Genomic DNA, 121,561 nt, shown 5'->3' with positions numbered 1-121,561 from the left:
TTTGTTTTGGTATAAAGTGTCGAAAAATAGCTTCAAAGGAAAGGATATTTGATACTTTGCATTGGTGAATATTGAAGTGAAACTAACAATACCTGGGAATCCACAATCATTTATCTATCTAAAGGTACGTCTACACTGCAAACAGACAGACAGAACAAAAAAACTCAACCTTGTAGCAACAAGTTGCAGAGCCTGGATTAACTGACTCAGCTATGGGGCTAAAAATAGCAACGCAGACATTGTTGCTCTGGCTCTGAGAACCATCTCCCTTGTCGTGTTTCAGAGCCCAGGTACCTGTCCAAGTGGGACTGTCTATGCTGCTATTTTTAGTCCATGGAAGGAGCCCCATGAGCCCAAGTCATCTGGGGCTCTGAGACTCGCTGCAAAAATAGGATTGTTGTCACTTATCTTATTTTGGCCAGCAAAGAATCAATATGTCGGGGAACAATTAATTATACCTAGGCCCTAAAATTGTATAAAGTACTTCAAAATGCAACAGGCAAAATACTGACAATGCTTTTAATAATATACAAGTGTGATGCTAGACTTTGAGCAAAAAGTCCCCTAATCATCCATGTTTGGAAACAATAAGAAAATGCTAACATTAAGGTCACATTGTTCTCCATCACTCCCCTACTCAAAAAATAAAGGTTAATGAACAATTTAGGATATGTATGTACAGTATTGAATTACGATTTTCGAAGCTGAAGAATTACTGAATGGTAAATATAAGGGTTACATTTTGTTAGTCTGATGTTAAAGGTTTATGATTATGTATAGTGAATGAGTCTGGATCAGCCAGGATAGTACTTATGCCAAGGCTTTGGCCTAGCCTTTGCTCTGACGTGAGTGTTGATGTGCCAATTTCTCTCTTTTGTAGGTGGGCTTACGTAATGTTCACAGCTGAAAGGATAAAGGTGATGTTTTGTTCATGGAATGTATAGTGTTGGAGGACATAGATAAAAGGAAGTTAACCAATACAATAAAATACACAAAACATAACGCTAAAAAGTCTCTATGTTGGGAGAAACAGGAGTAGGGGGACATGAGGCATAATGACATGAAAACAGCGTAGATAGCAAAAGTTTGAAGCTTGCACATGAGTATTGTACAGGTTATGTAAGACACAATGTTCATCATTGATTGGAAGAAAGCTAATGAATATGTAATGTCAGAAGATATAAGACACCAAGCAAACAGGGCCCAAGTCGGCGAATACTGGACCAGAAACTGAGATGACCACCCTGAAGGGGACAAGAGGCTCCTGGTACCCAGGAACTCAGTAACTTGGGCCCCTGCTTGTTCCATTTTATTTGTTTTTATATGATGAGGAATTATAAGGAGCAATTCTGTCTGAAAAATTTATAAATAAAGGCAAAAATTGATTAAGCTTAAATTGGGTGGACTCGTGTCAGTTTCCAACCTTACACCTTATAAACGGTTTCATTAAAATTGACTCTAGCTGCATTCCAGAAAGTCCTGCCCATTGTCTTACAGGACCCCCGGCTGCTCACAGTCATGTTGCAGCAAGGCTGGAATTTGCTGCCTCTCTCAACAAAAGTCATCACTAATTTACAGCTTTTCAACTTCAAGCTTGTGCCATCATTGCTTTGGGCTTCTTTTCGGTTCTCTCTCTCTCTCTCTTTTTTTTTTTAATCTTGGGAAATCTTAACTTTTTTTAATTGCATGAAATTCAATTTGAGTGAAAAGGTCAACAAGAAACTTTCTGAAGAGAAGCAGGCCTACAGCTGCGTCTTTCCTCTCTGTGGAGTTACAGACCACATTAATCACAAAGTTTGCTGACCTTCTCTTTACTACTTGAAGACTGCAAGACAAGATAGCACTTAAAATGCAATTTAAAAAATGCGAGCTGCACAGGGATAAATATTATCACAGGCTTCAATAGAATTAGATGTAGCTATTGTCAAGATAATTTCTCTCTCTTTTTCTCTCCTAAGAACAGCATAAAAAACCTGTCACCTTTTTTTCCTTTCTGATCATGACAAATCCATGTCTCACAGTGTGTTAATATATGGGAGCTGTGCCTTTAAATGAAGGGAGAGGTGGGGATTTCTTATCCGTGGAGGGCAAACTGGAAGCAGAGGGAGGAAGGTCAGGAGCAGACTGAGCAGAATTGGGGTGTGTGGAGGGGAGATCTGTACTGAGGGTTGTGAAATAAGGGTATGTCTACACTATGGAAATTAGGTCGAATTTAAAGAAGTCGGTTTTTTAGAAATTGGTTTTATATATTCGAGTGTGTGTGTCCCCACAGAAAATGCTCTAAGTGCATTAAGTGCATTAACTCGGCGGAGTGCTTCCACAGTACCGAGGCTAGAGTTGCCTTCCGGAGCGTAGCACTGTGGGTAGCTATCCCACAGTTCCCACAGTCTCCGCCGCCCATTGGAATTCTGGGTTGAGATCCCAATGCCTGATGGGGCTAAAACATTGTCGCGGGTGGTTCTGGGTACATATCGTCAGGCCACCCTTCCCTCCCTCCCTCCCTCTGTGAAAGCAAGGGCATACTATCGTTTCGCGCCTTTTTTCCCTGAGTTACCTGTGCAGACGCCGTACCACGGCAAGCACGGAGCCCGCTCAGGTAACCGTCACCGTTATGTCTCCTGGGTGCTGGCAGACACGGTACTGTATTGCTACACAGCAGCAGCAACCCATTGCCTTGTGGCAGCAGATGGTGCAATAGGACTGGGAGCCGTCATCGTCATGTCCGAGGTGCTCCTGGTCGCCTGTGTGAGGTCGATCAGGAGCGCCTGGGCAGACATGGGCGCAGGGACTAAATTTGGAGTGACTTGATCAAGTCATTCTCTTTAGTCCTGCAGTCAGTCCTATTGAACCATCTTATGGTGAGCAGGCAGGTGATACGGATTGCTAGCAGTCCTATTGCATCATCTTCTGCCGGGCAGGCAAGAGATGAGGATGGCTAGCAGTCCTATTGTACCATCTTCTGCCGAGCAGCCATGAGATGTGGATGGCATGCAGTCCTTCTGCACCGTCTGCAGCCAGCCAAAGATGTAAAAGATAGATGGAGTGTATCAAAACAAGAAATAGACCAGATTTGTTTTGTACTCATTTGCAAACCCCCCTCCCCCGCCCCCCATCTAGGGGACTCATTCCTCTAGGTCACACTGCAGTCACTCACAGAGAAGGTGCAGCAAGGTAAATCTAGCCATGTATCAATCAAAGGCCAGACTAAACTCCTTGTTCCAATAAGAACAATAACTTAGGTGCACCGTTTCTTATTGGAACCCTCCGTGAAGTCCTGCCTGAAATACTCCTTGATGTAAAGCCACCCCCTTTGTTGATTTTAGCTCCCTGTAAGCCAACCCTGTAAGCCGTGTCGTCAGTCGCCCTTCCCTGTGTCAGAGCAACGGCAAACAATCGTGCATCTGAGTTGAGAGTGCTGTCCAGAGCAGTCACAATGGAGCACTCTGGGATAGCTCCCGGAGGCCAATACCATCGAATTGTGTCCACAGTACCCCAAATTCGACCCAGAAAGGCCAATTTAAGCACTAATCCACTTGTCAGGGATGGAGTAAGGAAATCGATTTTAAGAGCCCTTTAAGTCAAAATAAAGGGCTTCATCATGTGGACAGGTGCAGGTTTACATCGATTTAATGCTGCTAAATTTGACTTAAAGTCCTAGTGTAGACCAGGGCTAAGATAATGATCTCTTCCTGAACATCAGGGCACACTACTGGCACCCAGAGCGTGAGGTTGCTGGGTGCCATAACAGCAACACTTGATAAGAATGAACAGAAGAACTTTTTGTCATGATACACAGTTACCTTATTTAGTTTGTATTGAATGATTAAGCTAATGTAATGGACTCCCAGCCAACCAGGGACACAAGCCAAGAAAGGGAGGAGAGAAAAGAAGTTGCAATTCACCAACATTTGGAATGAAAACATCATGACCAGGAAGCTGTCCCTGACAGATGTTCTTTGTGGGAGCTGTGACAACAAGTGGAACCCCGGTTCTGCTCTCTGTTTGAACATGAGAATAGGCAGGCATACTGGGTGACCAATGGTCCATCTAGCCAAGTATCCTGTCTTCCAACAGTGGCCATTGACTGAGTGAGTTTGGCTGTCATCTCAGTAAGAGGTAGTGTCTTCTAGAAGGCATATACTAAGGGTGGAAAAATTTTAAGCAGTAGGTCTGGTTTGGTTTGTATAAACCAAAAATTCTGTTAAATTAAAGGGAAAAAACCGCTCTAGTCCCCTCTTCAGAACATTCTCTGGTTTCGCCAAGTTCCCTTTGGTCTCTCTTTAGGTGACTTGCCTGTACTCTGTCTATGAGATTTCTTTGAATACTCTACCTTTATCCATCCACCTTCATTAACTTTGGTCTCTTCATCATTTTCTTTAGGTTTGCTTTCTGTTTTCAAAGGCATACCTGGTATGGACTTGGGTTGATGGGGATAGTGTGTGCGCTTTTTGTGGTCATATGACTTCGATGGGCTGAGTGTTGACTGGGAAGTCCTGTACATTCTTCCAGAAGGACTAGGTGCTGCAGAAGCAGTTTGTGGGCTTTTTCCACTATATCTTCCATTTATGGAGAGTCCAGAGTCACGGACATAACTGCTCCTGCTTTTGCCTGCAGATCTGTCCCTTTCTGAAGGGCTATCAGAAGCTGTGCTAGAGGTACTACTTCCCTTTGAATTAAGATGTAGCGACGATAGAGTTCTCATCAGTCCATATGGGGTTGGAGATGAACTTCTGGAATGATTTATTGGTGTAATCTGATAGCTAATAGGAATTCGTGTCCGTCTTACAGCAGCAGCGTAGGAGTCTTGGTTGTGAAGGTATGGTAAAAATTGTGTCACACTATTAGGACTGTGGGAATGGGAATGATGGTGTGAAGTGCTTTTTTCCATCTGACGCAGTCTTAGAGTGTACATCCATTCAACATCTATATCTGAAATATAAATGGAAACAAGAGTCACACGATTTGAATCGCCAAGAAATTGCATTCCCACTTAATAAAGACCTGCGATAAGGACTCAAAATATCTAGAGAGTAATTGCTGCTAAGAATGTAGCAAAATATAACATATCAGTCAAGTTATTCCCCTCCCTCTCAGCCTGCCAGAAATTAATGCCAGGTTTTACAGTATTCAAAACAATGTTATTTAATGCATCAATTAACTGGTGCATATAGTGTCACCTGTGTGGATCACAGAGGTTAGAAATGGAAAAGACCTATTAAACCATTCAGTCCATCTACCCACCAAAGCAGGTTTGCTTCCTATAGAATGTTTTCTTGTGTTTTGTGTAGTCTAGTTTTAAATATCCCCTCTGATCTGTCTTCAGCTACTGCCCTTGGGAAATGATTCCACAGCCTACATTGCAAAGAAGAGCCTGAGACCTGTAAAAGAAGCTTGAAACAAGGAGCCACAACATCATGTGACAGGCCAGCTGTCCACCTGGACCACCAGCAAGTGCTCCAAGGACTATAGTTGTGAGCCAATAAAATACAGTAAGTCACAAAAATGACCTATATACAGGGAAGGAAATCTGTTCTTTCAGCATGTTGTAGGAGACCAAACCACCCAGCTACTAGGCAGGGTGCTTATAAAACTGTATAATCATCTGACACCCAGTACTGCGGATGCTTTGGCCCCAAGCCACTCTCTACACTTGCACTGATCAAAACGATCACTGGGGTTCACACATAAATTACATCCAATGAAGTGCATAGGCAGAAGTGATGCAAAACATGATCTGAATTCATCCACCAACAGCACAAAGACTTCCTGAAGAACTATACCACTGCAGTAACAGAAACAACACCCACCTTCCTGCTCTCCACCCCCCAAAAAGCCCCACATGAATTCCTCCCCACCTTCTATTTCATCGCCATCCAGCCATCAAATCACAGCTGGTAGAGGTGTTGGATAGTCAATCCATCTTACGTAATCCAAACACTAAGCACCAACCAGCATGAAGAGCTCTATCCCATTTCACAGAGAAGATCAACCAAATATGCGAAGAACTAACTGCAGCTGTAAACTTGAAACAGGACCAGATAGCATTTACTAATATACCACTCTTGATGGCTTGGACCCTTCACACATGATGTAGCCCTACAAGCCCTTAAAGAAAATTCAAGGCACTACCTGCAAACCAGGTCTATACCCCTCCTGCAAAGCAAAAGCCCCTGCGAACTAGAATAAGCAATGTTTTCTTCAGAGACACAAACCTGCCAATTTTCCTGTTGTCCTTCAGATCCTCAGATAGCTGGATGAGCAAATTCTCTCCAACTATTGTCCCTTCTCTAACTTCCCATTTTCATCAAAATCATTGACAGAGGAGTGGAAACCACGTTCCAGTAATGTGACATCTGCCAATATACTGCATGCTTCACAATCAGGCTTCAGACCAGGGCACAGCACAAAGGACTAGTAGCACTGAAAGACATGCTCCTCATTGAAATGGATAGAGACTATACCTCAATGTTCATACTTCTTGGCCTTTCTGCAGCTTTGGATACAGTTGATCGTAGGATACTATTGTCCCACTTATGTAACATAGATGGTTCAGCATTACAATGGCTTCCAACAGGGATTGGTGATGTCTTGCCTTCTGTTTAATATCCACCTAAGACTGTTTGAAGAGGGGGCAAAATGCTATGGGCTCCTCTGCCAACGCTATACCAGTGACATCCACCTGTAGATCTCACTTTGTATCAGCACAGCCCATGAGATCACAAGGATGTCCCAATGCCTGAAAGAGATCATCACCTGGATAAAGAGCAGCTGTCTCAAACTCAACCCAAACAGAACTGAAGTCATGTTGGTCAGAAGAGGCAAATATATTGAAGAAACAGCCCAGACATTGTCCTCCCCATTCTGGTGATAAATTGCAGAGGAGAAACTGTCTAACTGGTATGAAGGGTGGATTCCGATTCAACTCTTCATTAATCCTGTATGAACAAATAGCATCCATAGTGACAAATGCCTTCTTCAACCTGCATCTGACTAGGAAACTGCTCTTTCATCCTCGATGGGGATCTGGCTTCTGTGGACCTGCATTCATCGCCTCCAGACTGTAACAAGGACTTGGTCCTAATTTTCAAAGTCATCAACAGATCAGAACCACATCTCCATTCAGAACCCGCCGAGAAAAGCCGTGCAGCTGTAGGACAATGCACTTTACAAAGCGCATCAGAGCCAGAAATATTGTTCTCAGTTGAGGGGATAACAGCTGTGTAATGAGGTCAGACTAATTCAGTCTAACCGCCTTAAGGGCATGTTGCAAGAAAACTTTTGTAAAAGACTTCCTGCTGCACCCATATCAAAATATAATACATGGAAAAATAAAATTAGAATGAAGTCAAATTAGATAAATAAAAAAAAAAACACATAAGATTCCCCAACATTATTATACATATGTAAGACAAGCAGACCTTTCTACAGCCAAGAAAGGGAGAACAGAAGATTTTGTGAGGTCTACTATTGACCTCGCTATGTAGATTTAATTTATTTGGGAAGGTTCTACGTTGATGGATTCTGTAAAAAACAGCAGATTGAGAGAGGGCTTAATTTTCAGAAGTTCTTAGCACCCACAACTTGAGTTGAAGCCATTCTGAAAATTAGGCCTGTTTGTATAAGATGCCATACAATAGATATATACAATATACATACAGAATGAAGCTTAAGTAATTTTGTTCAAAATAGATTTAAATGGATTTGTCCTTAAAAAATGCTAATATTCCAACAGGAGACCATAAACTTGGCATTTCCAGGCTGCTTAAACTCAACTGAAATGCAAATAGCTATAGCAGAGGATTTCAGATTCCTCCATCTTATTGCTGGTTTTCTGAGGGTAGAATAGTTCTGTCATGAATACTGTCTTTTACTAGAGATGTTACCACAGCATCTGCAATGGGAAATTTTCAGAGGTCTGGTTTAATGCACTGTCCTTTACAGGGTACACACAAACTAAATATCTTCTCTTCTTAAAGAGTTAATAGAAAATAATTCCCATTTTGTGGGCTGGGGAGGGCGGGGGGGGCTAGTATTTGTTTTCGCTTCCTCAGGCTTTTAGTTGAATGCTGAGGGATTAAAATCACTTCAATTTTATGTCAGAATATCAAAGGGGAAGAGTCTTTCCTGTCAAGGGCTGATTGTGATGCCTCCATGTCAGACAGCTCTGTCTCCACATAAAGATGAACCCTCCTGAAAAAGACGATGTGAATGGCTTTCCAGGTTTCTTAGCCTTCTCCTGGTAAGTTACAGTTTTAAAGAAATGTGTGCAGTATGAGCATTTTGTGCTTTCTAGGTACTGCATATTATATTCAGTCTCCTCTGTTCTTCTCACTAGCCTGTGGATGCAAAACATGGACCTCATATACCTAGGAATGGCAGCTTCAGGACTTTAATTTGGGACTCTGGTTGTTACTATTTTGCAGAAGCACATCTGCTTCCTTGCCTCATGTGGCAAGCAGCCATCTCATAACATCAGGGAAACCACCACTAACTGATCCCCTGAATGAGATGCTCTCTTTGATGCACCTGAAGTAGTAAACTTACTGTTTTTAATGGCTGTTCTGTGTCACTCTTTGCACAGGGGTTGTCAGCTTCCTAGTGGGGACCTCACCTGTTTGTTGCAATGAAACGATTTCTATGCCTTAAAAATCTCTGTGGGGCCACAGCAGGTTTTCCCTCTTCCTACTGCTTGATTCAGAGTTGGAAATCCTGATATCTTGGTTCTGACACATTCTGTATGCAGAATTAATACGTAGCCCAGTGAGCGTATGTCTTTCCTGTAGTGTTAACTCAGGGTCTGACCTGGGTGTTGCCATTAAACCTCCTCCCATTAATACAAAAAAAGCCCAAATTTGGTGGTGCTTTAAAACCAGGTTAGCTGGCCTGGCTGGGAGGAGGGTTAGAGATCATGTGCCATGTTCACGCAGGGTTGTATCCACCCACTCTGAAGTAAGGATGCAGGCTTAATCACTCGAGTGCCGATAGTCCTCCAGCAGCTTCCCACAATTCCCCCCACTCCTAGAATGGCAGACAAGTTGTTCCACAATTTACTGGGAATGCATCATACAGCAGGGAAACTTACTGCAAAGAACCATGGGAGATGCCTCCTGAAGTCCTAGCAACACACCCAGGTGAGTGCAGCACCAGCGAGGACACCTTAACTCGGGTCTGGCTTTGCAATGTGACTGCTCACACCTGGGCTAGGTTGACCTGGGTGCCAGTCATCTGAGTTAACTCTGCAGTGAAGACAAACCCTTAGGGTACGTCTACACTGCCCTACATCAGCTGACTCAGGCTGCGGGGCTATAAAACTGCAGTGTGGATGTTCAGGCTCAGGCTGAAGCAAGGGCTCTGGGTCTCTCTCCCACCCCCCACTCCCGCCAGGGTCCCAGAGTTCGGCTCCAAACATCTACATTGCAATTTTATAGCCCCACAGCTCAAGTCCTATGATCCTGAGTCAGCTGACATGGGCCAGCTGTGAGTGTTTTATTGCAGTGTAGACATACCCCTACAGAACATACGTTAGGTCCCATCTGCATTGCAAGCTAGAGCTGTGTTACAGCTGGGTGAGGGTACCACTGTCTTGTAACTAGATTCCTTGTCCTAGATGTGATTGTGGCCTAGGCAGTCCCGTTATTCAGGCAGAGCTTGTGGGGATATGGGCTGCACTGGACATCCTCAGACTGGCAGCTTGGAACTACCCCGATCTCTCTGCAGGGTGGGACAAATCTTATGGCTCAGTAGGCAGGATATGAAACAGCGTATGTTTGGGCATAGTAGCAATCCATTATTCTGTTATTACTCTCATATATTATTTGTATTGCAGTAGTACCCAGAGACCCCGATCAGGACTCCATTGTGCGGGGCACGGTACAGTCATATAATAGAAAACAGACTGTGCACTGAAGAACTTACAATCTTCATAGTGACAAGTTGTAAAGGGGTGTAGAACCAGAGGAAGGGGAGGGGAGGGAGACTAATATTAAACACATAAGCCCACAGAAGAACTGGCAATTTTTTAAAAAGTTTTCTATATTTGAATGTTGATGGGCTCCCTTTAGCTTGGGCACAAAATTGCCTTTAGGTATGTGTGTCTGTATCATAACGTGAGTCCTGAGGGCAGATTTTCAGGCAAAACTCTACTGAAGGCAATGGAGTTACAGCAGGGTTGCGTTTGACCATCTGTGTCAACAGTGCACTGAACTCTGAAAGAGGTCTGAGCAGTGCGGTGATCTCAGTTTAAAGCCTGTTTCATTTATCTCATTGAATAAATCGCAATGAACATTGTTCATAAAGATTCTGGAACTGAATAATCACAAGTCCAGGCTGGCCCAAGAGATCACGTTGAGATGTGTTAGAAGAATTTGTAATGCAAATTTCCATTCTTCCCCACAGCACTGCTGGCATTTAGTCTTATATGTGCAGGCTAGATTTACCCTCCAGTGCAGTGTGAGCTATGCACTGAAGCTCTTCATGGCTCTGCAAGCAGCTCAGTGTCCATGGCTCTGATGAACACCCTGCCTCCTCTGCCAGATGGCTAGGCAGAGCAAGAGAATCCATATCACAACACTGCTCCTAATACGGAGGCAGAGCAAATCTCACTGGCATTGTGGGAGCTGCCTCTGCCTCCGGATGCCCATGAATAGAACACAGGGAGGCAGAAGGCAAGAGCTGACTGGAGTACTCCTGCCCCCTTGTGTAATGTGGAGAGGAGGCCAGGATAGAAGCCACTGAGAACACTCCCTCCAAGGAGCCAGGAAGGGCTGGGGGAAGACTCTCTTCCCCTACAGCTATTGGAAGGAAGAGATGGGAGGAGACACAGAGGGGATCCTCTTGCTCACAGCAGGCTCATTTCTTTTTTTCATGGCTAAGAGTCAGTTTGTCAGCATATGGAGGCAGACAGATACATCTTCATCACACTTTGATTCAGCCAACGTTTGTAGGCGGCATCAGGGTGCGACACTAAAGCTACTGTGCGCTCCCTCTCTAAAGCCATTCAGTGACTATTCATGGATTAAAGTTTGAGTCCCACCACTGAGACACTTCAGAATATGGGGTATATTCTCTTGGGGGAAAATCCTCAGCCCAGCATCCAGCCTGTGTAGCTGGACAGGATGCTGAAAAGATGCAGTGGGCCAGGGGGAAGACAAGGACAATGGTCTCCCAAAAGCCACTGGGTGAAGTTTACTTCAGCCCCACAAGCAGCAATCTGTATCTATAATGTGATCCTACTGCCAAACTGGATTGAAGAATCCTCATTAATGATATCTTCATTAATGATCTGGAGGATGGCATGTATTGCAGCCTCAGCAAGTTTGCAGATGACACTAAACTGGGAGGAGAGGTAGATACACTGGAGGGTAGGGATAGGATACAGAGGGACCTAGACAAATTAGAGGATTGGGCCAAAAGAAATCTGATGAGGTTCAACAACGACAAGTGCAGAGTCCTGCTCGTAGGACAGAAGAATCCCATGCACTGCTACAGACTAGGGACCGAGTGACTCAGCAGCAGTTCTGCAGAAAAGGACCTTGGGGTTACAGTGGACAAAAAGCTGGATATGAGTCAACAGTGTGCCCTTGTTGCCAAGAAGGCTAACGGCATTTTGGAATGTATTAGTAGGGGCATTGCCAGCAGATCAAGGGACGTGATCATTCCCCTCTTTTTGGCATTGGTGAGGCCTCATCTGGAGTACTGTGTCCACTTTTGGGCCCCACACTATAAGAAGGATGTGGAAAAACTGGAAAGAGTCCAGCGGAGGGCAACAAAAATGATTAGGGGGCTGGAGCACATGATTTATGAGGAGAGGCTGAGGGAACTGGGATTATTTAGTCTGCAGAAGAGAAGAATGAGGGGGGATTTGATAGCTGCTTTCAATTACCTGAAGGGGAGTTCCAAAGAGGATGGATCTAGGCTGTTCTCAGTGGTAGCAGATGACAGAACAAGGAGTAATGGTCTCAAGTTGCAGGGGGGGGGTTTAGGTTGGATATTAGGAAAAACTTTTTCATTAGGAGGGTGAAGCACTGGAATGGGTTACCTAGGGAAGTGGTAGAATCTCCTTCCTTAAAGGTATTTAAGGTCAAGCTTGACAAAGCCCTAGCTGGGATGATTTAGTTGGGGATTGGTCCTGCTTTGAGCAGAGGGTTGGGCTAGATGACCTCCTGAGGTCCCTTCCAACCCTGATAGTCTATGATTCTATTCTCCCAGTGGTGAATCTCCTGACCTGACCCCTCCACCCTGAGCATGGAGCCCCACTCAAGCTGAGCTCTGCCACAGCTGGGCCCCTCTATGCATAATCCCTGGAATCTACCCTCCTCCCTTGTGCTGTGAAAACATTCATGGCTCCACTATCTGAGGGACCTCCACAGTTCTGGAAGCAACTTGCCCACTGATGCATAGGTCCAATCTCCATTAATGTGCTAAAGAGAAGAGTATGAGACCCAGAGCATACATACAGGGTTTCTTCATGCTCAGAAAGCTTGAGTGCGAACCTACAGCACTTTAGTGTGCCGTGCAGATACTGCTACTGGCCACTAAGTATGTCAAAGCACTACAGAACTTTTAGTGCATGGTAGCAGGGTTCACATGGCCAGTTAGTGTGCAGTATGCTAGATCGCTGTAGATTTACACCCCTGCTTGCTGAGCACTGACACACTGGGCAGACAAACCTCCGGTTTGGAAAGGCTTGCATGGTGGGCTCAGACAGATGGTAAAACTGTATGAATGTGAGAAAGCAACCTTCAGACAACTGAAGGCTGGACAGATGGACGGAAATATCTTCAGGAGTACTAATAGGCTGTTTACTTTGGACAAAAGATTGATTTACCTCCCATTACTACTTACAATTAAAACATCAGTGGAGACGTTAAGATAAACTTCAAATAAACAATTGTAATGAACTTGTGCACATGCCCTCTACCTGATAGGATCAGATCTACTCAGCTGGTTTTTTAAGGCCCTTTACTACTGATATCTAGTGCAAATTCTCCTTTAACTCAGATGGAAAGAGATGGTGGTTTTTGGAGCAGGATGACCAGAGTTCTGTTCCTGCTGTCACTGTGAAGCTCCAAGTGGCATGGTGCACAGCATAGCGACAACTTATTGCCATGAATTATTTACAGTCTCAAAGACCCACTACTTTAGCAACATATACAGAATAATCCCACTTTAACCAGTTGGGCCAATAAGCACATGACTACCTAACATTTCCAGTGTCTTTCTCTCTCACATCCCTCAAAGTTACGCTGGCTCGCTATGGCTTTGCTGGGTTTCTCCTGCATACATCCCAGCAAGACATCCCAGCTGCCACAGATCTCTGCCAAAGCTGAGAGACGGACCCATATTGCTGAAATAGAATTTTAGTTAGTGAGTTTTTGTTATGCCTTCTTTAACTGTTTTGCATGTTTCAGCAGTAAACTTAATGCCATTCAAACATACTGACTTACTTGAGCTGGACCTGCTTCCTGGCCTGCCCTCCGAGTTTGGGAGGGAGGTCTGGATCATGAGCTGCACTGACTTCACCTCATCCTGAGCTTTCAGTTTACTCCATTGAACTGAATGTATGTGTCTGGTGGTTTTTGGAGCTCTGACATCACCCTATTCAAGAAACAGAACAGATTATGATTTAGGACACAACAAAATAAACTGCCACACCAGTGACCTTCCAATAACACTCTGAGGTTGTTGTCATTTTGTATAGAGGGTTTCTAGCCTGATCTCAGAGATTGTTAGAATCCAGAGGCTTCTGAGTAACAGTTTTATGATTCTGCTAAAAATCTGATCGTAAATTCCCCTTTCAGTTAATATCCTGTATGAGGGCAAGATTGCAATGCCTTTCTTTTTAACAAATATTTTAATAACTAAATCGAGTTGCACTTCAAGTAAATAGTCCTTTCTGCTAAAAGAGATAGGCAGTAGGCAGGTATTGTTGCGGGGGATTCCCCTCATGGTAACTTGCCTACAGTAGAAAGCTCTTTAATCCTGCAATCTTTCCCTGTGACTCCTGTGAGGCACTACCAACTAAAAGGAACCTGGGGTTAGTCTTCGTATCAGAGAAAACCCCTGTTCTTCACTTCTGAGACAAGTAAGCCAGGTCCAGCATTTTCCTATCTCGATAGCCCTGCTTGAATCCATACCTCAGGACAGAGCTGGGATTTCAATTATTAGCCTCAATGTGAAGCATACTGTTGGTCTTTATAAAACACTTTTTGTAAGTAAGCCAAACCTTTTAATACAAAGTCTAATTTCCAACAGGTTAAACAGTGCTAAATTGTCTCCAGATTTTATTTTATGTTTCTCTCCATTTCTCTTATCACCTTCTTCCTCCTCCTGTTGTTCATCAGCTAATTAGCACTTCCCTGACAAGGTAACAACAAACACAACAACAAACAAACACCAGCAATACTGACCACTGTTTAAATAAAAAAGTTTTCTTACTTGAGGGATTTCAGAGTAGCAGCCGTGTTAGTCTGTATTCGCAAAAAGAAAAGGAAGACTTGTGGCTAACCAATTTAGAGACTAACCAATTTATTTGAGCATAAGCTTTCGTGAGGAATTTTTGTGTTCAGGAATCTGAACACACAGACTCTGAAAACATCATTCAGTTTTTCATCAGAACTCGAGATTTTACAATTAATTATGCGGTGCTGGACCTTGATTACAGTATGCAGCAAAGTCAAAGTGCCCTGCTACCAGCTTTTAATGAAATTATGCTGTAGGTTTTCAACTTGGATAAGTATTTCCTTATTTTTTCTGCACTTACCTCATATGTAATAATACATTCTACATTCTGATCTTTTGCTATTCCCACAATCCATTTCTCCATTACAAATGGTGGCTGAAAAGGGAAAAATAAACAGCATGTGTGTGGGGAGGGGAGGATTATTATTTTCATTTGATTGCTTTATTATTACACCAAAAAGGTTTTTTAAAAAAACTCATTCCCTACAGCTTTTGTCCTTTTTCATGTGGCAAATGCATCCATATTTTCCCTATGTATTAATGGGACATAAAGCAACACCGTTCGGAATTGTTTACTTCCTTGTTTGTATACCACATTCATTACTAAATTAGCAGTAAAATGTATTTGTGGAGTATAGTATACTTAAGCTAACTGCTTTTACAGACAGAGCATAAGAAACACAATGTTTTTGTAGGGACCTTAACATTTTATTTCATTCTTTTTTAATTTCTTGCCAACAAAGAGGAAATTTTAAAAAACAACAAGAACAGATACTTAGATTCCTGAAGACATTCTCCTCCAGGTTAAAAGAGTGTAGAAGTATGTGGAATATTAAGCTTATACCTGACAATCTCCTTGTGTTTAATTTTAATACTGATAAAAATTTAACAGGAAAAAACATGCAAAGCCTTGAGAAATGAAATAGAAAAAAATGTCTCTCACAAGAGAAAATGCAAAAACTAGCAAATCTTAACACTAATAATAAAGGTTCCAGCATTCAGTGGCCACATAAACACAAGGACAGCATTAATGGTAGTTCCAGTGGGGAAATACTATGTAATAAGCCTATCATGGTAACACCATATTTTGTTATTTCCTGTTATTTTCCCTGTTGAGGGTTTGGCTCCAGCAGTTATTCCTAAGACAAAACAGCCAATGAATGCTGAATAAGGAATGTACACAGTTAAAGCCATTCATGAGAGTTTTTCCATCAGGGCACATTAGAGCAGCATTCTAATTGGCAATCAAGATGTTGCATATTTTTTCATTTACAAATTTATATTGTTACACATTGCCAAGGTATTAGGGTGGGTCACATTAATAAAAAACAATCAATTAGAAATGAACAGCAAACAGAGTGCCCTGCCTATGAAAACAACTTCCATCTCCTAGATTAAAATCAGTCAAGACATTGGCTGGTAAATATTTAGAGGCAAATGCTGAAGTCAGGTTAAACTCCCATTGAGGTGGAGTTGAAGATGCTCTATATTTCACTGACGGTGCTCAATGTGGAATACATCCGACTACCCACTCCATTTCTTTGCCACATTTTCCCATTTTTGTAGTAAAACAATGGTCACAAGCTGCATTTTATGATGCCATTAGGGCTTGAGTTACTAAAGTTAACGGACAGGGTTTTTTCCCCCTTTTATTGTGACTTTTCTATGCATTGGCTGCTCACTACTTTTCTGATGACTTTGTGGAATCAAGGTTCCATACCTTGCACTGTGCTCTGATCTTGGTTGTAAGGGTAGGGTTTAAGATCTTATCACATCTGAGAGAGGAGTTTCATAACAAAGTCAAAGTTTAAAAAAAATACAAATAGCATATGGAAGTTTCAGTAAGTGGAACATTTTCATCACTTGCACTTTTTCTTTCATTTAAATGTGGTAAGCAAATAAAGAAAACATATCATGGAAGTAAAAGAAGAACATTTTAAATGATTCCTCTCATATTGCTTTATCCTTAGCCTGGCTTAATAGGGAATATTAACAAATCACTCAAATTATGATACAAATCTTCAAAAATAATGCATTTTATTTAAAAGCTGTCAAGAGACTGAGGTTTTCACAAGCACAAAAATCTACTGCTTTGGTATTTAATGTTTTTGTTTGAGATCTATGAATTCATAAAGGCTGTAAACAGAACCCTACCTTTGTCATTTTTAAAATCTCTACATCAGGTAGGTTAGTGTTGAATGTCACATCTTTTATGTAGGTTATTGCAATTTCATCCCCATCCATCTCCATAAACATTTTCCATTTACAGTCCTAGTATTAAAAGAGAGTAATAACATTTTAGAACAAGAAACAATACAAAAAATAAACAAAATCTGCAAAACCCTAAATGTGTTAAAACCCAAGGTTTGGAATACATTCCTACTGGATTCTTTTCAGGATAAAAGTATCCAAAGTGAAGGAACCTTTCTGTTTTCTTGGTAGCATTTCTATTAGTTCACATCTGAGAAACAGTTGTCATTTTGATACTGTGTTTTAGTTTCTTAAATGGTAGAATTTCCTCTGAGGGGCTCAGGGAAGATAGAGCAGGTATATTTACACTAATAGGTAAATACAGTTTCAGGAGCAGGCATGGAAGGTTTCCATAAGCAAGCTGAGACAGAGTAACACAGCAGTAGAGAGAAGCTGAGTTATCAGCTTTATTTCCCAGTGGGCCCAGACGAGTCCTTCCTTGTGAATCCAAGAACAAATGATCATAGAGTCTAAGAAATGCCACTAAAAAAACTGCTTGAATAAAGGAGCAGCAAGTTATTAGAGCCCAGTTATATCAGGTACCAAGCATCCTCCTGTGTGATACTGAGCGCCCTCTAGTCCTGTTCATTTCAGTTAGAGTTCAAGGAGCTCAGGACTTCATATAAAAATAATAATTATGGCCCTGATCAAGCAAAGGACTTAAGCACATGCTTGGCTGGAAGCGGGTGAATAGTCCCACTGATTGGATTGGAGCCACCCGTCAGAAGCACTCAGCCCCTTGCAAAGGGCTTGATCCTGTGAGGTGTTGAGCATTCCGGCAAAGCTCCTAAACATGCTTAAAATTATGCCCATGCTCTGACTCATTCGCCTGGCCCTGGGAGTTTTAATTGAGAAGCAATGTAGTCTATTACTCTGTCTTACTGATTTGTGATCAGAGCAGAGAGACTGGGAGTCAGGAGATCTGGGGCCTCATTGAGCGTGGAGCATTTTGAAAAACTGGCCTCTTCATTTAGGTGCTTACATAGATTATGAGCTCTGCTGAAATCTTGCCCCAAGGCTGCAATTGTGGCTGTGACGCTGAATTGCCACGTGGCCTTTGGCAAGTCCGTGTGCCTCAATTTCTCCATGTGCACAAATTTAACACTGTGTATTTCTGTGGAATATGTATATGGTCCAGAGACCATAGCAGAGCGCTTAGAGATCACCACCACTTTACTTCCTATGCTTTGCACTGCAGAATCTTGTTTCAGGATGTCTATTACTGCGTAAATCTGGATTTTGTGCTACTTTGGTGAAGTCTCCCTCCAAAACAAATCTGATGAATATCAATCTGTTTTGATAAACAATGTGATTCAAACCCCTATCTCCAAAGGAAAAACTGTAATTACTGCATTAAATATAGGGCCTGACAAGCTCGGAGTACCTGGCAACTCCCAGTGACTTCAGTAGCAAAGTAAAGGTGCGTAGCAACTCTTTGGATCAGACCCAAAGGAAGAAGCCTCTTTGATAGGGTAATAAACCACTTTGGCCCAAACAGTTGTGGACTCAGCTATACTAGGAGCAGTGCATGAGCAAGGCCTTTTCTTCTTTAAACTGCAGTTTCATACAATGAAATATGAAACCTTATCCCTTAAAACGCTGTCCTCAGACCCATACTCCTCCTCAAAATTCTGTGTCTGTCACAGGCCAAACCATTCAATCTGCCCTCTATGTCCACTGGAAAATGAACATCTTATTTGATCTGAGGAATATTGCTATGTCACCTTTTAAAATACTTATCTTTTAAATTAAAAAGAGACCAGCCCGATTTGTGGACAAGACACTTGTGTGATCAGTTTACTAGTCAGCTACTTTCCTTAAGTATATACTAATCTTTAGGTTTAACCATACAGTAAGCAACACTAGCTTTCTACAGTTCAAAGAAGCTTAAAAGTAGAAAAGATTATTGCTCTACTTCCCCCTATTAATATATAGGCCCTGATTCAGCAAAGAACATAAATACATGCTTATGTCCATTTCAATTCAGCACAGCACTTAATTCAAATTATTTAATTCATTGGAACTAAAGCATGTGGTTAAGTTCTCTGCTGAATCAGGGCCATAAAGGTCTCTTAGAGTCAAGGCAAAGTTTACTACCTGGATAAAGTGGGGAACAAAACATATTCTGTGGAAGTGGCACATTAAAAAATCTGTTTATAAATGTATTTACACAATGTCCTTCACAAAAGATCTCCCTGGGCACTTTACAATTCAAACACAAAGCCTTGTCAAATATCTATCTTTTCAGTTTTGATTTAAATAAATAAAACAAATTTAGCTTTCGAACTATGAAGAGGAAGCCAACTGCATAACTGAGGCACAAACACTCAAACTTTGAGTGCAGATAATTTCTGACTTATATTTAGAACAAGCCAATAAATCAACAGCCTCAGAAAATGGCTGTAGGAATGTCAGAGAAAAGCAAATCATAAAAGTATTACAAACTCACTACTCCTAAGTTCCATAAGAGTAAAGCAAGAACACTTTAAAAACCAAGCCTTCCGTTTATTCCTGTGATCATATCACTCACCTTAAAACAACAAATATTAATGTCAATAATGAAAAACGAAAGGAAAACATAAAAGATCAGCCAGGGGCTTTAAACAACAACACACACCTCTTGGTACAAAAAACACTCCCTGGGGAGAGATCTCATTCTGGAAGGAGGCATGAATTTAGGATATGTTTTTAAATTCAGTTGTGGCAATAAAAAAAAAGTTTAAGAGTCAAGGAAAAATGGAAACAGCATCTTAGCAGGCAACAGGATATTGGAAAACGTAAGATGTAGTGCAAGATGAAACAAATATGAAAAAAGTGCTGGTCATGCTGGCATTAGAAGTAGCAGCATGTTGATGATTTAGGCCCCTGGTAGCTCCTTTCCATTCTTAGCTATTATCTATCTCAGCTGCTGAAACCTGCTGTTTTAAAGACATAAGAGTTGAACATCTAGTGACAGCACCTGGGTTATTTATCATTATGTATAACCTGCTACGCTACATTTTATTATGCTGGATTTAAAGGAAGATAACACAAGTATGGTTAATTTGCTTCTCTTCTTTTTATATATAGTGTCATGACCTGCCACTGCTTAGTCCCATGAGATATTTTTAACCAAAAAGAAAGCCACAAGAAACTCTCCCTAAAAATTCCATTAATAACCTCTTGTAGCGTGTATAGGTTGCAGGGTCTGGAACTAAGAATGTTTTAATCTCTTCAGCAAAACAATGCCTCATAATGATGTACAGGACTATTGCTGTACTGATGAAGAATCATACATAATTCAGCACCTTTCACTTGGCACCACTGTGATATCCTCATTAGCAGTGGCTCACAGTGGCTGTCAGATGGTGTCCATGCGAATGCAGGCATTATATTGTCTTTGAGATGTGCAGCTGCTTCCATGACACTGCCAGTATATAAAAACATGACGCCAGTTTGTTTTATTTAGTGCTAAACCTTCCAGTTTGTAAAAACAAGGCTGACACAGAGCCTGACATGAGGCAGTGAAAATAATTAGCTCTCATTTTCTCAGCCTCCTATTTCCTTCTCCCTGCTGTGTTCTCTTTCCACTAAACCACCACATGTCAGTCGAAATGGGAGGCAATTAGTGGGCTCATTTCAGTCCCCACAACTGTGCTGAAAAGAAAGTATTTATGATGGCACAATGAACAGCTGAAAGATTAAATAACGTTTGCCTTTTGAAAAGAAAATGACTTCTAGCTAAATGGGCAATTTTTGATTATTCTCAAACAAGCTTAGAGTAGTTGGTTTTTAAAATACAAGAAAGGAAAATGAGTCATTTTTAGGTGAAAGAATCAAATAAAACTTGACACAGTAATGCAAATAACTGATGTTTTATTGCAAAATATGTAAATGTGTTATACCCTTAACAATGGCTCATGTCTCAGGTCAGGGCAGATTGCTGCCAACTAGACACCAGTACAGAGAAGGTTGCTGCATTGCATTTTTTGTTTCAGTTTTGTATGGGGAGGAAAAAAGGGGGCTTTAGAGAGAGGTGCTCTTAAAAAATAAAGAAACAATGCCAGCTAAACATACATTTATATAATTGATTGCCTGTGTGCTTACTTGAAGGGCCTGATCTTTCACTCAGGCAGAAGTCCCAGATCAATGGGAATTTTGCCTGAATGAGGAACATAATATTGGGACCTTACTGTAGCCAAATATGCAAAAATATCTTTCACTTGATATTATCTTTCATGTAAATCCAGCATAATAAAATGTAGCATAGCGGGTTATACATAATGATAAATAACCCAGGTGCTGTCACTAGATGTTCAGCTCTTACTGCCTTTAAAACAGCAGGTTTCAGCAGCTGAGACAGACAGAGTTCTGAGACAGAAATGGTTCTGAGATTAGCTACCATGTGTACAAAGGTCTGTCCTCACTAAGTGGTTGCAAGCAAATAAGGATTTTTAGGGCCCTGATCATCACCATAAAAATAAATTGCCAGTTCACTTGTTTGTGAATGCAATATTTTAAAGGTGGAAGTGTGAAAAACAGTATTCCCTTTTCCAAGCACTGACTATATCTTCATGCCATTTAACAAACCTCTGTACTTTTGTAGACAGCTTCCAGTTACCACTAGTGATAGACAGCTCCAAAAGTGGTGCAGGGGAGTAAGCCCAACATGCCCTCAGAAAGGATGAAATCCACCCTCCAACGCTGTGGGCCTGTGCCAGGCTTTCTGTGCTATTTTCACTCTGCAATGGGACTGTGTTGGGGCACAGGGTGGATTGCCTTTAGGGGAAGTAGCTGTTCAGGGATTCATGACTGGGATTCTGTATATCAGCCCAGGAGAGGCTGGTGTGTAAGGAGGTTTGGGCTAGGCTGGGGCAGTACCATTGCATCCACTGTTGTCCATGTGGAGATGCAGTGGCTACTATTCTAGACTTCACTCTGGAGTAGTGCCCTGGAGCGAGGTTGTGCTGCAAGCCAACAGACTGTCTATGGGTTGGGACCTGCTCACGTCCCCTGTACAAAGACAGATTATTGGGACTTTGCATGTATGAGAATGGGGATGGGAAGAGGGCAATTACATCCACATTGGGTGTACTGTAAAAATCCAGATATATACTAAAAAGGTTCTATAGAAAGGCAAGTGAGCAAGTTACTCAGCCAAAAAATTCAATGAGCCTGCATATACCTCTTTACAGTTCAATAAAAATGTGCATTTCCTATAGGAATTGCTGCACCGCATCCTACATTCAACACCTTCGAAGAGTATGGGCTTGCTTCTGATCTCATTTACACTGGTGGTGTTCCAGGAGTAACCACATTGAAATCAGTAGAGTGGCACCCGTTTTACACTACTGTCAGATCAGAATAAGGCCCAAGTGGTCCCTTCTTGATAGAAAACCTGATGAGTTCAAAGTGCCTTGTGCTAAAATTTCAATGAGCAACGACACTGTAGCATTGAGGCGTACCATTTTGCCCGACTAAGTTAAGTGATGCTCCACTTTGACAGATTATATTAATCAGTTTAGTTAAACTGTAGTTATATTTATTTTATTGCTCAGGTATTTTTTTCAGTTTTACAAAGAAACTATTTCTCTTTTCTCTGCTTTATTAGAATCTACACATGTCTGCTGTAATAAATAATAAAAGACTATGATTCTGCTTGGACTCCTATACGATATTTCGGAATTTTTAAGTGCTGAGAATCTTTGGGACTAAATTAAAGATTATTAGACTAGAAAATTTTATGTGTAAGAGATTAAAGGCATTCAAGGGTCTTGCAAAGGAGGCTGTGGATCACAAGAAATACTCCAAAAGAATTGAAATAGGCAGTGTTGTAAATGCACCTATGCACCTATGTGTGTGAGGTACAACTGAAAAGCTGGAAAATGGGAACGTCTTAATTTTGGATATGGAATGTAGCTTTAACTGCTTTTTGCCATGATTTTAACCCGATGAGTTCCCCAAAAAGCAAAGTAAATTGGTGTTGACAGACTGTTTATAAAGAGAAAAGAGCTACTAGCTTTCCTTTACTTTCTAAGTCTCAAAGAGATGGGAAAGGGTGGAAGAAGCAGTAGGTAGAAAAGGATGACAAGCTTTCATTAAATTGCATTCAGTTACAATGAAGATGTGGCATTACATTTTAGTATTATGTTGTCCTGAATCGTCCTGCATGGTACCAGCCTGTGTCTTTAGACTTATCCCACTGGGATAACCAGAGAACCAGGTACATTTGTTTGGAATAGCTCTCTGATATAGCACTACATATAAATAAATAATACTAAAATAAACCTTCAGAACCCTCCCAGAAGTCAGGGCCATGTAGTCCTAGTATAGACCTGGGTGAAGATGACCTACTATTTTTACGGACTGTTAAAAAATACACGCTGGTTTGGAAACCAGGCCAGTAAAGGCAGTTCAGGCCATCCAAGTCTGACTTACTCTATGGCTCCGACCAGTTTTAAAATGAATCAGACCTGGGCTGGTTGTAACTGGGTTTAAATGAGTACATTTAAGCAGAGTTCCAATGTGGTTTTCTTGAACAGCAAAGCTAGGAACGTCTCCAGAGAACCCTGCTCATCAAACCTTCTGAGAAGGCTACAATTTTTCTTTCCACAATTCTTAAAACATATTCCACAAAAAAATCCTGGCTTACATTTGTCAGGGAGTCCCCTATCCCCCATGAGCTTCGTTTATCTGACATTGGTAGGGTGCACTCGGTCCCAACCATGTTTTATAACTGGATTAGCTGAACCAGTTTTAAATCCGGTTAGAATTCTGGGGGAAGCTTCCACAGTCTAGACGAGCCCATGGTGGATAGGGTTTGCGCATTCCTGTTGCGACTGAAAGGTGGGATTTCACCTTTGTTTCACACTCATGAAACAAAGGTGAAATCCCAGAAAAGGAAGGATTAGCACATAGTACACCTCAGGGGTGGAAATATACCTTCTCCTGTATGCACACACCAACTCACAATGCAAGCAAAATCTGCTGGAAAGCGAGAGAGAGAGAGAGAGAGAGAGAGAGCGAAATAACCACAAAAGAAGGAAGCTTTCCACAGTTACATGAAGAAACGCACTAAGAAAACTGCAGTCACTGCTTTTTCATGAGTCCCTAGCGAGGGGCAGTACATTGTTGTGCTAATTCAGGTGCAACCTGGGAAACCTGCGAAGAGTGAGAATCTGCCTCCTGGATTCCACCTGTTCTGTGGGGGAAGCCCCCATGTGCCAGGCATATAGCTGGTGTAGAGTACCTCCCCCAACACTTCAAAGCCTTCTGCCCCTTACTCCCTTGCATGGCTGCACAAGGCAGGGCACAATGTGCACCTGCAGAAAAGAAGCTGTATAGCACCACAAGTTATGGGTGCCTGAGAGCACTGGGGATGTACAAGCAATTCACACTGCAATGGGAAATCCATCTTTATAACTGGAAAATGCTTCAGATAAAAGAAATCCAAAATACAATGAAAAAGAAAGGAGGAAATCCCCACATAGCAAACCAAGAAGGTTTTGCCCATGAATGAGACAAATTCAATACTAGTCCAAGCCCCCAGCCTCCACTGGTATCTCAATTTACCTCCTTTTCACAAAAACCTGTTGTCTCATGTTCAGTATGATAAAGGATTTATATAAGAAATTCTCAATCACAAAACTGAAGTTAGAGAAAATGCTTATGAGGAAACAATCTTGTTTAATTCAAAACTTCCTGTACCACTGTTTTTCTTGTACCCATCCATCATTGATTCAGCATTGTACTTTGAAATTTGCTCAGTGATTTTCTGAGTAGCAGGATTCACATAATAAATGGAAAATATTTCTACAGACATTGGGCCCTTTGAGTAATGATTAAAGAAACAGAAATAAAATGATATTATCCCAACAAGGTTCATTTACCTGTGGACCATTTCCAAGTTTCAAGTGATAACCAAAAACAAGTTCCAGGTTCACTACTTTCTCCATGTTTTCTTCATTTCCACTTACAGAATCCTATCACAGAAACACAGTGTAAGAAATTACCTCTATTATGAGTCTCTCTGAGTTGGTGACCCGGCTACATTTGACAGTATGAGTTTAATACCCTTTCCTTTTGTATGTTACAAATCTATTGGCTGGTCAGATGATACTGCCGTCCTCTCAGTAATTCCACATAAAAACATAGGAACGGCCGTACGGGGTCAGACCAAAAGGTTCCTCTAGTCCAGTATCCTGTCTTCTGACAGCGGCCAATGCCAGGTGCCCCAGAGGGAATGAACAGAACAGGTAATCATCAAGTGATCCATTCCCTGTCACCCATTCCCAACTACTGGGAGACAGAGAATAGGGTCACCATCCCTCCCCATCCTGGCTAATAGCCATTGATGGAGCTATCCTCCATGAACTCATCTATGTCTTCAAGTCACCAGGGCCTGATGAAATGTACCCTAGAATACTCAAGGAGCTGACTGAGGAGATATATGAGCCATTAGCAATTATCTTTGAAAAGTCATGGAAGACAGGAGAGATTCCAGAAGACTGGAAAAGGGCAAATATAGTGCCCATCTATAAAAAGGGAAAATAAGGACAAGCCAGAGAATTTACAGACCAGTCAGCTTAACTTCTGTATCCGGAAAGATAATGGAGCCAATAATTTAGCAATCAATTTGCAAACATCTAGAAGATAATAAGGTGACAAGTAACAGTCAGCATGGATTTGTCAAGAACAAATCCTGTCAAACCAACCTGATAGCTTTCTTTGACAGGGTAACAAGCCTTGTGGATAGGGGTAGATTCGGTATATCTTGACTTTAGTAAAGCTTTTGATACTGTCTTGCATGACCTTCTCATAAACAAACTAGGGAAATGCAACCTAGATGGAGCTACTATAAGGTGGTTGCATAACTGGTTGGAAAACCGTTCCCAGAGAGTAGTTATCAGTGGTTCACAGTCATGCTGGAAGGACATAACAAGTGGGGTCCCTCAGGCATCAGTTCTGGGTCCGGTTCTGTTCAATATCTTCATTAATGATTTAGATAATGACAGAGAGTACACTTATAAAATTTGAGGACGATATCAAGCTGGGAGGGGTTGCAAGTTCTTTGGAGGATAGGATTAAAATTCAAAATGATCTGGACAAACTGGAGAAATAGTCTGAAGTAAATAGGATGAAATTCAATAAGGACAAATGAAAAGTACTCCACTTAGGGAGGAACAATCAGTTGCACACATAAAAAATTGGAAATGACTGCCTAGGAAGGAGTACTGCAGAAAGGGATCTGGGGGTCATAGTGGACCACGAGCTAAATATCAGTCAACAGTGTAACACTACTGGAAAAAAAAGCAAATATCATTGTGGGATGTATTAGAAGGAGTGTTGTAAGCAAGACGCAAGTAGTAATTCTTCCTCTCTATTCTGCGCTGATTAGGCCTCAACTGGAGTATTGTGTCCGGTTCTGGGCACCACATTTCAGGAAAGATGTGAACGAATTGGAGAGTGTCCAGAGAAGAGCAACAAAAATGATTAAATGTCTAGAAAACATGACCTATGAGGGAAGATTGAAAAAATCAGGTTTGTTTAGTCTGGAAAAGAGAAGACAGAGGGGACATGATAGTTTTCAAGTATGTAAAAGGTTGTTACAAGGAGGAGAGAGAAAAATAGTTTTTCTTAACCTCTGAGGATAGCACAAGAAGCAATGGGCTTAAATTGAAGCAAGGAAGGTTTAGGTTGGACATTAGGAAAAACTTTCTAACTGTCAGGTTAGCACTGGAATAAACTGACGAGGGAGGCTGTGGAATCTCCATCACTGGAGATTTTTAAGAGCAGGTTAGACAAACACCAGTCAGGAATGGTCTAGATAATACTTTGTTCTGCCACGAGTGCAGGGGACTGGACTAGATCACCTCTTGAGGTCCCTTCCAGTCCTATGGTTCTACGATAATTCTATCTAGTTCTTTTTTGAAGCCTGTTATAATCTTGGCCTTCACAACATCCTCTGGAAAAGAGTTCCATGGGTTGACTGCGCATTCTGTGAAGAAATACTTCCTTTTGTTCGTTTTAAATCTGCTGCCTATTAATTTCATTTGGTGACCCCTAGTTCTTGTGTTATAAGGAGTAAATAACACTTCCTTATTTCCTTTCTCGAAACCAGTCACAATTTTATAGACCTCTATCATATTCTCCCTTAGTCATCTCTTTTCCAAGCTGTAGATTCCCAGTCTTATTAATCTCTCCTCATACGGAAGCTGTTTCATGCCTTTAATAATTTTTGTTGCCCTTTTCTGAACCTTTTCCAATTCCAATACATCTTTTTTGCGATGGGACAATCACATCTGCACACAGTATTCGAGATGTGGGCCTACCATGGATTTATATAGAGGCAATATGATATTTTCTGTCTCATTATCTATCCCTTTCTTAATGATTCCCAACATTCTGTTCGCTTTTTTGACTGCCCCATGACACTGAGTGGAAGTTTTCAGAGAACTATCCACAATGACTCGAAGATCTCTTTCTTGAGTGGTGACAGCTAATATAGACCCCATCATTTTATGTGTATAGTTTTCCAATGTGCATTACTTTGCATTTATCAACATTGAATTTCATCTGCCATTTTGTTGCACAGTCACCCAGTTTTGTGAGATCTCTCTGTAGCTCTTCGCAGTCTGCTATCTGACTATATATACCAGAACTCACAAATTAGCTTGTGTTACACTATAAACACTGGCAGCCTGTTACAGGGCAAGCTCCTATGAGGTGTTGAGCACCTTCAGCTCTATATGAAGCCGTTATTTCACAGAACAATGTCATTTTGAGCAGCTGTCCATAGTAACTGGAATTGTGGCTTGAAATTTGCAATGCAGTAAACAATTATGGATTTTCCTTTGATTGTACGATGGACTTTATTTTAAGTGGGTCTCACTGTATTGTTGTGCTGTAAATTATAACAGCTATAAAAGCAACTGAATATTTTGGGGTCTAGTACTATCTGATTAGCTGACAGAATTCCTTTGGTTTGATGTATGCAGTGTAGTTGCAGTCATGTTGATCCCAGGATATTAGAGAGACAAGGTGGGTGAGTTAATATCTTTTATTGGACCAACGTCTGTTCATGAGAGAGACAATTTTCTTACCACAATTCTTAAAGCTTGTCCCTCTCACCAACAGATGTTTGTTCAACAGAAGAAATTACCTCACCCTCCTTGGGTTTCATGGTAAGTTCTAAAAGTCAGTTGAGTCTTTATATCTTAAATCCAAAGGAAGGACCCTGGAGGAGGGGTAGAGCAGGTCTATCTTTGTTGGTGTCCTACCTGTTGTTGCTGATATCACAAAACCCAAAAGATGTATGGTTAGCATGCAGGGGGCTTAAAAAGGAAACAAAAGAATGACTACTATAGTACATAATTATTTTCTCTTGTAAGACAACAGAGTAAGGAATGATGTGCTCATTATGGTCTGGATTGGAACTACTTTGCACACAACAATGAGTAGTTACTCACATGAATAATCCACTGATTTCAGTGGCATTACTGATGGGAGCAACTGCTCACCCATGCAAGTACGGGGGGGTCACAATCTGGCCTTATGATATTACCATCATATGTTAACCTGCAAGACATCTTTCTGTTGTATTAATTCTTTGAACCTCATTGAGAGGGTGTATTGTTGGGATATTACTTGTTCTGATACGCACACTCATATTGTTAACTTGACCTCAAAAATCTGCCACAAATAGTGACAACGTACATGTGTACCCTATACTAAGTGTAAGGCCTAGTAGCACAGCATAGGTACAGGAATAGATACATTTATCGAGTCAAGGCAGGCAGCACCTTTTAAATAAGTAAATAAATACTGACCTTAATTAATGGTGGGAAATGAAACATGTTTAGGTAATCATGAGTTAACCTCTCAATAGCAGTCTGTAAGAAACCAAACAAACCCAAATCAGACCATAGTTCATCATGATGTAAAGCGTAAATGCAGGACTGAAAAACAGCACTCTGTGTGTGTGTGTGTTTGTGTAAGTAACTCATTCAGTGTGCATAGTGTTCTCTGTATCCAATCTTAATGTACAGTTCTGTTCTAAAAAGGGACTCTAAAATGGCATCTTCTTACTCAGCAGATCTGTCCCCTTGTGAGTATTCAGAGTCAGATCTGCTTAATTTAGGGTCTATCTACACTGCAGCTGGGCATGTGCTTTCACAGATGGGTAGACAGACACGTGCTAGCTCCACAATAGCAGTGTAGACAGGGTTAGCATAGGCAGCAGCTACCCGGGGGTCCAGGTGGGCTTGTACTCAGATGGCTAGCTTGAGCTGCTGCCCATGCTATGTTGGGCTACACTGAAAGTTTTAGCACACTAGCTCAAGAAGATTTGCATGACTGCCTATGGGCACTGGGAAGCACACTCCTAGTTGCAGTGTAGACATACCCTCAATCACAAATATAGGTTTGTACAGGTTTTTACTCCTGTTAGCCTCACTGAGCCAACTCAGCAAGAACTGCATTCTCTATTCCAGGGGTTCTAAACCGTTTCCTTTTGGGGGCCCCACCAGCATGCTATAAAAACTCCATGGCCCAGCTTCGGGGGAGGTGGATTGGGCTTCAGCTGCAATATGGGGGGAGAAGCTTGAGCCCCACCGAACGAAGGGGGCTGGAGCTTCTGATGCTTGGGGTAAGGAGGCAGCTCAGAGCTTTAGCCCCATGGGGATGGGGGGCTCAGGGCTTCAGCTGTGCGGGGTGGCTTCTCTGGGAGCTCAAGGCACTGGGGCTCCGGGCTTCAGCCCCATGGGGTACCTGGACTCGGGGCTCTGAGCGGTCGTGCTTGGCAGACCCCTGAAATGGTTCATGGCCCCCTCAGTGGGCCGCAGACCGCCAGTTGGGAACCGCTGCTCTATTCCATGGTCTGTGTCCATTTATTTACCAAGTTTTAATAAGTTTCATCTGATCAACCCCTGCGGAGGGCAATCACACATGTCACTAATGGAACTACTTGGAAACAACGGCGTACAACCCATAGAAATGCAATATTAATTTGGACTGTAATACCTTTATTGTGCTGATGCAAAAGATAGATATAACCTAGTGTGACTCTCAGCGCTGACAATCAGACAAAAAGCATCCTTTTACTAGTAAATGGAGAACATTGTATACAGAATCACTCAGACATAATGGAAGCCCACAATGCCATTTTCAAGACATGTTTCAGAGCAGAACCACAGGTATGTAAGCCATGTTCTGTGATTGGAAGTAAATATTATTACTACTACATCAGTTACTACTTTCAGGCCAAGGGTTTTGCTGGATTCAGTGTAACTATTAGATAATTAGAGCAATACAATCTCTTGTGGATGAAATAAAGCTCAGACAGCAAAGGAGCCATACCCACTAGCACTCAACTATCTTTACAATTGTTCAAGAATAGAGTGCTTGGTACACAAAGCAGTTTTAAATTAGAGATGATTGGTGAAACTCAAGATGTTCAGAGATTTCAGTTCAAATACATTTTTGGTGTTTATCCGGACCTCTCTGATTAGGCTGGAAGTCTTGTGAGAACAGGTTCTGTCCTAAGATTTCCAAAGGTTTCACTTAGGTGGGAGATACTATTAGAAGAGTCTTTTGCAATATTTCCTATTCCTGTCCCAGCCAAAACCAGGAAATGCAGTGGAGCATGGGTATTTATAAGAGAGAAAAAAAAACAACACCACATCAAAAACTCAAGGTTACCAATCTTTTTGGCATCTCAAAGTGTTTAGGTTTGCTTTGGTGCCTATTGCAAGCAAGTTCTGGGTATGACCCTTTTTCTCAAAAAGGTTTTTCTAGCCTTAGCTTTAGATCTTCTCTTATGCTGGATAAAACTGATGATTTCTGTCAACATTTACACTGTCATTTACATTGTCAATATTTACTACTGTGATTATCAAGATGTGTTGTTAAGATACCTTTAAATGAATTATATGTCCTTTGGAAAGAATTCCCATGTCCTTTAAATCTTCTTCTTCTATAAGAAGCAACCGTTTCCCAGTGATATGATTTTCCTTAAACAAGTTGGCATAAACATTCATCTCACCGGAAGCATCACCTTAAGATATGAAAGATTATACAGAAATCCATAGTGCTCTTCATTGGGAAAAAAAAAAGTTAAATCTGTGAGCTATAATGTGTAGTTTACCTTTTCCAACAAGCTGGTGCAGCCAAAAGTACTGTATAAAAAAAAAAAGCAGTTTTGAAGGTCACACAATTAAAATGTATAGGTTACAGCACCTCAAAACACTCAAAAATATAATGCTCATAATTCAATTTTAAAACAAAAATTAAAAGTCTCTTTAGTGGTGGGACAAGGGAATCAAACTTCTCCATTATATTTACTTTTCAGGGCTATCTTGCAAGTTTGTTATTTACGATAAATTTCCTTCTGCTTTGCAGCCATTTTTTTAGTTTATTATTGTTTTTAATTGCTACTGCTCCTAATGTAGATTGATCAATTTGTTGTGTGATGAATGGGACAAGTTCAGCAGCTTGGACCATTACTACTTTGAATTGGCTTTTCAGTTAGTCCTTCAGTAACCTTTACTTAAATGACCACATGATGTACCAAAAGGCTGCTGAAAGGGTTATTAAAATCGCTATCAGAGCGGTAGCTGTGTTAGTCTGTATCAGCAAAAAAATGAGGAGCACTTGTGGCACCTTAGAGACTAACAAATTTATTTGGGCATACGCTAAACCCACTTCATCGGATGCATGCAGTGGAAAATACAGTAGGAAGATATATAAAGAGAACATGAAAAAATGGGGGTTGCCATACCAACTCTAACAAGACCAATCAAGTAAGGTGGGCTATTATAAGCAGGAGAAAAAAAACTTTTGTAGTGATAATCAGGATGGCTCATTTCAAACAGTTGTCAAGAAGCTGTGAGTAACAGCCGGGGAAAAATTAATATGGGGAAATAGTTTTTACTGTGTGTAATGACTCATCCACTCCCAGTCTTTATTCAAGCCTAATTTAATGGTGTCCAGTTTGCAAATTAATTCCAGTTCTGCAGTTTCTTGCTGGAGTCTGTTTTTGAAGTTTCTTTGTTGAAGAATGGCAATACCCACCTGCCTATGACAATTCAGCAGCATATACTGTGGGCTGATAATCTGCCAAGCCAAATGCTTTAAACAGGTCTCTGAGCATGTGACCATTTCACCAAGGTGATAAAGTCCTTCCTCTTTCAGGATCGGGTCATTTTAAAATCTTTTTTGGAACAGGAATTTTAAAAATATATAGTACTAGAATCTTGCCCACAGATTTCTCAAATCTTGTCCACAATCTAGATTTTATTTATTATGATGTGCATCAGTTTTCTTTTATAGCTACATAAAAACAATGCTGACTGAATTAGTACAAAATGCTTACCACATCTTCTTCAGTCCACGCGCAAATATCAAAGGAAGGCAGCAACTGTGTGAGAAACATGAATTGAAAAGAGTAATATTGCTCTTCTTGTCTGATCATTTGCTCAGGTCTCCCCCCAGTTTTACTTTGGTGGCTGATTTTATTTGGCACCTCCTCTCCAGCTAAGCCATAAGCCTCCTGGTTGTGATGAGGACTTTCCCCATTATTCCATGGATTACTGCATAAAGTGCCATCAAAGTAGCATTCCTCATGTTCACATATTAGTCAAAGTGATCACAGGCTGGCTTCAGTGATATTACAGCAGTGATGGAATAGTCCCAACACCTCCTGGGGGCAAAACTAGTCAGGAGATCACCAAGCAACAAAAGCAGTCTTGGAATTTTGTCACCAGCCGCATCCCCTCAAGTGGGGCTCACTAGTCACCGTTCTCTCCTTGTGTTGTACCATTGCTTTTACTATCGCTTGACTCCAGTAGTGAAAGCTGTGTCTGTAGAGTGAAAGAAGCGGTCACTGCATAACAAGGACAGCACAACTGACTTGGGACTGGGTCACTGCAGCTAGACTTCCTTACTGATTAAGGTACAAGTTTGTTTGTCCCCTTTTACCCTTCGGTTCCCGCCTACACCTGCATGATCATTCCTTTTAGGAGCTGTGGAACAAAATCTGAAGGGGACACTTCACAGCCAGCTGAATGCCACATACCACGTACCATGTATGGTACACTTTGTTATATGGTGGATCAGGATTCTCCCCTTGAAGTATGCGGGCATCAGACCAGAATCTGCTTGATACATGAGGGGATGGATCTGTCAGTGAAATCCAGGAATGGTTTGAAGATGACACAGTGAAAGATCTCACTGAGATAGTAACCTCCATCTAACTAGCTAAAGAATGGGTTATTCTAAGCTATATTATCTTCTCATTGGTATCCTGTTAATTAGATGGATCTGAATTGACAGTGCCACCCAAACTCTTGCCACCATACTCTGGCTGAAAATTTACTGAATTACTTCTCTACCAAACGGTAATTCAGATTTCACTGGTCAACCATCAGTGTTTCTGGTCTCCTTACATTGTGGGCCGTGCAAGCCAGAAGCACCCTAGCGCCCAATCTCTTGGCAGTTCCAGTTCCTCCTCTCCAGAATTCCTCCCTCAAGGGTCTGAAAGACCTTGTGCCTATGCATGGAAGCCACCCCATGTTTTCAAATCATTATCTATTAGTCTCCTCCTTTCCCTGACCCTGCAGACTGTGGGACAACAGGTGCCTCCCACAATGACTTCCACCCAAACTTGTGACAAGTCTTTCTGCTCTTCCCGTATGGATTCCCACTGATAGATTCATGACTGTCTTACACTTGTTTCCTGTGTCCTGAACTACAGCTTCTGCTGAACACTGCAAGATGCACAGAGGAAAGCAACCCCCCACCCCCACCCCAGTGGCTTGGCCAATCTGCTTCCAAGGAAAATTCCTTCCTCACCACAACTATTTTATCAGACAATCCCTGTCCATCCATGTGAAGATCACTTGACCCTCTCCCCCCACCTGCCCCGCTGCCCACCCCTTCCTGCCATAACTCTTCCAGGACAGAAGTGGCCTCCTCAGATGGACAAAGCCAACAATGCCTGAGCTAAGTGGTCACTGGGATGGGAAGCTGGCTTTGACTGCCACACAGAAAGGCAAGTTTCCCTCGTCCCCCTAACTTCCCCATGCATGGCCCAAGCTTCATAACCTACTGATTACAAGTCAGGAAAATCCAGAAAAGGCTCCCCTCGTGACAATTAAATAGGGGCGGAGAGGGTTGTAGGATGGAAGGGGTCCACCTATCGCTGGCAACTAGGTTGGGCAGGATCTGGCAAACCATGATGACCCTTGTGAAGGCAGAGACCCACAATATTTGCAATAAATAATTAACATAATTGCCCTTAAATTCCAAATGGGCTGGTGTTTTCCTTTCCATTGGGAACCTTGAGTACAACAGTTTGCTGTAGTTCATTGTGTATTCTACCATTGCACGAGTTCAATATTCCATTCTTGCTTACACACAGTGACTTTTCAGATGATTCCCATTTTTAGGAGAGGAAAATTAGCGATGTGAAATGTTAAATATATTTACAAACAAACAAACAAAGAGGAAAAAGGGGGAAATGCCACACCCTGCATAATATGAAAAAGATCAAAGCAGAAGGCAATGAGGAATCCCTTTAATAGCAGCGGTTTACACAAGAACACAGAAGCATAAAAATGTACTGTCAAAATGTTTATTGCAAAATAGAAGATTGGAACAAAGAGAAGCAAAGGAAAAAACTTCACATCAAAATCAAGTTTATGACACCAACTGAGAAAATTGAATACATTACATTTTTTTGAAAAACTGGAAAACCAAATCCATACTGTGAATAAAGCAAGACATCACATGTTAAGTGCGGTGAAGAAAACAACTGACTACTGAAAGGTCTTACCACAAGAGGGTGTAACATTGCATGTTCCATACAAATTAGCTAGTCAGTTTGCCACAATAGTTTTGGCACAGGTTTTGCTCAGGATAGTATTTCAGTAGGAAGGGATGAAGTTTTCTAACGCTGTGAAAATATTTTCTATTCAAATTTCATTTGCTCACACTTGGAGTATAAATAGAATAATTTCCTAGTATTCAGTACAAAACTTTTTAAAGAGTGCAAAAGCAAGAAAATGCAGTGGACTATATCTGACTTTAAAAGTCAGCAGAATATTTTGTACACAACGTAAAATGTTTAATGTAGGTTGCTGGTACTACAGTCCTGAAACTAAACCTTCACACACCAGAAACCTCTATACAGACTTAATAGTGTGCACTAAGTTGGAGTCAGGGGGAAAATGCATTCCTCTCCAGATTTCTACTGGTAGATTTTAAGGACTGTAAAAATTACTGTATGTCCTGTGAGCCTATTTTCCTACATGAAAGTTGGAAGAACAGAATGGATTCTCTATTGGCCTATAATTAAACCTCTGTCAAGTTGGAGGTCTTATTAAAAACCTGTAAAAGCTGCCTTATTACAAAAACAGGAAATAGCTTACTAAAGATGTACAGTAACTTTGCTAGTTACTTATTAGCTTTATTTTATGTGCTGTGGATTTACTGCTGCTGATAGCAATATAATGTATCAATTATTTAATTAGATCAATGTATCAATATTTAATTAGAATAACTGCTTTAAGATCTACAATGAAATGAAATCACTATCTAACAAAATACTGCAAATGATAAATGAACAAGTCAAGAACATGACATTGTGCCGAAGAGCTACTTCAGATCTCAGGTCTCAAAAATCCCCGGCATCTAGAGAAGACTAAGTCCAAGTACTACAGTTAACAAATATGGCCAGCTAATCAAGCATATCCAAAACACTCCACAAACTATATAAGCCCTGAAACAAGTCCTCAGATCTAAGCATTAGATCTCAGAGCAATTGCTATTCTAAAGCATTAGTGCTATTACAGTCATAAAAGTGACTACATTAAAATAGTCTTACTCAGCATATCTATTCCCTGCATCTTTTCCAAGTCTGAAAGAATGAGAACTGGGTTAGGAGTCAGGAAATCCTGAGTTCTAATCCCAGCTCACTATGTGGCTTTGAGTAAATAAAAGGGCTAAACTCTGAGTTCCTCAGGTCAGGAAATATGCCCTACTGAAGACAGTGTTAGTTTAAGTATAATGACTGAGTAAAAATGAGAAGTTCAAATTTGGCCTTTAACTTCTCTATATCAGCTTCCCCAGCTGTGAAATAGGATAACAACACTTTACCTTATCTGCCTCATAAGGCCCTGGGAGGATTCCTTAGTTAACTTTTGGTTAATGCTTTGATCATGTGACATGCTATGTAACTGTTAACTATTATTAGTAACTATTGTAGACACTTTGGTGATTGGACATCTAGATAGATTAAAAAACAAGTTTAATTCTGCTAGCACTGCAGAGCAAATCAACGGTGGAAGATCAAAATGGTTTTGTTCTGCCTCCATATCAACAGAACTGTCAACCAAAATCTTTCAAAATTAAAATATAGTGAGGATGTTCGAGGCAGAAACATAGCTGGATAGTCAAGCACAATTTATTTTTGACTTGTAAACTGAACACGTTTGGTATGACAGTCATTATAGGAGAATAAAAAAATCGACCTCCACAATGTCATTTTTTAAGCCAAGCTACTATTCTAAATATAATCATACTTTAAAGGAACCACAACAAAAAAGTTTGGGGAAAGCCTTAAGCTTAGTAGATCTTTCTTTTACAACAATTCTAGGGCCTTTCTACTTTGAACATGAAAATAAATGTTTCGAGAGTTATTGCTTTATCTCTCAATATATCTTTATTAGAGTTGGCTAAAAAATAGACAAGTCATGGAAATGTTGTCCTTGTTTTTCACTGAAAAACTAAATTTAAATTCTTTTTACCAGCTCTGCTCTCTATGTAAAAAATGCCAAATTATTCCATTTATTATGCTCAAATAACTCCTATTCACTTTAATGAGAGATGCATGAGAATATCTGTCCTCAACAAAAAAGTGATGTGATATAGTAGTGTTGGAATATTTATTAGGTGAAGATTTAAATCAAGAAGTGGATTTGCACATCTAATTAAAACCAACACGTATCTGTACAAAGTGCATTGAGATTATTAGGTGCTTTAAAAGTGCAAAGTATCAGTATCAGTACTAAGAAGAGATATTTTTGGTTTTGCATTTCTAAACATACTGGGTTCAATTTTGACTTCAGTTACAGCTGTGCAACTCTACACTAGAAATATGGTACAGTAGTTTAACATAGACACATATTAGATTATACAAATCCTTCCATTTTTCCTGCGTGTAGTATAGTGGTTATAAAAATAATGTCGCGGCGGTAGCTGTTAGCAGGTGCAGACTTAAAAAACAATACAAATCTGCATTTGGAAATAGCTTGTTTGCTGCCATTTCCATTTAATTTGTTGCCCCTTTCCTATTCTCTGTCCCTCCCCACACCCTCAGTCACTTTGTTTAGTGCTCCTAAAATGCTACTACCACTGATCTTGTAGGAGCAAATTTCACTTGGACTAGATACAGTAAATTCTCCCAATAAGAACGTATTGCACCCTTCAGTGTTGAAATTACAAATTCTTATTAGCATGAAAAAATTGCCCCAGATATCACAAAGCTAACTTCAATCCAAGGGACTTGAACCTGCTAGCAAGAGGGTGGAACTTGGCTCAAATGCTATACATTTCATATAGTTAAGGGCCCAATCCTGCGAGGTGCTGAGCATCTTTAGCTCCTGTTGAACTCAAGCATAGTTGAAAGCACTGAGTGCTTTACAGGTGGCCAGAACAGCACTGGACCTTAGATAAGGAAGCTAGCTACCTTTCACATCTCAAAGATTGCACTCGTTACCCTAGAAAAGCTAATTTTAAAACTTCAAGAACTTTTTCTCTTATTTCTAAATAATAGAATATAATGTCCCAAACTCTTGGAGATCCAACTTCAGATCTGCTATCATGTAATGATTCTACTTTCTAAGGTATTTAAACAGCACTAATCGCCATTTTTCATGAGAGAACCACCATCAACACATGGCACTTATGAGTTTAATTATCCCCTCAAATCCAACTGAACATGAAAGTAACACTTTTCTTTAAAAGTTTTTGCCCTTCTTTATTTGACAAACATTTTACAATGGGCCTTTCTTCTGCACTTGTAGATGCGAATGTATTTGTTTCCTTCTCTCTTTCTGTACCATCACCAAAGAGTTCATCAGGAAAATACATTCACTGTTCCGGACAGAGGGTTTGTGGTGTAATTACTGCAACAGATACTTATATACTCAATTTTAGGATGAATCATAACAGTGGCAATATTTTAAAAATGATTTCACAGCAGAAAAATGGATATTTAAACTCTAGAGAATATTCTTCACGTCATCACTGAGACTTTAGCTTAAGCTACAGTAGGAGGGCTCACTTTTAAAATGTCTCTCCCCCCCCTATTCGGGGAAGGACAGTGATAAATGGTTTAATAGTTACAGCAAGATAAAAAATTGCTATAAATAACCTAAGACCAATTTTGCTCTCAGCTAAACCGGAATAAATCCAGAGTAAATCCATCAAAGTTAATGATATTTCCTGGATTTACATCAATGTAACCGAAAACCAGTGAGCTTGTAGACTACCACAATGCAATTAGGTGGTGAGGTTTTATTATAAGTGGCTGTACTAAAGAGTGAATTTCACAAATTAAAGAGAAAGAGAAAAGAACATTTATACAAATTATCTATTACCAGTGATTGTCTGTATTCAGTTGCTGTTTCTTAAACTGTGTGTTTGTAAGGGCTTTATTTTTCTCATCCCTGCTTGTCCTTCTTAGTAATGTATTTATGATATCACAGGATATTGCCTTGAAAATGATTGAGAAATCACAAATTTAGCAAAACAACTTCACTGTAGCAGTCAGAAAGAATGGATTGTATAGGAAAAGCCCACATGGAAACACAAATATATTCATATGATCAACAATAAAAAGGGTAAAGAAAACTACAAAAACAAAGAGAAAAAAGTAATGGAAGTAAAATAGGTGTTTAAGTTCCTCCATTGTTTTCAGATCTTAAACATTCAGCCACAGAAGTTTCTGTAATCAGATACCAAATATTACAGCATAAATGTGAGCTGCAGCTATATTTGTTGGGTTTTAAAAACATCGATTTGTTTTGAAATTTTAGTTCCAAATTTCAGCAAAGCAAAAATAGGTCAACACAATCTAAAAACCAACAAGATATATTTTTAACATACAAATATGTCTAGCCCAGAAAAATGTAGTGTTTTTGCTTTTGTTTCTTTTACAGGGTTTAAAACAGACCAAAATGACAGGATGATTTTTCTGAAACTTTATTGCTTTGATTTGCTAGAAACCAATTTTAGCCTTAATTAGATTTCTAACTTCATTCACTAGAATCATCTGTATCATCATCATCATCTTCATCATCATCTGACCAGTCAAATTCTCTGAAACCCACAGCCATGTTGATTTTCTTCCCCTTTCTCATAGAGGTGGTTTTAGAAGAATTCTTTTTGGCTTGCATGTTTATCTGCATTCCAGAATGCAGGACAGATCCTGCTTGGTTCATAGAGAAGATATCCCCAAAGCCCTTCATCATCAAGGCCTGCAGACTTTGGTTCATGCCAGCTACCTCCCCGTTACTTGTTGCTGTGATCTGACATGACATCTCTGCACTGTTTGATTCCTCTGTTTTAGTTTCAAAGTAAGACTCCTGAGACATTCTTGCAGCAATAGGTAAGAAAAGCTATTTAAAGGAGGAAGGGACAGAGTAAAAAGGAAAGTTAGAACCAATTCAATTCAAGGCAAAAAAGACACTACCAGATTAGTTAGCAATAAACAGAAAGCAAAATGATTAGTGAATCAAAACACGGAGCTCAAGTAAGAATTCATTAGAACAAACTTGGCTTAAATTTTTTAAAAATGAGAGAGCAAAACCACCACCAAACAGCATGCAGAGGACCACAGGTAGCCCAGCTTTCATGTTGAAAGGAAGTGCCAACTTTTGACTCTCTCTTTTTGTACCATACAAAATGGTTTACAACATTTCTCTAACCCATGTGGACTTTACCACAGGAATCTAGGTACAAGCAGAGCCACGGCTCGATTGAGTTGCTAAATTTTAGCTTTCAGAATTGAACAATAAATCAGCTTAGGGTTAAAGAACCCAGAAAAGCCCCTGGTGCAGAGAGAAATGTTTTTATCTAGAGGTCAGAAGATACCACAGCAGTAACGAGTATGTACAGATCTGGATAGATTGAATTAACTTTTTGTTCACCATTTTTGAGGCCACAATCAAAAGAAGGGTTATGGACCATTCCTGCCACTGTTAAAGTCAGAGACAAAATTTTTACCAACTTCAATGGAAGTAGGAGCAGGTCTCCAGTCTGGACTATTAATAAATTGCTTCTGTAAACCTTAGCAATTTATGTTGTGTTATTCATTGATATCAACATATATTTGGTGTGTTTCTGTATACCCTGCAATACAAGGCATTGCTGATTTAATCTCCACCTACGCATCAGGGCATTTTCCTGACCTAGTTTGTCACTACTATTTTTTTCCAAATTGAATGAAAAATGTCCTCTGGAGCTAAATCACGATTAATGCCTCTTCAAGGAGGCCAAGCTAGTAACCTCTATGACATACCTGCTCTCCACAGTGAGCAAGAGCTCTGGTGTTTGATTCAAAATTAACCTACTAAAGGGGCAGCATGTTATGCTATTTCTGTACTGCTGAAATGGCCTTTATTTCCAGAGCTGTTTTCCAAACTATGTCTGTATTGCTTTCCAGACATCTTGTTTAACCTAATCACAACTGCTCAGTCCATTTTCTGCTCACAATTTGTTACTGGGAAAATTATTACAATGGTGTGTAACACATGGGGACCCATTATATCATTCTCCTTAAATCACAGAGCTCTATCTATGAATGATATGATACCTCCTACACTTAAGCTTTAATTTTATAAGCTGCAAGCTGTCTAGGAAAAAAAAACCAAACAAGTCACCTTCTACCATAAAATCTTACTCAGTACAAAAAAAGCAAGGCTCCTATTTATGGGGGTTTGGGGAGTAGTACTTAGAAACCTTGAGCATAGTTTCAGGATGCCCAGTTTATACTACTTCCATGGCAGAGAGCGATTTCAGCCCCTTTATGGGGATTTTAGGCATATCAGAATCCTCCTTATGCATGGGAGGAGTCCCCCATAAAAACCTACAAAACTACTATATTGTCCTCCTCCAAGAGTTTCTCTAAATCTCACCTCTGTCATGATGGCTACACAACATTTGACAATGGCTAGGCAGCTGATGTGCTGTGATTGCTGCTCATTACGCTAACTATAATCACCTCACTGTTCTTTGTGTTCCCCCATGTATTTGTTGTATTCACCTGTTGCCTCTTATCAAATACAAAGACTAAAGCCCAGATTTTTAAAGGTGTTCAGGCGTTGCTGAAATCAGCATTGCAACACCAAAGTGATGTAAAATCTGAAGTCTCACTTTCACAAAGGATTTGGGCACTTGTGATTTTAAGGCCCATTGGGCTATGTCTACATTGCAATTAGGCTGACCCATGCCAGCTGACTCGGGCTGCGGGGCTGTTTAACTGCAGTGTAGACTTCCGGGCTTGGGCTGGAGCCCAAGCTCTCAGACCCTTTGAGGTGGGAGGGTCCCTTAGTTCAGGCTGCAGCCCAAGCCCAGAAGTCTACACTGCAATTAAACAGCCCCTTAGCCCAGGCCCCATGAGCCCAAGTCAGCTGGCACAGGCCAGCCGTGGGTTTTTAATTGCAGTGTAAAAGTACCCATTGGAAGTCAATGGGATTTAGGCTCCTAAGTGCCTAAATGCCTTTTGAAATGAGACAGGCGTTGCAATGTTTAGTGCAGAAATGCCTAAACACCTTTTAAAATCTGTGTCTAAGAGCTCTCTGGGGGAGTGTGACAGAGCGCAGGGAGTGAACTCTGATCACTCAGATGCTAATTAATACCCAGAGGAAGCTGACTGAGGTAATTATCAGGCTGGTGGGAAGTCCTCAGGGAAGAGAGTCCTCAGTTCCCCTCAGGTCTGGGGAAGAGGGCCAAAGAACCATAGATATTGTAACCCTCCTGTTGCACAGGGACTGTTGTGGTAATGGCAGAAGGAACTTAAAATAAAAGGGTGCTGTGAATGCACAGCCACTGGAGTCCACACAATTTCTGTGGTGAACGGAAGGACGCTCTGTTACAGGGAGGGACTGTCTTTATGTTATGAGTGTGCAGTGCCTACCACAAAAGAGCCCTGCTCCTCAGCTGGATTTCCAGTTGCAACCACAACAGAAATCCATATTATTTTTTTAAATGGCCAGATCTAAGCACATTGCAGTCTAAGTTAATACTGAATTTGGTGCACACCTTCACCAATCCCTCCCAATTTCCTTCCTCTAGCACACCCAGTCCAGGGGAACCTACCCATTCCCTTCTCTCTGGCCTTTCCTCCTTCAGATGGTGTCCTGTTGTGGAAACAGTGTGTGCAGCAGGTTATGTTTTATTCTCCAAATTAGCCCCAGATTCCTTTGTGCAGCAGTGCTTTACAAGAGATGTTGTGGCCACAGAATATCAGACGCAAAAAGTGCCCACTGCACAAGACAGAGCAGAGATCAGGTTCATGCAGGTGTGGGGAGAAACTCTGCAGTTAAAAGAAGAGCTGCTCAGGACTGGCCCCTTAAATGTGGCAACCATCTATTCAGCCTATGGCTAACGCAGCTCGATTCCCAGAACAGTTTCTCCGTGTTTGTTCCTGTGCATTAACACATGCTTCCCATTAACTTCAAACACATCTACTTGCTTCACTTACAGTAGATTACAGCCACACAGATAAGAATCCCACACTTCACTTTTTTGGGTTTTCTCTCTTCAAGCAAACTCCATGTAGCAGGTGGGCTTTATTTAAAAAAAATCTTTTGGGTCCTACCCCACTAAAAGACTGAGGAATAGAGGGACTTGTGGCCTTCTGGATGGATCACACTCTTCAAAACCTATGGAGCCCAGGGATCTTTGAGGAAAGAATCTCCAACCACTGCAGATCCTTGGGTTCCTGTGCTGCTCTCTGGGGTGCCTCACTAGCAGTACAGTTCCCTTGTGTTTTCCAGGTGACCCCTACATTTTTGCATCCAAGGGGAGCAAACTGCATGGACTGTCAGTTAAAGCTGCTCATGAGTAAAGCTACGATTTAGTCATGGGTATTTTTAGTAAAAGTCATGGACAGGTCACCGGCAATAAACAAAAATTCATGGCCCATGACCTGTCCATGACTTTTACTAAAAATACCCATGACTATTTTTGCTCCTGGGCCCTGCTGCTCTCGGGGCCCTCTGCTCCAGCAGTGGAGACTGACTTCCCCTGGTGGCCCACTGGTCCAAGACCCCCCGGGCACCGCTCTCCTGATGGCCTCCAGGGCCACCCCCCGGAGCTGCTGCTCTGGCCACCCCCAGGACCGCTGCTGCTTGGGTTGTTCCTGAGGCTGCCCTGGGGTGCTCCCTGGGGCCCTCCCTGGGGCCACTGCTGCTCTGGCAGTTCCTGGTGCCAGCTGCACCAGCCACTGCTGAGGCTCTCCCACACTGTAGGCATCAGTTGAGCACTGAAAATTCATAGCTGGAAACCAGACCTGCTCACCTATAAGTTAATATTTTTTAAAATAGGTGATAAACTTGTAAAGATGTGTTTAGACTCCATAAAATGCTCATAAGTTGCTGCGTGCATTAATCTTACTAATGTCTGTATCCCATGCTGTAAGGTAATATGAAAGTTTTCCTTTATAATTGTAAAATTGTCTGCTCTGAATCTGTGAATCTGGCCAAGAAGAGTGGTTTTCCTGCCCACCAAGAAGGACTATAAAGACTAACTGGGCCACTGTAGGATATGTGCAGGAGCCCTCATCCCATCAATTTTAACTTTGGGGCAAGGTCATATAAAGATCCTCGCAAGAAGAAACATTTATCTCTTTGCAGCTTGGCCTCTCACAAGGGCTGGAGCTAAGAAACAAAAGCAGCAATCTCCTGGGTCAACCTAGATTAGCCCTAAAAGACATTCGGCACTGACAGCTTACTTCATCTCTGTCACCTTTTGGAACCATAGATTGTAACTCATTTATGCTTATATGTTGTCTGCTTTTACCTGTAAATAACGCTCTCATTTCTTTTTCCTAGTTAATAAGTATTTAGTTTGTTTACTATAGGATTGGCTACCAGCATTGTCTTTGGTGCGAGACTGAAGGTATAAGTTGATCTGAGATAAGTGACTGGTCTCTTGGGACTGGGATCTTGTGATTTTTGGTGCAAGTGACCATTTATCACTAAGTCCAGCATGCCTGAGTAGCAAGATAGACTGGAGTGCCCAAAGGGCCTTTCTGTGACTCTATGGTAAGACTAGGACAGTGATCCAAGAGTTCACATTTGTTACTTGGTTGATGAAATCTGATCACAGAACATCCCACCAGATTGGGGTGTCTGCCCTGCTTTTTGACAGTTTGCCCTGAAGTTGGCACTCACAGTTGTGAATCACTCCAGACAGTGTGCCATGCTGCTCTTCTCTGGCAGTTCCACCTGTTCATATTACTGAAGAGAGGAGGCAGCTACTCTGACTCTGTCTCTTCCTGCCACCCACAGGCATGGAGTCTTTACCACATCATGATGCAACTCCCATGAGCGCCGAGAAGTGGGGGATCATGTTGCATAGATCTAGCTACCCCCCATGCTCTACGTAATTCTAGTTTTATTTGCCCTCCTCCATGCTTCACATTTGAAGGGAGCACAGAGACTCTTGTCTGCAAGGATCACCACTTACAAAGAGAACACCCAGCAGTGCTGTTTTCCATATGGCTAGGAATAAAAGATTTCTTTTTATTTGTAAATTAGCACTGAATAGACGCTACTTTGCTATGAAGAAAGCAACTCTGATAGAACAGGGCAAGTTTTTGTGTCTACACAAAAATTTGAAAATGGAGATGTTCAGCAGCACAGTAATTCATTAAAGGTCTCAGAAAAATAAACCTCTGTATTTCACACTGTTCTCAATCATTTAAATGCAGTAAGAGAGGTGGGTTAATGTTATGCAGAACGAAAGTCCATGTTAAGCACAACAGGTCTTAGCACAATGAATTCTTCCTTCAGCAATGCCAGCTACAAGTGAAAAGTGGACATGATAAGCAAGTACAGCATAAAACAGCCTTAGGGCCTTGCTCATAAAAAGATTGGCTCATTATGGCTGCATCTCGTGCTGTGCACTGTATAGGAGATGGCCCACAGCTCAGTTACTGGAAGTTTGCTGGTGTTAAAGCAAGCACACAGATACCGACTTAGAACATACAGTGTCTGGATATAGGAAAACATTCATTCTTCATCATTACACTACTACATGTTTACAGCCAGAACATGTGTACAACTTCATTCATATAAATGCCAATACGCTGTGCCTCAAAACTAAGTTGCAAGTAAACTGGATTGGCTAGAATCAATATTCCCATGTATGCAGGACTTAATTATGTATTAGAATGCTGAATCTACAGAATCATAACTGATTGCATAAGGGAATGGCAAACTATTGCAAACTTAAGTTGATATTTGTTTTGGCTAATACTGAAAATACAAGGAGAAATAGTGTTGTAATTCTATTAAGCAAGTATCACAATTATGATGCTAAATTAACTCTGTTCCAGTACAAACACTCAGGGCCTGACCACGCACTCCACTTTCTAGCAAAATTTCCACTGAAGTCAATGAGAGTTAAACCTCAGCAAGGAGCTCAGGCTAATACAGAAAATACTATTTATTTTAATGTATTCATGGAAATGGGCACATTTCTTTCAGTTAATAAAATAATGTGCATTTTCTAGTACTAAGATATTGATCAGTCCTACACATTAACTACTGAAGGCTCAAATCCTCACTCAAGATTTGTGGACTTCTATAAAATGTAAAGACATCAATTTTAGATGTGTTCCTCGCAGAGCGAGTTATCAAACACTCAGATACATTTCTGAAGTCTTTTTCTGCAGAGACTACAAGTTACTATTTTTAGGGCCCCATCCTGTTTCCATTAAAGTCAACAGAAAAGTTCTTGTTGTCTAATGAGAACAGGATTGTGCTTTTATTGAATACGCAGCTTTAATATATAAAACAAAAAATTTATGAAGTGTCACAATAATAAATATGAAATAGAGTGCCCATTTTTGTTGTTGTATCACACTGTTTTCAAGATTAGCACCAATATGGACATATAAAGAGCATGCTGCTCTCTCATTTAAGACCATCAGTTTTTAAGCTTAGAAATGCAATTAAATCAACAGGAAACTGTTTATTTACTGATGGCACAATATGGCCCACAGTTAGTATCTTATGTATAATGCATTAAGTGAATTTTAAAGAGTATTATTTGTATTGGTTAATAAAATAGGCCATAACAGCCCCACAGGACCAAATGGAGAAGATAACAGAAACCTTTTATTGGAATTTCCCTAGATTTGCTCATACAATGCTCCAAATGCTTTTTGCAGTCAGAGGAAAGATTGAATTATTTTACTTACAGGAGTATTGGACTGTTCTGTTAACTTCTGCTCCCATACTTTCAAACGTCTCTCCCGTTCCTTTAGCTCCTGCTCTTTAAAGCTCAGATCACGCTCCAGTTTCTTCAGCCTCTCTAAGGTTGCCTCAATTTCACATCTGCAGAGAGACAATTTGTTAAGTCTCGTCTTTTTCTGACAGATATAAATTGTTCATAATTCCCACACGAACATTAATTAAATGTGAAAAGCTGAAAAGTACAATACTAACTCAAGCAGTACATTTAATTACCACCAAAAACAAAGCCTTTCAGAGCATTAAAAACAACTGGTAGTGTTTATACTAGAGTATAAACCAGAATACCTTACTGCTTAAAAAAAAAAGAAAGAAAAAAAAGAAGGAAAATCCCATCTTTTCTTTTAATATAATGAAATAGGTGCTATCAGTGAAGGAAAGTCGGTTCAGAAGCGATAATCACTAGCATTGCTATATGTATAGGCTAACAGCCTCATTTGCTTGGAGTTTATAACTTGGCCATAAATATTATTTGGGCTGAACCTTGTTATACACAGTCTCAATAGAGGACTTTCCCCACTCCCGTTTCTCAAGGTTAAAACATAACAGATATGTAACCCCACACCAATGCTTTTGGGTCACACTACTTAAAGTAATAGAAAGTTGTGGGACACAGTTTGGATTCACAAGGATTTGGATTGGACCCCTCTACATCAAACTAGCTTTGATTTTAAAGGGCTGTTGGGTTTTTTGAGGCCCAAATCATAACATACCTGGACTCTGAAATTAAAAGGAAGGACTTATAAGGGTGTGAATGAGTATGAGAGATGGGATGTTAAGAAGGAGTAGGAAAGGGGTTTTCAACACCGTTCTCGTAAAGTTTCATCTGTGAGGGGTGAATTAGCTGCAAGATTGTTCCCTTTAGCATATTTTCTAATGGCTTGTCCAATCTAGCATCAAAATGTCTCTGGATGGAACATCCATCAGTCCCCTTCGAACATCATTCAACAATCTCTCTTCTATAATATGTACACTAATCTGTTTTTAATAGAGATGGGCCAAACAAATAATTCATTGATGTTAGCCCAGGTTTTTCCTTGTGAATAATCAAGAACAGACTTTGATTTGTACTTATTTACTCATTATTTGAAGTTATTTGACTAATGCCTTATATGAACAAAGTGTAGCCTGTAGATTGCTGCAAACTGTGAACCCTAATTGCTGCCTCAAATGTCCACTATTCATGCTGTCTGACTGGTTAGTCACATGGCATTGTTTCTGCTCTCTAAACTCCCACAGGGAGGTTTCAAGATGGCTACATGAAAACTTCAGCTGCAAATGCTCCTGAACAACTATTCACAAGATTGTTTTGTGGAGGTGGAAAAACCTTGCAAACGACATTTGCTCCCACAGATGTTTGCAAAACGCAAATAAAAGGGGCTGCAAACACTGGAGCAAAGTGAATTCTGGGTTTTTTGAAAGAATGTAAATACTTTTTTTTTTTTTGGTAGTGTTCCTCCAAATCTAGCATAGCCTGATTCAGCTGGAACACCCACCTTAGGCAGCTCAGGCTGAAAGTTTGTGAAAGCTCATGTACTATTCCAAGATGGTACCTACAGACATAAAGGGGAACTCAACCCTCATTTAAAAAAAGAAAAGAAAAGAAGTAGGCTTGAAAACATGAACTAATGCGAACAGATTACTAGGGTTGAAAGCTTGTTGTTAGTTTTTTCCTAAAGACCATAAGTGATTCACAATCCCTTCACCCAAGGCTGGCCTTTGAAGGTCTAGCAAGCAACATAACCGTCAGTCCCTTGATTTCCAGGAAGACCTCACATCTTGTAGGCCTTGCAAAAACTGTTACAGCCAGTTTTGCAGAGGAGAACAGTTAATACATTTTTTGATTAAAACATCTACCCTTTTTAAAGGGCCAAGTCGACTAAGTATTGTGTAATTTAAAAGGCCTGAAAATGACAAGAACAAGAAAACTGATGATGTTAATATTCTAACTTATGTTATGTACCATGTATATTATTATATCTATTGTGTGTACAACAGGACAATTTGCGGACACTTGTTAGCATTGCTTTTGTTGGTTTGTGTCTCAACTTTATTGCTACTTATAGGTAGTTTTATACATTTTAAAATATGTAAATTATAGTTTTCTCTTAAATAAAATTCTGCAACAGGAAAGTCCTGGTACCAATAGCTTTCCATATGTCAAAAGCATACTGTGTACTGTAATTATCTCTCTTCATTAGACAGAAACGTCTCTTATAATAAAAGGTCAGTCTGCGAAAACAGCTGCATTCTGAAAAATAATTCCACTGTATATAATAAAACAGTGTAATTAAAGAGAAAGCTACCGTACATTGCGCAGTTAATGAGTCTGTTACTTCATAAATACAGCAGCTGGAAACATACATTATAAGACGTGTGTATCTGTAGCTCTGCAGTTTGATCTTGCTTGCTTGATTTTGTTGAACCATTTCATCCTACAGTCTCAGAGAATGTGTCTTATTATAAACGATACACGCAAAAATGGTGACTTGTATGTGATTTTTTTTTAGTTTTGCACTTTCATTGATAGATCAAAACAAGCATTAATATGATCACATTTAAATAGCCAGAATAGAGACTCTCAAAAAAAGGAAAGAATGTGGCTAGTATACATGAAAAAAAATGCATACTAAATACAATCTCTATTTAACAATGAACATTTACATTACTTTTCAACCCTAAGAAGAGACCTGCAGAAAGAACTATTAAATATGCTCTTCAAGATAAGTTTTATGTTGCCAGTCCTGAGACTGTTAGTCAGAAACAAGGACCTCCATTTGTAAAAATATCAGATATGGGGGAAGAAGAAGATATGGATTATGTTTAGACAATGATAAAAACAGACATATTAAATCAAATACTTTGGATTTTTACCAACAGACATCACAGGAAGCTTGCAATCAAAAACATATTAGAGATGGGACAAATTCCCATCTGCCTATCTTTACTCTGCCATGCTGTACAAAATTAACTCTCTAGTTCTCTGTTTCATGCCAGTCAGAGCCACAGTAAGTCCAAGAGGAGTCTATGTACTCTGTGGCATCATATAGCCCTGTTGGGGTGCAATTTACTGCTGATCATCATACAAAACAAAAGAGTGCTCTGCCCTTTTAAGGGGGAAACAAATGAAAATCGACTTTCCTCAGCAGTGAGTGGCTTCAGCCAAATCCCAGATGTAAGTAACAGAGCGTGGCTCACCTCTCCAGAGGTTCTGCAAGGAGAGAGCCACATCCCCGTTCTCAACCTCGGCTCCAATCTTCTCTCTGACTTCTGCAGCCAGTCATCATCCGAGCTAACTCTTGACAGCACTTCCTATTCTTACCTACAGCTGGCCCAACTTGCTACTGGCCAAATTCACCAGGACACGCAGGAATGTTAATTCACCTTAACTAAAAGTGTAAATTTAAAGAGCCCGAGGCTTGGTCTACACAAGAAACTTAGGTTGGTATAACTGCATCTCTCAGGGGTGTGAACCCCTGAGCAACGCAGTTATACTGATCTAACTCCTGGTGTAAATAGCACTGTGTCAATGGGACAGCTTCTCCTGTCAACATAGCTACCACCTCTCGAGAAGGTAGGCTAACTATGTCAACAGGAGAAGCCCTCCATTGGCATAGGAAGCATCTTCACTAAGTGCTACGACGGCGCTGCCTGTGCAGCAGTATCACTGCAGCGCTGTAATTGTAGAAAAGCCCCTAGTTATAGTGCCTTAAAGCCCCTTGTGGCTGCTCTCATTCCAAAGTACAGTGGCCTCAAATTTGCTTTAGCTTAATCCCCTTGGGCCACTTTATTTCTGAGTAAGAGAGTCCACACAGGAATTTAATGCATTTTAACTAAGGCTCTTTAAATTTGCACACCTTAGTTAATTCTCATTATCTTCCCTGAATGTCCACATGAAAACATGTCCCTAGACGCAGGGCAGGCAATTGTGGCTCTTATTCTAATCAGCAGGAGAGTAAACTCTTTTCATCCCAACTGCTGGATGGAGTCTCCATACACCCCACTATTTATACCTCCATACACCCCAATTTCTTTCTAACTGTGTCACATTTCTCTGACTACTTAACTCAGAATTTATCTTTGCTTCCAAGTGAATTGTTCTTGATCACGAATAAGTTTTTTTCCTCTCCTGATTCCTTTGTCTATAAGTTTATCAACTCTTCTGAAAAATTCTATAATTCATTTTTAACTTGAAACTGTACCTTTGCTGAAATGCCTTTCCATGGCTAGAACAACACTTTTCACTTGCAGTGCTTTATGTTTACAAAACATCAACCAGTATTCACAATGCAACAGCTTCTGTGCCCCAAAATGAAATATTTCATAAAACAGGTAAGAAGATTCCTAATAAAGGAATAAACTTGCCAAAAGAATAAAAGTTTAATCTTACTGAATGTCAATTCAACAGGTATCTACTTTGCTGAATGGACCAGATTTAGTGGATAGTTGTTTGGTTCCTTCAGGAATCTGAGTACTTGCCCATCTCTAATATAAATATTCCTTACCAGATCCATTGGATTAACGTCTTATATGAAGTTTAACACTGAATAATGCAAAAGGCAGCTATCTGGATTATAAAAAAAAAAAAAAGGAGCAATTACCATTATAGTAGCAGGACTGATCTTGCCAAAGTTTAAAGGGATAGTGGCAGAAAATGTGGAGGCTGCTTGTGGTCACATAATAAACCCGCATGATTAGACTTATTCTTCCAACATTTTTTGCCTTCTGATTGCTACCAAAAATGCAACACAGATAAAATACCAGTCCAGAAATCTGCAAGAATCATGGTGTCCAACAAACAATTCATATCCCAAAAGAATCTGGTGGATCCCTATTTGAGAGACAAGCATATTCAAAAGATATCTCAAGGCCAACTGGGGGGGAGTGGTAGAGGGAAGATAGGGAAACAGATATATTGATTTCTTATAAAAAAATAAATGTGACAAATAGAAGCCATCCAACAACTTAAGTGCAGTTTAAACAAACATGGAAAAATTAAACATAAGAACAACAGATTTCTTCATCTGGTAAATAAAACCTAGCTGAACTTTCAACAAAAATAATATTTTTAGATAGTTGAAAATCAATACATTAGAAATTTGTTGTGTACCAGGCACTTCAAGATCAAATTGCAGATTTTCTAGTATACATGCAGTTTACATTTTATATCAGCAGATGGCGCAAAATGTTAGTATACTGTACTGAGAGCTGAGATGCAGTTAGGAGATTCTCTGCTGAGTCAGTGCAGGAATAATGTCAGCTCTAAAACATGCTATTTATACTCTCATCATGTGACCTGGCTCAAACATCCCATCTTGTGCTCACTTTTTCCACACACACAATAAAATTCCCTAGTTATCAATTCCCCTTTGAAGTTTACCAACAAAGTTTGGGATTGTTTTGTTTAAACCCCATGTCTATAATCTCTTCCTTATTCTTTACTTCCCAGCTCCAGTTTTCTTGAATGTTTTTCTTTGCTTGTTTTCAGAGCTGCAGGCACAGAATATTTGAGTATTTGTGCTCCCAGTTTACCTGGACAGTGGCCAAAGCTTCTTAATATAGACTGCAATAAGATCATCTGGTAACAATCCTCTGCCTGTGCAGATCTGCTTTCAAAATTCTTGTCCAAACACTAAGAAATATTGTGACGCGCTAAGCTTACATACTGAGAAAGAAGCTTTTGGAACATTTCTCTTATGTTATTCTTTGCACACATATAAAAGAGATTGAAAATTGGATCAAAAACTGTTTCAAATAATGGAAAGGGCCCTTTACCTGGGTCTCCATTTGTAAGCATACCACTGGAAACAGGTTGTATCATTTGTTCAAACAATTTTTGTGCATTATCACAAATAACGGGTTGGCAGAAGTCAGTCCTATCATGTGGATGCACAACTGATAACACCAAGTGGCTGCACATGCAAAGATTCAGACTCATAAATGTAGGCTTGTTTTGAAAATTTGGCCTTTTATGTCCCTTCCCTGTGTAACATGTAATTTGCACACTTATACACACAGATATGTACAAATGTAGTAATATGTAGCTTAATCACAAATATCTTCACGTTAGAGACTGAATTCACACCCCTGGTTTTAAGATTTGGATGGCAAAACCCATATACATTTGTGATACTTAAAAAGTGTAATATTAATAAAATGCACAGCTTAAGCGTATTGACTCATAACTCACGTTCCACAACATTCTGGGTAGTCTTGAAAAAAACCAAGATCAAATATGTTCCAAAAATATCTACAGAACAAGTATTTTGTATTAAGAAAGTGGTTGCCATCTTGCCACCTGAGTCTGATTTCTTCTCCTTTTAGTAACTCTAATCCCAGCCACACAATTTGGCACTTAACCCTCTGGAAAGAGTCTTAATTTGCCCACATCATTTCACCTGAACACCATACCATCTTATTATGGAAGCAAAGAAACATACCTCCACTCTGCCTTGTTATGCAGGAATGAGTTACACTGGTCTGGAAGGTTGCTGTCATTGGACATGGATTCCAGAATTGAAATGATCTGCTTGAAAGATGGTCTTTTCTGAAGACAAAATGATAACAATAATCAGGGTTTTGTTTTAATATCGGACAATGTTAAAACATTAATGGGATTTCTCCTGCTGCAACTGCAAGCACAAGCCTGCAAACAGCACACAGACTGGGATGCTGCCTACATAATTATCAGGTGTTCAGCTCATGGAAAAATTATTCTAAACCCATATATTTAAACTGTATACTTTCCACTGGAAAAGTCAGAACAAAAACTGGTACAATCTACAATTATGGCAGGGGAGGGATAGCTCAGTGGTTTGAACACTGACCTGCTAAGCCCAGGTTGTGAGTTCAATCCTTGAGGGGGCCATTTAGCGATCTGGGGAAAAAATTAGGGATTGGTCCTGCTTTGAGCAGGGGGTTGGACTAGATGACCTCCTGAGGTCCCTTCCAACCCGGATATTCTATGATTCTGTGGGGCCCCAACCTGCTACTACCACAATGTAAAATAATTAAACAACAACAACAACAATATAATAAGGGATTTATAATGCTTAGAAAGAAGGGTTTCTCATGCAAAGAAGGAAAATTCTACCTAACAGTCCTAATCTGGGAGAAGCACGCCTCCCAGGGATTGGCAATGCCTTTCATAACACAGCTTTGCAACTGTAGGTCACAGGTAGGAACCCAACACTATTGATAGCTTGTACCAAATAGCTTGTACTGAATAGCTACAAGCCATTTGGTAGCCCGAGTGTGAGATCTCAGTTCAATTCCTACTAGACAAAGGTCCACATCACAAAAATTGCCCCTCCATAACGGGCACCCTTGTTGGTAGTCTCAGCAGAAGTCAGGGACTGAACAGACATCAGGACAATTGTGGTGATTCCTCCATAACAAAGCTGGGCATGTTGCCAAAGCAGTCGGGGGGGAAGTTCACAGTACCCATGCATGTGCTATTCATGTCCTGTGCAAAACTAAAGGCGGTCATTCTTAAACCCCTTTATGAAAACTAAATTCACTCATCATTCAGAGCAGTCATAACTTCTCTGCATTTTCTACTTTCTGCAGTCACAAAGGAAGCTATAGAGTAAGATAATTGTTGAAAACTGAAAAAGCCACAGTTAAATATATTTCTTGAAAGAGCAGTGACTCCATTAGTCTGTTTGACAGACCCCAGGCAAGGTTGAGACAAAAGGTTGAGACAAAATGTAGATACATAATAAAGGGATGATGCACATTCTCTCTGCATCTCATCGGTAATTACACCATTTCTGCTAAAATTACAGATGCAGCAATTAAAACGTGCGTTTTAATTTGGGTGCACAAAAACAATTAGGAACAATGCTGAGGTGTCTCTCCCAGGAAGATCTAAGTGATTTCTACATTATAAAAGAGAGACAATTTCTTTATTTCAAATGTCAAACAGCATAAAAAAGTGTCAAATGTATAACAAAAAAAGAGACAACCTCTCTTATACAGTAGTGCTGCACTATTCAACGTTAACTGGAGGCTTTTTTTGTCTGTCATTTTTTGGTCCATCTACACAATTTTCAGGCAAATGGTGCAGCAAGCAGATTTTCTCAGCGTTTGCCCAGCCATTGCTGTATCTGTGCATTTTGGCTCCTATCCCATAGAGTTCCCTGTACTGTAACCTGGAACATAACACGGTAGCAAGTGCAAACTTGGCAGTACTTTATTTGTACCTGTTGCTATAATTCTATAAATTGTTTCTAGTAAAGAATCCCAGTAGTTTGTTACAATGGTTCTCTCCCGTTAGTGAATCCCCACATGCATTACAGCGGACGGGGACTACACCATCACACAATTCCACATGGATGATGTTATAGGTAAAGCTTAGCAGGAGGCTCCCTTGTACCCATTTGGCAGATAGGCTCTGTGCTTAGAGTCCCAGAATACAATCATTGCTAGTTTTGGGTGGTGCTGCTCCAGGAGGCCAGGAGCTGATTTTTCAACTTGTTTTATTCTTTTCATATATTTAGCTGTTGCTGACCCAAATCCAGTGAAATGCACAAGGTCAGGGCTGCAGTCACTTGCCCTGTTTTGGGTTTGTGAGTAGCAATGTATGCTAAATGCATTCCTGTAATTTCAATAGCTTTTCATTGATGTTCCACCTCTGTTTGCCTGGAGTGTGGGATATGCAATGGGACAGCTTCTAGAACATGTTGGAAACCCCAGACACCATTAATGTATTTGTGTAGTGCTATTAAACACTATACAATCACTTAATAGGTGTGTAGTGTGTCCTTACTAAACTAGTTGCATTATCTGATTTTCAGGAGCAGATGAAGAGAGAGCAGCCCTGTTACCCAGGGTTCCTGGGGAAGCCCTCTTTGACAATGCCATGGTCTGCAAAAGAGGCGTCACAAGCCCCTGTTACATAAGCAATAAAATATTGAAATTAATACAAGTTTCGTTTCCAGAATGTTTGTGCACATTCTGCTTGGTATGTCTTTCTGGGGGTCTTTGGGAAGTACTGTGCAGGGCTGAGACCAGCCAACTACTTCTTATGCTGCTCTCAGACCTGCCTAAACAGAGGGAGGGAATATATTGGTTGACAGAGAACAGAGCTGTCTCTGAAGGGCAGTTCAAAGCATTGAGTGACTGAGTTAGTTGTATGAAGCAATACAATGGTCAATACGATACCTGAGGTTCCTGCACACACTACTACCAAATTGGCAAGCAGTGAACCAGGACAGCCACAGGAGTTGTCAAAACTTTGTTCCAAGTTGACATTCACAACAGTACTGGGAATGCTTGTGCATCTATGTATGTGGACACCAACTGTTTTACAGGCCTGGTAGGTACCTGAATCAGCCTTGGCAACAGCTTTTCTCTCAAAGGTAGATGGGATTTTGTCTGGAGCTGGAATGAGGCAACAGGTCTACACTGATTTTTTTTTTTTTTTTAAAAGGAAGGTACCTTTTAATTTAATAAAAACACTGTAAGCACAGATTGAGGACTTTGGCTAAGATGTGGAAAAGTGACGCGTGATTTGGGGTGCCCAGCTTGAGATACCTTCTTTTTGGTCAGTGGGTGCTCAGCACTTTCTGAAAACAAGACTCCTGAAAGAGGTTTCAAGTTGGATACCCAAAATCACTAGTCACTTTTTAAAAATCTTGGCACTTACATCTCAATGCCTCATGGAAAAACTTTATAAAAGAAATTCCAATTCCAATGAATTGTGACGAATATTTTCAGTGTTTTCCTTAACTCAATATTTATTACTTGGCATGTTTGTATAAAAACAGGTCCTTTGATTCTATTACTTTATCTGTTCCAACTACCTCTCCCAGTTCCCAAGCCTCAGATGGTAATGGTATCTCTAATAATTTATGATGTCCCAGATCAGGTGGAGGATAAGCTGTAGAAACATATGAAACTGTAAGAAATACAAGACCCTGTTTTAAGGTAAACTTCTCTACTAAATAAAGAGATCAATAGGGAGAAATCTTGTAAAAGCAACTATCTAATATCTTTGAAAAATAGGTTGTCTTGAAAGTGGTTGTCTAAGACAAGTAGTTGCCTATTGGAAGTGCTCTTTAATAATCATTATTAATACTTAGCACATAATTGTCTTTTTCCATGTAAAAAACACTTTACTAAAGTTACTTTAACTTATAGGTTTTACTATATAAATACAATTCCTCTATGCATGCTTTATTCATAGCGATTTCAATTCAATGGGATAGATAATTTTCTTCAAATAGTAAGAAATTCTATAAAATTGAAAGCAAAGCCTAAAAACTGACAGACTAATCACAGGCAAATCACAGGGGAGTTGCATATTGTGGTATTACAATAAGGTCACAGTAGTCTATAACAAGGATTGCACTATATACTCCCTCTGAAGCGATGACTTTAACAACAAGCAAGTTGGCCACCAATATTTCAGAAGAACCCTTTATCACTAGGTGCTAGTCTGTCACCTTAGATTCCTATGCAGAAAGTCCCTCCACGTGCAGCTCTCTCCTCTTTTACAGAAGAAGGGCCATCTTCTCATCACCATCTCTGGAGATCTGTGTCTCACGAGGAAGTGGCCTAAGGAAATGGTTGTTATGCTCCAGCAATTTGCAGAAAAGCAGCACGATGCTGCATTAACTTTTCATCATAGCTGTCTAGGAACGAAGGGACTCCCTTCATAGGAAACTGGAGGGGGCTAAGGAGTCTGCAATGAAGAGGCACAGAGTCTTCATTTGGAAGGCACCATGTTGTTGGTGGATCTCAAGGGTCTTGAGGGACAGAACCCTCCACTCATTCAATGAGAGAACATGCCTTGTCCCCCACATAAAAATCTGGGGAAAACTCTACAAGGAAGGTTTTCTTCTTCCTATCTCCCTCTCAGGTTCTTTCCAAGCAACAAGACGATCTAGCTTTAAAGTAGCCAATTCATCCAGGAACAAATCCTGGTTCCACTGAAGCAGTGGCAAAACTCCTATTGACTTCAACGGGACCAGAATTCTGACTCCACCAAACTGAGTAAAGCAATATCATTTTCCTTCGTTACCTATCTTCACAAGAGAAGGAAATGCCTGCTCACATTTGATAACAAAGCTGATGCCATTATGAACTGTTTTCCAGCTACCTCCACAGGTATCTTTCCAACTAATTTTCTGCACAGCAGAATAGGGCAGTGGACTGAACTAAAATGGACTTTTCCCATCATCTATATGAGCCTTTACTAAGTAAATATTCCTTTAAATTACCCTTTTAGTTATCCCCACAAGGGCAGTTAAACAGGTGCAAAGGTTTACAAGCTTGATATAACAACTCTTCTTGAAGTTGCTTTTTATTCTGTTTTCATGTTAATTTAGGGCTTGTTCTGCCATCCTTATTCACACCGTGCAGGAATGTATATTGCAAATGCTCCCAATGTGCTTAGGGTGTCAGAATCAGGCCTTTAATTATTACATTATATGTGCAACTGCTTTGGGACTTCTGTGAAGAAATAATTTTATGAAGAAAATTTGTTTTATAGGTAAGAACTAAACTATTTTTTCATTAAGTTACAGAAAAAATGTATTAGTTCTTCCCATCCTACCTTATGCACAGCTGTTCCAGTCAGTATCCCAGTGCTGACTTCCTTAAACAGGTCTGGCTTTAGAAGGCAAGAGAGGCATCCAGCCATACGTTCTAGATGATCATAATGAAAAGCCCTAGCTAACAGTTTTGAATTGGTTTGCAGCAGCAGTAATAGGCCAGCTGTGCCCTACAAAATAAGACTTACACACTAAATTGATGAAGACGAAAAAGAAATAGATACATTTAACGTGAACACAATAAATGAAATTACCTTTGAATCAGCTTCCCAACACTGATGCATCAGTTCTGCAAAACTTCTGGGACAACTGCTTGGAATGGTTAATCTCTGCAATGGAGAGAGGATTCACCAGTTAAATGACAGCAAAGAGCATTTTATTTTTTTTAATGGTTTAGTCATAATACTTTCCATAAGACCGGTCATTTGATGTTTCAAGCAAAAAGATGAGGCAATTGTTCAAAATAATCATTAACAGAATAAAGGCCAGTATGACAAAAGTCCAAAATTGAGGATCAATGTTCAAAATCCAAAAGAAGACACCATGGACAGGTACAGTTAGACCCATAAGGGATGGGTGGAGCAAATATTCAAACATAGTAGGTTAAAAAATTAACATGTGCCCAATAGATCAAATGAGGCAAGCCCATGGAAAGTCTCGCAAATGAATATTGAATGTTTGGATCCAATTAACTGCATTACTGGGTGTCCACAGATGTAAATATAAATGTGATGTCGGAGAAAACTTAACCCCTTTCTCCCACATAAAGTAATCCAGCAATATTTTAGTAAAATCACTGTTGATATCACAGAGAAATGGCTGAAATACACATTGCATTGTCTGAAGAGGTGATGAAGTTAAAAAAAATATAAAAGATTTCTATGAGAACCTTACTCCACAAGGTAAGTTTCATGAAGCTGTGGTCAGACTGATTAATTGTGATATCAGTTGCTCAAAAAAAGAACTCAAGGCCAGTACTAAAACCATTAGCTGTACAATTACAAAACAATTACAATCAGGACTGCTGCAACAAAGAACGAGTTCTAAACCAATTTGGTTTCCTTTGTAGGGAATTAGAAAGATACCTAAAACAGGCTCTCCTAGAGGCAACTTTTAATTTGCAAACTCTTTTTCCAGTCTGGAAAGATCCAAACCCAATCTCTACATTTGATGAAATGAGTATCTTTACCACATTACATTTACAAGGAGATACCACTGGGCTCTCAGTTAACGGACTTCAGATGTTTGATACCAACTAAAATAGATATGTAAATACACAACAGAATGGTTCTTCATTGGAGGATCTGGAAGGACCTAGAAATCTGAGAGGCCAAGATGGAAAAATGATTCTCTAGTCCTATAAACAGGACAGAGGCATATAAAGATGATCTAACCAAGATATTATAGTTCCATTCAAACCAACTTGCTACCCCAGGCACTTTGCTGCACTAATTCTGGCACTGCACAAGTAAAGCAGAGCAAGTTGTATCAAATTATACCATTATATTACTACAACGTGACCTGCAAAGCCATATGAGCCACAGCATGCCAAAATAGGAGTACAACAAATTTGTCTGCATAAGCATTTAAACAAGACAAAAACTGGAAACATGAGATCAGTAATGCCTTTATTGTGTGAGTGTAATTATTAAAATAATGCATTGCTGGTGAAAAGGCTTTCTGCACAAAAAATACACTGAAATTCCTACAGTGCATGAACAAATTGCACGGCTATTTGATACTCGGTCAAGTCATTTGCCTAAAAATATGTCTGCTAGTCTTGCTATGGCATTTGTGTGTAACCCTCACTGTTCCAGTAGATGGAAAATAAATTAACAGGAGACACGTAATCATCAATTACGTCTGTTTTATGTGTGCAGAATGTAATTTGTCAGGAAATATATAGGTAGCATATTCCAAGGCTATCATACCATAATAAAGAAGATATTCTCAGTACTAATTTGTCATTAGCTAATGCCAACCATAATCTGAGCATTCATATTGGGGGTGGAGCAGGTCTGGATTAAAATGGAAAATATTCACAAAGGATGAAATTCACCTTTGTGCAGAAGACTCAAACAAGACCCAGGCACCACTGAAGTCCTACTTAACCTCTTAGGAACTCCCTTTGCACCAGGTTGATCTTTGCCCTCAGTGAGTATGCTTTAGAACCAGTTCTGCACTGACTTTTATGGGGAGTTCTGCACTGACTTTTAGAGGGAGAAGAACGCAAGATTGGATCAACAGTGTGTTTAATTCTGCTCTGAATCGCACCTATGCAACCTCATTGACATCAGTAGGGTTTGCACTGGTTTATTTGAGAGAAGAACCTGCCCCTTTATATTTATTTACTTGCTGTGAGACACACAAACATTCCATTTTTCTTCTGTTGGAGAAGTGAGGAATAGGAGAGCAAGTTATTGCAAGACTGTTATTTTGCAGGACTGTGTTGGGCATATTCAATAGATTGTGATCAGATTAAAAAAATAATCTGTGAGAGTTAAACTATCAGTGTCAATTCATTCACTGCACCACTTAGGAAGGAAGACTGTGTAATAGGCACCACCATGCTGTTGCAACTAACATCTAGTATTGAGAGGTTCATGAAGGACACTTGTTTTTTCTTAAGCTTCTTCTGGCGGCATGTAAGGCAGCATGGCATGCCCATATTTTGCTTATAATATATTTTAACAGTTCCTTGCTTTGGAAAACCATGAGGAAATATATCTGTACCCTTTAACATCTTTCAGCCGAAAATCAGTTCTCTTCAAATCATTTTAAATGGTCTGGTATTGTATGGCAGATCCTGCATAAACCTGTGTACTTGATATGCACAGGAATGCCATATACAGTATATGGAAAAGTTTCTGGTCTCTCTCTCCAAAATAACTTGGCATTAGCTGTATGAGGCTTTTTCCATAATGGGAGAAGGAATCCCGTTATGTTTCCTGTTCTGGAAATATTATTCTGTAGAAGGCTGAGTTCATAAGGCTTCTCTCTATTAATGTAGCATTTCCAACTAATCTGGACATCTCATATACTTGGACAGGGAGTGGAACCAATCCAGTCCCCAAACAGAACTAAAAAAGAAAAAATACAAAGGTGTTTCCCTCTTCATTTGTCTCTCCCTCTGCTATTTAATATTTAACTCTATTTTATTTAAGTATTTTGGGAAACAGTTTGTATAGAAGAATATAAAATTTTATTGTAGAGATACTGGGTTGTATTATAATGTTACCCAAGCTTCCACTATGTCTAGATAGTAGAGGTTTCCTCTTAACTGAGATTTCCATGCTTGTCTGTGTGTGGTACAGTCCCAACTTTAAATGTTTTTTAAATGTAGTTACTGTCTTTGATATCAAAGAACCATGTGTTCAGACATATAGCTCACATGCCCAACTAACTGAAAGCCTCAATTTGTGCGAAGAAGAAAAGCGAGGCTGGGGACGCTGTACAAACGGTGTTTACACCACTGAAGTTCTTTTGAAATGGAAAGACTCTGCATGAGGAAGCTTGCAGCTATGCCACAGCCTTGCCAATACCAGTGAGGAGCTCATCTTCAATGTAGTGTTGAACGTAGGTGGCAAAACTGTAATTTCTCTCTTTTTTTTTAAACTATTTTTTCTTCTTTTATTTTTGAAATTCTCATCTAAGCGGCAGTTTCTTGTACTATAGTGACTCCTGCTGGGAGAGTTAAGTTGAAGTAGCTGAAGGTCTCTTACAGATATATCAACTCCCGGCCAGTAAAAAGATGTCCTAAACGCAGGAGATGGAGTTAAACTGTTCCCCTACCTTGGACGCAATGGCTTCTTTCATCACTAAGAACAAACCCCTAGGTTTTACAATTGAGACTGAGAAACTAGTACAGTACTTGTACAATTTTTGATCTACAGCATCACGACGTGAAGCTGCAACAATTAGATGTAAAGGGTCCATTCATGAGGAATAACATCACTTTGACCCTTTGTGTTAGCTCCTACTGCTAATCTTTCCATACGCGTGAACTTACTTTCAATTTGAAGAAGATGAAAAAGTCTTTTGCAAAACCCCAATACTGTTTTCTGATCTATGTACCTGAATGTAGAAATGTAGTCTTACCTCGTTTTTTTCCACTACAAGCCAAGCTACTTGTAATCCTTCCAAGCCTTTAAAGGGGACCTCCCTTGTTAGCATCTCCCAGAGAACCTGGAGCAGAAAAAAAAGAAAAGAATTTTTATTTCTGTACTTTGTATTTTAAATACATCATTAAACCCTGATACAGCACTATCTGTATCCAATTAATCGGCAACCAGATCCCATTTGCAGTAACTTGGACAAACGTTTGTGTGCAAGATCCTCTCTCTAAATTAATTTTATTATTTCTGTTTTTCTCTCTAAAGCAAAACCAAATAAAAAACTGTGTTGCACGGGGCCCAGGGTCTGCAATTTTGTGAAACCCATAGGAAATATTCTCTTTCCTTTAAACCATAAAGTGGTGGTTCATCCTTGCAAGATAGTGAACTCCCTCTCCCCAACCCCAACTAGACAAACCTTTTCATTACAATAATCCTACATTTTAAAATATTTCTATACAACTACAGATGGCTTCTTAGTAACAGTAACAACAACAACAGTAACAACAACTTCTTAGTAAACAGTATCTGAGCCTATACGTTTTTAGCTTCTGAGATATGCCTATAACAAAACACCCAACCCAAAATATACTTTGTAAGTAATATAATAATTGTTGCTGCCAACAAGTTTGTGATTATATTAAACTAAGTGGTATAGCAGATATCGGATATTAATATTTTATCTTTAATCTCGCTACAATACTTTATTTTCAGACATGGGAGGATCTCCTCCATCTGTGTATACATGTAACATTTTTGCACATATTGCACCAACTCATTAAATCAAATGGTAACTAAGAATCTCAAATACTTTGTAAAAATGAGATCAACATCACCAAAAGAGCTAAGAATCAATAAGCCCAACTTCTTTTTCTACTATAGAGACATAATATTGGAGTTTAACAGGTTAAAAGTCACTCTTGTCTCCATTCATACATGTATCTACTACACTGGATCTCCATATATGTATCTCTTGATACAGATATAAATAACTATATAAAAACTTCTTCAGCTCAAAACACACCAAAAAGGGGCCAACATTTATTGACCACTTAGCCAAAAGTTCCAAGCACCTTGTATAAGTCTTGATATCCTATGCTATCTGGGCTAGTACTCAGGCTTATTCAAGCCACATCATTTTCAATGAATTATGGCCAACTTTGAAGGTAATTAGTAGGAACATGCAAGAATATTGGCGGACACAATATTGGCAGAAAAATCAAATGAACAGGGTGTTCTATCAAAAGAGCTGCTAATAATTCTGTTTGAGCCAGAACCTGATTAGTAAAGGTAAAAGTATCTTAGAAGAAGTCATTGTACTAAAAATTTTCAAGGGAAAGTATTCATACAGTTACCCAATCCCCTGTATGGTTTAGTTCATTCCCTTTAGAAGAAGGAAAATACAACTCAATTTGTTATTCCAGTTACCACACATCTGCTGGTAAGGCTGAGGAAAAGAAGGGAATTTAACTGCAAAAAAAAATTCACTAATTTGGTATTCCCATGAAACTCAGACACCCCAATAAGCTGTCAGCATAAAACAAAAGCCACCAAACTGTGCAGGTGAGCAGACTCGCAGAATTACCTCATCTGTATAACTGTGGGGCTATTGTGCCCTATGTACTACAAAACGCCACAGGAATTCTCACTAAAGATCACACATCAAATGTATAATAATGGTTAGAATTGTAAAATATTATTTAAAATTCTTCAAATGAACAATATTACATATTGAAATATGTAGGTTTCATATACCACCAAAAGCCTGTAGCTGTAAAAGACAACAATTTTGCTTTTCTCACACAACAGGTAGTGGTTGTATGTTTCCATTCATGCACATAAATTTCCACAGAACATTTTGCACTGAATTCGTTTTTGATGCCATTTTTACTTTTATTTCCATTGTCTTGTACATTTCCATTGTCTTATACAGCTCACTGGTTTCCTAACCTAACTGTATTAGCTCCAAATACTCCAAACTATACTTCATAACCCAGAAGAGATTAAGGAATCTGAGAAAAGTAGGAAGAATTCCCTTTTAGTATCCCTATTGTTCACTAGTAGCATTAGAAAGCCAAAAGATGAGGAACTTGAGTCCCAAAAGTCTCTGTTATTTCCAAAAGATTTACGTAGAACAAGCTTTGTCAGTGACGCCAATTTCATATTCAAATCAACAATCTAAATAAAGATTTTCCCACCAAACTGGAGCTCCATGGTAACATTTTAATTGCCTTGTTTTTGTAAGAGTTTCAACACAGTCTTATGAATTGGCTACACTAGACTGTCAGTCAAAGTGGAACCAAAACTGCAGAGGGAAGCAGTCTAACTGTAGACACAGTTCAGAGAACCATACATAAAAGGATTTACTGCAGAGGTTTGCAAATTGTGGTCCCTAGAGCTCAGTCTCCTTCTTGTGAACAGATAGAGAGAAAGTGAACATGTGGGGAGGAGGACAGGAAATGAAGAGCAAGAGTGTGATTGTCTTTTTCAGAAAGTTTCAAATACTTTCCCAACATTACTTAGTTCCTAAAAATTCCCACTATTACTTCAAGTTCAGCTCCACTGGGGGCAGTTACGCTGGGAACACTACAGACAGGGCTCCAGGGAGCTGCCAGCAGTTTAAGTACCGTATTGTCTGTCTTTGCTCAGAGCAGGTCTACACAACAATGATTAAAATACTGATGGCCGCTGGTGTCTTGTCTACACGAGAGCTCTTCCCCTTGTTACCACTCTGGCTTTGAAATGGCAGTAGCAACAACAGGGGATTTTTTGTAAAAGAGTCCTCATAAAGACCAGACCCACAACATGTTGACTCTAGCATGTTGACTCTAGCATGTCAACTTCAAAATTGTCATGTACTTTCTCCTCTTTTCTTTTTGTGAAGGGCTTTCTATACATGGAGTTATCTCCGATTAACTATACTTGATTAACTCCATTTATGGACACTCTTATTCCAGAATAAGAGTGCCTTTTTCTGGTTTACCTTTAAGCTTATTCTGGAATAAGGGTGTGCACACAAGGAGTTTATCAGTGATTGCTAATCAGGAATAACTGTATTCAGACAATCCTTAGAAGAGACCACTACACTAGTCAGTAGTGGCTAGATCTGGAATGTGGATAATGGAAGACCAAATAAATGAGGATATCCCTTTTAATCCACACTACCTGTAAAAGTTTGTGTTCATGTAGAGGGTTTCAGCATAGCAATCAATCCTGAATTTAATTGTTTGAATACTGCTTTTAGAGAAGGTGAAACGAAAGAAGGGATTTTGAAGGTAGAATGGGGTCTTCTCAGATCCTTTTTCCTCAGCCTCTTTAAGATCTGCTGAAGATTTTCGAATGATCCATTCTTCCATCTGATGAGAGCTGTAGATGTTGCCGTCCGAAGATACTTAATACTAGCCTTGAGTTAAGCTGGATGAGATGAAAATGATTCAAGGTGGTTTTGAAGTGGTTACTATAATGTTATTTCATATTAAATATATAATTTTAAGATGTTTAACAAAAATAACAAAAAATATATGTAAGGATCAAACTGTTTCACAACTTCTATGGCTGAGACTATGCTTACATGTTCTACACATCTCCTGTTTTTTTTTTTGTTTTTTTGTTTTTTCTTTTTAATATGCTAAAACTTTTACTGCCCTTTACAGAAAAAGGTAATTGAACATGTTAACAGTAGTTGGATTCTTGGGCAACGTATTAAATCTATGCAGGGATCATTTTCACACAGAATGGTGATTCTTGCTGCAACTTAGCCAGGAGGCCAGCCCAACTGACGTCCACCAAGAACATGAAGATGTACAAGATAGACAGACTGCCCACCATCTGGCCCTTCATTCATGACCATTTGGTATCCGTTGGTCAAGCCCAATTCAGCAGCACACTTCTTGTCAACAATCATTAAATGCCCAAGAAGAGATTCATCTGAATCTTCTGCTTCAGATAATTGGACAATTGGCTTCTTAGGAACCACTAGGAAATGCGTTGGAGCTTGAGGTGAAATGTCATGGAACGCAATGCACTCCCTCATCCTCGAAGATGATTTTGGCCGGGATCTCCTTGTGGATGATCTTCCCAAAGATGGTTTCCCCACTGGGCCAGGCGGCCTGCGCCTTACGGATCTCATTGGCCATCACTGCCGGCTCGGCCCTCTGCGTGCAGAGTCCAGGTAAATAGACCTGCACTGCAACTAGTTAATGAGTCTGTGTTATTCACTTGTTACCACTTCATCTGTATGACTGAAAGATATCAGTATAAATCCCATATGAGAATGAAATTGGTAAAAAACTCCGAGTGCCAGAAAAACAGGCTAGGGGAAGTCACAATTTAGTAATTTAAGCACACCATTTTTCATTCTTTATTCAACTCTCTGGTGAAAACAACAGGTAGAAAACAGAACACGGATAGTTTTGCACAGCTCTCTTATTGACTTGGACTCATAACCAGGGTTAGAAGAAGTGCAGCAGGAGGGGTGATGGTCTTGTGCTACTACAGGTCATGGCCTTTGTATGAGACCTGACAACGAGATTAGTCCAGCAACTCTCTGCACCTATCCAAATAGAAGTTAAGATCCCATAATTCTTTTCAAAAAGAGTATGGGATAACCCCAGTGTAAAATAAAATAAGTTCTCACACCCAGGTCAAAGTGTGAGCAATTGCCAATAGCTGCTGCATTTAACGTCACAGCCTCTACACAACCAGTATTTAATTAATTGCTTTAATAAGTGCTAAAATATGTCAGCTATGAAAGACACTGCATAAACCCCCCAAAATTAAATACATATACAATATATCCAAATGGAACTCTGCAGAGCTAGGATAAAATAACTGATGTTCTGAGTGTATTTCTTTACAATTTCAAAACAGCTACGGCTGTTTTAAAGAGTGAACATCATTATTCCACAAGCATTTTCAAAGCAGCTAGACAAGTGAAGAATTATAGTCTGTACAACACATAATGACATTAGAAAGAAACTTTAGCTACGCGACTGAAAATCTAGGTTGATAGATTCTGATACTTAGCATCCGTTGTTTAGAGCAGTATCGATTTGGTGGTTCAGAGAAAATCCAAGACCTATGTTTGTGTCTGGATAAATCAGCTGGAATATTTGGTTTTATTTGTTAGTCAACCTTATGAAATAATTTACTAAATCTCAAAGGGAGAATTTGGAAGCCATTAAGCCAATCATGAAGAGCAGAACAAATTACTCTAAACACTGGAATGCAATATCTGAGAGATCCTTTCTAATGCAATACGACCCATTTGCAAATAGGAAAGTTCACCTCAGCTGAGGAAAGACTCAGGCCTAAGTGCTGACAGAAATTACTGGTCATTTGATGGGAAGAGGCTCACTTACACAACAAACAACATTCACAGCCACATAATAGTTTATAGAAAGTAAACCCATTCCAGGAAAAAAAAATGTAGGGAAGACTACAGATTCTGCAAATAGAATGACCTTTCCTAGCGTCTCATTAGTTTACATTTGAAAAGGATCCTGCTCTTTGTTATCAGCATTTCAGCTGAAGAAAAGCAGATTTGTCTGTCTAGCACAAAGGCCACTGGCAAGTGTTTGAAAGTGAACTGTTCAAAATTTGTTTTTATATATCAAATCATTGTAAGAGCAAGAGATCTACTTTTTCAAAGGTGTTAATTCTTAGCCTTTAAGCAGATTCACTACTAGTCTAAAAGTTTAGTTGAGGAGAATTCCAACTTTCAAAGATATACTAGGACAAATTCTTTACTAAGTCAGTAATTCCCAGCAGAGAATCTGGATCACTGCATTTTGCAAGAGTCTGATTCACCACTGCATTACTCTGCTTTTACACCTGAATATCTACATTGAAATCAATGGTGCTAGAGGGGTGGAAAACTGGAACATAATCAGGGTGGATCAGGTGTCTGTGATGGGGTATCCATTCCACACAGGACTGGAAGGGGTTAAGATGGCCAGATAGGCCTATTAACTCCACACACCTGGAGGAAGAGCTAGGGAGCTGACTGCACTTAGGTTCAGCTGTGCAGGAACAGGTGGGGCCTATAAAGCCAGAAAGCTGGCAACAGATGGAGCAGGGAAAGGGCAGTCACTCCCTGAGAAGAGGGTGGAGGGTTTGGACCTGGTACACTCAGCACAAGGAGGGGAACAAGGAGTGGTAGGAAGCAGTCCAGGGAAGGAGCAGCGAGGGCTGGGAGAGAAAAGCCCAGAACTGCTGGCTTGAGGGTCCTTGGACTGGAACATGGAGGAGAGGGTGGACCTGGCTTCCCCTACCAGCCACTGAGGGCATGGTATAAACCAGTAGGGCAGTGAATGGGAAGACTGCCTGGGTCACTGTGGTAATGACAGGGAATTGAAGGATTGTACCCCAAAAGGTACAAAATGCTTAGCCGGAGGACTAAGTCACAAAGAGGATGCTGCAGTTCCTGGGACAGAGACAATGTGACGGGATGCGACCACAGAAAGGGGCATCGACCTTGAGAGCTAATCCCCTGAGAGACCAGGAGGTGGTGCCAGACAAGCAGTGAGTGGTGCACCCCATGACAGTATTTAAAAATTCTAAAACATTGGACGTGTCCATAGGAGAACATATTTGTCTCCAAAATACATATGAATGATAAAACAGCCATATGGATCACATATTATTATGCACACCGAAATATCACTAAGACAACAAGGCATAGGCCAATGTAACTCCGTATATATATGCAAAACCATTTTGTGGGAAGGTTATTGTATTAAAATATTTCACTAATAGTGAACTGGCTAGCATATGGCTATACTGTAAGTTCTCTGAGTTTTACCTATAATCACAGAATTAACAAACTATCTTTACTGTTTATACACAGGACAAATAAATTTTAACTTTACCAACTAAATGCTCCTACGGTTTGTGCTATACCTAATTTAATAATATATTAAACAATTCTGTAAACTGGAGTAATAGTAATAGGATGAAATTTAATAGTGAGAAGTGTAAGGTTATGCATTTAGGGATTAATAACAAGAATTTTAGTTATATACTGGGGACGCATCAATTAGAAGTAACGGAGGAGGAGAAGGACCTTGGAGTATTGGTTGATCATGGGATGACTATGACCCGTCAATGTGATGTGGCCATGAAAAAAGCTAATGCGGTCTTGGGATGCATCAGGCAAGGTATTTCCAGTAGAGATAAGGAGGTTTTAGTACCGTTATACAAGGCACTTGTGAGACCTTACCTGGAATACTGTGTGCAGTTCTGGTCTCCCATGTTTAAGAAGGATGAATTCAAACTGGAACGGGCACAGAGAAGGGCTACTAGGATGATCCGAGGAATGGACAACCTGTTTTATGAAAGGAGACTCAAGGAGCTTGGCTTGTTTAGTCTAACTAAAAGAAGGTTGAGGGGACATATGATTGCTCTCTATAATTATATCAGAGGATAAATACCAGAGAAGGAGAGGAATTATTTAAGTTCAGTACCAATGTGGACACAAGAAAAAATGGATATAATCTGGTCATTGGGAAGTTTAGACTTGAAATTAGACGAAGGTTTCTAACCATCAGAGGAGTGAAGTTTTGGAATAGCCTTCCAAGACCTATCTGGTTTTAAGATTAAACTCCATAAGTTTATGGAGGAGATGGTATGATGGGATAACATGATTTTGGCAATTAATTAATCTTTAAATATTCATGGTAAATAGGCCCAATGGCCTGTGATGGGATGTTAGATGGGGTGGGATCTGAGTTACTACAGAGAATTCTTTCCTGGGTATCTGGCTGGTGAATCTTGCCCATATGCTCAGGATTTAGCTGATCGTCATATTTGGGGTCGGGAAGGAATTTTCCTCCAGGGCAGATTGGAAGAGGCCCTGGAGGTTTTTCGCCTTCCTCTGTAGCATGGGGCACGGGTCACTTGCTGGAGGATTCTCCTTGAAGTCTTTAAACCATGATTTGAGGACTTCAATAGCTCAGACATAGGTGAGAGGTTTTTCGCAGGAGTGGATGGGTGAGATTCTGTGGCCTGCGTTGTGCAGGAGGTCAGACTAGATGATCATAATGGTCCCTTCTGACCTTAATATCTATGAATCTATGAATTCCTTAAATTCTCTCACTAGAATTTTATTTACAGCTAATTCACACTGACTAAGCTGTAACAACTTTTGAACTAGACAATTCTAGAACTAGCTTGGAATTTCTCTCTTCTTTTTTTTTTTCCCCTATTTGGAACTGAAATGCTTCCCTTCAATAAGAAATACTTTGTCGTTTTCAATAACAGCTTATATAACATTTACATTTGCTAGCTTACATCCTAGTATTGTAGGTGTCTTAGCTCAATTAAGTCAGACTATAGTTTTGGATCTGCCAGCATAGCTTTTTTGTTTCTCTTACATTGGGTCATCAGTTTAAATGATGAATGGCTAGGGGAGTTGTTAATTCCTGCCATCTCCTCTCCTTTAACGCGCACACACACACACCCCACTCTCTGCTGTAGTGTCTGTCAGCTTCAATTATGGAGTAATACAGGATTGATTGCAAGGATGCAGAGTAGGAACAGAGTTAAAGAATTCCAAAATTCCCAAACTTCACTCACAACATTTATTTGCTTACAAACAGGTTCATTTCCACCCCTTTAAATAAGTGGCAGAACCCACAAAACTTTTACCAACCTTTCTATACAGTGCCTCTCTACCTTTGAGAACAGTTATCAGCTGATTGTAGCAGGCTATTACAGCAATCTGAGTGGTAGAGTGGCATAATACCACCTTTCTTAAACCAACTCCATGACATACAAGTATGGAAATATTCTAGGCAACCCTCTCTAATAAACTTACTAAAATATAACCTGTTGCTCCCGAAAGACTAATATTCATTCCTTTGCCAACACAACACAGTTACAAACTGTAAACTAGCTCTTTCCTGCCTCCTGACATAGGTAAAGTATTTTAAATACAGTTTGCATTTCACAGATTAGCAACGCAGCACAATCTAATCAAATACTTATCTTACTAAGCATGCAAGACATTGCTCATACTAACAGTTTTCAGCTTGTAATTATAAAATACATGAATCTATTTTGAAATGAAATTTTGTGAACTTTCTCTAATGCCCTTATTTAGGAACATTGTTTTCACATTTTACATTCTACTAAATCAGTTATGCCAGTGCCCCATTAATACAGAGAAAGAAATGAAAGCAACTCACCACACCGTATGAATACGTGTCACATGTTTCAGACACTGGGAGACTCTGGATAACTTCTGGAGCCATCCAAGGGAAGGTACCCACCAAGGACATGTGTGTCGTATGGTGGTGAAACCTTGAGGCACCAAAATCACAGATCTGGCAAAAACAAACAAACAATAAATGCCAACTTCTCATTCATTTGACTTCAAAGATATCAGGCAAAGCAGCTGCAAAACCTTCCAAATAATTAAAATATTCCTACCTTTAATACTCCATCAGCAGCGATAACAACTGGAAAATCAAGAAACAAAATGTAAGTGAATTACGTTTCAAAGAAGAACAATGTATCTTGTTATTAACATCTTAATGGAAAACCCAGTTGACATTTTATAAAGAAAAATGATCCCACATTGATCCAGGACTTGAATACACTGGCACACACAATTCTTTTGATTTCTTGGGAGGTGTTCGAAGAACATTTGTCAGATACCTGAAAGTCTACGAATAAATTCTAAAACTGCATTAGAAAAAAAAATTACAAAAAAGGTCTATTAATAGTTTACTAATAAATGAAAATTTAATTTGCTAAGAAACAGGCTACAATTAACTCCTTAATTATAATTCAATCCTCCCTTACACATTTCCTCAAACACTTTGCACAGTTGTAATTGTGGGTACAATTTCACCCACTGTATGTATCCATTTATTGACATTAGCTGCAAATAAGTCAGAGAAAATTCAGTGTGATGTTTGAATTATTTTTCAATTTCACAGTGACACTTTTCAGCAGATACCCTTTCCACAATCACCTTTACCCTAACTTTTACAGCGCATTAGCAAACACAGTGGAACCCGCTTGTAGGCAATGCAGTTAGAGTCAAATTCCACTTACAGAGAAAGGAGTGAAATTCCAGATTTGTTTTAATGGACTTTCAATCCTCTTACACTGAAGTGTCACTTTACTTAGAGTGAAGTTTCTTTCCACTCGAATAGTAAGCTGATAAAGATGCTTAAAAAATTGGACTCATACCCTCCTGCATAATGTAAAACACCAGACAACTTGCCACCTAAAGGTTTCCTTCATACACCTAGTCAAAATTATTGTTCTGTTTGATTTACTTTAGAATATCAGGAATGTGAAGTCCAGTCTTTACTGGTTTTGCTGAAAGACCTCTTGGGAAAGATCTCCTGTTCAGTGTAAGCTCTAACACCTTAACTGAAGGGGCAGGGATATTTAACCTTTAACAAAGATGTCCAGTATCCCCTAAGTTAATTAGCAATTGAAAAGTTGAATAGTTGAAAACAAAAACAGAAAAATCAAGGAGTTTGACCAAAAAAAAAAAAAAAAAAACACTCTCTCTCAGTTTACATCTCAACCTTCACTCTCTTGCCTACCATGACATTTCACTAGTTCTCTAGTCATCTGAGATAAAATCAGGGCAGACAAGATGTGAATTGAATATCTGATATAAAATATAAGCAGGAGAAAAAAGGTAGTTTGGGATTTATTTTTTACTAAATTTGTTTCCAGGGATTCATCAAGATGAAGAAGCGGAAAAAAACAGTGCAATCTCAGGGTTTTTCTGTTGTCTATCACCTTTACGTGAGTTCTGCTGTATCAATCCCTCTTGGAATGCACATAAAAGATGGATGTTAAGTACTCTATCACCTCCCTCTTCTCTGTCTGGCGAGGGAGGAAAAGAGAAGTTGTCATTACCCGTACCTCTTGGGAGATGGGGAAAATAGGAATTCCAGGTCCCAGATTTTGTTGCAGTTCCTTCCCATGTGGAACAAAAGATAAAACAAGACCTTGCTGCAAACCAATAAGGGTGTGTCCACTCTACAAGAGCAGCCATCCACCACTAGCATGATTTTCTGTCACAGCTTGGAGCATCTGTCTTCTAATTTTTATTTATTATTTTTGGCTCATGTGGACAGGAAAACAGAATCCCTATAACTGCGTCAGAGAACAGCATTATGACATTGTCTACACTAGCATTTTTCTTTGAATTCCCCACTATTTCACTGCCACTAGTGCCCCTCCACTTTGTATTTTAAACAGAATTTGACATTTTGAGGATTACAGATAAATCCCTGGGGCAAAGCAAGAGCCCACATCTTTGAAATCCAGAAGTTTTCTATGCTTATTTTGGTCTTACATCCAAATTAGGACTTGATGAAGATTAATTCTCATGGCAATAGTAATAAACCAATGAATACTGATACTAAAAAGGTATTTATTAAAAGGTGAGGAGTACTTGTGGCACCTTAGAGACTAACCAATTTATATGAGCATGAGCTTTCGTGAGCTACAGCTCACTTCATCGGATGCATACCGTGGAAACTGGAAACTGGCCATACCGTGGAAACTTGTACCTAAAATGGTACATTCTGGCACACCTCCAGTAAATTTTCATGGAAACTAAATAAAATTTTCAGATGGGTAAATTGAAACATATGCTCTGAATGCCTTTTAAGCCCTAGTTAGTGGGGATATTCAGCAGAAAAAAATAAGCTTACCTCAAAAAATGATGTGAGCCTTGCTCACCCTTAAACAATCTTTCCAATTCAAAAGATAGAGAGAGGTTTCTAACTAACTACAAATACAGAAAGAACTGTCCAATATTTCCCATTACAGTAATGAAGGCTCACAATGATCCCTCTCAGAGATTTACGTTAGTAATAATAGCATCAATGATTAATCAAAGTTTATAAAAGAAAATAAATATTTTCTTAAAAAGATACTTAAGAATGAAACTACATCCAGCCATTTCTCCATGGATGACATTCTTATACAGCATTTGGTGACTCAGAATAATTTGTAAGCCACTTACTAGTAGTAAATATTTCACTTAAGGTCACTTTTCAGCATGTTTCATAACTGACCTGGAACTAACCAAGTAGAACAGTTTCATTCAAATCCCACAGCCAGTTTACATTCTTCAGAAGTACTATCATCTGCAAAAGTTCAATCAATGCTGAAAGAACCACAACATTCTCAGAGAAGATACTGGGTCCGATTCTCAAGTCCCTTTTGGCTGTTTTGCACTGTTCATAGCAGTTCTCCACCATCTCTTCCTGGGCCTCAGCATACAGGACATTTCCAGGAAAAAGGGAAAGTACTTTGTCAAACCTTGGCTGCTGGAACAGACCATGAGAAGCAAGGCATAATTTAAAGCAGCACTACAGACTGCTCTGAATTATGCCAGGGACTGGAATGGTGCCCAGATATCCCCAGGATTCAGGGCAGGGAACACAAAGATGGCTTAGTACTGCCTTTTCTCTGCCTCAGCTGCATATCTCAGCTACAGCTGAAGATTTAGCCCTGAATCTCTCGAAGGCTAAAGTTAAACTGTCACATTAACTGAAAGTAGAAATATAGAATAACTTAAGTGCAAGGTTACTTTACCATTTCTAGACTTTAGATCTCTGTGAATTACTTTCACTGGAGCCTCCATATGCAAATAGTGCATTCCTATAGAAAAATGAGGGAAAGTTTTAAGATTATGCTGGTTTAGCAAGGCCACTGATTGTCAATGCTTGTGTTAATGATGATCTATAGTACATTAGAAGAGGAACGCTGCTTGCCTATGTGATTATTTGCATGTAGAGAGCCCGAAGTATGTAAAAAGTATACATGTAATACAGTGCCATGTACATGAACATAAAAGGATGGAGATATCACCCACCCAATGCATAATTTTTATGCTCTTATTTCTATTCTTTCATTTCCTATTTTAAATATCTGTATATATCTAATGCAGGCAGAGCTGGGTGAGTCTTAGGTACGCTGATGCTTGGATTTCAGAGAGAGACAGTGTCTTATCAACCAGAAATATGATCTGCGTCCCAACAGTTGGAGGTATTCTGCAACTTGCTCTTGTGTCTAAGCATCACACTCATTGTTGGGATTTAAACTATAATTGCATAGAGTTAATCACAATGACAAGCCCAATGCCTTATCTGCTGTACCTTCTTCTAGTGCTTGGAGGATATAAAATGTAACCACTAGCCTTCATTATTCAGATGAAATTATTTAGCGAGTAACTTGGGTATGTTGAGATAAAACTCCAAAAAGGCTTGCACTTACAAACCTTTTAAAAATAGATAAAAATAAACTGTGGTTTAGCCATTTAGGCTCTGGGGCACTGAGATCTTCTAGCATGGACTCCTGAAGACCACAATGACTTCTACGGGACCCCACATGTGCAAAGGGATCAGTGCTGACCAATCTGAATACAGGATCAGGGCTGTAAAGCATTAGCTAGTCTTTGAATGTGTATTTAAAAATAAAAAGGAACTAAAAACTGTTTGCTAACACTTTGATTGTTTTTTTAAAAATTACTTAAATTGCTTGGGAAATTTTGAAGTGTGTTTTAAAATTTTTATGTGTGGTACAATACATACAGAATAGCATCCACCTGTCTTAAATTACTTGGATCGTTTCTAAGTAAACTGTTCCATTGAATAGTCTAAGGGCTTGTCTAGACACTAAAGCAAGTTAAGACAAATTAACTGAAGGTGCGAAGTTAGAGCACATTATTTAAAGTGCATAAAACCTCTGTTAGATGCTCTCATTTAGAAGTAAAGTGGTCTCAGTTTGCTTTAACTACGGGCTTGTCTACATGGGAAGGTATTCTGGAATAGCCATTCCTGACTAACTCCCTTTGGAAGTGGATTAAGCAAATTTGGAATAAGGCACTCTTATTGGAAAGCATCCACACAGGAATTTAATCAGGAATAGCTATTCCACTTAAAATTCACGCTCCACCCACCTTAAAACAAAATTAACTTCTCAGCGTAGGGAAGATCTTAGTTTTGCTTAAGCTAAAGTGCACTGCGGCCACTTTATTTCATCTTAACTTTCTTGACTATCCCTATGTAGACAAGCCCTAAACCTAGATATTGACATATCTATGCAATATATGTCTATACACAGTCACCTATGAAAAATATTCTGCTGGGATTTAGAGCCAAAAAATAAAAAGAAATGGTCAACGGGAGGGAGTTATTGTTAAAAATCAGCCTCTTACCTTTAGCTATGTCAGTTGCCCAGGTCATGATATGATCCATATCCATGTCTTCACTTCTGTTGCTATTAATGTAATCATACAATGAGCCAACAGAAGCATATTCTATTAAAAAAAAGATACATAATGTGTCAAAATGTTGCTTTTAAGTCAAAAGCTGGGTGATTTCCCACCAACGACTGATAGACCAATGTAATCCTCATATAAAACTCTGCAACAAGACTCTGTGGGTTCAATAGTTAACAGCAGGCTGTATTCTGCACGGGTGTAAAATAGAGGCATTTTGTTTTTAATTATCCCCAGACAGGCAAGTAGTGGATTTTAAAATTAAGACAGTAAAAAGGCTCAGCATAAACAGAATTCAGATTAGCCAGATCAGGAGCTTGACAAGTATTTGGGGACAGGTACACTGGGATGTTTAAAAAAAAGTTTGATGAGCACAGTTCTGCTCAGAAAAGCAACTATGTAAAATGTCACCTTTTTACTCAGGAGGTCTGCTCCATTTGCATATTCAGAATTTCATCTACTGACTTAAGGGACTAAAATAAGTTGTACTGCTTTTCTTATCCCTGTAGAGCCAACACTGATAAGAAAGCAAGGTGGATTCTATTCCTTCTTGTTCATTCTCAACAGAATAATTTACGAAGTACTTTGTTCTGAACAATTACATCTGTGCAAACCCACTAACGGAAGTGTGGTTGCACAGGTGTAACCAAGGGTATGTCTACACCACAGTCGGAGGTCTATCTGCAGCATGTGTAGACATAGCTAGTAGCTAGTCCAGGTACCAACTGCAGTGAAGCCATGGCAAAATGGGCTAGCTGCCCAAGTACGAGCCCCCCAGTGAGCCTGGGTATGGTCTCTGGCAGCTAGCTCATGTTGCAGTCAGCACGTGAGCTAGCTAAATCAAAGCTAGCTCAGGCATGTCTACACGTGCTGCAATCACACCTCCAACTGCAGTGAAGACATTCACCCTAAAGGGCTAATTTGGCCTGCAGGCTCTTTATTGTTGGCGATGGTGTATGTGAGGGAGAGAATCTACTTCGACTTTCAGAGCCCAAGCTGAGTTTGAAAGTCTAGAGAAATCAATCAATCTATTTACTGCAAGTTGAGCACAACTGATTCTAAAGTCACAAATACAAACTTGGAACTCGACAGTGCCATTTGACAGTAATTTTTCAGTACTTTAAATCAAAGATGTTCTACATGGGAACACAGAATTTGCCATTCTTGATCAGATTACTGGTTTGCCAAATGGACTCCAGCAGTGTCCAATATTTAGTGCTTCAGAGGAAAATGGACACTCCTCATCATTGTATTATTGTGCAACGTTGTACATGAGGGAGGGCAAAACAGTCCATCACAAAGTAGGAGATAATCTATTTGAATTACTGTCCAAAAATATTTGAGTTGAGTATTAGAATATGACCTTAAATTAGGTTTTTTCGGGGGAGGGAAAACAGGAGAGTCAGATAAGTGGAAAGAGAAATTTTTGTTAAGGAAAAAAAAATGGTCTAATGTTGAAGTGCTGTGGCCAAATTTTCACTTGTTCCAGGATAGGCTTGGTGAGAGAAATGTGGGGATGGGAGCAGCTGTCGGGAACAAGTTATGCCTCCCTGATTTTCCTGGTGCAATTGTCCCTGCCCTGCCCACTGGCATATGTTGGAGCAGCTTAGGGGCTGCTGTAACTTATGACAACTGGTTATGGTCGCTATGACACTATATCCTAGTAGTGAATTAAGCAGACACTACATCTCACCCACTCCCAGCCTCTATGTCAGGATGTACAGGGGCAGATGATGTAGGATCCAGCTACACCACTTTACACCACCTGAGAACTTCCCTACACCAGGGAAATCATCAGCTTGTCACTTAGAGCCACTACTTTAAACCACCTGACTAGTGCAAAGTGGCCAGAACAGAAGGGGCAGAACCTCGGTATGTAAGCACAATTGCTGGGCCATGTCTACACTACAAAGTTCAGTCAATGCAAGTTATGTTGGGATACAGCCACTGAAGTCTGTATATTGCTCAGGCGTATGCATACTTGGCTTCTTGTGTCAGTGCTCCCCATACTCATCAGGCGGGCTCGTGTCAATGCAAAGTATGGTGCACTGGATAGATATCCCAGCGTTCCCCACGCTGCTGTATGGCGCAGTGCCTTTTGGGACCTTTTCACAGAGCTTTGTGGGATAGTAGCAAAGTGCCCAAGGATTTCCAGGAGCTACGGGTCAAGCTCCTAACATGCTGGTTTCTATATCCCATACTACTTGCCACATCCAATAATTTTAGCACCATTTTTCAAAACTCCCACAGTCCCATGCAGCACTTTTTGGTCTCCACCATCACTGACAGAAGCATGGAGCCTGCAGAGCTCATCATAGTTCTCATGTGTGTTGCAAATACATCTAGGAAGCACCACTGTCCAGTATGTGCAGAGCTTGAGGAAGTACTGCTACAATTAGGACTGAGATGAGAACAATGTGGAGATGTTCGAACACAATAACTAGAAGCTAATGGGCACAGTGGAAAAACATTCCAGGTTGCTGCTGGCACTCTTGGAGCGGCTCCACGCGGTAGAGATCGAGTCCCAACTGTTGGGAATGCATCATCGTAATGCACATTTAGGATGATGAGAACTGGCTGCAGAACTTTTGGATGCGAAAGGCCACATTCTTGGATCTGTGTGCCGAGTTCACCTTGGCCCTTCAGCACAGGGACGCCAGAACGAGAGCTGCATTGACAGTGGAGAAGAGTGTGGCACTTGCACTCTGGAAGTTTGCAACACTGAACTGCTATTGGTCAGTGGGAAATCATTTTGAAGCTGGAAAACCCAGAGTTTGGGCCATAGTGATGAAAGTTTGTAGAGCCATTAAACGTCTCCTGCTATATCAGACTGTGACCCCCGGCAATGTGCAGGACATCACAGATGGATTTGCAGCAATGGGGTTCCCAAACTACGATAGGGCGATAAGTAGCAGGCATATCGCTATTTCGGCACCAGCCCACCTTATTACAGAAAAGGCTACTTTTCCATCATCATAAAAGCGCTCATGATCATCAGGGACATTTCACAGATAGCAATGTGGGCTGGTCAGGGAAGGTGCATGACACACACTTTTTTAAGAACACAGAACTATTCAGAGCGCTGCAAGCAGGGACATTCTTCCCCGACTGGCAGATAACCATTGGCAATATTGAAATGCCAAGAGTGAGCCCACCTACCACTTACTCACCGGCTCACGAAGCTGTGCACTGACCTCGACAGCACCAAGGAAAGATTCAACTACTGGCTCACCCGGTGCCCACGTGACTGTTGAATGTGCTTTTGGTAGATGGAAGGGATGCAGATTGGATCTCAGCAAGAAAAACACCTCAACGGATATAGCTGCATGTTCTGACCTACGGAATATCGGTGAGGTGAAGGGAAATAGGCTGCCACCAGTGCTGTGTAGTTGAGGGAGGCTTTAAGAGAGCATGTCAAGAGGCAGCCATAGCACAGCTTTCATGCAATAGCGTCTGTCGTGTGATATATTGGTTTGGTCCAAGCCTGCCGCTATGAATTCTGGAATGCTTGCTGTACATTGCATCTTTGCCCCCCCTTATGTGTTCCGCAGCACCTGGTGTGAATTAATAAAGATACTGAGACTTTCCAAAAACTGTGTGGAAAATAGCAGTTAACCAAATTAAAGTGAAAACAAAGACATTCAAGGCTAATTTTTTTTTTTTTAACCAGCACTGTTAAGAGTGGGAAACACAGTTTACAAACCCAAGTGAAAATGGAAGTAAACAATAGGCATTTATGTCCATGTATGTAAACAGTAGTTCAATGTAGTCCGTTGTGACTACTAGTTTTCTCAGGCCGGTGTATGTGTAGCTTTGTTGCACCCAGGTTGGAGTGGTAGGTGTAAGGATGTACACTGTGGTGCCATGTGGTATGTTGGGAGTTGTACGGGGCAGGGACCATGCAGTTCTCCAAAGACTGCAAAGGCTGGGTCTGGGATCTCTAGGCCTGTAGGTCAACCATGCTCTGCAACATTTATGTTTGTTGCCTGAGCAACCCCATTACGTTCTGGTATGTTTCCTGATGCACCTCTTGGTTCTTTTGCTTCTTCTGCAGCAACCATTCTCTCCATTATCAGTCTGTCTTTCTCCTTGTTCACATTCTGAAGGGCACTGCCAACCCCTTTGATCATGGTCCAAGGCAACTGTGGCCAGGAGGATGGATCTTCCATAACCTATACTCCTTAGTCCTCTTCCTTCTCCTCCTGATCAGGGTCAGATGTCTAGTGGGGGGGACCCCTCAAGGCCACCACACCAGAAGCTGCTGATAAAACCAGACAGATACACCATTAGATTTATAGTCACAATGGAAAAGAAAAAAGTCAAGTCTCAAAACTGCCTTATGTCATTCCCATAAAAACTTTTAATAAGAAATGCTTTATTGGCACTGGGCTCTGGAGTGCCTCGCTACAGCACCACTCTCTATCTCAAACCACGGTGAGTATGGAGGAGTCAGAGCAGGGGGTGTTCTGTTGCATGTTGCTATGAAATTTAGTGTTACACCCCGTCTATCCCCTCTGGTGCATGTATAGGAAAATGGCAGGGAATATATTGGCACTAGTTTAATAGCAAAAGGGGAGGGTAAAAAGAGGGAAGATAGGAGCACTCACTTAGCACGAAAGCAAGATGTTAAGAACAATATTCATAAAGGATCCAAAAGACACGAAGAGAAGAAATTATTGAATTTGTTTACACAGATGCTAAGAGCCTGGGTAACAAAAAATAGGAACTGGAATTGCTCGTTTATGAGCATAAATTCAGTCTAGCTGCTCCTACTGAAACCTGATGGGACGATTTGCACAACTGGAATGTTAAAATTAATAGCTATAACCTATTTAAGAAGGATTGAGTAGGCAAAAGGAGAGTGGGAATGGCACTATGTCCAAAATGGCATTACCTCTTTCTGCGTCACTGATAACTTGGAAGAAAATTATCTTGAATGCTTACAAATCAATGTCCTAACAGACAAAACACAAGATGGAGTATTGGTTGGTGTCTGCTACAGACCACGAAATCACACTAGGGAACAGGATGGCTTTCTCCTTACACACTTATCTATAATTTCTAGGAAAAACAGCTGCATCATCCTGGGGGACTTCAATCTGAGTGACATATGCAGGAGGTCTCATGCTGCCAATACTAAAACACCCTTAGAATTTCTAAACATTATAGCTGACAATTTCCTAACGAAGCGTTGCAGCCAATGCAGAGGAATTTTTTGAGACTTTGTCCTAATAGATAAATAAGAACTGATCACAGAACTAAAAATTAATGGCAGAAGTACAGGTAGCAGCTAGTGATGAACAAACATAAAAATGTCTCATTTAAATAACACATTGTGCTTATACACAAATGCTAGAAGTCTTCATACTAAGATGGGTGAACTACAGTGCCTGACATTAAATGGGGATATTGATATAACAGGCATCACAGAAACTTGGTGGAATGAAGGTAATCAATGGGACATGGTAATACCAAGGTACAAAACATATAGGAATGACAGAGTAAATCATGCTGGTGGAAGAATAGCGTTATATATCAAAAAAAGCATAGAGCTAAATAAAATAAAAATCTTAAATGAATCAAACTGTACCACAGAAACTCTGGACAGTAATTCCATGCTTGAACAACAAGAATATAGCAGTACGAATATACTACTGACCAGGATGGTGACGGTGATTGTGAAATGCTCAGAGAGATTAGAGAGGCTACAAAGGCAGAAAACGCAATAATAATGGGGGATTTCAACTATCCTATTGACTGGGTACATGTCACCTCAGGAAGGGATGCAGAATAAAATTTATAGACATATTAAATGACTGCTATTTGGACCAGCTTGTTCTAGAATTCACAAGGGGAGAGGCGATCTAGTCATAAGTGGAAAGCAGGATTTGATCCAAGAGGTGAATATAGCAGAACCGCTCCATAACAGCAACCATAATGTAATTAAATCTAACATCCTTGTGGGGGGGAAATGCTAAAGAAACCCACCATGGTAGCATTTCACTTCAAAAAGGGGAACTACACAAAAACAAGGAAGCTAGTTACACTGACATTAAAAGGAACCGTTGCAAGGGTGCAACGTGTGCTGACCACATGGAGACTATTTAAAAACACTGTAACAGAGGCTCAAACTAAATGTATACCACAAATAAAAAACACAGTAAGATAAAAAAAAAAATTCTAGCATGGTTAAACAACAGAGTAAAACAGGTGGCTAGAGGCAAAAAAGACCTCCTTTAAAAATTGGAAGTCAAATCTTAGTAAGGAAAACAGAAAAGAAGCATAAATTCTAGCAAGTTAAGCAAAAAAAAAGCCTAATAAGGAAGGCCAAGAAAGAATTTGAAGAACAACTAGCTAAGAACACAAAAACTATCATCAAAATAAATAAATAAATAATCCAATAAACAAAATAAATAAATAAATAAAACACATCAGAAACAGGAAGACTGCCAAAGAGGTGGTGAGGTAACCAGAATCCTGAGGTGCTAAAGGAGCACTCAAGGAAGACAAGGCTATTGTGGAGAAGCTAATTGAATTCTTTGCATTAGTATTCAGTGCAGAGGATGTGGGGGAGATCCCCACAGTTGAGTCATTCTTTTTAGGTAACAAATCTGAGGAACTGTCCTAGATTGAGGTGTCATTAGAGGAGGCTTTGGAACAAATTGATAAATTGAACAGTAATAAGTCAGCAGGACCAGATGGTATTCACTCAAAAATGACATTGCAGAACTACTAACTCTGGTATGTAATCTATCGTTTAAATCAGCCTCTGTACAGATGACTGGATGGTAGCTAATGTAACACCTATTTTTAAAAAGGCTCCCGAAGCGATCCTGGCAATTAGCGGCCGGTAAGCCTAACTTCAGTATCAGACAAACTGGTTGTACCGAAAGTAAAGAACAGAATCATCAGATGCATAGATAAATGCGATATGTTGGGGACAGGTCAACATGGCTTTTGTAAACGGAAATCATGCCACACCAATCTATTAGAATTGTTTGAGGGACACAGTGTACTTGGACTTTCAGAAAGCCTTTGACAAGGTGCTTCACCAAAGAGTTTTAAGCAAAGTAAGCTGTCATGGAATAAGAGGGAAGGTCTTCTCATGGTAACTAGTTAAAAGATAGGAAACAAAGGGTAGGAATAAATGGCCATTTTTCACAATGGAAAGAGGTAAATAGCGGGGTCCCCCAAAGACAGTGGTGGGCAACCTGCGGCCCATCAGGGTAATCTGATTGCGGGCCGCAAGACAATGTAATTGTAAGTGGGGAATCATTATCGAGCTGATATGTTTCTAGCAGTGTTTCTTGGCCCTATGTTATTTAAAATTTTTATCAATGACCTGGAAGAAAACATAAAATCATCCCTGATAAAGTCTGCAAATGTCACAAAAATTGGAGAATGGTAAATAATGAAGAGGACAGGTCACTGATTCAAAATGATCTGGATTGCTTGGTAAAGTGGGCAAGCACACAATATGTGCTTAATATGGCTAAATATAAAGGTATACATTTATGAATAAATATTATAGGCCATGCTTATAGGATGGGGGCCTCTATCCGGGGAAGCAGTGCCCCTGAAAAAGATCAGAGGATGGTGGTGGATAATCAGCTGAACATGGGCTCCCATTGTGATGCTGTGGCCAAAAGAGCTAATGTGATCTCATCATGTATAAATAGGGAAATCTCGAATAGGAGTAGAGAAGTTATTTTACCTCTATATTTGGCACTGGTGTGACTGCTGCTGGAATACTATGTTCAGTTCTGGTGCCCATAATTGAAGAAGGAGGTCAGACTAGAAAATGACAATGGTCCCTTCTGGCCATGGAATCTATGAATTTTCACAGAAAGGGGTTATATCCCACTCCTACAGGTCACAAAGACACAGAGATCTCAGCTGCAGCTGGCCTCCCAAAGCTGCCCAGACATGTGTGCTGCCAGCCTGTTTACTTCAATGGGGCAAGCTGAATTCATCAGTGTGGCATGGGAGAGTTTCCTGTCTCAGGGGAAGAAATTAAGCTGCCACCCCTAGAAATCTTTGGGAGAGGATGGCAGAGTATCTCCATGAAAGTTTCATCAAGATTTCTCAAGTGCATAGAAGAGACATCCTATTCTGATAAACAGAGTACTCTGCATGGCCCACCATCTAGTCCAACAAGCCAAAGAACTGAAAAGCTGATGTGTTGCCAACTCTACCTCTGTTAGTTCTACCCCTACTTGAGTACAGAATACCATTCTGATATGGACTGTGCAACTGAAATACCATAAAACCCTTCTTAGAATTTATTCCCTAACATAATATCAGTAAAGCACAAAAAGTCAATACTTTTGTCAAACACAGGAGGGAAGCAAGGAGGGTGATAAGGTTTTAGAGAAAGAAAAAGCAAAAAAACAAAAATAAAAAAAAATATCACAAGGAATAATGCATGTACACACTTACCCAAGCTCCCTTCCCCTTCTCCTCAGCGGGCTCATCTGTGCTTGCCTGGCAGAACTGGCTAGACTCCTGCAGAGTTTCAAACAGTTCCTGGAACATGGCATGGCTTGAGTCCAGCCCTGCGTTTCCTCTCTCCTCCTCCTCCACGCTGTTCATCGCAGGAGCATCTATCTCAGGCACTTCCAAGGTACCCAAACTTGTCTGCAGAGTGCTGGTTGGGTCTCTACCAAGTATGGCAAGGAGTTCATTGTAAAAGTGGCAGGTCTGTGGGGCAGCAGCAGATTTCTTGTTGCCCTCCTTCACTTTGTGGTATGTCTGGCACAGTTCCTTCACTTTCACGTGGCATTGCTGTTGATCCCTGTAATGCCCCTTTGCCGCTGGGCTGCTGTGGGGGGCATTACAGGGATCAACATCATCAACGGCAAACTGCGGCCACTGGGAGCTGTGGGGGGCCGTGCCTGCGGACAGTCAACGTCAGCAGAATGTCTCGCGGTCCGCAATTAGATTACCCTGATGGGCTGCAGGCTGCCCACCACTGGCCCAGAGGCTGATGAACTAATGACAGCAATCAGCCCATCTGCTGGGAACAGGTAAAGGACAGAAAGGAAGTGAAAGGGGAAGGCAGGCCAGAGCCGGAGGGTAGAGGATCTCACGATAGTGAAGTCTTGCCTCTCCATCCCCAGAGAATGGACTAATGGGTAAGTTTACATCCAATTGTATGTTGCTGCACAAGGGACCGTACTGGTGAAGTGGTAGAGGAGATCCAATACATAAACACACTGGTGCTTATAAACTCGGAAGTGTTCAAAGTGTTTGTGGTGATCCAAAAGGGCAAGAAGGGGACCTGTTACAGTGCCCCTAACAAAATACAATAAAGTAACCAACCAGATACAACCTATCCCCAGTGGCTTTTACAGATGGACTGGTCACCAGGCCAGACAAAGATATAGAGGAAAGAAAAAAACACTAATATCTTTATTTTATTTTTTTTTTTATAAAGAGAGGGTTTATAATTTGAGCTATGTAGTAAATATAGCCAAATTGCTATTTTTTCCTCTATTTATATTTTGGCACTACCTCAACCTAGAAAAGTAAGTGTATCAATATATTGGAATGTTTTCCTACAAAGAAAGTACCATACAAACAAACACACAATTTCCCCTAATTATTGCTTCTGAATTAATTTAACAATTCGAAGTCACTGAAAAAGATATATTTTATTAAACATTACGCAGTGCAGGTGTAAGTTCTGTCACATACCTTTATCATTTACTAGATAAACATTTTTAACCTACTACTCATTCATTTTGTTTTTAAATACAATATCATGTATCTGGCAACCTAGCATTATCAGCAGCAGACTAATCTTAGAAAACAAACTACATGTATAAATGGTACAGGAGAACTTTAGAGTCTTAAGGCTTGTCTACACAGTACTTTAAACTGCACCAGAGGGATGTAAATTTTAACCTGCACTAGCATGTTGTGCACTAACTGATATCTGTGGACCTGTTGGTATGCACTAAAAGTTCCCTAGCACATGTTAATGTAGTCCCGTTTCAAACAGTACTATATTAATGCATTGTAGGGAACTTTTAGTGCATACTAGCAAGGTCCACATGGGCCAGTCAGTGTGTGACATGCAAGTGCAGACTAAAATTTTCACCCCTCTGGTGCAAACTAAAGCACCGTGTAGACAAGCCCTAAGTGGTATATAACCTGATTTCGTGTCTGTAATGAATGAATCAACTATCCTAAACCCAACAGCCTTTTACCCTACAATAACATTTACTGAAAACTGGTTGATTCTGTTCTTAAAGGAACACTACTTGGCCCCAATACCCCAGTGTACTGCGGCAGCTTTGCATTGCTCTTGTAGCACAGAGAAGCCCTAAAGCTGATGTACCTAGACATAGGATTCTTTGGTAACATAGAGGAATCTTCAAGTGGTATGAAGCTAACATAGCAGAGCTCCTATGCTATCTCCTCCCCTGCTTGCTGACATAAGGGGTATGGCTGTAAGATCCTTGCACCCAGCTGACCGCAGGAGGGCCCTGGCAGCCGGCACAGTTTAAAACAGCCTTTAAGCGTCTCTAATTAATGATGAGCATTGGCGGTTACCCTTCCCTCTGCGTTTCCAGAGGTGGGTCAATGTTGTTGTAATGCAGGTGGTGCTGGACATGCTCCCTTCTCCAGCTTCCCCCAGATAATTTAATTACAAAGCTGTGTAAAAGATGTTAGAACTCGATAGTACCAATTAACTGAATACCAACCAGTGACCTAGGATAATGGGCCCACAAACGGTAGTCATAAAACATTAATTGTTGTCCCTTGGCTACTGAAGACATAGCAGGGGGTGGGGTCAATTGCTGGAGATGCTGCTAGGCATCTTACTAGGCAAGAATTTCCCATTCTGCGGCCCACTATCTCCTACATTGAGATGTAGGGAAGTAGTGAGCAGTGAAAATAAGCAGGGAGGGATAAAGAAACAGATTGTTTACTTTCAAAGGGAGAGGTCTTCCAGGTAGTACATCAAGTCCTAGATATTTGGCTAGTTTTACAACAACTTATATAAAAAGCACTTGTGAAGTCATTATAAACTAAAATTTCATACAACTCCAAAATGAATTGAAATAGAACAGTTAAAGGAAATGGTCAGGAATAAAGCAAACCACCTCTAGCTGCTGTTATACAGTATATAGAAGCAAAGTATATAGAGCAGTATATAAAGACAAAAATTCTAGTGGCAAACTGGAGAAGGGGTCATGGACAGTTCAGGCTGTGCTGCAATGTGGCACCACCTCCAGAACTGCAGAGAGAACAGCTCAGACATCTCAGAATTGTGGGAGATGCTGGGCTGCAGAAATAAAATAAACTTCAATAACTCACTTAATGGATAAGAGAGAGACATGTATACCCAGTTGAGTACATTTATTAAAATATCCCTGCAGTTAAAAGACTGTCATGCAATTCAGTTCATAGCTTGTAAAAATAATTGTTTTGGTTCTTTTAGAAGACGCAGTTTTTGTCATCATTTCCATACTTGCTTTCAAAATGTCAAAACTATTAAAAATTCAGTGGTGACTGAAACTGGTTGCACATTATATTACCTTGCAGGTAGGATACAGTAAGCCAACAAAACATATAGCCATGCAGGAAGCCTTCTGTGATAAAAACCTGACTCGGTTCAGGGATTACAATGCTAATGTACAAGGTCTACGTGACAGGACAAATGATGATGAATTCAAACTGAGTATGGACTATGAAATTTATTTATGCAAAGTGATGAGAGAATAAGATGGAGACCTCCATTTGAGACGTGCCTAGTCTAGGGTATGTCTATACTATGGCAACTATACACACATAGCTACAGTCCCATAGCTATGCTGGCATAACCCCATAGTGTAGATGGGGGTTTTTCCATTAGTGTAAGAACATCATCTCCCTGAACAACAGTAGCTAGGTCAATGGAAGGATTCTTCCTTCAACTTAGCTGTGTCTACACTGGGGGTTGAGTCGACATAGGAATGGCACTCAGGAATGTGGATATTTTCACACCCCTGCCTGATGTAGCTGTAGTCAACCTAAATTTTAAGTGTAGATAAGGCCCTAGTTGAGAAACCCCCAGTCCTGCAACTGACTCAATGTGGGTGCAAGCAATGTGACCAGTTAGGTATTGCAACCATAAGTGCATTCAGACAGAATTTCAGTAATGTCAATAATACATTTAATCAGAGGTAGAAATAGAAACATGGTTTCCAATATGTAGATATAATTAGTTTATTTAAGACTTTATGCCATACACTTACAAGAGAAAAATAAAAGCATACAGTTCGCAGTTTGAGTTAGGATCTAGCAACGTTAGACCTTCTATATTATAAAGAAAAAAGAGTCAAAGGAAGAGTCCTCACCTGTAACTATGCCATAGTTAGGAGGTTCAATAATGGCTCCATAGAACTGAATGATGTTTTTGTGACTGAGCACACTGAGTATTTCTGCCTGTTCAAAAACCAAAAGAAAGAGTTTGACAATTAATAATAAAATGTATTTACTGCAATAATATACATTAGACTCTATGCACAAACCACACATCATACATGAATCAGAAAAATAATGTCCACTTGGGGTATTCTCCTCAGAAAACCTACCTATTTCAAAACACTGTGAGAGAATTTAGAAAATGCAGCGTTCTCAGCACTTCTGAAAATCAGGCCACTTTTTAAAGTGCCTAAATAAGGATTTCGGAGACTAGCTTTTTTTAAAATCTTGGTCAAAAAAGATAGGGGGGGGGGGTTGGTTGGTTTTTGTTTTACAATGGTGTGTTTAATATTTGGGCCTCTCAATATTTGCAGCTCTATAGTCTGCTCCAATAATAAATACTACTATTACTGTTTCTTTTAAAAAATAGTCAATGATTTAAAAAAAAAGTTATTGTTTTACACACACACACACACACACAGGAAATGGAGGGTTATAGAAGGGAAACACAGCCATACACTATTATATATTATCCCTCACAAAAATGCCTTCCTTGAAATATTACATTAACCTCTGAGCTTCTACTAGCTACATCAGTCTCAAGCATTGGAAGGAAACAAAGTCATGGTCAGTAAAGCAGTCATCCCCACTGAGTACAAATACATAAAAAAATAAGGGATTTTGGCTAGCTTTATTACAGCAGCTACCACCATCCTAACAAATATAAAGCCACTGGCAAAACAAACCTAATTTGTCTCTAGATTTTGTACTGAGTGCCATGGAATGAATATACACGTGCATATGTGGAAGCCTATGGATGTGTAATAAGTAAACATTTCACATGGTTACAATAGTTTCTCTTGCAGCCTTTTCCAAATAACTTCATCAAGGTTTTGAATTAACACCTTTAACTGGTGTGCTATGGTTTGCACATGCTCAATGCAAAAGTTTAATCATAACCTTGAACTTAACCCCAAGATTTCTGATTGCACAGTGTACTATGCTGTTTTCCCTGCTCAATGAGATTTGAGTTATCACAAATGAACAGAGTTTAATGCACAAACAACTTCAATAGGATATAGAATTTATATTCTACAGGTGTGGTACAATCATTTCTGTATGTATGATGCATGGAGAGTTTCAAAGTTCTGTCTCTCCACAGCATAATTAAATAATTTTGATTTAAAAAGAATCTCATGATGTTTTCATCAGAGCTGCAAAATCATATTTGAGGCTTTTGTAAGGTTATTGTGAATTTCAATGCTGGAGGACCTGATTCACCCAGGTGGGTGCAAGGGCATTTAATTTGCACCTACCTAAGCAACTGTGCCAGAGGTGGGATTCACCACCAGTTGCCTAAACACAAATAGGTGCCTAGTGGGATTTTCAAAGCATCTGGGCACTTATGAAAATCCCCGTAGGTGCCTATCTGCAACTTTAGGTACCTAAACACCTTTGGAAAACTGGCCCTAACTGGCTCAGTCATACACCGCCTGGACACACTGTTGAACTACAACTTGACATACAGGGCAACCACAAATGGCATCTAATTTATTGATGATACTCCACACCCAGTCATAGGATAGTCCTTGGCTAGTCACAATAATAAATAATAATAATAATAGTAATAATCACATCGCATTACCAACCACTCATCACACAATATTCTAAAACAGATCTGGATGAACCTGAGCACTTGCTGATCTCTGTTAAGATGTCTATTATATTAACAATATGTATTCCACTGAAGCGCAGATTGGACAGCATTTTGTGTGTGGGGGGGGGCGTGAATCAGAAAACCAAAGCAAACTACTTTGCTATGTTTGAAAACTAAACCATTGACAAGAAATTAGAAGACAAAGCGAAGTACATTAAAATACATATTTCAATTAAATTAATACTCATGAAGTGTGGCATCACTAGAACATGAAGTCCTGTCTTTACTCACAAGACACACCGAGTGCAAGCAGCAGGAGTGCAAGCTACCTCAGAGCACCTTGACATTGTGCCCAACCTTGACCTCTCAGAATCATCTCTCCTGTTGAAAGGATAGTTTAACCTTTCTGTCCATTTGCCAATGAAAAATGAACACCAACTGTCATCGTGGCTAGTATGCTGCGGATATCTGTAAACTAGGTACTGAACAGATCTCATCAGAGATGCCTCTAAACACCATCTATATGGTATCTATTAGTGCTGTGCTTTGTATTCTAGTGCAAATACATATGCATCAATAAGAATTCTCTGTGTTCTTCGCTGTCAGTATTAGGGCCCCCTGAGCCTTGGCTATACTCCAATACAATACAGCATTTACTGGCCACCAATAAGTATATCTCTGCCTATGCTGACCCTTGAATGTAGCCAAGGCAAGCCAGGGCCTTCACTGCTTGAACTAATCAGGATGTATACCAAATACATGTAAAGAGAAATCCCAATTGGCTCAGGATATGTCTACACTTAAACCACTGCAGCTGCGCTGCTACAGTGCAGTGGTCACCAAACCACTGATTGCGGTCAATCCTGGAGCCTCTGCAATCTCCGGGCCGCTAAAAGACTGGTGATGCAGCGGGGCTCAGACAGGCTCCCTGCCTGCCCTGGCCCCACGCTGCTCCCGAAAGCAACGGGCTGCTGACACGTCTCTGTGGCCCCTGGGGGGAGGAAAATGGGAGAGAGGCAGCTTTACGCGCTGTATCCGCCACAAGAACCGTCCCTGCAGCTCCCACTGGCCAGGAACCGGCCAATGGGAGCTGCCGGGACAATGCTTGTGAGTGCGTGCAGTACACAGAGACCCACTGCACAACTCTGCCCCAAGGGCTGCAGAGACATGCCAGCAGCCAGATGCTTCCGGGAGCAGCATGGGGCCAGGGCAGGCAGGCAGCCTGGCTAAGCCCCTCTGCACAGCTGCCTGGGAGCTGCCTGTGGTAAGCGCCTCCCGGCCGGACCCTACACCTCACACCCCAATGATCTTGGGTGTGGCTTCTTCAACCCCCTGAGAGATGTAGCTATGCTGATGTAAGTTCCCAGTGCAGATCAGCCCTCAGCTGATGCAAGGCCTGGCTTGCTCTTGCTTACACTTAGGAGTTAGCACCAATACAGGTAGATTGATTGATTGCTGAATTGCAGTTATTCCTGTGTGTAGACAAGGCCTTAATGTCAGATTGTGAATTCCATTCAAAATAGATACAAGGGAAGAATTTCTGGATGATAGTTTCATCCTCTGGACAGATGACCTAAACTCCCTCATAGATTTCCACCACAACTTCAACCTCCACCACACATCCATCAAGCTATCTCTAAAACACTCCCAGACCAGCATCAACTTCCTGGACACCATGATCAGCTTCAACAATGGAACCCTACAGACAACTATAGACAAGAAATCCACAGATCACCACACTTACTTTCGTAAATCTAGTAAACAACCCAAACACACCAAGAAATCTTATCTTCAGCCAGGCTCTTGGAAATCACAGAATATGCTCCGAGGAGAAAGTATGGGACACACACATTAACACACTTAAAACTGCTTTCACCAAACAAGGACACTTCACCAGAGAAGTAGATCACATCATGAAATAGGCCACTCAAATACCCCAAGAGAACCAGTTTCAGTACATAAAAAAACCCTTCCAACTGCACACCCCTAGTTGTCACCTACCACCTCATACGACAATCCACTTGATCGTTAAACAATTACAACCCATACTTGATGGAGACCACATCCTGAAAGAAATCTTTTCTGAACCTCCTTTTCTGGCCTCTCTAAGGTCCTCATCAGAAGCAAGCTCCCCAAGGACCAGGATCCACCAACTCAAAACGGAACCAGACCTGGCCAGAACAACAGATGCAAAACCTGCAGACATATCTCTACTGCTACTGTGATCAAAACCCCCCACAACACATCTTTCAAGATCCATGGGTCCTACACGTCTATCACAACATGTGGTGTACCTTATCCAGTGCACTAAATGCCCCAACAACTGTGTGGGTGAAACCAGACAATCACTACACTCTCAAATGAACTCACACAGAAAAATGAAAGACAAAACCACCATATCACCTGTGGGTGAACACTTTTCACAAAATGAATATTCCATATTGGTCTTCTCAGTCATCATCCTCAAAGGAAACCTGTACACCTTCAAAAAGATGAGCCTGAGATCTTACATTCATAACTTTGCTAGGCACGCAATCATGGTTTTAATAAAGGCACTGATTATGACTTATGGGGGTTGCCAAACTTACTGACCCTCCAAGCCGTATATGACAATCTTCAGAAGTCTGACAGCAGGGGCGCATCTGCTGGGGCTTGGGGATTCAGCCCTGCGATGGGTAGCAGGGCTAGGGACTTCAGCCCCATGGGAGGTGCCGGTCAGGGCTTCAGCCCCACTCTTCCCTGAGCCCTGGTAGGTGCCACCCACGGGGCTGAAGACCTGAGACCCCCCTCCCAGCTGGGCAGAAGCCCCTAGCCCCACCACCCCCGACGAAGGGCAGAAGCCCCAAGCTCCCCCAAACAGTCTGGTAGCAGAGAATGGGAGGGGGTCTCCTCTTGAGGTTCGCTGATTTTCTCACTAGTCTGCACCTTTTAGGGGGAAAAGACGTGGTTCGCCACTGATTCTCCTAATCTGGTCTAGTTACTGGGGCAGCGAGAACAACAGATCCTTAACCTTCCTGCTGTGCCGGTCGGACGCCACTTATATGGCGGTGACCAAGAGGATTTGCTGCCCTGTCCCACAGGTGACTGGGCTGCAAAACACCCTGTGGGAGAAGCCAACACTTCTGTGTTGAAAAACAAAATGAAACCTGAGCCTTCGGGTTCGCAGCAAACCGCCCTCCTAACTGGCCACTTCACTTTGAATGGTCCCTTGGCATATGTGTTAACTACTTACCTTAAACAGTCTGTTCTACCTTGTATTTAGCTGTGATACTCTGAATACCTTTCCCATACCTGAAGAAGAACTCTGTGTAGCTCAAAAGCATATCTTTTTCACCAATCTTTTTATTGGTCCAATAAAAAGATTACCTCACCTACCTTGTTGCTCTACAATGAAGAAAGGCAGCTTGTCAACCCTCCAAAACTATGCAAGGCCTCGATCTAAAAAAGTCCAAGTGATTCCATATGAACATTACCATTACCAGTCATCACCACTTATTATTCCAGCTGGCTGTGCGGTGGCGAGGAGGGAGCTGCAGAGGTAGCACTGGAGAATACACAGAGTGCATCTTTCCCCCACCCTTTGTCTGAGCATGCTGCTTCAGATCAAATTTGGAAATAAATACTGATTCTCCTTAGACCATCAGGCCAGCCAGCAGCCAACCAACTTTGTTGTTAATAAATCAGTTAATTGCACAGCATGAGGCACCTTCACTCTATGCAAAATTGCAGGGTTAGAAATGTTTAGCTACTCCAGCAATCTGATTAGCGGAACATCCCTAAGTGTTTTCTAAAATTTATTAATGTATTGTGCAATAGAGTTTGATTATTTACATTCCTGTAAATAAATGTTTGCTGTGCTTATAATCAAAATCTTCAGAATCATTTAGAACAATTTAAAGCAGACTTGACAACGATTTAGTCCCAAAGTCTTACAGCATTTAAGGGCTTTGAACTCCAACATATTCCTGGGAGAGTTTAAATCTTAGCTGTTCCCATGACGTTCTCTACACTGTAAGAATGGCCAATTGGGATAACAGTGTTAATGTTTCATTTAAAACTATTCTATTTACTGATTATCAAGACTAAATTAAACACAAAATGCTGATAAAGGTTTAGGGTTAAAACTATTATTTGTTGACTGCTGAAAGAAGGCTGGCCCTTAAACATAGAGAAAACACATTCCCAAGGACAAAATATTAAGGAGCTTAATATCTAAAATTACAACACAAACACAAAGTACTAGGGCAGACTAACAGATGGATCATAAAATTGTGTAGAGTTTGGGGCAGGCACTGGTTTGCTTTAAATGTATCACTTCTTTGTTTAATGACATACCGGATCAAAATAAACCTGGTAATATTTAAATAAAAGTGTGAAAAAAGAGTTAACAAAAATAGCCTCACCTCTGTAGTCAGTGCTAGAGCTCCCACAGATTTCAATGGAAGCAGGAACTGGCCCTTACTGACTATTATTTTAATGACACTTTCTAAAGCTAAACTGAATATGATGCTTAATAAACTGTTTATATTTCCTGCTCATTCTCAAATGTGCATAAGTTAGTTCTCTTAAGACTACAGTCATGCTATATTTCAAGTCTTAGAACTTACATTCTATTACTTGTCATGAGGTTCCGCCTTCCCCATCCCTCTACAATATGCAGTAAATGGAGGGATTTTTTAAAATCGTCTGGAATTAAAAAACCCTTTAAAATAACCACGTAACAATGATAGGTAGTGATCAAACAGTTTAGCAGCTAACATGAAAATCAAAAGCGGAATATAAACCCCACTGGTTTTTTAGACCCTGCCAGGAAATCATTTGTGCATTTTCTCATAAAGTTTTATAAGGAAGGGGTCAGTAGTTTTCATGCCCCAGAGACCCCAAGGAGAACCTGAAAAGCTGTTAGTCAGCAGAAGCCAATTATTGTCCAATTAAGGACATGTTTGTTAAACCCATTAAATCTTCTTTCATATTAGCAAAGTAGGATGAAAAACACATGATGCACAGAGTAGTCAAAAGACTTTGATATTTAAGGAACATTCAATGAGAACTTTTAACAGTAAATAAGCAGAGTTATATTTTGCTCTGGTGAGGACTGTGCTCTCTCCAATACACATCTCATGGTTGACTTCAAATTTTAAATAAATTATGAAAGCCCTGCTTGCATATTGACTTAAAGCTGGAGGGGGAGGAGGTTGATTCGGTTTATATTCCGTTTAGGGGATTACCTGTCCCAATTTAACTTTCCACAGCCCATCTGAAAGAAGAAAAAATTTTAAGACCTAAGAAATTATCTAGTTTTTAGTATAGGAGATTCACATATTCAGTATTATGCTAGCACTGATTCACCAGCCACACAAAGAAAATAAAAGTTAATTGCACTATTGAAGTTACATTGTTAGTACTTTTGTTTTAAAAAAAAAATCTTACTCTCTTGGGTACTTTTACAAAGATATACAAAAAAAATCATTTAAAAAGTTAAGGTTGGAAGCATGTTTGAGTGGTGTCCAGCTCACACCCAAAACCAGTATCACGTTTTTGTTGCTGAAATTCGACATCTTTTTAAAAAGCCCCAATGGCTACAATGTGTAAAAACGGAAAATGATGGGATCCAGCCCAGTTCCCACTGCTGTGTAATGGAAGATTATATATTATTTTCCTGCTTGTTTTATACACACTACCCCCATCCACTTTTTTTTTCTTTTGTAATAAAAATATGTTGGTGGTCACTTTATTTTATATATTGCATATTAATTGTTTAGTAAAAGTCTAAAAAAGAAATATAGCCCCAAAGTATCTCAGTTCTGTAATTTAGTGTAATGTGTTGCTGGAGTAGAAAAGGTGTTATAAAATGTGGTCATTATCTGTTGTTGTAGGTTTGTGCAACTGTATGTAGATCTTGGAAGTTTATATATTTAACTTGTATTTTGTAGCAACAAGCATGTAGATTTTTTGTAGTATTAAATGTTTAATATTAAAGTATATTGGAAATGGATCCCTTAAATAGGAAACAGGCTTCTATAATATTCTATAATTTGTTATTTTACCTTTGCATATAATTCTGCCGTTTTCAAGGCAACTTTAAAGCTATTGGATTATAAACAGAATCCACTGATTTTTAGAATCTGGAAGACTTCCCTGTCAGAACACCACGATTTTAAAAGACAGTTCAGCTAAAAAAATTAGAGAAGAGAGAGACTGGTACATCAGAAGTTCCTGGGAGATTTTTTCCTAAAGATACTATGATATAATCGATGAGAGATAATACACAGCTAACTTGGGCCTTAATCTTGCAACTGGCACCACAATGGGAGACCCAAGAAACCATGCAGAGCCCTAGTCAATTCCCAGCATTGCACACATTACATGCAAAGGTCAAAATAAACTTGGGAGGATCAACTGCAGAATCAGGGCCTTTGTCTTCATTATATTGTGGGCAACAATCTCCTGTCAATGAGGGAAGGAAAGATTGCTGACAAAAGCTACAGAAACTAGGATAACTCTCAGTAAGGGCACTTTATACATAAAATTATCACTACAACAGGCTCAAAAAAGTTTGAAAACTACTTTTTCAGATACAAATACACTGCCATCTGTTAAAACATGGCACTGACATAAAGGATAAACACCTCCTTTCCCATGGATTTCAATAAGAAACCCACGGAAGCCCAGACAAATCCCATAGGAGCATTACATTATTCAGTATACAGCATGGAACCATATCTAAATTTTATACTAGCACTCATGACAGACTGAAATCTGCCAGGAACATTTGGTTTTTGTTATGGTTACTGATTTTCTGTTGGTTTACAACAGCAAAATCATTTAAAAGATAAAGATACCGTATAGTTGTAAGGAAACACATGTAAGATTTCAGAAATTAGTCACATTCTGTGAACTGTATTTGAAAATACAAACTTTAGTATCTGGGATCAGTTAAAAATGAAAGCTGTCAAAATGCACAGCAACACTGGATAACTCTGGGAGGGGTAGAATAGTTCTCTAAGCATCAGGTTTGAAATACCCAGACTCCTAGAAAACAGTATCTTTACCCAACAGGGTCACTCTGGTTTTCTGTTAGATTTAGGATAATCTTCTCTTTTTTTCTACATTATGAATATCTGAGAAGATGTTAACCCAGATCTCGAATTCTCCAGAAGAACAGAGAAGTAGTGAAATGCCAAAAATTTCTGCCCATTTTCCAAAAGCAGGTGAAATGGGTACTGACCTGATCAGGATACTGCTGTACTTGAGGAAAAGCAAGAATGTCAGAGGAGATCATTTTAGAGATCAAAGTCACTACAAATCTTATGTGAACAACTTTGCTAGGGACAACAGCACAAATACAACAAGCAGAACAACCCTCCTCCCTAGAGGACTCTCTTCAAGCATCCCAGCACTTGGAAAAGACAATCATTTAAATCCTGGCTGAAAAAAGAAAAAGCGGAGACCTGGGGGTTCAAACTCAATGCAACAACCTAATGATCATCAGCATCCTGGAGGGGATGGGCATTTCCAGAGGCTGCTGCTAGACTTATTATGTTAAGGATAACAGTGTTGGATACTTCACACTTTTTTAGAAGTTTTATATCCTGTTTCAATTAAGATAAAAATGTCTGAACAACTGAAGAGTTCCCAATCTGTTAGAGAAGCAGAGAACTGTCTTGCAGATATTCAACTGGACTCTCCATTGAACAATTAGCATAGACTCTCCAACAGAGGTAATGAAGAATGGACTGTGATCCACTTTTCCAATGAAGTTATCTTTCAGCTAAGTATTTTCTCAAACTCAGTCATGAAAACTGTAATTTTCCCTAGGCAAAAATTGCCAAGCTGGCCTTCTGGAACATAAGAATCCAGCCTACTACATCATTCTGTCCTACACAGAGCTCTTCTCCAACCATAGAGGGCAATCTTCAATCCTATCCCCTTCCAGACAAAAGTGGATGGCGAGAGCGACAGCCCTATCCATATCTGTATGGCTGAAGGCTTGTTGAGGGAAGTGCTCTAGGCTAGGTCTCAACAGCTGGAATCCTCCACAAAGGACTTGAAAAGTCCTGTACAAATGACAGCAAGAACTCAAAACGTTTCAGGATATATGGTCTTTATCTCATTTTCAGAACAGTTAATATATTGCCTTGTTTAAGGTTGAAAATTTTAATTTTATGTAGAAACATGGCTGATAAATAATAAACCTACTCGGAAGAGATGTTCAAAAAATGACAGTAATTTTTTAAAATGTTGAAATTGTTTCCACTTTTTCATAATTTTAAATGGAAATTGCATCAACTTTTTCTGTAATGATTTTGAAAATTATTTCAATTAATAATGATTTAAAAGTTTCCATTCAAATATTGATGAGTGTCAGGAAATTTCATAACATGTGAAAACTGATAATTTTTCATGAAATCAAGCTTTCAAAAAAGAAAGGAAAGAAAACACCATTTTTTGGATGAAGAACCTTTGCACACAAAAATTGACCAGCTCTGCTACTACATTGTGTGTTTGACATCTGTGTTCTGGTTTTCCTCTAATCTTCCTACTTCTGTGCTGAATTCTCTATACAGAATCCCTCTCAGCTTCTAGACCTCTATTTCTACCTATTTGCTTTCTGACAACAGAGACATATTAATGATTATTTGGAAATGTGATTTAATGTTGCACTGGTTATCTTAAAATTCCTTAAAATAAAAGGTTTACTTTTTAAAAATTCTGTTGATTAAAAGAAAAAAAACCCAAACTCTAAATCAAAACAAGAATCCAAGACAGCCGCCGCAAATGAAAGTGTGTAATACAGCAGTAGCTTCATGTCCGCTAGGAAATGGAAACTTAGAAACATGTTGTTAATTCAGGGACTGATCCTGGCCCCAGTGAAGTTAATGGCAAAGTACTAATTGTCTTTAACAACAGTAGACTGTTAAGAAGCAGTGGACATACATGACCCTCACCACCACCACCACACCTCCTCAAAATGGTTTAAAAGACATGTGCGAATGGTGGGTGGAAGACAGCTGGATATTGAAATATTTACTGTAGTTGTGTATATGAAAAACAGTACAGTTCAAAACCACAGTATATTTTGGGATGAATACATTAGAACCTAGAAACATCATTATAATCATATGAAACCTTGTTTACTACTATTTCTGTATTTGTCTATTACTGTACTGCCAATTCTACTGAGCTGCATCCCACCAATCAACGCTTTCAACTTTTATTAGGTGGAAAAAGAAACCCAAACAAATATCAGACACACAAATATGAAATGGGAACCATGCACACATGTAATAGGAAATTAGAAGAAGTTATATACACAATAAAGAATTACATGCAAGAACCGTGAGGAAATTATAGATCTTCGCATTTTGAGATTAAAAATAACATTTTTCCCACCACTCCCCAACTTCTTTTTGCACCACCTTTATAGATGATCTTTGTATACATTTGACAGATGAAGAAAGAAAGGAAGCTGGAACTTTGTATTACACTAGCACTTAGAAACCTCCAAATCAGTGACCCATTGTGCTAGACACTGTACAAAAAAAACCACACATATCAGATAGGATACAGGAACAGGCTGCTGCTCATGGAAATCACACTCTGAATCGGACTGCTGCATAAAGTATTTTGAAGTCTAGGCGGTTAACAACTATGTTCTGGTACAGTCAGATATTTCTCAGGAGAAGCAGTTCTCCACCTACCTACATTGTGGATAAGAAAATTCAAATTAAAATCAAAATAACAGTTTTGTATTAAGGGGTGGGACAAATACAAGATCTTCTCTGTTTGGGTTTTGCCCTGGATTGCTCACTGAGGTTCTGGAGGTGCTTTGATCTGGAAATCACGTCCCTATTGGCAGACAAAATTTTGTGGCGGACCATAAGGTTCAGTATTTGTTGAGGTGGTTGACACCTTTCTCTCTGAGGTGGCAAGCTGCCAGGATCTGTCAGACAAGAGATTGTCAGGTGCCTCCTCAAGAAGTCATCTCAGCAGACAGTCTCTAATGTCCCCTTTTTGAGGGAAGCTTATTGATAAGTTGTGACAATACAAATCTGACAGTACCGGTACTGCTTATAATTCGTTGATTAATTTCAGTCTGATTTCTGCCATATACAGGCCAAAGAGACAGCATTGATCATTTTGGTCAAAGACCTCAATTTGACAATGGACTAAAGTCAAAGGCCTGATTCTGGGCCCTACTCCAGTTGCTCTGATGGCACAATCAAATTAAGTTTTAGCTACTATAGCTGGTTGAAAAATGGGATCATTTTTCATAAAAACAAATTACCATTTATTTTGCCAAAATCTGAAATTTCAATTAAATTGAAATTGAAAAATTCAGCCAGCACAATTAGGTACCTAACTTTAGTTACCCACAAGTACAAATTTTGGTCTTGATGTTACTTTAGATTCTGCATTGTTATAAAAGTTTGCATTTTATCACTCCTTGCCATCAAAAAATTCATCATTTTTGACAGGCAATTTTGAGGCACACAGATCTTAGGGTTATAAAAGCCTCCTCCTTCTCCGCCCCCATTCACAAAGTGATTGTTTTAGTTAAGAAAAATGTACCTTTATTATTGTACATGTACCAAAAAAACTTAAGGTTGGTAGCAGTTGTCTGAAAAGATTCTTTTTTGTTCAACGGTCTTATTGAATTCAGATTTTTGATAGTTTGGAGGAAATGGCATAGCTAGAATTATACTGAAGTTGTAGAGTTCAGAGACTAATTCTTCAGAATGCACATTTTAACAAAATGGTGTTCTTAAAAAAAACATATCACCATTCTTCCTTTTTTATTGCAGACAGGGCTGGATTTTAACTATAAAACAATGTATAAATACAATCAAGGTGAAAAATCCTCACCTGGCGGCTCACAATCAAAAGACCCCACCATCCTTTCTCAATTTTTCCATTGTCACAGTTCTCTTAAAAGGATGTCTTGCTACAGAACCCGAAGAGTGAAAGATTTAAAACTGTGGGACCGAAATTCACCCATCAAAATCAGGATTGTGGTCTAAACTTAACCAGCTGTCAAACCTAGCAATATGAATGTAAGCACACTTCTGCCTAATAAAATTTGAATCAAACACTTTGCATCTGATTCTCCATGTGAGCTTTTATGCAAACTTCTAAAGTGCAAGGAGTCCTGGGGTGGAAGAGCTATTCTGAGAGCTTTCACATAGTTCATGTAATTAGGGAAACCACTTCCTTTGATTGTAAGTGTTCAAAACAGCTGAATTTCTTCTATCAAAGGAACTCTGATTTGGGTCATCTCTTTTACTTTCTCTTTTATGTTTCTCAAGATGAGAGGTGAGACTGTAGAGCACATTATTTAGAAAAAAAAGATTCCACTTTTTGTTTTAGGGATTGAACTTGGACTATTCAAAAGGTTGTCATTTGGGAATCTATCTTTCTTACCCTCCCTCTGTTTCCTTCTTTTCTGCTAAGGCTTTTCAGTGGCTCTAGTGAACATAGTCCAAAATGCCAATTTAAGGAGAAGAGAAAACTAGAATATGATACATAAAGAAAAAGGATTGTAGTTTTTCTTTGTACTGTTTTGGCTGAATATGTAATTATAAGGAGCTATATCTACAAGATCTTGGTCTTTATCATATTCTCTTCTTGTATCGTTCTAAACACTGACCAAGCAAAAAAGAAAAATGTAGACATTTTTTAAAAGGCAAAGAAAGCTGCTAGCCTGATCTTTGAAGATGTCTGTGGGCTTCTTTCTTTCCCAAAAAGTGAACTCAGGTCATTATTCGAAGGCAAAAGAACATGCTGCTTGAGCTAACAACCAACACCAATGCTATTATAGTATCAAATGTCACTTAAGTCTGATCTACCTAACTACAAAGTTAAGTGGACATTAAGTGCCAGGTTCCTTGCAACAGTGACCGCTCTGGTCACAATTTTAAACTCCACTGCCCAAGGCTCAGGAAAACCAGAAGACTCCTCCCACAGACATTCCTTTAAAATCCCCTAAATGTTTCTGAAATGCCCTTTCCTGATTGCGCAATTTGTCAGATCAGGAAGCATCGGATCTCCTGGGCTTGTGGAGAGAAGAGGCTCTGCAAGCACAGCTACAAACCAGCCATAGAAATGTGGACAATGGCAAGCAAATTGTATGGGGGATGCAGGCAAAGGGGTGCGATAGGGATCAACGGCAGAGCCACTGGAAAGCTAAGGAACTTCACCAGGGATACCTCCAGGCTAGAGAGCACAACAATAGATCTGGTGCTGAGCTGCACACCTGCTACTTTTACAACGACCTGCATGGCACACTTGGCAGACGCCCTACCAGAACTCTGCAGACCACCATGGATACCTTAGAGACAGATAATCTGCTGTGAACAGCGAGGAGAAAGAGAAGGAAGAAGAGGAGTGGGGAGATGTGGCAAGGAACTCCAGCCATGCTGTGAGTCAGGACCGGTTTGAGACTACCAGAGTCTAGCCAGTCCCACCAGGAAAGTGTGGATGAGCTTAAAGAAAGAGAAGGGACCGGGGATACATGTGGGAAGAATTTTTCCTTAAAATGGTTCAATTTAAAGATGCCCACGCACCCCATCTACCCCCAAATAAACAAGACAGAGCTTGTATGCTGCTAGCCTCATTACTGCAGTGATACCAGATGAACTCATTACAGAGTGGCGTGGGAAAGTGTTCTACAGCAGCAGAAGAAATAATGCAGCCATCACTAGAATCCTTCAGAAGAGGATTGAAGAGAACCAGCATGAAAGTTGCACTGAGATTTCTCATGAGGATAAAAGGAACATCCTTATTCATATAAAGAAAGTGCTCCCCATATAGCCCTACCCTGCCTAACCCCACAGGGGAAGGAAAAAAAGATGCCAACTCTGATGCCGTTAGTTGTACTGCTGCCTCTTTTCCTATGAATAAAACAAAGAAGAGTGGATAACTTTGTCTTGTTAATTTGGGGATGGGCTGGGCCATGCTGAAATTTGACCATTGTAAAAAAAAGCACATGCCACATTTATCCACGGTCCTTTCCCCTTCTCCATGCTCGTTCAACTGCAAATACATAAGAATCATGTGTTCTGTATTTGCCATGTTCATGAAAATAGTAGAGAGCTCTGTGGTACCCAGGCTTCTGTCAGAGATGGCAGAGACCAAAGAGTGTGGTGCAGGTTTGTGGGATTTTTTTTTTTTAAAAAAGGCATGAAAATTATGCGATATGGATGGCATTATAGGATGGAGAAAATTGCATGCTGGGAATCTAACCCCCTAGCTCCCAGAGAACCCTGGACAAGTCATTACTATCCCACAACACATTGCAAACATGTCCCAAAAGGCATTGCACCAGATGGCGGCACATCACACACTGGGATCGCTACCCGCAGTACACTGCACTTTACATTGACACAAGAACTTCTGGTAAGCGTGCACTGCACCAACACAAGCAGCCATTTAACACACCTGAGCAATATACCAACATATGCAACATATGTTTGCCAATGTAATTTGCATCAACCGAAGTTTGTAGTGTAGACATGGCCTTATTCTGAAAGAATTTCTCCAGCCATGCACCCTATTAGGGCTCTTGCTGAATACTAATCTCAGGAAATTCTTGGGGAAAAGGCAAAGAACCTGCTCTATTTCTATAACATTTCCACAGAGTAAGGCAAAAAAAAAAAAAAGTAGCACAATATTTCATTGGGTGATTTAGAAAATTATTACAAAACATTGGTATGTTTACTTATTCATGGAAGTACTAATTCATATTATGGTTCCCAGTTAGTGAAAATAATAGAATTCTACACACAGAATTATTTGTAAAAAGCGGTTTTGAGACCCTTATAAATGGAAGGTATATTTAGGGCATATCATCAATGTCCAAATGGATCAAGTTATAGCCAAGAAAAGAGAGAATGAGTTAGCTCTTCTAGGGAAAAGACCATGGTAATAGTTTTGGTATCAATACCTATATAGATAGAGAAGGGGAAACCAGGAGTAGAAGCCAGTGGAATTCTGGACACAATACTAGACGCCAGGGCTTTTACAAATTCCTGTACAGGATACTACCAACAGAACATATAACAGGTAGCATGACTAAACGGTTTAGATTTTTACCTTTCTGTCACTAAGCATTTATACCATAATTGTCACCTTAATATGCAAATGCCTTACGAAGAGATCATTATAAACAGAGCACATAGCTGCTTAATTGGTCTAGGTGATTAAAAGGGACACAGTCCATATAAAACAAACAGAAAAATCATTTTTGTCTGATATGGTGTCAGGGTGGAATGATTTAAATCAAAGCAATTTAAATCACCGATTTTAATCAAGATTGAAATCAGCATGCAGGAAACTGATTTAAATCATCAATTTTAATCATGTTTTGCAGTTGTACTTTTTAGTTATGTTCCCAAAGAAAGACTGAGCCTCATTGGTTGATAACCAATAAAACATGTTGATTTGCAACTAAATATAGACTTTATGCTAAATTTGGTGCTTTTTTCCTAACCAGGAAGATACACTACATCTATACATATTTATTTAAGCAATTATATAGCTTAACTTACTTCATTTTTCCATTTTTATGATGTTAGAAAATGGTGAAGATGCATTTCTTATTTAACAGATGATTAATTTTTTCTTGTGATTTTTGGCAAGCTCTATTTGGGTGGAAATGCAAATTAAATTAAAAATGCATAAATAGCATTTTAATGTTTTTGTTGTATTTTATTAAATGCAACTACCTTAAGTGTGCTGGATACATAATAAAGAAAAGATCAAGAAGTTTATTAAACCATGTTTTGCATTTAAAACTAATTGATCGATTAAATAGGGGACGTATCTGTAAGTGAGCTGTGAGGGCTTATGCTCAAATAAATTGGTTAGTCTCTAAGGTGCCACAAGTACTCCTTTTCTTTTTGAGTTGAGCTGATTATTTCTGGTCACTATGTCCTTCAACATTTTGGAAGTAGTAGATCCCATCCTCTCACATCTAGATTTTATGCACAGATTTCAAGAGGAAAACAAGTGTTCCCGCTTATTCAGCTCCCAGTGGGTTTCTGAACTTGGAATGAACTAGCTATTGACCTGAACAAACTGAAACAAAGAAAATACTCTCTCTGCACCTGCAGAAGAGGCTATTGCTGTGAAAAGCTGGTTAATCACTTCAGCAAACGCTGGTTGCAGGTGCTTAGCCAGAGACTTCCAGCAGTTCAGGGTGCCTTTGTTGTTGTTTTTTGAAACGTGGGAGCAAACATATACTGTTTAATATTATTTTTGGTATTTTAAACTATTTAATAGATTATTTTAAGTTGAGGACTTAACATAGGTTCACAATTTCAAATTTAATTTGAAAAAAAAAATTTTTTTTAATAAGTAAACCTGTTGTGACAGGGTATTGGCTAGAAACCCTGAGCCAGACCTCTGTCACACCAGCTCCAATCAGAAAAGGGGAATTGGAGCTGGCTGAGTAAGTCCAGGCCTAAGTGGCAAACAGGGAACAGCTGCCAGACTCATTAACCAGGGGCTACATGAAGGCTGGCAGGAAGAAAGCGAGAAGCTAGGGAGTTAAAGGCCACTCTCCCCTGCTGGCTGCAAGCCTGACACTGTCTGTAGCTACAAGGTGGTGGGAAGAGCACAGGTGATTGCACCAAAGCAGAGGTTTCTGGCTGGTTTGTGGGTGAATAAGTGGCAGAAGATAAAGGGGTCCACCTGTACTCTGTTACACCTGTTTTTTTATTTACATTTTAAAAAATCTGATTTAAATACAAAATCTAATTTGATTTTTTTAAATCATTTATTTTTATTCACCCTGTACAGTCTTAACTACTATTGTCTCAAATAATATCTAAGATGACGAGAGCTGAAAGTGACTAGAGAAAAAATATTTTCTACCTTTTCAAGTTGACAGCACTTTGGGTATAATCATTTAGTGTGTTTCCCTACAGCTAACTTCTTTTGTTTGTGCAGGCCTTTCTCAGGGCGACAGGGAAGAGAAAAAAATAGATCCGAACTAGGAGAAGATGCTTGCAAAAAACACATCGTCACAGGAAGATTTTAGTAGGTATAGTCTCCAACACTACTTTTAAACTATTTTTTTAATGACTGATTTTCACGTCAACAGCATCTCTACTTAGCAGGACTAGAGAAATACACTTACCTGTGGTGACTCTGTCTTCACTGGGTGAGTGACAACAACTTGTGTAGAATCTAAGCTTTCATTTTAAAGATTTGTTCCTAGCCTGTATGCTTGCAAAGTTAACTTTCCAAATGTTAACTGAATGCAAATCAATTCAGCACTCTCTTTCTAAGTCTGCTAACAGCTTCACTGCCTCTGTTGCTGATACTACTCATAGCTTTTGTTTTCACTGCTGCTACTGGGAACCCCAATTTTTAAAAACTAGAATGCTATATGCTGGTACATAAACATAAAATTTTAGCTCTGCCTGGCTCTCACCAAACTATACTAACATAGTGATGGATTGTGAGGTTTTTTTTGTGATTAAACTTAATTTTTCATTCTAAAAATCAGATTTTTTTTCTCCCATAAGGAAAGCACTAAGAGCTCAATCATGCTGGCCTTGGGTGGATGGATGTGCAAGGTGGAAGGAAAAGAAAAGAAAAGGTGCAAAGCCTTCTGTCTTCCCCCCCTTTCATCCCAATGCAGGGGGCAAGCATATAACCTACATTAGCATTGTCACGGACACTAGGCCTTCTACATGTGCTGGGGTGGGTACATGACCCAGTGTTTTTCTACATTTTCAAATAGTGATTTCAATTACAACAGAATATAGTGTACAGTACTCTTTATATTTTTATTGCAAATATTTTCACTTAAAAATGATAAAAGAAACAGTACTTTTCAATTCACCTCATACAAGTACCGTAGTGCAATCTCTTTATCGTCAAATTTGACCTTACAAATATAGGAGTTTTTGTTACATAACTTCACTCAAAAACAAAACAATGTGAAACTTTAGAGCTAACAAGTCCACTCAGTCCTACTTCTTGTTCAACCAATCACTAAGACAAACAAGTTTGTTTACATTTACGGAACATAATGCTGCTCGCCTCTTATTTACCTCACCAAAAAGTAAGAACTGTCACATGGCACTTTTGTAGCTGGCATTGCAAGGTATTTATGTGCCAGATATGCTAAACATTCGTATGCCCCTTCATGATTTGGCCACCATTCCAGAGGACACGCTTCCATGCTGATGATACTCGTTAAAAAAAAAAAGTGTGTTAATTAAATTTGACTGAACTCCTTGGGGGAGAATTGTATGTCTCCTGGTCTGTTTTTTACCCTCATTCTGCCATTTATTTCATGTTATAGCAGTCTCGGATGATGACCCAGCACATGGTGTTCATTTTAAGAACACTTTCACTACAGATTTGACAAAACGCAAAGAAGGTACCTGTGATGAGGTTGGGACTCGCCACCTCAGCGCCTCCTGCTGTTCACTCTGGGAATTAACTCAGTTCATGCGGAGCACCCTCTGCCGGTGCTGTCCTGTCTGTCTCTCACCCGAGATTGGCATCTCAACCCGCGTTGCTCCCAGCTTGCAGCATCCTCTTCAGGACACTGCCCTCTGGCAGTGCCCACTGCTCCGGTCTCACCCCCTTCCAGGGGTTTGGTGTTATCAGTAGTCCTTCTCTTTGCCCAGGCCATAATGGCCAACCACACCCCAAAGTCTAACCCCTTTTGGCAAGGGTCTGGTGCAGTCCGTGATGGCCACTCCAAAGGGCCAGGTGGAAGTGCAAGGGGAAAGGGTGGGGGGAACCCAGGCCCGCCCTCTACTCTGGATCCTGACCCAGGGACCCTTTGGCGGCAGCCTTCCTGCCTTTCCTCCCTTTCTCTCCCTTTGTCCGTCTCTCTCCCTGGGCTGCTTCCCCTTCAGCCCCTTTGCACTGGCAAGGCCCTTTTTCTCAGGGCCCGCAGCCGCCCAGGTGGGAGTTCCCTTCTGCTCCCCCTGCCTGCCCAGCACTGCGCTGTCCCTGGTGCTAGTCTCTTCACGCAGGAGATGGACCTTCACCCTCTGAAGGCCTGGGAGAGACTGCCTGATCCCTTCCTGGGCAGCCTTTATATAGGGCCTAGCCTAGCCCTGATTGCCTGGCTGTAATACTGGCCCTAACTGGCTTTCTAACAGGCCCTCCCTGATTGGCTACCGCCCTGCACAGCTGCTCTGGCCTGTTGAAGCCCAATCTGGCATGGGAGTGGGGCACCGCCCACCACAATACCAATGTGAGATTTTTAAAGATAGCTACAGCACTCGACCCAAGATTTAAGAATCTGAAGTGACTTCCAAAATCTGATTGGAATGGGGTGTGGAGAATTCTTTTAGAGGTCTTAAAAGAACAACACTCTGATGTGAAAACTACAGAACCACTGAAAAAGAATCAACCTTCTGCTGGTGGCAACCGACTCAGATGAGGAAAATTAACATGTGTTGGTCTGCACTGCTTTGGATTGTTATCAAGTAGAACCTGTCATCAGCATGGATACATCCTCTGGAATGGTGGTTGAATCATGCAAAAAAATATTTAGCGCATCTGGCACGTAAATATCTTGCAACGCCGGCTACAACAGTGCCATGCAAACGCCTGTTCTCACTTTCAGGTGACGTTGTAAACAAGAAGCGGGCAGCATTATCTCCTGCAAATGTAAAGAAACTTGTTTGTCTTAGCAATTGGCTGAACAAGAAGTAGGACTGAGTGGACTTGTTACATTGTTTTGTTTTTGAGTGCAGGTTTTTTTTTGTACATAATTCTACATTTGTAAATTCAACTTTAATGATAAAGAGATTGCACTACAGTACTGCGATTAAGTGAATTGACAAATACTATTTCTTGTATTTTAATAGCGTAACTATTCGTAATAAATATAAAGTGACCACTTTACACTTTGTATTCTGTGTTGTAATTGAAATCAATATATTTGAAAATGTGGAAAACATCCAAACATATTTATATAAATAGTATTCTATTATTATGTAATAGTAAGATTCATCACATGATTAATTTTTTCAATAGTGTGATCAATTTTTTTTAATAGCTTGACAGCCCCAATTTTGATACATCTATCAGGTTGGCATGCAAATTCTTTGAGATTTTTGCTTTCAATAAAACTGTACGCACAGACTTCACCCAGCCACCTTGTGGGAATGCAGACAAAAAATAAGCTTGGAAACAGACAAAAAAGCAAAAATAGAGAGCATTACTAGCCTTACCAAGTATTTTACTGGCCCTCTCAGAGAAAAGAAACATTATTCAAAAGCCCATTATTATTAGTATTGTAGTAGTGCCAAGAGGGACAAACCAAAGACTGATGCATTACTGTGCTAGGCTATGGACCTACATATAACGAAAAGATGGTTTGTCCCCCAAAAAGCTTGTAAAATAGGATCCAAATCCTGTGAACACGTGCACACATGTAAAGAACCACTCACAGGCATAAAGTCTGTGTTTAAGTATTTGCACAACTGGGACCTAAGTTGATTATATTAGACTCAGAGCTAGCATTTGCAATAGCCTCTTATTCATCACTATTTCTCCATTTGTCAGTACAGAAACTATGTAAAATGAGTGAAATTATATGATCCTTACTCAACTCATGAAGTCAACAGGAGTTTTGATTAACACTAGCAGAGTTTTAGTTAAGCTGTTAATATACCTCCAACCCCATATTAGGGATCCCACAGAACAGAGACTCAGTCCACTGCTGGAAGGAACAGCTAATTTCTTATCGATGCTCCTATGCCTAGTATCCTACAGCGAGGGGGAGATGGACCTTTCAGTCTCTCCACAAGCCATTTTAACAGCTCATCATACAGCATGTTCCTAGTTTCAATAAGAAAAATAAATAATTTTCCATAACCAGGGACTTTTGTGCTACTCCATGTTGTCATTAAACAAATGGTCTATAGTAGTGATACTCAAACCTCTGTGGTTCAAGAGCCAAATTAGCAATCAACATTACACAAAAGAGCCATAGTCAAGTGAATTTGTTTCATTTGCCATAGTACTATAGATTCATGTTTAAACAGTATGACAGGGGAAATGTTTAGTTTAGTTGGTCAGTCATTTTGCTGCGAGAATTATAATTCTCGCAGCAAAATGACTGACCAAGTATTATTTTATGTACAATTGGCTAATAACATAGTAAAAGCATCCTGATTGGTTAATTAAATCACACAGTGTTTTAATATCATGTGCTGCAAAGAGCAGGGGAGACATTAAAGAGCCACTTGTGGCTTGTAAGCCTCAGTTTGAGTATCACTGGCCTACAGTCTAAATAGATGCAGAGAGAACACTCATAATGTGAGCGGAGTGTAAAATAACACAAGGATCTCTCCCTGAGTCTTCAAACTACCTGAGAGACGCATGAATTGCTCCTATTAATATCTCCTTAACAATGAAGTCTGAGGATACCTTAAAAGTCAACAATAACAAACAGCTAATCATTCAGCAAAAGCCATGGGTCATTAAATACCATGGCAGATATTAGAAGGGGACACAGCAGGGCAGCTATTTGGTGTCAAGGGTTGCCAACAGAGAGAGATGAGTAATGCAACTTTCCCTCCAAATTTAAAATAATCTGCACCTGCATAAAAGGAAAAGGGAGATGTATACTTTTCCTAATGCCAAAAACTTCAACAGCCTGCGGGACACCAAAGACCAAAACCATCTCCCAAAAAGCCCCAATTGTCCTCCAGCTAGTTGTCAATCCCTTAGTCTTCCTATCACATCTTCTGTAATTCATTCACTAGCAATCCAAAAATTTGCTGCATACTGGAAATTTAAAATTGAGGCAGCATACATTAAATTTATTTTCAAAATAAAGAATAGACAGAATATCATACTGATTGTACTGGACAAAGTGGGCCGTGGGATGATAGGAAAGGGAGAGGATACGTAGGACCACATACAAATCTAGGGTTCCAGCTGTATAATAGATTCACAATGCCACATGGAGCTTTGTGTATAACATATCACATGTAGTAGAAATACCTTAGGTAAGAGGCATGAGATTAATATGTAACTCATCATGGACATTACTTTAGAAATTACCAATGTATGGCTATACCATATTCATAAATAGATCTGTCATGCGATAAAATGCAGACAATTGGATTTTGTGCGGGAGCTGTGATAGATTTTCATGATAGTTTGGGGAGGCTGGCACAAGGGATTAGAACAGTGGATTTCAAACTTTTTTCTGGTGACCCAGCTGAAGAAAACTGTTGATGCCCACGACCCAACAGAGCTGGGGATGAGGGGTTTGGGATGTAGGAGGGGCTCGGGGCTGGGGCAGAGGATTGAGGTGCGGGGGTGAGGGAATAAGGGTTCAGGGTGTCAAAGGGGGCTCTGGGATGGGGCAGAGGGTTAGGGTGCAGGAGGGGGTCAGGGCTCTGGGCTGGGAGTGCAGCTGGGGATGAGGGGTTTGGGGTACATGAGGGGGCTCCAGGCTGGGGGTCGGGGCGCAGGCTTACTTCCAGCGGCTCCCGGTCAGTGGCGCAGTTGGGGTGCAGAGGCAGGCTTCCCGCCTGTCCTGGCACCGTGGACCATGTTGCACGCCAGAAGTGGCCAGCAGCCGGTCCGGCTCCTAGGTAGAAGCGTGCAAGCGGCTCTGCTCAGCTCTCACTCGCAGGCACCGCCCCCTCCAGCTCCCATTGGCTGGGAACCGGCCAATGGGAGTGTGGAGCCAGTGCTTGGGGCAGGGGCAGTGCACGGAGCCCCGTGGCCCCACACCACCTAGGAACCGGACCTGCTGCTGGCTGCTTCCTGCAGCGTGGTATCGGAACAGGTAGGAACTAGCCTGCTTTAGCTGGGCAGCACCACCAATGGGACTTTTAAGGTCCAGTTGGCAGTGCTGACCATAGTCACTGCAACCCAGTGCTTCCCATTCCGTGACCCAGTACTGGGTTGTGACCCACAGTTTGAAAACCCACTGGATTAGAAGATACAGTTAAAAAAACCACATACATACACAATGAAAAAATAAAGCCTATTTTTTCCAGCAATCAGCCTATTCTGAGGAGGTCATACCATCTCTTCCAACAGTGTCTCTGCTAGACATTGACAGTGTTTTGGCATCATATTGGTTGTGACAACAATAACTCTGAAGACTTAAGTAGCACTTGTGCTCAATGAATCATCTAAGGCTATCCTCTGTCTACAGTCCCCAGGGAAAATAACAAACACAGAAATCCTACAGGATTTAAGCCCTCCATAAAAATCTCCTTGAGAAAAGAGTGGAAGACCAACTTCAGCAGCAGGCACGGCCAAAGGTTCTTACTAGACGTCTCTCCCCCGGCCACAACTATTCATTTTACAACGTTTGAAGTGGACAGCGTAGTAGCCAGAGTTCCCTGCCCAACAAATGCCACCAGTCAGAGGCTGAGGTGGAACAAGAACAACAGGTTAGAGCACCATTCTCCTCAGAGTCAAGTTAAGTATCTTAAATTATTTATTTTTCACAAAAGACAAATGAAACAGGAGGCAAGGATGATTGTAGACACCATTGGCGTAACTGAGCTGGTTACCGAGAAGATGGCCTTTTTCCCCCTCTTAAATGTAAATGAAGAATTAAAATAAAGATTCTCAGAAGTTTTAGTAGAAGAAACAGTCTATGGAAAAGCATTATTTGTAGATACTGAGATGAAAGGGAAAAATAGTTCCTATAAAGAGCTGATAAAATGACATTAAAATAGCCCTTCATCACATAAACCTCCCAGAAAGGAAATCCAGTCAAGACTGCCACCGAGTATCTTTAATATCTATAAACTGCAAGCAAAAAGAACACCTCTATTTTTAGTCCTGACTGAGTTAAGTATTGATTTCAGTTTGTTTTATTCTGTTTTACTCTGTTGCTTTTCTCTTGTTGCTCACAAAAGTTATTTGCAGTTCCTACTCTTGTGTCCTAGATTTAGCATTACCACATACTCTCTTTTAAGACTGCAAACATTTGTGACATTCATGTGATTAAACTGAACTCATCTAGCTTGGAAGTTACATATATGGGCAGCATTTAGGGGAGAGACCCACTTTGGAGGTGTATCATGAAATAAAAATGCAAACAAATTGTCTTTTCTTTTTTTAAAACCATGTAACAAGTCCACTTTTATAAATCAGTTTTAAAAAACAACAGCATAAGCTCCTTACATAAACTAATCTAAACTGGAAAACCTGACAATATAAAATTCAGTTCCATTGAGAGTAGCCAGACTTCAAAGACAACAGCATCAGATCTAGTGAAAACATGTTTTTATGCTTGATGCTCAACAAAACTAAAACACATTATCCAGGCATGACTGACAGGATAAAATACAGAGAATTAATAGCACACTCAAAAACAACATTTTTGATTCACAAGTGGTAAGGCTGGTTAATCAATGGTTCTCGGTAATAGTTTAGTTTAATTTGCTTTCCTTTTAGCCACAATTCCCAATCTTCACCCTCGGAGTTTACACTGCAGCTTGTACAGACCACCAGCAGTACGTATGATGGATACTATAATGGCTGTGTTTTCTTACTACTGGTATGCTGCATAAAACTGAATTATTCTCTTTGTATATTAGTATTCCTGTTATGAAAAAGAATGTTTATACATGCTAGAAACTGAGTAAACAAACCAGACATATTACTATTGTCCATCAATAGTGTAAGGATAGTTTGCAAGGTTTCAAAGTACTGCTAAAGAATAGTGATGTTAAAATTAAATCAAAGCATTTTTCAGGCAAAATTCCAACAAGAAAATGTGAGTAGTGCACCAATAGTTGCACATAAGAGCTAGTTAAACCTCTGTAACTTGCAGAGGCTCTTTATTTTATTTGTTTGTTTACTGGTTGAAAAAAATAGGATTTCAGACTAAGTTTTTCCAACACTAACAGTTATATCTGTTTCAGAGTAACAGCCGTGTTACTCTGTATTCGCAAAAAGAAAAGGAGTACTTGTGGCACCTTAGAGACTAACCAATTTATTTGAGCATGAGCTTTCGTGAGCTACAGCTTACGCTCAAATAAATTGGTTAGTCTCTAAGGTGCCACAAGTACTCCTTTTCTTTTAGTTATATCTGTAATCATCACAGTCTGTTAAAAAGGTATTTATGGAAATGAGCTGCAGCATCTCAGCAACTTTAAAATATAAAAAAGTATTTCTGATTACCTTCACAGTTTCTGAGAACAGTTACTCAAAACCCCCATAGTAATCCATGACCTGCGATGAATAATGACTGAACTGCACAGTTCTACAACGCAACAGAGGGGATTTTGGTTAGCAGATGCTGCTCAGTTAAAATGTAAAGAGGCAGCGTCTACAACAATAGGTGAATTTGAACATTTCCATCAGGTGAAAATCTGTGCTGGTTATTGAGTTAGGGATGATTTGAGGATTAGCAGCACTTTGTAGGATTAGACTCTTAGGGCTCAATGCAACTCTGACTGACTTGAGGTGTGTCTTCACGACCAACGTTGAAGCGCTGCTGCAGCAGCGCTTTAACGTGGCTGTGTAGTTGGGGCACCAGCGCTGGGAGAGAGCTCGCCCAGCGCTGTAAAAAAAAAAAAAAAAAAAAAGCAAACCCCCCCTCCCCCCCCGTGGCGCTCCCAGCGCTGATGCACTGTCTACACTACCACTTTACAGTGCTGAAACTTGCATCTCTCGGGGGGGTATTTTTTTACACCCCTGAGCGAGAAAATTTCAGCGCTGTAAAGTGGCAGTGTAGACAAGGCCTTAAATGGATGTCAAGTCAGGGTCCCAGACATTAATTCACTTTGCCCATGCACAAAAACAACAGGCATGCATCTGGGAGACTAGCAACATTCCTACAGTATAGGAAAGAATTCTATTTTTCCTGCACACAGTTTAAACATCATACTACTCATCTGAATCATTAAATACTAGTTTATGAAAAGTAACTCATAGAACAGGTCCCTATTTATAACCAACCACCCCCCCAGTATTCTGGATTAAATAGTAAAGCTGCAATCTAATTTTGTTTCTGCTGCTATTTTATAATCATTTGAGATGCAGTTTACATAATCAAAGTCTTGCACTGAGTTTTCAGCTTTGGTATTCAAATCAAGGCCTTGTAGAATATTTCTTCTTCTCAATATGCCTATTTATCTATGCTCATTCACACACATACACACCCTTATATGAAGTCATATTTTATTGTCTGTCTGTAAGAAGTTGGTGTCTGATAGAGCTCTTCCCATTTCTCAAAATTATTTAATTATGGCTTATAATGGAACTATGAGCTAACATTGAAAAATGCTTATTAATATGTTCATAACTAAGCTTCTCTGAATACATATTTGATTAAGATATGTAGGTACACATTTGGGTAGGCATTATCTTCAGATATATACAACTGGAGCTCATCTCACTTGACTATCACACACACCATACTACTCTTTATTTTATATTTATTTTTAATCAAGAAAACCAGATACGGAAACTGTAGCTTTACTATATGGCTTTATTTATTTATTTGCTTTATTTTTTGTTCTTTTTAAACTCAAAATAACTCAAGAGAAAGATACCATAGCTTTTTTAACCTGGCTTCAACCATTGGAATCACAGCTAGCAATGACAAAACACTTATGAGAAAGCGTCCCCAAAACGCTTCTACAGGTTTTTTTCTTTAATCAGTTGTTTTGGATCACTGGCAGAAGTTAATAGAAAAAAAAAAGAATCAATCATGGAGTTTAAAAGGAAATTTACCAAAACGTTTACTTCCAAAGATACCATAAGCAGCAATAATTAGTTTCTCGGCTAAAACACTGATTGTCCAAACATCAACTAAACAATATAAATATGTACAGTTATAACAAGTTGCTGTTTGATTATATTCAGAAAGATAAGACAGTTACATTTACAGGGAATCATTATGGCTTTTAATCATAATTCTGGATAAACTGAACAACATATTAAAAGAATCTTAACTATCACAGAGCTTGTCTACACAGGGAACTCAGAAAAGTTAATAAAAGATGTTAATTTAAAGTGGATTGGTTAAACTGCTTTAAATCCTTGTGTGAGTGCTCTTATTCAGACTCCACTTTGGAAGTGGATTAAGCTGAACTGACAGCCATTTTAATTCTAAATAAACTCCCTTAACTCATGTGGACGTTAACTAATCCACTTTAAAATTACACCTTTACTTAATTCAGATTAATTTTTCTGTGTATTTTTGTAGATAAGCCCTACGATTTAGAGTTTAAGGCCAGAAGGGACCATTAGATCATTTAGTCTGACATTCTGTATATCTCAGGCCATTAAATTTTAACCCATTACCCCTGTAGTGAATGGAATAATTTCTGTTTGGCTAAAGCACATCTTCCAGAAAGGCATCCAGTCTTGATACGAAGACATCAAAACCAGGAGAATCCACAACTTCCCTTGCCAATGGTCAGTCACCCTCACTCTCCAGTTTGAATATGTCTGACTTCAACTTCCTACCATTGATTCTTGTTATGCCATTCTCCAATAGATTAAAGAGTCCTGTAGTAGCTGGTATTTTCTCCCTGTGATGTGCTTATACACTGTAATCAAGTCACCTCTCAATTTTCTTTTGATAAGCTAAACAGATTGAGCTGTTAAAGTCTCTTGAGCTAAGGCATTTTCTCCAGCCCCTGAAGCATTTTTGTGGCTCTTTTAAAAACCTGAATACCAGAACTAAATACAACATTTCAGTATCAGTCTCACCAATACCACATACAGCGGTAAAACCACCTCCCTATTCCTACTCGCTACTTTCCTGATATACAGTAAAAGCTGTGTTATCTGGCACTTTACCAACCAGAAAGCTCTATAAACTGGCATTTCTAATCTTCATTGAAAGTCTGGTTTGGCGCAGGGCCAGCAGGTTCCCTTCCTGGCTCTGAGTGGCTCCCCAGAAGCGGCGCCATGTCCCTGTTGCTCCTAGGTGGAGGAACGGCCATGGGGGCTCTGTGCACTGCCCCCGCCCTGCACCAAGTGCTGGCTCTGCAGCTCCCATTGACTGGGAACCACAGCCAATGGGAGCTGCGGGGGCAGAGCCTGCAGGCAGAGGCAGCATGCAGAGCCACCTAGCCGCACCTCTGCCTAGGAGCAGCAGGGATATGTCGCTGCTTGCAGAAAACCGCCCGAGGTGAGCGCCGCCTGGATATGGCGCCCCGCATGCCCTTCTGCACACCAACCCCCTGCCCCGAGCCCCCTCCTACATCTAAACTCCCTCCCAGAGCCTGCGCCCTGCACACACACCCCGCACCCCAGACCTGAGTCCCCTCCCACACCCAAACTCCCTTCCTCTTAGTTAACTAGAATTTTTGTCTGACCGGAACCCCCCATACACCTAATATGCCAGATAAAGCTTTTATTATACATAGAAGGATTGCATTCGTCCTTTTCCCCACAGCATCACTGGGAACTCATGTTGAATTGCTTGTCAACTATGACCTCTAAACCCTTCTCAGACACACTGCTTTCCAGGATACAGTCCCGTAATCTATAGCCAGCATTCCTCATTCAAAGATGTATAACTTTGCATTTGACTGCAACAACACACATTTTGTTTCAATCGGCCCATCCTACCCAGATCACTCTGTACAACTTCCCTGTCATTTTTTTAACATACCACTAATCTTTATGTCATCTGCAAATTTTATCACCAATGATTTTATATTAACTTCCAGATCACTGATGAAAAATGTTGAATAGAATCAGGATTAATACTGATCCCTGTAAAAACCCAACTAGAAAGACTCATATTCCACGATGATCGCCCATCATTTTTCTGAGATCTGTCAGTTAGCCAGTTTTTAATCCATTTAATTTTTTATAATCAGAAAAGCCACACAAAAGTCTAAGTCTATTACATCGATGTAGTTACATTTATCAACCAAACTTGCAATCTCATCAAAGAATGAAATCAGTTTTTTTTTACAAGACCTATTTTCAATAAAACTACGTTGACAGGCATTAATTATGTTCCCATCCTTTATTAACTGAATCCCATAGAAGCTTTTTCATTATTTTGCCCAGAATTGATGTCAGGCTAACCAGCCTATAGTTATCAAGGTCAAAAGTTGCTTTAAGTAGTTTGCATCAAATAATTAGCAAATCATGATACACGCTGCCAATTCATGTTTGTAGTGTGACATCTGCCATTGCTACCAGAGAGCAGGGTTTTTTCAAATTTTAAATCAAGCCACAAATATCTATGTTGGTCTGCAAACCTGTTCTTAGCCAGGAAGCAAAATTATTTTTTTTAAAGTTTTTTTTAATAAAACATACATTTTTTAGAATTGGGTGAAATCTTCAGACAAAAATTTTCTTTGCCAAAATATGCTGATTTGGGTCACTTGAAACATTTTGTGAATTTGATAACTCACCAAATGGTTTAATTGACAAAACAAACAACAAAATCTCCCAAAATCAAAATGTTTTGTTCTGGCCTTTAAAAATGAAGCATTTTGATTTTTTAATTCAGTACAACTTCATGTTTTGAGTTTTACTTCAATTTTATTTAAGAATTAATTTTTAAAAGGTTTTATTTAATCTGGAAGACTTTTTTAAAAACCACCACCACATTTTTGGTTTGCTGAAGATTTTTTTGTCATGGATCAACCTGAAATGAAATTTTGATTCAATTTTTTGGTATGGCCAGTGAACCAAAAAAAAAAAACCATTAAAAATCAGTTATTCCCACAGCTGTATTTTAAATAAAATTAAGAAAGTTAATGAAAAAAATTAATCCAAATTAAAAACTGAATTTTTATCCTGAATTTCAATGTGACTGAGCATCCATATCTCCCATTGACCTCCACAGGAGATGTGGGGATTTGACATCTTAATTTGGACTGTCATCTGAAGTGGAAAACAATCATGTTCTCCAAATGCTGTCACATTCAAGACACCATCACATCTGAATATTTAATAAATGTAATACCCTTCAAATCTTTTTTCCTCCTCTTTAACTGAGAACTGACTCAAACGCATTTTGCAATTCTGGGGAGTAAGAATATTGTGTGAAAATCAGAAGGATTTAGTACTCGAAAGGCTGTCTAAGGATTCGACAATTCCCTGCCACAAGGGTAAGATTTTACTGCAGAGTTAGTCCAGCTGATTGACACCCAGATTAGCCTAGCCTGAGTTTGAGCAGCTTCATTGCATGACCCTATTCAAATTACTGCATTCTCACAGGTGCTGCACCCCCCTGTATGTCACCAGGGCTTCTGGGGGTACATTCCATAGTTCTTTGTGCTGCAGTAAGCTGAGTTCGTCTATGATTCTTTCCCAGTGAATCATGGGAGAATTTGTCCATCCTTCTGGTCATTGGAGGAGGAGGAACTGTGGGAAGTCATTGGAGGACTGTTAGCACTTGAGTGATTTAGGACTGAGTCCTCACTGCTAAGTGAGCCTGCAAGTGGAACCTATTCTATAGCTTGCACCCACAACCAGATCGTTGAAAGCACCATTGAACTTGGGTGAGGTTTTACTGTGTGGACATGAGGGGAGCTGGGGGTAACACCCAACTAAAAGCTGGGGCTAACTCTATGAAGACTTATACCATGGACGGTGCAGGACCAAGGCTGCTCCCTCAAACACAGGCCAGAAGTTAAGAGCGCAAAAGGAGAGTTCAACTGTTTCCTATTACTATCTGGTGATCTGTTTGGCCAACAGTACTGAATGGGACTGAATAGCCCACAGGATGCACCTTGCTCTTCTCCTCCAGAGCAGGGATGGATTAACTCTCCTGCGGGCCTGGGGCTATTAGATTTTGTGATCCTGTATAAAAGTCTTTTTCCCAATTTAAAACAAAATGATCACAATTATGGCATCGAGGCTATTAACGCTATACTAAACTTGCCTTTTAATTTACATAAAGCCGTCCTGTGGTTACATTTCAGTCTTAAAACATGTAGACTATAGTTAATTCAGAATAGCCTACTCCTTACCTTAGAACAGCTGTTATATTAATTTCTTTCTGGGAGAAAGTTTGGGTGCAGGAGGGGGCTCCAGGCTGGGGCAGAGTGTTGGGATGCAGGAGAGGGTGAGGGGTGCGGGCTCTGGGAAGGAATCTGGTGCAGGAGGGGATTCTGACCTGGGGCAGGGAGGTGGGGTGCAGGAGGGGGTGAGAGCTGCTGGCTCCGGCCGGGAGGCGCTTACCACAGGTGGGTCCTGGCCGGCAGCGCAGCAGGGCTGAGGCAGACTGCCAGCCTGCCGTGGCCCCATGCCGCTCTGGAAGTAGCCGACTGCTTTGCGCCCCCGCAGGGAGGGGGACAGCGTGTCTCCGTGTGCTGCCTGTGCCCATAAGTGCCGCCCCCGCAGCTCCCATTGGCCGGGAACCAGCCAATGGGAGCTGCGAGGACGGTGCTGGGGGTGGGGGTAGTGCGCGGACCCACCTGCCCCCCCCGCCACCAGGGGCCACAGAGACGTGTCAGCAGCTGGCCACTTCCAAGAGGCCATGGCATGCAGGCAGCCTGCCTGAGCCATGCTGCGCCGCTGGACTTTTAGCGGCCCGGAGATCGTGATCGACAGGCAGAGGCTCCAGGATTGACCAGTCGATCACGATCGACAGGTTGGTGACCACTGAATTGTATATAATTATGGATTTATTTTTGCGGGGCCCTCCCTTAGCCTGGGGCCCTGGGCTGCAGCCCCTAAAGCCCCTGCGTTAATCCGGCCCTGTTCCAGAGGGTCACTGTGGCAAGGGACCTCTGAGAGGGGTAAGAGGGAGCAGGGCAGGAAAAAAAAAAAAAAACAGGGAAGGAAGAATTCTGTGGGACAGATGCAGAAGACACTCAGCATGTTTAAACTCTAACAACCACCATTCAACTGGCTTAAATAACTAAAACAAAAAAATCCCAAGGAGGTCTTCCTTGATTAGGAACAGAGTGAAAAACATTCAGATATTATTAACAGTAATTTGTTTCATAGCAGAAAAAAAACCAGAAGTGAATTCTTACCTCCTTCTCTATTTTGAGCAGCTTCTTTACAGCCACCTCTTTGTCCTGTGATATCCATCGGGCTCGATAAACGCTCCCAAAACTCCCTCCACCACAGCTTTCAAAGAACTGCAAGTCATCAAATTTAATTTGCACAAATGAAGCACTGAGAGACGACATCTCATAATGACAAAATATACCACAACAAAATCTGTAAGGAGAAAAAGTCTAATTAATACGTCTGTTCCACAGAATTATTACACTCCTAACCATGCTTTAGATATCATAAAGCAAGAACCGATTGCCATAAACAAGTTACAGCAAAAACCAGTGAACAGATTAAAGAGAAAATAAAGTTAAGAAACTCACATGCCAATAGCCTATGCAAACATTTTATAGAGTTTGTCCAGACTCTGAGAA

At 40.2% G+C, this 121,561-nt stretch overlaps 1 protein-coding gene and 1 pseudogene across 1 annotated transcript; both read right to left on the bottom strand.

Annotated features, from left to right (window-relative positions):
• Positions 1 to 4,237: 4,237 nt before the first annotated feature.
• MAP3K20 (mitogen-activated protein kinase kinase kinase 20) lies at positions 4,238 to 121,321 on the bottom strand. The gene is made up of 19 exons (XM_077830054.1): positions 121,163 to 121,321; positions 88,510 to 88,597; positions 76,100 to 76,201; positions 74,476 to 74,541; positions 71,329 to 71,357; positions 71,085 to 71,222; positions 61,886 to 61,972; positions 58,042 to 58,116; positions 52,670 to 52,776; positions 46,178 to 46,313; positions 32,060 to 32,104; positions 30,833 to 30,863; positions 30,603 to 30,742; positions 28,518 to 28,580; positions 24,579 to 24,671; positions 16,615 to 16,731; positions 14,762 to 14,836; positions 13,446 to 13,596; positions 4,238 to 4,929 (listed from the first exon to the last, which is right to left on the bottom strand). The coding sequence occupies exons 1-19, from the start codon at positions 121,319 to 121,321 to the stop codon at positions 4,238 to 4,240; spliced, it is 2,394 nt and encodes a 797-aa protein (XP_077686180.1).
• Positions 65,508 to 66,035, bottom strand: LOC144272151 (adenosine 5'-monophosphoramidase HINT1 pseudogene; annotated as a pseudogene).
• Positions 121,322 to 121,561: the final 240 nt, after the last annotated feature.

This window comes from Eretmochelys imbricata, chromosome 11 (genome assembly GCF_965152235.1).
Source record: "Eretmochelys imbricata isolate rEreImb1 chromosome 11, rEreImb1.hap1, whole genome shotgun sequence".
NCBI classification, from domain to species: Eukaryota; Metazoa; Chordata; order Testudines; family Cheloniidae; genus Eretmochelys; species Eretmochelys imbricata.
Note: the sequence above shows the minus strand (reverse complement) of the source record. Positions and strands in the feature narration are given on the sequence as shown.

Coding starts and splice junctions, on each gene's coding strand:
- MAP3K20 (XM_077830054.1), bottom strand. CDS start 121,321: ATGTCGTCTCTCAGTGCTTCATTTGTGCAAATTAAATTTGATGACTTG. Junction 71,223..71,328: donor CTGCTGATGGAGTATTAAAG/GTAGGAATATTT, acceptor TGTTTTTGCCAG/ATCTGTGATTTTGGTGCCTC. Junction 13,597..14,761: donor AATGTATTATTACATATGAG/GTAAGTGCAGAA, acceptor TTTCTTGAATAG/GGTGATGTCAGAGCTCCAAA.